This window comes from Aedes albopictus, chromosome 2 (genome assembly GCF_035046485.1).
Source record: "Aedes albopictus strain Foshan chromosome 2, AalbF5, whole genome shotgun sequence".
Taxonomy (NCBI): Eukaryota; Metazoa; Arthropoda; class Insecta; order Diptera; family Culicidae; genus Aedes; species Aedes albopictus.
Window position 1 is genome coordinate 322,199,828 of NC_085137.1, and position 144,179 is coordinate 322,344,006.

At 40.1% G+C, this 144,179-nt stretch overlaps 1 protein-coding gene and 1 pseudogene across 1 annotated transcript; one reads left to right on the forward strand and one right to left on the reverse strand.

The window, feature by feature from the left end:
- The first annotated feature begins 93,401 nt into the window (after positions 1-93,401).
- LOC115259997 (uncharacterized) lies at positions 93,402-94,803 on the forward strand (annotated as a pseudogene).
- A 76-nt stretch (positions 94,804-94,879) lies between these two features.
- On the reverse strand, positions 94,880-95,714 carry LOC134286692 (uncharacterized; the record flags this gene model as incomplete). Its single annotated transcript, XM_062848344.1, has 1 exon — positions 94,880-95,714. A coding segment is annotated over one exon (699 nt), but the record flags the coding sequence as incomplete, so codon positions are not given.
- Between the last annotated feature and the right edge of the window lie 48,465 nt (positions 95,715-144,179).

Below are 144,179 nucleotides of genomic sequence, written 5' to 3' on the forward strand. Positions count from 1 at the left end.
TCAGAAGCGCTAAAAACGGAACGTAATCAAGTTTCGATACTTCTACTCTAACAATCTCTTTATTGCAAAACAATCATTCGGGTTGGACGGAAAGTTTGGTTAACGGGAACTACTCTAAAGGAAGCTAATCATGGCCATGAACAAAACACTTCCACATACCTGCGCAGGATTTTGGACGTTGACTCGATGCGATGCTCGTAGACAGCGCGAACCTCGGCGATGGCGATGGAAACCTTCGGGGTAATGGCGCCGAAGAGATTCCGCCTTTGCTGCAGGATGGCGGGCAGCGTAGCGAGGATATGGCCGAAACTAAAGATGCGGGGTGAGTGGCGGCTGGACGGAAGACTTCCGATTTTGCGGCCTTTGAACGTCCGGATCGAACCTTCCCTTCCAAACAGAAACCCGCTTGCCCAACGACCAGGCTTCGCGTACTTACATTCCTACTAGGCCGAGCGGGGCGAAGTTGGTTACCATGAGGAAGTTCCGGTTCGCTTCGTTCTTTCGGGCGGTCCACACGGGTTGTAACTTGGTGGACTGTTCCGGGTGGTTGATTGGCGACCACCGGTAATTTCGCTTCGCTTGGCTAAGCGACCTCACTCACACTCCGTTTTGCTACCCCTAGGGGCGGGCCTTGGCGGTTGCACGGACTCGAAGCGAAAAACTGTTCTTCGACGAAATTGGTGGCCCAATCGCCACGATGCCTTGGGCTGTCGACTCCGGTCGACGCTCCACTTTACTCCAGCCCGTGTCCAACGCGAATGACATTAGTTTCACTTTTAAATACTTCAAACAATTACTATTAATAATTACCTTTTTGTACCGATAATTCACTAAAATTTTCAGTAGTAATCGCGTAGACGGAGACTACGTCACTAAACTATAAATAAAATTATCATTAGCCGTTTCGAGCACTTCACTTCAAACATTCCACTTTTCTTAAATTACCTTCTGAACGATAGTCAACTAACACAATTCAAATATTCAACTAGATCAAAAAACTTTAACTCGATAGCGCGAAGACTACTACTTTCCAGCCGATATGCGAGCGAAATGAACGAGCTCAAGCCATTTTCCCAACATGAAACCTATCTAAACAATTAACATATTATCTCTAGAAATTGCGCCAACGACAAATTCGAATGGCGAATTAAGAATTTGGCGCCGGTCTAGATTCGTCAAGATGGTGTACCCGAGATACATATATTCAGGAGCCATTGCTGCACTCACTACGTCTTTTTATGGCATTGCTATAGCCGAGACACAAACCATATACCGACAAATTAATTACATTTACAAAACGAACAGTCATAAGCAAAGTCAGGTTATGTTACGAATGCAAATGCAATCATACATTTTCGTCAGTTTCTACAAATGCAATTAATTAATGAAACTTGATTAAACAAATTATTTACATAATTTTACTTAAAAAGAGAAAAACGTCACAACCGTTTCTCTCGAACTGTTTCGTCATCTCAAATTCAATCTGAAATTCAATTATCAAATTTAATTACTGCTATTTCATTCAAACCGATTAAAAAAAAACTAAATTTACAAATTCAAAGCAAAAATTATTTTGCTTAAAAAGAAAAAAACGTCAAAACGTTACACGGATGAAACGAAGGATCAAGGAGACTGTCAACACCCTACAGGCACAGACAAACAGGCATCTCACTCTACTCTTTTCCCATCGTTTCCCTTTTTAACAGATTATTCAAATATTCTGTAGTTCGCAAATCGCTCGCCATGGCGCTTGCATCGTTTTTGCTCCTGTTTGACGTTTGCTCATTACCGCCATCTACTCAGTAAATTTGCGAACCACAGCGCAATAAGCATTGGGCGATTATGTTTTCGTGACGATGATTTTTATCGCATGGTGTTCCAAGTGATACGTCTGTTTGTCTGTGCTACAGGTCTACAGAGCATTGTGATGTAAATAAATAATTTTCAAACATGACCTCCAAGAACTTCCGCGAGTAAAGGCCAGCATATTTACAAACATAGCCAATGGTCTCTTGCTGCATTACCGATGCGTTGTAACATCCCAGAGGTCCATTGAGCATTGTACTGAAGAGTATTCATTTCTAAAGATATGCTAGGTCGTTCATGAACTTCCGCGATTTAAGGCCTTAAGATCTACAAGCGTACTCAATGAATTGCTGTTACATTTCTAATACGTTGTAACATGCTACAGGTCCATGAACAATTTTTCTGTAAGGAACTAATTTCCACAGATGGTCGGCGTTAAGTCAGAGGGGACCAAGTAACAAAATTGATGGTCGGCGTTAAGTCAGAGGGGACCAAGTAACAAAATTGACGAAAATTAGGTTTTAAGGCATTTGACCCATTTTCTTAATGTTACATTTCACCCGATTTTCTTAATGTTACAATTAACGAGAGTTATAGCACAATTTTCTTTTGATTGAACTGCGAAAATCGATAATAGTGTGCAGTCAGAGTGGACCGATTGCTTGATGTTAAGAATTGAAATATATGTGTTGGTTTAAATCCAATAATCAAATAGTTTATCATCAATGGATTCGATGGTAGTTGCGACTGGAACTTGATGTTAACTTTTATGTTCAGCTATCTCAGTCATATACTTAATTAGAATTAGACGTTATATGTTTATTTTACCCGACGTTCCGGCCATTGGATGTGGCCTTTTTTAGCCATTTTTCCCTTGAAAAAGGCCACACCCAATGGCCGAAACGTCGGCTAAAATAAACATATAACGTCTAATTAAGTGTATGACTGAGATAGCCGAACATAGAAGTTTATCATCAAAATATAATACATTTCCAAATCGTATGACTCCCTTATGCATTTTCTGATGACATCTCCGTTTTCCATAAATCTGTATGACTTTACACCGTATAAGTAATGTAACTACAATTAATTGAACACGCAAGTAGATCTTCAGGCCTATACTCGCGGAAATTCTTGGATGTCCTAAAATATCTTGGGAAAGTACGTCTCTACAGAACTATGCTCTAAAGACCTATAGGATGTTACACCGTATCAGTAATGTAACTTCCATCCATCGATTACGCTTGTAGATCTTAAGGCCACTACTCGCGGAAGTTCTTGGATGTCCTAGAATATCCTTGAAAATTATTTCTCTTCAGAACTATGCTCCGTGGACTTGTGGGATGTTACACCGTATCAATAATATAGCAGCAATTAATTGATTACACTCGTAGATTTTCAGGCCTGTACTCTCGGAAGTTCTTGGAGGTCCTAGAATATCTTTGAAAACTACGTCTCTACTAAACTATGCTCTAAGGACCTGTAGGATGTTGCACCGTATCAGTAATTAAACTACAATCCATCGATTACGCTTTTAGATCTTAAGGCCTTTATTTGCGGAAATTCTAGGATGCCCTAGAATATCGTTGAAAATTACATCTTTTCAGTACTATGCTCCATGGACCTGTAGGATGTTACACCGCATCAATAATATAGAAACAATAAATTGATCACGCTCGTAGATTTTCAGGCCTGTACTCTCGGAAGTTCTTGAAGGTCCTAGAATATCTTGGAAAAGTACCTCTCTACAGAACTTTGCTCTAAGGACCTGTAGGATGTTGCACCGTATCAGTAATGTAACTACAATCCATCGATTACGCTTGTAGATCTTAAGGCCACTGCTCGCGGAAATTCTAGGATGCCCTAGAATATGCTTGAAAAAAACTTCTCTTCAGAATTATGCTCCATGGACCTGCATCAATAAATGTAACGAAAAACCATTTATTACGCTTGTAGATCCTCAATTCTTTATTCGCGGAAATTCTTGGATGACCTAGAGTATATTTGGTAAGTAGTTTTCTACAGAACTATGCCTCTAGATCTGTAGGATGTTACACCGCATCAATAATATAGCAACAATTCATTGATTACGCTCGTAGATTTTCAGGCCTGTACTCTCGGAAGTTCTTGGAGGTCCTTGAATATCTTTGAAAACTACGTCACTACAGAACTATGCTCTAAGGGCCTGTAGGATGCTGCATCGAATCAGTAATGTAACGACAATTCATCGATTACGCTTGTAGATCTTAGGGCGCTTACTCGCGAAAGTCCTTGGATAACCTAAGTTCTTGGGTAACCTAGAACATCTTTTAAGTTGTTCTTACCAGAACCATACTCCAGAAATCACCTTTGGGAAAACCTTCATATAACCCCTCCTAGCCCCCCATATATTAACCCCCCTTCAACAAACAGACACCTCCCCCCCCTCCCCTCCACACATCCCTTTCCTGCAGACCTGTTACATTATCATTCGCCTCCACCTCATACCACTTTTCAATTCCCTTGCAACCCTTTCCCATAAATCCCCTTTCTTCCTTTTAGTAAGAGTTCCCTTTCAGACACTTAGCGCGAGAAAGTTGAAAAACCCGTGTTAATTCGAGAAACCGTGTAAAAAAAGACCTTAGTGTACAATGCATACGATTCCAAGCAAATAGTTTTAAAAGTACACCTTCAATTTTTTTGTCAATTTGAATTACCCAAAATGCTCTCAAATAACGTTTTATTAATTTTTTGCTTCCTGAGGGGGTGGTCGTGGGTACCGACTTTTGCCAAATCCCATTTACACTCAATCTGGTACGGTCAGGGTGTTAAGGCCTTTTCTTGTTGGTCGTGATGTGAAGTGATTTTTTTTTTTTTTTGAAAATGTGCACCAGGTGGGTGGTGGTAATAATCACATTAACCATTTTACATGATTGTTTTGAAAAAAAAAAAACCTCTTTGACTTAAAAATAAAGCTCCTTAGTCGTCGACTAACCGTGACTAAGGAGGACGACAGGGCTGGACCTGTATCAAGTTCCGTAAACGAAAAACTGTTACAATGTAATAAAATTCTAAGATTGGAAAATTATTGAGCAAACTTTTAGTTTATGATGCTGAATCTGAATAAATATTTAAAACTCTTACAACTGATTTATTTTGAGTGTTACAAATAAAATAAAGTTAAGTTAGCAACAGATTGACCCACATTTAATGCCTAATAACAGGCATTTTTTTTTAATCGTCTTACTTTCGCAAAAATATGCTTTTTCAAGCTTAGGGTGGCCCACACTATATGAAAAACAAAAATTTCGAAAAATTCCAAGTCTTACCTCCTAAATCAGTTGTTTTGGAATCCCAGAAGCTACGTTCAAAATTTTAGCAAAATCGGTTGAGCCTAAGGGGGTGCTCAAAACGCTTGAAGTTTGTATGGGAAAACTTGGCCAAATGTATGCAGAAATTTTAAGTTTTCGAGTTTTGCCGCTAGGTAGCTCTGTAAGCGTTCAATAATCAAACCCTTTGGTATTATTGTAGGTGACTATATGCCAGAGAACTTTGTCGAAGACCGCGAAGTGATCCGACGGCTGTGAAAAAAGTTATACCCTAGGCAAAACCTAAAATTTCTGCATACATTTGGCCAAGTTTTCCCATACAAACTTCAAGCGTTTTGAACGCTCCCTTAGGCTCAACCGATTTTGCTCAAATTTTGAACGTAGCTTCTGGGAGTCCAAAACAACTGATTGAGGAGGTAAGAGTTGGCATTTTTCGAAATATTTGTTTTTCGTATAAGTGTGGGCCACCTTAAACCTACTATGAAAGATGTTTTGCGAGTCATCTGATATACAAGGTGTTGATGGGAAGCGGTTTTTTAAAGACAGACTTTTTACTAAGTTTTAATGCACATCCAAAAAGGTCGATATGTAAGATCTGACACATTAAGGGAAAATACGATTAATTTTAAGGAAAAATTAGGATTCAGGAAAAATTGGATATCCAACCCCGGTGGCAACTTGGTTAAACGCTGGCACGGAAGAGGGGAGGCTAGGTTCTGCAAACTTGAGCAAGCATATTCCAGGCTAGGCGCGGATCATAGATGTGTCTGTTCCTCGTGTTGGTGGCATTTCATCATAGTCCGTAAGTTTGTCATGCAAAGCCATGAATTTGATTTGAAAAAAAAAAATCATTATGTCTATATCGTTAATCATTATCAGACGTTTTTCACTTTCGATCAGAACAACTCAACATAGGCATTCGCGACCAAGATGCTGCTGATGCGAGAGGAAACGTGTGGCACCGTGAACTGAACGATGTGGAACGGATCCGGAGGAACGTTTGGTTCGGAGGGATAAAGACGGGAGCATATTGACGAACGGATGTAAGATGATCGAAAGGTAAAGGCAGCAGTAAGTATGACGGAAGGACCAAGGCAGCGGAACAAATGAGTAATTCTGTACAACAGGGACCAACAACAAGTCAACTCCTACATCGAAGGAAGTTAAGGCAGTAGCTAAGAAACAACAAGTCAGCAGGTAAGGATGATATCAGAGCGGAATCCATCAAGATGGACCCGGAAAAGTTGGTCACCTGCATGCACCGACTAATTCGGACATGAGAGACCGAACAGGTATCGGAGGAGTAGAAGGAAGGGGTCATATATCCCATCTACAAAAGGGGGCCGGATCATAACGTCCGGGGCCATAATGTCCTGGTCCTTATGGCGCGTTTTTTTGCGAAATAACGTCCAAAAGCTTGGATGCGCCATAAAATCCTATGTGCCTTCTTTCCTAGGACCTCGTGACATAGTTGCATGTTAGGGCGTTATGCCCCGAAAAAATGTGCCATAAAGTCCTGGGACATTATGGCCTCGGACGTTATGATACTGCGCCCTACAAAAGAGGTACCTAACAAGTCCGAATGGGGGTGGAAGCTCAGGTAAAATATTATCTCCTGGGCGCCCATTAAAACACCACCCCCAGCAAAGACTGGCGCCTGAGCCTAGCTATTTAGCACTGTAATTGAAGGAAATGCCCAAGGGGCCTGCAACTCTAAACTTTGTAGTATTTCTCGCTCAAGTATCCCAGTAGTATTTCTAGTATTTTTGAATTTTGCGTAGTATGCCTTGCGTCCATACTCCATAGCAACGTCTGTATAAAAAAACAACAGATGGTTTCGCTGCAAGTTTCGCTGTCAATTGAGTTTCGTGAGATTAAATTCTAGGAAGCAATTCAAAGGAGTTTCCGGGTGAAATCACCAGCAAACGCCAAGGTAAGTGACAGATATACAAACGATCGATTTCTGAAAGAGTAATTAATTTATTTTTCATTCTATCAGTCGCATCAGTTGACCCAGAAACTTGGTCAGAAATCAAACTGCAGGAAAAGCTGCGCCATGAACTCTTTTCCTGATCTCGCAAAAAAAAACATAAGAAAAACCTTACCAAGGACCTCACGGGCTTTTGAACGGTAACTGAGTTGCGGAGACTCCAATGAGCGTCGGCAAACGACATATGTTTTATGAGTTCTGAGCGGGAAATCGATTGTGGACAAGAAATCTGCGATTTCTTCTAGAAAATCTTCGTCTGCTCATAAACGGAAGAGCAGAAGTTGTAGACGTAACAGGCAGCCCCGCAGGTGGAAGCAAGGCTAGTTAAAGTTTTCACCCAAAAGGACGCAACCAATCATTGTGAATTTTACCACTTTTCATCTGCGTATTGATAAGTTTTCAGAGTAGCTAGAATATTCTTATTGTAATAAATGGTAAAAAAAACCTGTGTGCTTGTTTCATTTTAGCTATAAAATTTGAGATGCAATATAAAACCATGAATTTGAACTAAGATTTTGAAAATAAAAAAAAGCAATAAATAACGGCAACGATTCCGTTGCCAACCCCAATCTGACATCATAAAAGATGGCCCTATGCGAAACAACATCGTAAAACTTCGTATTTTAGCCCGCGGCTGGTTCATCTACAAAACATTACTGTGATTTTACTTGAGGTTTGCCTCTGGTTTTGTTGAGTCTACCAGCATTTTAATGTACAGTGACCCCACACCGATGAATCACCTTAATTTTTGCACACTATTTATGAATCACCATGTTGATCAAATGGAGTGATCCATAAACTGTGGTCATTTTTGCCGATTCATAAATTGTGGGGTCACTGTATTAATCCCGGAGCGGTCGCGTCGTGTACTGAATACACGCACCATGAAAAAAGCACGCTTGTGGTACACACCGTACGTGTTGTGTCGCTGAGGGTGGCCGAAGACGCGACTGCTCCAGGGTTAATGTATATTTTCAAAATAGTTGAAGAAAAAGCGCTGCCTGGAAGAAGCGGATTGCGAAGAAATGGAACTACTGTGCCGTTCACAAGAAACACGTAAGTTCTACCAGAAGCTTAACGCATCCCGCAAAGGCAAGCCGAATTCTGCAGGGATAAAGACGGGAGCCTCCTGACGGACAAACGTGACGTGGTTGGAAGGAGGAAGCAGTACTTCGACGAACAGCTGAAAGGCGAAGAGAATGTGGGCACGGGGGATCAAGGCAGCGGAGGAAATGACTATGTTGGTGCAGCAGAGGACGGGAACGAACCAACTCCCTCGCTGAGGGAAGTTAAGGATGCCATCCACCAGCTCAAAAACAAAAGCGGCTTGTAAGGACGGTATCGCAGCAGATCTCATCAAGATGGGCCCGGAATAGTTGGCCACCTGTCTGCACCAGTTAGTAGTCAAGATCTGGGAAACCGAACAGCTACCGGAGGAGTGGAAGGAAGGGATAATCTGTTCCATCCACAAGAAAGGCGACAAGTTAATGTGTGAGAACTTTCGAGCGATCACCATTTTGAATGCCGCCTACAAAGTGCTATCCCAGATCATCTTCCGTCGTCTTTCTCCTAAAGTAAATGAGTTGGTTGGAAGTTACCAAGCCGGTTTCATCGACGGCCGGTCGACAACGTACAACAAATCCTCCAGAAATGCCGTGAATACCAGGTCCAGCGCTGTTATTGGTCGTGAGCTTTCCATGACGGTGATCAAGTAGGCCCTTTCATCTTCACAAGATGAAACGAGCATTCGCGCTCTTCATCATGTCATTTTGCAATGATCAAGCGTCATGACGGAAACTTTCATATTGTTTTGAAATTAAAATTTTCACCTAGTCCCAGCAAATTTGAGCTAGCCGTTGTATTTAACAGATAGAGAGGACATATATTCATGCTATAAAGGATTTAAACAATAACAAAATCCATCAATGTGCTAGTAATTGCCTTGTTTACTACCATGTCACGCTCCGTCATGACCGAAAAATGAGCATATATTGTTAGACTCTCTTGGTCATCGTCGGCCGATTCGATGACATTGAGAGAGGCACTTCTGTAAAAATCGCGTGACAACACGTGTTGAAGCTGACCCTTTCCAAGCCTGACCAGGTCCCAATGCATCACCTGCTCAGCGACTTCAAGGCGGCATACGACAGTATCGACCGCTCAGAGCTATAGAAAATCATGGACGACCCGAGCAGAGGGGAATATCAAATTAATAACTACGAAATTACAAAACCTGTTTTTATATCTCGTTTTGTTATTATTGTATTATCAAGGCATAACGTTTCCATAACATGTTTTGTTAGACAATCTTATTTTGTTATGACCAAGCTATTGGTATACAGCCATTAAATAACATTTCAATATTACATTTTATTGTGGAACAAGTTTGATTATTATTGTGTCATTGAGAGCGTACAAATACTTTTTGCAATTTCTCATCGTAATAGGCTGTTTTACCTCACGCAAATCTGACAGGAAAAGGCCTACTTTCCCACACCAAATTATCAGTGCTGTAATGGTTCATTACCGCACTGATTTGCGTTGCGTAATGAACCATTACAGCACTGTTTTCAGTTTCGATCAACTTCTTGATGCTTTCTGGACGCAGGTTTGGAAAATTGTGACAACTACACAGTATAACCTGCTATGAACAGACTTTCTTAAACATGGCTATGAACATCAGTGTGCAGTTTAATAAAAAAGTTTTGTTAAAAACTATCCTTAAGTGGTAATTTATGAAATTGCAAAAAACGTTGTACGCATCTCGGTGCAGAACTCGATTTTTACAGCACTCGTCGTAAAAATCTTCATTCTGCACCTTGTTGCGTAAACTACTATTATGCTATTGCAATCAAAACTAAAACAAGTTTTGAAATAAATCCTACGTCATTCAACAACGTTATTTACAGTATTTCGCGAGTTATGCTTACGGTATCACATTTGATAAGAGGTGTGGTGTACAAAACCAAATCCCTGCTGGGAGCTGCGAGGTTTGAAATTGACTGAGTTGTAGCTGAAAAGTTCCCAAAATATCAGCCACTGCCCAAGTGGCGCAGCACCCTACATACATCTAAACGAGAACATAGCAGACGATATTGAAGGTGGGGTTCGAAAAGGACGTCACAGACTCCGCCTTTGACATGAGAATTTCAATTATAAAAATGTCAAACTTATTGAGTAAACTTGTTTGAATGTTTGAACGAAGCTAATACAGACAGCTGATTCCAAATTTGTAGATGGTTTTGAATGGGATTTTCAGAAATATTTTATATTTTCACATGTTTTCTCTGTCGTTCCAGAGGATGAAGTCGGATCTACCTATTTGTGGTAAAATATTACATGAATAGTTGAAAATACGCCTATGAGGGAAGAGAGAAACTGAAGTTCGCAATGATTGTTCCGCCATTCTCACATGCTGGTCTAAATATGTATAGCATTCTCAGCCAACACGAAGTCATATATGATGTAGAAAAGGATGCTAATGTGGAGGCCATATGCGTACATGCTTTCATTTAACCACGGGTAAAGTGTACGCATGTCGCCTCCACTTTAGCATCCTATTCAACAGCATGTGCGATTGTTTGATATCATAACTAATTTTGCTTTCGGGATGTTATCAATAGTTCTTTAATATCAAAATTTGTTATTTAAATATTTCCCAAATTCACTGTTATTAAGTTGTTATTGACACTAACAAAACAAGTTATTAAATTGATTTTTCAGGAACAATTTTTTGTTATGTGACTTGTTATTTTGCCGCTTATGACAGACAAGTTAATAACTCAATATGTTATGTTAATAACATAAAAATAACTAATTCCATTATGCAGTTATTTTGCCAAAATAACGCATTTTGTTATGCTGTTGTTATTTTCTTCTCGGGGAGAACAGCTTTTCCGGGAAGCTTACCAGACTGATAAGAGCAACGATCGACGGTATGCAGAACAGCGTAAGGATTTCGGGTGAACTATCCAGTTCATTTGAATCTCGACGGGGACTACTATTCAACATTGCCATGGAAGGTGTTATACGACGAGCCGGACTGAACAGCCGGGGTACGATCTTCACGAAATCCGGCCAATTAGTCTGTTTTGCGGATGATATGGATATTATTCCTAGAACATTTGGAACGGAGGCAGAACTGTACACCCGCCTGAAACGTGAAGCAACAAAGGTCGGACTGGTGGTGAATGCGGCTAAGACAAAGTACATGCGGGAAGGTGGGTCTGAGCGAGACAGGACAAGCCTTGGCAGCGATGTTACGATAGACGGGGATATGTTCGAGGTGGTAGAAGAATTCGACTACCTCGGTTCCTTGCTAATGGCTGACAATAACGTGAGCCGTGTATACGCGCCAACTTGTGACGTAGTTGGGGGGCAAGGCCTCTCAAAATCAATGACATTCGACAAACATCGACGCAATTCATATTGTTTGTGCATATTCACGTGAAAACTAATACATTGAGCTGAAAAAAGTTGAATATTGTCCAATTTTGGAAAGCTTCGCCCCCCTAACTACGTCACAGGTTGGCGCCTATGGAGCCGTGGAATACGAAGGCGCATCATCAGTGGAGGTCGTGCCTACTACAGGCTCCAGAGGAAACTGCGGTCAAAAAAGATTCACCCCAGTAAATACCAAATGTACCATGTGCAAGAGTACAAGACGCTAATAAGACCGGTGGTCCTCTACGGACACGAGACATGGACGATGCTCAAGGAGGACCTGCACTCGGAGTTTTCGAGCGATGAGTGCTAAGGACGATCTTCGGCGGCATGCACAGGAGAATGGTGTGTGGCGGAGAAGGATGAACCACGAGCTCGCTGTACTCTACGGTGAACCCAACATCCTAAAAGTGGCTAAAGTTGGACAGATACGGTGGATAGGGCATGTTGCAAGAATGCCGGACAATAACCCTGCAAAGTTGGTGTTTGCTAACCATCCGGTAGGTACAAGAAGACGTAGAGCGCAGAGAGCACGATGGCCGGACCAGGTGGAGCGTGATCTGGCGAGCGTTGGGCGTGACCGACGCGACGTTGGAGAGCTGCAGCTGCAAATCGAGTACCGTAATCCGGGGTCAAATTGATCACTTTAAAACAACTTTTGCGGATAACATCAGTGCCTGTTCGAATATTGCCAAAAAAATTTCTGTAAAACCAGTACCCAGTGGATCTCCATGAAACCATGTGACAGAATTTTGTTCAACAAATTTAAACTTTAAGTTAAATAACTTCAAATATCAAAATATTGGAAATGCCACTTTGGGGCGAAATTGATCAGTATACAATTAAGCATCGGTTGGAAAGGAAAATTTCCTTCACCGCTTGATTTTGCTCTTCTAAAACCGAATAACGCGTCTAAAATCTTACAACTAGTGAATTTAATACTTTAAGGTGAAGATATGACGAAGCCACGGCTCAAATTTTCAAGAGCACAAATCTGAAGAACCAAACGTCGGTCTGCGCTGAAAAAATGATCGATTGGTACCCCGCTGGTGGTGACCAATCGATCAACTTTTCAGCGCAATACGACATTCGGTTCTTCAGTTTTGTGCTCTTGAAAATTTGAGCTGTGGCTTCGTCATATCTTTACCTTAAATGCAAAATTAAATTTTGAAATTTCCCCTTAAACGCCTAAAGGTAGGCAATTTCATTTGAAATAAGTGATTTCTATCACAATAATGACTATTTCTTCATAAAATGGACTTTTTATAACTATTTCATGTTCTAATTAGCTGCATAACATCCCAACCAAGGCTCCACAAAAATGTTAAATCAGAGAATTCATGGGGAATCCTATTTGCAATTGATTGTTTAGCAGCAATGATTTCAGCTGAATAAGAAATACATTGCAAATTCCTTGAAAAAATAAGGCAAAACTTACTTTTTTATAGAAAATTAAAAGTTTTTATTCATCTCTAGACATCTACGAATCAGATGACATAAAAAGTTTGAGATCATTACGACGCTTAAGAGTTCCTAGTATGGAATTACAATGTAGTACCCGAGTGATCAATTTCACCCCGCTGATCAATTTGACCCCGGTTTACGGTATTATGGCGACAAATTGTTGATTCAATGTTATCATGAATCTGATGTTGAACTAAATAAATGAAAAGGTTAAGAATAGCAGAACAAGGAACATCATTTGTGAGTAAGAATTCAATGAATTAAAAATATTTGTATGAATATTTATTTCATGACCATCATCCAACCGTGAAATGTTACCCCGTTGATCAGCAACACCTTCTTCTGTACACTATCCATGAATATAAACTACCTATTCCACTGCAATCCATTTCATAATTGTTGCACGACCCTCTAAACAGCCTTCTCTGGGTGTTCGGACTATGGAAGTAGATTAATATCAAACATGGCCATGTGCTCTTCCTACAACCGAGTACAATAATTTCGTGCATTCTTTTAGCCTCGAGTCCACCCACTTCAAACATCTGCCTCGTTCCATCTTGTAAAGTTGGAAAGGACAAAAGCGTGGTTGTTTTAGGTTTTTTTTTTCTTTCATTATAACCATCCATGTGCCTCATTTTTGGGAATTCCTTTTGCTCTTCCTTTCGAAAACTTTCAGAGGTTTCTGTCCTAATCGAAAAAATGGAAAGGTTGCAAATGCCCTTGACGAAATATTTGCCGTCCAGAGATGATAATTGTGCTCGATTTGTAATTGGTTTATTGGACTTGTTTTAATTTTGAATTAAATTGCTGAATCAAAGCATTTTTTCTGCCGCCAATCGCATAACAGTCCCATCTTTGCTGCGTTTCCTATTCATATGGGACTGTTTTGCGAGTGGGGGCAGTTTTGTATGTGGACAATTTAGGCAACTGCTTTGCAGCATAGAAATCTTTCAGTAAACAATAAAAGAAACCACAGATATCAACAGATTCTATCAGTGTATAAAAATACTAAGATTCGAAGGGAAAATGGACATTTTCCTTTTGTCATTCTTGTTACATTGTCGTCTAAGAAAGTGTCCGGCCATTTGGCTGAATATCGTTTGTCTAAAACCATCTGGCCAAGAATTGCTATCCATTCCTATACTTTGAACTAAAACTCATTTCACCTTCATGATGTTCTCTGAATAGTATATTCACCGCAAAAGACAAAACTTTTATTGGCTCGAATGTAAGTGTGAACCGAAGCGTAAAAAGCCACATCATAATGTTTTACGACGAATTCAATTTTTCCATAAATATAAAATTGATGGTTTTATGAAAACCTCAAAAATGTAATTTCGACCCGGCCCAGGTAATGCTGTAAACCAGTCGAATGCTGCCGAGCTGTAGTCAGTCAATTCAGGGCTTTCCGTAAGTGGCAATATAAAGCAATATAAAAAGCTCTCTCGCTCCATTGATATGAGCTGCTGTCGGCAGCTGAGCTGTGGCCTGAAGGGAACACAGCAAAGAGCCAGTGTGGATGCGATGTGGATGAAAACGTTGCCCCAAAAGCGTGAGCGTATAATACACACACATACTGTACAGGCTGGTACTATGTTCCCCATAACGTCGGCTTGATGGCGACGAAGAGCGGGATGATGTAGGTATACTGTATAGGTCGCTGGATGGTATGTACATAAACCCTTCGCAGAAGAGGAAACCTTGGATTGACCCAGCAGCAAGCAGCACACAAAAGGAGACACAAAACAACTTTATCTCCTCTGTCTCTCGGATGGTCCTTTTGTCAAGTTTTTGCCGGGCCTATAAAATTCCTGAGCACGTTGTTTTTAACGTTTATTGCATTATTGGGTGGAACACTACTGTGACAAAAGATTAATGTCTTCAGATGAATGAATGAATAAAACTAAATGAGGACACGTGTAATAAGAACAACATTTTTTTTGCTTTACTAGTTCGTGTTAGTAATTGAACCTGTAATATTTCTTGAATATAAAATATATTATATATTATATGCCACACATTTTGGTTCCGTGGTCTTCACTCCAACCTTAGGTACGCCTTTCTTCTTGAGTGTGGAGGTGGTCCTGAATGACTGTGTCATTTCTTTCGCTGCCTTATTCCTCATCGCCTAAGTTCTCTGTTCTTTTTAAATGTACGCCAAAGTGCTGCTTCCACATTTCGATCACCTCACGTCCCTCTACCGAAAGGTGCCGCCCTTGTAAGTCAGAAAAGTGACATCAGCGCAAAGGCAACCAGTTCGATAATGTAGAATTAGAATAGAATACAATTAGGCGTTGTACAAAGTGTAAGTGCAGCTTCGAATTGGAATCACTCAAGCAGTGCCCTAGTGGACAGAAGAGCTGTAAATTAGATTAAGAAATTGAAGAATTAAAAAAAAAAACTATTAAAGCAACCCCATAACGGGGTTTCTGAAAAGCTTTGAGAGACATGCCCGGACTAAAACTGCAAGAAATCGTCTGAGAGAAGTCTTGAGAAAAATTCTAAAGGAAATCTCAGAATCAATTAAAAAAGAAATCTCGCGCGAACGTTTAGGTCAAATCTTAGCTGAAACTTCTGTAGGACCTGTAGAATTCCAGGGAAAAATTGTAGAAGAAAGCTCATGGAATTTTCTTTAATAATTTACAAGAGTAACTTTGGATGAAATTCCGGGAGGAAATCCTGCAGAAAATATGTGAATAATTCTATTGAGGTGCTCTAGTAGAAATCCCCGGAATGATTCGAGGATCCTGTAGAAACTGTTAAAGCAATCCTGGCAAGAAGAACACCGGAATTAAACGGGGAAATTCTTCCAGCGGAATCCCGAGAGAAACTCTTGGAGCAATTCCACGACAACAACTGAGTAGAGACACTCTCGTTGAGATCTGGGGGTATCATGGAAGAATTCCCTTACTTACCTTACCGGTCAGACTAAAGCCTGAGCGTCCTCTTCTGCACGTAGGATTCGTCTCCATTCTACTCGGTCCATGGCTGCGTGTCTCCAGTTTCGCACTCTGCGTAGGGTCCGCAAATCGTCTTTCATTTGATGGATCCACCTAGCTCGCTGCGCACCACGTTTTTTGGTACCGGTCGAATGACACTCGAGAACCATTTAAAAAAAAAGACACTACACCGTCTTCAACCAGAGGTTGCACAGTAGGGTGGCCCACACTTATATGAAAAACAAAATTTTTTGAAAGTCTCAAGTCTTACCTCCGAAAATCAAAGTATTGGACTACTAGAAGCTACTGTCCAATTTTCAGCAAAATCGGTCAAGTCTAAGGGGGCGCTCAACGAGCTTGAAGTTTGTATGGGAAAATCTGCCCAAATATATGAAGAAACTACATGTTTTTAGTTTATTCACTCTAGGGGACACTATATATGTCCAATCCTCACCAAAATTTCCATTTTTATGCGAAAATGTATTCTCGAAAACTTTGTCGAAGACCGCAAGATGATCCGAGTCCATTTGAAAAAGTTATACCCTAAAAAACTGAAGTTGGGATATGCCCCGGGGTGAAATGGGCATCAAACAGGTTCAGGAAAGAAATTTGAGTGATTTTTGAAATTGCTCCGATTTTGCTCAAATTTGGTATGTTTGATGTTTATGGAAAATCTTTAGACCCGTATTTTTTTATTTTGTCATTAGGGTGCTCCTTTTTCAGTTAGGGTGGTTCAAAAATTTGGTATTTTTGCATATGCGTAATTTTAGATGCAAATATTTGCGAATATGAATGTTTATGCTTTATCAATAGAAAACGATGAAAACTAATGAAAACCACTGGCATTGCTGATCATAAATCTGGACGCGTTAGTGGAACCTGAAGAGAAACGAGTTAAATGCCGTTTTAAGGTGAAATATCAACAAATCCCATTGCAATTTTGCATACAAACTTTAGAGGCACAAATCTGACGAACGAAGCCTCGAATCAAGCCGCGCTTGTTTATTCTGGCTTTGCTCACTTGCAAAAAGAGGCAGCTTTTGCAAATCCAGCGCATTTGTTTACGAATTTTCAAGATTGGTGCTCTTGAAAACGTGAGTAGGGGTCCAAGTCGGCCATTGTGGCAGCCATATTGGTGTTCTCTGATGCTTCTCCTTAATGCTTGCATCCTATAACAGATACGTATTTTGAATTCAACTTTGAATTTTGAGTCGGCCTTACAGACTTAGTGTCTCGTACTTGACTCGAGTCGATTAATAGGATACAAACACATGGTTGGAATTAAAAGGAACAGTATTTAACTCGATTTACTGTTTACTCTCTTGAATTGGCTCCAATTGAAAAGCCTTTGCCAATCAAGGGCTTGAGAATTTTACAAAAAAAATGAATGAAATAAACGGAATTTGGGTTCGACCGCAATGGGGGATTTTATTTGAAAAATCTTTGATTAAACAACTTGTAGCTGCCCAATTGTACCAAAATTTAATAATTCAACAAGAAAAATGGCATGTCCGTACAGTTCTATACTATGTACTACCGGTAATTAAATAACAAATACCAAAGAGAAATCCTAAGTGTGAATAAGAACTTTGTCTTTGATATTGATAAAACATTGAGTTTATTCATGTTTATCATGTTTTTTTTTACATGGTAATATGGACGTTCAAATAATCGAAACATTTTCATCGAGAAATGTTGTTTGGCAACTTGTGGCTTCTCAATTCAACATATCGAAATATGAGAAAAACCAAAACAATGTTAAATTTTATAAATCTCCATAATTCGAAACGTTTATAAAAAACAAAATTTACAATCGATTTTAGAAAATTTGTACCTGTGCTGAAAAAGATTGTCCCTATTATTGATGATTGAAGTACCTTACTATCCATCCTGGAACATTCGCTGCCATATTTGATCTATGAGCTATGCTCCCATGCTCATCACTCCCCCCCCCCTTTGACACTTCTTTTGGCCCCTTCTCATTTACCATCCCTCCTTCTTTCTTCTTACCCCGCCTCCTTCTTATTACCCCTCATCCCTTGTTCCTGGTCCCATCAAGCTGTTCATACAGGTTCATACCAAATTCCAATCGCATAAATAAGACCCTGTTGAATGACCAAGGTCATGGCCTCCTTAGCTCTATGTTCTTGAAAGTGTAAGCAAAACAATGTATACAAAACAGATCGTCGTCTTCGGTGTGAGTTTGTAGCGTGCTAGCTTGTCAACAACGAAAATTATTGAATCGATATTGTTTTGAACAAAGCAACTCCCAGAACAAAAACCCATTGTATCCTGGTAAGTTATATATTCGTTATTTTACTTGAATTGACATTTCATTTATATCTTCCTTGCAGCAACAGAACCAGCAGTGCTTTGTTTTCAAATGTAAGTACTAGATTTTAAGTTTTAATCACATCAATGTCATAATGATTCCCCTGTTCTTACCACAAAAAGTTCCTTTGGTCTACTGGTAATGGCTAAAACACGTAGCAAAGTGACCGAGCTCTTTTTACTAGGGATGAGGGATAATTGACCAATTCCACTCTTCAACAAGCTTCCAACGCTGAAACAAGTTTTGTTGAGATTTCTTTACCACCTCGAAGCTTCCAAATCCAACCATGATTCAAGCTATCGAACAGCCGAGGAACTGTTGATGATTTGGAAAAAAGCATCTATTGCTACAAGGCAGAAGCATAATGTCGCAAAACAGGTTGAAAACCTCCACCGAAAATGGATTTTATTGAAAAAGAACAAATATCGAACATCACAGACACAGCACACAAAGATGATAGAGTTTATTGAGAAACTGGATAAGCTCTTCGACATAGCATCTTCCAAGATTGCTGCAGAATATCAAAATTTTCTTGAAGATCAACGCAACGAACGAAGATATACGTTTTCGTCATTTAAATGTTCCAAACGTCGCAAACCATCCACGATTTCTGAGCAGATCTAAGAAATTACAGGTAAATCTTTCAAAATGTTGTGTTGCAAAAAAAAACTTAACTTAAATTGAATTTTAGATGATGTTTCAAACGTGTGCAACGAGCCAGATAAAGACTACGAGACATCGAAACCCGAGAGAAACGTGCAACCGAGAAAGTGCAAAAACAAAAGGAACAAGAGAAAGTTGTTCACAAGCCATGTATTTGGGGCTTTAGATAGGGGTAAAATAAGTGATCGTGAGGCGGTGAGGATGATCGTTCCTGTTGCAACTGCCCTAGGGGAAAATTCGTCGACAGTTTCTATCTCTCGCAGTACCTTACAAAGACTCCGGAAACAACACAGAAAGGAACATGGTGATCAAGTTAAAAAGGCCTTTGATCCAAATGATGCTGTTGTGGTTCATTGGGATGGCAAGCTTTTGCCAGATATAACGGGTTCCAATATTGTTGAACGGCTACCTGTAATTGTTTCAGGGAACGGAAATGAAAAACTGCTCGGGGTACCAAAACTCTTATCGGGAACAGGTAAGAATGGATCTGACGCTATTTTTCGTTTGCTACAAGAATGGGGAACTGTGGACAACATTAAAGCAATGTGCTTTGATACGACTGCTATAAACACTGGGCGTATGAATGGTGTAGCCATTTTACTGGAGAAAAAAATCGGTAGAGACTTGCTATGGTTGGCATGCCGCCACCATATGTACGAAATCATGTTAAGTAAAGCCTTCCTCATCTGTTTTGGTCCTACCAGCACGCCAGAAACCGGTCTTTTCAAACGTTTCAAAGCTGCTTGGAATAAGGTGGATAAAAATAACTACAAGGAATTAGAGATTACTCCAAATCTTAAAAAATTCCAAGAAAAAACAGTTGATTTTTTATCCTCTGTGAATGAATACCCAAGAGATGATTATATGGAGCTGATACAGTTAAAGTTAACTGTGTTGGGAAATCCACCTAATAAAATTCAATGGAGAGCACCAGGTCCTGTCCATCATGCAAGATGGATGGCGAAATTGATCTATGCCATCAAAATATTTCTGTTTCGCGATCAGCAAAATTCATTTAATTTGACGCAAAAAGATATAGGGTATCGCGCCACTTGGGCGGTGGCTTCTATATTCGTCTGTTTTCCACTATAACTCAGTCAATTTTGAACCAATCGACTTGAAATGTTCCCAAGTAACACCTGCAACTAAAATGGAAATGATAATCGTTGCAAACATGTTGCAACTGAGTTTTCATGAAACAAACAATATTAAAACCTATTAAAACCCTGTTGGTAATGCCAAACTGAGGTATAACATTTTTATAACAACTAGCAAAATGAAAACAAACGTCATCATTAGTCGAAACTTGCGAAACCAATTTGTAACTGAAGTATAATATTATTGTTTCAACGAATCTTAGTTACAACCGTTTACAAACCAATTCAACCAAAACATTGATTCTGATTGTTATAAACATGTTGCGCCTGGAACTTATTTAGAACATAACAAACAATTTTGACAGGAGAGGTAGAAGTTCCAAAATGTGTGGCAAAATATTTTTGTGATCATGAAAAATATAAAATGCACTATAAAAAACCAAAATGTTTCAAAAATTATGAAATCATGTACAAATAAAATGTAATTTTTTCTTCAAAAATTTATCGACATATTCCGAATTTTATAAAGTTAAAGTGGTAAAATAGAAAAAAAATCTGATTGGAAGTATAATAATGACTCAATAAAAAAGCCTCATTTTCGCAGTACTGTACGACTGGTGCCTACCACTGGAAATATATGGGGGTTTGAGAAATCTATCGTAACGTACAAACATTTTAGGAGTTTCCTACGACAAATTTTACAATGGGTTAACATTTTTTACAAAAAACGTGAAATTTTCCTTACGTAATAAATGGGCAGCCTCTTGTCGACGTAAATGGGAAGTACACGTCCAAGTGCCTGCTTTTTTGGTTACTTATGTCCTACACGGAAAATTCAAACTACCTTATTTCGGGTCGATTTTACCCTAAAATGAGTAGTGTAGAATTAGCATTTAAGTTTAAATACACATAAATAAAAATTAAAAAAAAAACTTAAAATGAGTAGATCAAATTTTTTAGGTCGTTTTTCCTCGCTCCCCCACCGATGTTGTCGTAAATTAACGAAGATGTGTCTATCCAACGGAGGTCCTTGAGGCCAATAAGCCAATTTTGGGTAAATGATGATGATGATGATGATGATTGTGTACCCACCATCAGCGCAAGGATTACCTATGGCTGCAGAGTCATACCGGAACGGAATGATCTACCTAATGGTTTGTTGTAGCAGGGTAAGCTAAATTCACTGGAGACCTTCGGAAAACAACATGACAATTGTTATCTCGTGACAAAGTCTGGCCACCCCACGAACATTTGCCCGGAAACCAGTTCATTTAACTTCCTTAGGCTACCCCTCCGAAATCCCCATATATGTCATGTTCAAATATAAAAAGTAATAATAAGGAACGAACTCACCGGGTAATCCTGACCAGCTGGTTTTCTATGTTTGGCTTTGGTCTCAGCATTTCCGAACTCGGAATAACGATGGACACGAGCACCACGATGCGGGCAATGTGGTCTCTTGCCACCGAGCCATCGTCGATCGTTTACACAAAGTGCGAACAAAAAACACAAAGAAAAATACGAAAACGCGGGAACGACCAAATGCGGCAAGTTTCAGTCTCCGCGCCCTGCTTGTCACTGACGACCGACGACCATTCACTCTTCCAACAGCGTTCCACTCAAGTACGAACGAAAACACAAAGAAAAATGCAAAAAAACGCGGTAAAGACGAAATGCGGCATGTTTCAGCCTCCGCGCCCTGCTTGTCACTGACGACCGACGACCGTTCACTCTTCCATCAGCGTTCCACTCAAGTACGAACGAAAACACAAAGAAAAATGCAAAAAACGCGGTAAAGACGAAATGCGGCATGTTTCAGCCTCCGCGCCCTGCTTGTCACTGACGACCGACGACCAGGGGGGGAAATTGTACACGAGCGTTCGCGTATGCGTGAGAATTTTTTCGTTAGCAACGAAAAAAATTCACCCGAAGAGACCCGAAGTTGAGCCGAAATTTCTTATGGCAAACCCGACCTGCTGTTGGTGAGTTTTCTGAAAGCGTCGAAACATCACTGAAAAGTAGCAAACATCGACAGTATTTGCTACCAGATCGCATCAGAGGGATACTTGCTAGTAATTGCCCTACAATTTCCTAATTTATTTGCACATTTGAAGAAATTTTCTGTTTTATGGTGCAAAAAGTTTCCATAATAAATTCCAATCGTGAACCGAAAGAACAGAAAAAGAATAAGAAACTCAGAAAGTTCACCGAAAAACGGGAAAATTCACCAGCCGTCGGCCACGCACACGACCATGCTATCTGTATACCCGTCTTACATATATCCTGACCTCGATCCTGACCGACGACCGTTCACTCTTCCATCAGCGTTCCACTCAAGTACGAACGAAAATACAAAGAAAAATGCAAAAAACGCGGGAACGACCAAATGCGGCAAGTTTCAGTCTTCGCGCCCTGCTTGTCACTGACGACCGACGACCGTTCACTCTTCCATCAGCGTTCCACTCAAGTACGAACGAAAACACAAAGAAAAATGCAAAAAACGCGGTAAAGACGAAATGCGGCAAGTTTCAGTCTCCGCGCCCTGCTTGTCACTGACGACCGACGACCGTTCACTCTTCCATCAGCGTTCCACTCAAGTACGAACGAAAACACAAAGAAAAATGCAAAAAACGCGGTAAAGACGAAATGCGGCATGTTTCAGCCTCCGCGCCCTGCTTGTCACTGACGACCGACGACCAGGGGGGGAAATTGTACACGAGCGTTCGCGTATGCGTGAGAATTTTTTCGTTAGCAACGAAAAAAATTCACCCGAAGAGACCCGAAGTTGAGCCGAAATTTCTTATGGCAAACCCGACCTGCTGTTGGTGAGTTTTCTGAAAGCGTCGAAACATCACTGAAAAGTAGCAAACATCGACAGTACAGTCGAACCTCCATGAGTCGATGTTCCTTGACTCGATATCGACTCATGGAGGTAAATTTTTCCATACTGAAAAATAATTTCTTGGTTACTATGATGGCCCCCCCAAAAAGCTTCCCAAAGGATTTTTGTTCCACTACTCGATATTTCCTTGAGTCGATGGTCCCTTCAATATCGACTCATGGAGGTTTTACTGTATTTGCTACCAGATCGCATCAGAGGGATACTTGCTAGTAATTGCCCTACAATTTCCTAATTTATTTGCACATTTGAAGAAATTTTCTGTTTTATGGTGCAAAAAGTTTCCATAATAAATTCCAATCGTGAACCGAAAGAACAGAAAAAGAATAAGAAACTCAGAAAGTTCACCGAAAAACGGGAAAATTCACCAGCCGTCGGCCACGCACACGACCATGCTATCTGTATACCCGTCTTACATATATCCTGACCTCGATCCTGACCGACGACCGTTCACTCTTCCATCAGCGTTCCACTCAAGTACGAACGAAAATACAAAGAAAAATGCAAAAAACGCGGGAACGACCAAATGCGGCAAGTTTCAGTCTTCGCGCCCTGCTTGTCACTGACGACCGACGACCGTTCACTCTTCCATCAGCGTTCCACTCAAGTACGAACGAAAACACAAAGAAAAATGCAAAAAACGCGGTAAAGACGAAATGCGGCAAGTTTCAGTCTCCGCGCCCTGCTTGTCACTGACGACCGACGACCGTTCACTCTTCCATCAGCGTTCCACTCAAGTACGAACGAAAACACAAAGAAAAATGCAAAAAACGCGGTAAAGACGAAATGCGGCATGTTTCAGCCTCCGCGCCCTGCTTGTCACTGACGACCGACGACCAGGGGGGGAAATTGTACACGAGCGTTCGCGTATGCGTGAGAATTTTTTCGTTAGCAACGAAAAAAATTCACCCGAAGAGACCCGAAGTTGAGCCGAAATTTCTTATGGCAAACCCGACCTGCTGTTGGTGAGTTTTCTGAAAGCGTCGAAACATCACTGAAAAGTAGCAAACATCGACAGTACAGTCGAACCTCCATGAGTCGATGTTCCTTGACTCGATATCGACTCATGGAGGTAAATTTTTCCATACTGAAAAATAATTTCTTGGTTACTATGATGGCCCCCCCAAAAAGCTTCCCAAAGGATTTTTGTTCCACTACTCGATATTTCCTTGAGTCGATGGTCCCTTCAATATCGACTCATGGAGGTTTTACTGTATTTGCTACCAGATCGCATCAGAGGGATACTTGCTAGTAATTGCCCTACAATTTCCTAATTTATTTGCACATTTGAAGAAATTTTCTGTTTTATGGTGCAAAAAGTTTCCATAATAAATTCCAATCGTGAACCGAAAGAACAGAAAAAGAATAAGAAACTCAGAAAGTTCACCGAAAAACGGGAAAATTCACCAGCCGTCGGCCACGCACACGACCATGCTATCTGTATACCCGTCTTACATATATCCTGACCTCGATCCTGACCGACGACCGTTCACTCTTCCATCAGCGTTCCACTCAAGTACGAACGAAAATACAAAGAAAAATGCAAAAAACGCGGGAACGACCAAATGCGGCAAGTTTCAGTCTTCGCGCCCTGCTTGTCACTGACGACCGACGACCGTTCACTCTTCCATCAGCGTTCCACTCAAGTACGAACGAAAACACAAAGAAAAATGCAAAAAACGCGGTAAAGACGAAATGCGGCAAGTTTCAGTCTCCGCGCCCTGCTTGTCACTGACGACCGACGACCGTTCACTCTTCCATCAGCGTTCCACTCAAGTACGAACGAAAACACAAAGAAAAATGCAAAAAACGCGGTAAAGACGAAATGCGGCATGTTTCAGCCTCCGCGCCCTGCTTGTCACTGACGACCGACGACCGTTGAATAAGCCAATTTTGGGTAAATGTAGATTTACCCAAATTTGGGTTGAATTTACCTACTCTTCAGTATATTTTTAGCTAGAGGTAAAGGCAATTTACCTAGCATAAGTTTAATCGATTCACGCAAATGTTGACTTATTCGGCCGAACTATGGGATTGCGTCAAAAGAATCCAATTTCGGGTAATTTGGCGGTTCCGCGTACCTCGTGCAGCATTGTTGTACTTTGTCAATACGGATTCCCATAGACATGATTTAGCAAATAGTATCTTTCTAAATTTTAAAATTAATTTTCAGCATTTTACTGGTGCATTTAATAAGCTGCTGAAATGTACTTCGTCAAAGCAATATGGCGAGTAATTTTTACCACAAATGCCCAAATTTTCACTCGCAAAATGATAGGTAGACTGAGGCGCGTTGGGAATACGGAGCCAAAATGCGTGACTTACCGATAAATCTGGAGCGGCACACAAATTGACGTTCTCGGTCAGACTTTTTTGCGGTACATTTGTGCACATAATTATTGATCACTTGAACGAAACTGTGGATGCATAGTCACTGGCAGTGACGAATGTGGTGACTAGCTGATTAGTTGTCGAACCGGTCACAGTTTGTAAGTCGACTATAAGTTGTATCTTGGTTATAATTCGATTGCGTATAAACGGCTTTAATGTTTATATCACGAATGGATGTTTTATATTGGCTCCACCTCTTGCGCTTTTTTAGTTGTAATTTAGTCGTTAATATGACGATTGGTTCAAATGGCATAACTTTCAATATAGTTGCATACAAATTACAGGAACTTATTAATGTCCAAGTGTGTTGCTTGGGTTGTACACGGGTAGATACTATACCTATCTCACTACATTCCAAAAGTTGTGTCAATTGGTTCAAATTTGACTGAGTTATAGTGGAAAACAGACGAATATAGAAGCCACCGCCCAAGTGGCGCGATTCCCTACGCCAACTGGAAAGGTTTGCATTCAAATATTTCACAAAAACTTCTTTGTTCATTTATATTCTTCTATATAAATATATTTCTTGACTTCGATTTAAATAGGTCGTACATTTGCTGTGCTTCTGATGCACATACGACCTTTTCAAAACGAAGTCCATGTATAAAAGCTTCTGTTTCTATCACGACTTTCTATTAGCGTGGTCTACTAAAAATACCCTCCAGGTCAAAATTTTTGGCCACCCCCTCAAAAACATGTCTTTTTTATATTTCCGGCAATTTCCGTTCGATTTCAAGAGCCCAGGCCTTATTCTAAAGTCAAAGAAACTGTGAATATGATCTAGGTGAAACTTTTTCAAAAATATTTGTATGTAAACTTAACCTTAAGTTGCCAGATTTAAAACAATTAAAAATTAAACTTACGGTAGTGTCGCTGGCAATTGGGTCGACCAAATTTAAGATGAGAGCGGTCATATAATCTATTTTTAATTGTTATCAACTGCTTTTTGCCGAACTTAGCTAAACATCTTAGTTTATTATCTATTGAATGAGACCTAGGTTTTTGAAATCGGACATAAATTGGCGAAGATATGGGCCTAAAAATTACAAGTTTTTAAGTGGGTGACACCACTGTTAATCGGGGGTGTAAATATGATTATGATTTAATGATCAAAACCTTTGGTAGGTTGCTATATGCCGAACAACTTTATCGAAGATTGCAAAGTGATCCGACGCCTATAAAAAAGTTACACCCTAGGAAAAGTGAAGCGAAGCATTGGAATTTCATTATTGATATTATTCCTTTACATGTACTTGAAAAACGTGGCGTCGGATCTCTTTCCGGTCTTTGACAAAGTTGTCTGGATTATAGTCACCTACAAGAATATCAAAGGTTTTAATTATTGAATGTTTACAGCGCCATCTAGCGGCAAACATCTAAAACTTAAACTAATGTCTGCAAACATTTAGCCAAGATTTCCCATGCAAACTTCAAACTCGTTGAGCACCTCCTTAGACTTAACCGACTTCGCTCAAATTTTGAATGTAGCTTCTGGGAGTCCAGAGCAACTGGCTCAAGAGGTAAGACTTGGCATTTATTTATAGTTTCGATTTTTTTTGTTTTTCTTTGATTGTTGTTCTGTTGCCTGGCAGATATTTATGCTTGTCGTGTGCAGAATATTAGAAAATGTAGAAGAATAAAAATGAAAGAAAAATAATAATTAAAAAATGTTAGGCACCAACATTTTGAAAGAGTGTAACTGCATTTGATAATAACAGTTATGCTGTAGGTTGTTTTTCATCCTTCAACGTAATTCATCATGATCATTAGCAAGAGAAAAATCCGCTCTTTCTGAAAATGATGGTGGCTTGTGTCAACGAGATGGATGAAATAAGATCCATAGCTGCAATAAATAGTGCCATTGTGGAAATTAGTTACTCCCTTTTGAAATGTTGGAATAGGTTTGATTTGATATTTTACTGTAACTCATATTTATATTAAAGGTTTGTGCGGTTCGGAGCGCTTCTGTACAGTAAACCCTGGATAGAATCACCTTCTGCCGCAGATGCGCCCGTTACGGACTTGATGCTCTGGAATGATTTGGATACATATGATGCCATCGACAGTGAGATAAGCAGTGCAGTGAAGAAAGTCATGTCTCGCCATATATGGTATTTGTCAGATGAGCTAGAAGGGTTGTCCTTATTCTCAGATAAAATTACTTCTGATGAAAAAAATCAGATCGTCAGCCACATGAAGATCACCTCAGGTTTAGATCATGACCGAAAAGTGCGAGGAAACGCAGATGTACTGAAATTAAAAAACATCACTTTAGCAGACTTCGCATCTCATCGGACATACAAACTCTTTGATTCACTGAACATCGGAAAGTCGTTCCTAAGCATACATCCATCGGAATGGAAGAACAACTCAACGTATTGCGAAGGACGAGAAAAAATAAGCAAACTGCAAGTGGTTAACGATTCAGCGGAAAGGGGAGTGAAGTTAATTCAAGAGTACAGCAAGATTATAACTAATAATGAAGAGGAGAAGCAATATTTATTGCAGATTGTTGAAGATAATCGAAAGTTGATCAAATCCAATGCCACAAAAGAGCATATTTTTTCTCATGTTAGCACGTAGTACAGAAAATATGTATCAGTTAGTAATATAGACAAATGTAGATTTAGCAGCAGCAGTTAGTATAGAGACAACATAGATTTAGGGAATCTATAAATAAATATTATTTGAATCTAAAATTTAAAAAGAAATGTTTTAAGTTACGGTAAATAGTAGAAACTGATGAAATAGAAATATCGAAGGGGCCCAGTTACGAACAAATTTCAAATTTCTGGCTGATCATAGTGTTAGCTTGTTAGAACGCGTTTTAGGTCTTGATATTTACTAACCACAACCTATTATCGTTAAGGAGCTGTTCATAAACCACGTAGACCAAAATTTGGCCATCTCAGACCTCCCCTCCCCCCTCGAAGACTTTTGTCCATACAAAAATTTTAAAATTTGTCTACGTGGTTTATGAACGGCTCCTAACCTTTCATCGCACGCGTCGTTGTTAGAAGCGTTGTCATACACAGCACGAGCGAGGTAAGTTCTGGATCCGAAATCGCGCCAATTGTTTCCATTTTCATTGATAGTCGATAATGATAAAGTGATGTTGATGTGGTGGTACTATCAAGTCGAGATGAATTGGTGGAAAATCGGTAATTTTATAAATTCATATCCTTCCTAATAAGAAAGGGCTTGTCAATTTGAACCCTTTGAAGAGGTTATTCTCATTTACTGCTGTGCACTAACGGTTATGGACGAAAAAATCATATTGGCAAACATTTTGTGAACGATGGGCTGATAACATCCAAAATCACTCATATGCAAAAAAAATTTTTTTTGAATCACCCTAATTGAAAAAATAGCACCCTAATGACAAAATAAAAAAATACGGGTCTTAAGATTTTCAATAAACATCAAGCATACCAAATTTGAGCAAAATCGGAGCACTTTCAAAAATCACTCAAATTTGTTCCCCGAGTCTGTCTAATGCTCATTTCACCCCGGGGCATGCACAAACAAAATTTCACGTAAGTTTCTTAGGGTATAACTTTTTCAAACGAGCTCGGATCATCTTGCGGTCTTCGACAAAGTTGTTGCGAATACACTTTCCCATAAAAATGGAAATTTTGGTGAGGATTGGACATATATAGCGTCCCCTAGAGTGAAAACACTGAAAACATGTAGTTTCTCCATATATTTGGACAGATTTTCCCATACAAACTTCAAGCCCGTTGAGCGCCCCCTTAGACTTGACCGATTTTGCTGAAAATTGGACAGTATCTTCTAGTAGTCCAATACTTTGATTTTCGGAGGTAAGACTTAAGACTTTCAAAAAATTTTGTTTTTCATATAAGTGTGGGCCACCCTATTGCACAGACTGAACATTCACTAACATTAGGCAACGGACAAACACGGAATACCCAGTGGACCAGTAGAGAATTTTTCGTTTGACAAAAAGTTTCTTCCGGCTGGAGCGGGAATCGAACCCTCACTCCGTGGCACTCACAATACGCCTAAACGACTGACGCCGCTAACCGCACGGCCACGAAGCCCACGGGTTGCTGTCCTGATGCACGATGGTCGGTTCTCTCGGCAGCTGATGCAGTTCATGATTCATTCGCCTTATCCAAGTCCCGACATCCATTTGCACTCTGCCGTAGATGGTACGCAGCACCTTCCGTTTCTGCCCATACAGAGCTACCGGTCTAATCAGCGTTTTAAAGATAGTTAACTTCGTGTGACGCGAATTTTGTTCGATCGTAGAGTTCTGCGGAGTCCAAAGTAAGCTCGATTTCCTGCCACAATGCGCCTCTGAATTTCTCTGTTGGTGTCATTGTCGGCGGTCACCAGTGAGCCCAAGTACACGAATTCTTCAACAGCCTCGATTTTACCACCGTCGATATAAATTCGGGGTGGCGGGCACGGTGATTCCTCCCTGGAGCCCTTTGCCTTCAAGTACTTTGTCTTCGACACTTAATGACTAATCCAATTCGCCTGGTTTCATTCTTCAGTAGGATGTACGTTTTCGCCATCATCTCAAATTTTCGAGCATCAGCGAAACCAAGCAGCTGAACGAACTTCGTGAAAATCGTTCCGCTCATGTTTATCCCCGCTCTCCTTATTAGGCCCTCTAAATAAAGCAATGTTGAACAGCAAGCACGAAAGACCATCAGTATACCGTCACCCTCTGCGAGATTCGAAGGAACTCGAGAGTGTCCCTGATTCTCGAACTAATCACATCACTAGATCCATCGTCGCCTTGATCAATCGTATCAGTTTATCCGGGAATCCTTATTCGTGCATAAACTGCCATAGCTGGTCTCGACTGATTGTATCATTCGCTGATTAAAATCGATGAACAAGTGATGTATGGGCACGTTAGATTCGACATCTGGTACGTTGTAGCGAGTTTACACATGAATCCAGTCTTATATTGCCCCATATACTCTCTTGCAATCGGCGATAGACGGCGGCATAAAATTTGAGAGAGTATCTTGTAGGCAGCGCTCAGTAGTGTGATCACGCGATAGTTCCCGCAATCCAACTTGTAGCCCTTTTTGTAGATGGAACACACGATACCTACCGTACATTCATTCCTCCGGTAATACTTCCTCCTCTTAAATCTTGGTAATTAATGACCCGGTGTAGTGCTCTCACCAATGCTACTGCTGCTGCTCCTGCGGGTTTGTTGTTTTTCAACCGACCAGGAGGTTGGGGGCCGGAAATCTTTCGTCCTGCGCACGTACTCTTAGATCTGTTACCATACTTCGGTGCTTGCAACATAAACACAAGGAAGGAATCTTGTGGGAAATCCTGGAAGGCATTCCAAGCGGTATTTGTAAAGAAGTTTCTTACAGAAACTCCTTCTGGAATTTCTTAAAAAAGTCCTTGTCCTTGTCATCCGCGAGTGCATTCGTATTTTCTAATTTGCAGGATCTTATCAGAATTGTCGGCATTATGTGCTGGATTTTGGAGCTCGTCTCCTGTTCCTCTGGCACCTGACTGCTTGAATCATTCTAATACTTCCTCGTAGAACTGAGTCGAGGTAAGAGTAATCTTAAGGAAAATCAGGAAGAACCGTTATCGGAGAAAGCTATTAGTTAGTAACTTTACTGAAAATATGGAAATATGTTACTCCTCTACGTGTATCTTTGAAATATCATTATTCCCTACAGTCCAAACTGTGAAAACTAGTGATTCCATATCTTGCAAAAGGAACCTACACCATGGGCCGATTCAATTTTAAGCATCGTAGTGCTTGGACATGTTAGGTAATATCATGTCGACGACAAACGACACCCGCAGTGGAGCCACTGTCGTCACTAGTCAAGGCTGTCAAGCCTCGAAAGAATGTTAGAGGGAGATATTAATGAAAAAATATTTACGAAAATCTGGGGTGAATTCATTATACATAAATTAAATATGCGTTGCCTTGCAACGGATGTGCTGAGTTCACCCCGAGCTATCCATTTCAGTCAGTCGTCACTCGAATGGCCCACTCGCACCAAACCTAAATCTCCCCCAGCAGCCTGAACACATCCTGAACGAACATAGCATATGAAATCGAAACTAGCAGAGCGATATCTACGAGTTGAATCGGAGCTGCCACTGTAGATATGTACATAAGCTTCGAAGCCCTTGCTGCGGTAAATAAGGCTCACCCGGCTTCAGTGCCAGTCAGTAGTCGTACATGGAGATCAGCATTCGTTCCAAGTGTACAGCGTACGCGTAAGACCAAAGTTCGAATGAATATTCATCGTTTCTGGCTGGGCCTTCTTTCTCCGCAGCAATGCAATGTGGTGCCAGTTGGTATCGTCACAGCCAGCCGAGGTTCCTCCGTCTGTTCCGTCTTTGGTTTGTTTGCTACAACCGATGAACAGTGGCCGGGAGGCCAATTTAGTTAATGTGATTTGATCTTTTTTCTCGATATGTAGGGTGACTTAGATATTTGCAGCAGCTCTGCCCTCTTCGTCATGACGGATTTTTGTTGTCCAAATTTCCTGAAACTTTGTCTTTTATATCAGTTTGATTGGGGAAATTTTGAGGCCAATTTTGATTTTCCATCACTAGTACAAGATATTCCGTTCAACAGATTGTGACCATGACCGCATGAGGAGTCTTTCAAGGTTTCAAAGGGATTGAAGGGGGATTTGAAGGGGGCTTCTGGAGAGCTTTCCGAGGGTTGCAGTAGATCTCTAGAACATATTAGAGAGATTTTGAGGTGTTTCAGGGACTTAAAGGGCGTTGCAGGGGCTTCCAGGGGGAGTTTCAGGAGAGCTTCAGAGGCTTTTCAGAATGGTGAAGAATTTGTCCGTCATTCAAACCACATTGATTAGGTCGCTTATCAACTTCCACCCAATTATTCAGTTTAGCTGCCTTCTGATGTTTAAGAAGCCAATTCCACATTCTTCCTTTCCAGTCAATCAATCTGCACGTATAATTACGTTTACATCCATGTTATACGTAGGTACTTTTAAACAGCAAAGCTACATCGCATAAGATGCAGTTAAAGCGCCTTATGCGTAGAAAAATGGAGGCTCTATACATGCATTGACGGAAGAATAAAAACACTCTATGGTTTGAAGCGATATCTTATACAATGCACGATGTGTACTGTTGCAAAGGTAATATAGCATCTTATACAACTTAATATTCGGAAAAAAAACAATGATTGTCACCTCAGTATAAAACTAATAACCATTGGATTGCATACTTCACACTTAACACTAAACATTACTTATAAAACACACCAATTTCTGTTTTTTGTTTTGTTTTTATTAATGTGTATTTCAACATTAATCTAACTGTTCACTTAAAAAACACACCGAATAATTATCATGACATTCTAACTCATCTCAGTGTTTGTTGGAATGCACTTGGTTTACCTGCGCTGTGCGTGTCTGGCAGGCTAGTTGGAGCTAAAAACGACGAAAAGTGATTTCCTGCACGGTTATCACAACCCCTCTTTGGAGAGTGCCACCACTTATTGTAAATTATCAGGTCAACAAAACAAAAATGATGACTTTGTAACTTGTTATGTAACCATAATGATGGCTATTCACTTTTTTATAGCTTTTTGATACCGCATCACAGTCTAACAGCACCTCTTTCATTCTTGTACCGACTTTTGGAACCTCTTTCATTGTTATCACATATCAAATCGCATCATGTCAACATAAACGATTCTAGCTTAAGAGGGGGGTTAGAACGTCCCCGTTTCCTTTACACTACCGATGCGATGGTCTGAACGTGGATGCCGGTTCGTCCCGGAGTTAGGAGACTTCGTTACACTCCGTCACGTGGCCGCCCACCGAACCGTATCTTATAGGAGGTTTACAGGGGGGGCTGGGGCGTCTACCGGCTGATCACTCCACGAATTTTGTCGGTTCCGGCAGGACACCGACGTTCTCGGCGAAAGAAGTTGGTGGTTAACGACTTGGTCAAGGTCTCCCATCTGCGGCCGACCAGGACTGTCGTGCGGTCTCCCGCCCGTAGATTGACAGGACCACTTGTTCGGTCTTTTTCTTTCGACCTCTGCTCACTAACTGCCTCATTGCGCTTCGTGGCCCACCTTCATTAGATCACCGCTCATGGCCCGAAGTAGAGAGCACTCATTATTGGTTTCCGCAACATCGCAGATAACTTCAGTGTGCATGAGTTCATTAACTACCAACATGTCGGTTTTTCGCCCGCACCACCACACCATTCAAATAGTTAGTTTACAAACTGAACATTAGGAAGCCCTAGGGTAAAAAATATAATTTGGACATGTATGTAATTTGGACATGCACGGCAATATACGTCTTGTACCGGAGAGCTAATTAAAGTAGATACTTCTTAATATCGATTATTGAATCAAGCAGACCCTATTCTGATGACTTACGTTGAAAATACACTTAACAATAACGAATTTACTTCAAAATTATCGAAAATGTAAATTGTTTCACTAAAACCCCTCAAATGCACAGGTATGCAATACGACATACACTTTACAGTCACACACAATATTCACCCCAAAATCGTTGAAATAATAATTGTAAGAAATTTAAATGCCTTATTGCAATGAAATATGTTCAATAAAGAAGCATTAGGCAGCCAATCTCTTAACATTCATCTAGAACGCTTAAAATAGGTGGTGTCCAAAATACATTGCATGTTTTCTACTGTTAATATATTTTGGTCATCTGACGAACTACATGGGGATGTTCTGCGATTGCTTACTTGGAGGCGTATTCTGTGGGTCTAGCGATATTTTCTCGATTTTAGCAAAAACTGTAATAGTTATCAAAAAAGATGCCTGTTAAGCGGAGAAATTTGATTATTTGCAAGAAACTATTTGTTAATTTATGCTACTTTCATGATTTAGCAGTACACATGGCTAAACATTGAGATACTTGCCCTGTCCAAATTATATATACCAGAGTGTGTCCAAAACATATATTCGGTGTCCAAAATGCAATTCTAACAGGCGATTTCAAATTGCGATTTTCTCAGCTTAAAATGCTTTCGTTAAGGTTTTTGTCACCAGGAACGCAAAGTACAATCATATTATAAGCGTATAAGTAACTTTGCAAAATAATCAATTGCTTCTTAAGGAAGCTAGGGGACGATTTTTCCATCGTTGTCCTCAGCCTGTCCAAAATACATGAATTACCCTACCGTCCCACATCAAAATATTACAAACAAAATGTTACTGTTCGGTAACACACCCTAACTGGTCAGGAAAAAAAAGATTAACAATTGTTTTTTTAATAATGACATGATAAACACTGATAGAAGTACTTCTAAACACGGAAAATAAACTTTACTAATACAACAACAATCAAAACTAATACTATAACGCCGAGTGCGAGTTAAACTGACATAATAAGAATAGTACCAATCAAAGTCGTATAATCATCGCAGTACGCAATCATGTGAATTAAATTGACACTTTGCGAGTACGCTCACACGCTTTTTCGGATAAATAAAGTTCGTCGCAAAGAAACATCAGAATATCGTCTACTACGATGTAGTCATACATTAAAATAGTTGATTTGTATTCCTATATCACTTTACCAGATACATTGCAATAAACACAACATCATATGCGATGAAAATTGTCCCTCTGCGGTACATGTATGCGATAGTGACTTGAAATAATACCTTATACGATGAACAGCGTTCAACTCCAGACTCCAGACAACTGATTATCGCCACCGCTATGGTAGATGTGGTACATGAATGAAGTGTTGACGATGGGACCCTTATTTACCTTACCGGTCAGGCTAAGGCCGGGGTGGCCTCTGCTGTACATAGTAGCCGCCTCCATTCCACTCGGTCCATGGCTGTTTGTCTCCAGTTCTGCACTCTGCGTAGGGTCCGCAGATCGTCCTCCACTTGGTCGACCAGCTCGCTGCGCTCCACGTCTTCTTGTACCGGTCGGATGACTCTAGAGAACCATTTTAGTCGGGTTGCTATCCGACATCCTGATGACGTGACCCGCCCACCGTAGCCTCCCGATTTTCGCGGTATGGACGATGGTTGGTTCTCCCAGCAGCTGATCAGCTCGTGGTTCATTCGCCTTCTCCAAGTCCCGTCTTCCATCTGCACTCCGCCGTAGATGGTACGCAACACCTTCCGTTCGAAAACTCCAAGGGCACGTTGGTCCTCTGCACGTAGGGTCCATGTTTCGTGCCCATAGAGGACGACCGGTCTAATCAACGTTTTGTAGATGGTTAACTTCGTGTTACGGCGAACTTTATTCGATCGTAGAGTTCTGCGGAGTCCAAAGTAGGCACGATTTCCTGCCACAATGCGCCTCTGAATTTCTCTGCTGGTGTCGTTGTCGTCGGTCACCAGTGAGCCCAAGTACACGAATTCTTCAACCGCCTCGATTTCATCACCGTCGATATGAATTCGGGGTGGCGGGCGCGGTGATTCCTTCTTGGAGCCCTTTGCCATCATGTACTTTGTCTTCGACACATTAATGACTAATCCGATTCGCCTGGCTTCACTCTTTAGTCGGATGTACGTTTCCGCCATCGTCTCAAATTTACGAGCAATAATATCAATATCATCACGGGGCCCGTGGCCCACACGTTCGCTTCATATGGGGATGGTCATGGGTTTGATTCCCAGCCCCGGCACTTGCTATTTTTCGTCAGTTGCTCTTCACCGAGAGCGGCTGACACTGACCCTCTTCTGAGCCCCATGGCTCAAACGGACCCGGATACCTGGACATCGGCGAATTGCTATTCATAATGGACCCCCAATCGGACTGGAAAGGAACAACGGCCACCTATCATCCTTGTGCTCATCATTCTACCATGTAGAGTAGAAAAGTGAAAGCAGCAGAAAGACAACCAGTTCGATAAAGTATAATAGAATACATCTAGGCTCTGTACAATACTGTAGGTACAGCTGTCAATTATAATCGCTCACGTAGTGCCCTAGTGGACAAAAGAGCTGTAAATTAGGTTAAGCGATTAAGAATAAAAAAAAAATATCAATAGCATCGGCGAAACCAAGCAGCAGAACGGACTTCGTGAAAATCGTCCCACTCGTGTTTATCCCCGCTCTTCGTATTACACCCTCCAAAGCAATGTTGAACAGCAAGCACGAAAGACCATTGTTGCCGAAGGGAAGGGGGCAGGGTCAAATGCTGAACTTCTTTCAGCGAATCTAAAAGTCGATCTTTTGGTCGATAAGCTAAAGCTAAAAATATATAATTTATTAGTATCATTTGTCTTGCACTTCATATTAAATTCATTACAATTTTTCAGTATGACCTCCACTGCAGCCCTTACTCTTGTTTCGGCAGACGTCTCTAGGCTTCGGCTTCACCGGATCTGTTAGTGTCTGCTATCGTAATTTGAAGAGTAGATGTAGAAAACCTGCTTAATTTACAAATTGCACTACTTAGGCCGTTACAAATATTTATTTCACTTTTTGTCCCACCACTCTTTGACTGGTCGAGGGGGGGGGGGATAAAAATAATACAGCATTTAATTTGAAAAATATTTAAAACTCATCGGATTTGTTAAAGAGTTTTGAGCAAGACCCCAAATTTTGATAAATATTTTTTTATCTGCCCCCTCAAAATGCTAAATCCAGCCAAAAATTTTTGAAGGGGGGGGGAGACAAAAAGTCAAAATAAAATTTGTATCAGCCTTACTTGGAATATATGAGTATTAATTCTCTAACAACTTCCTAAACTTTCTCACAAGCTATCCTACTATTTCAATCCAATTCTTTTTATTCTTCTTCACATAGGTATCTTCTATTTCGCAATCTGACAGAAAACTTTGTTCCCACTTAGACGAATGTAGAGTCACGCAATTGTATCGCAACATTCTCCCCCCCCCGTAACACAATCATGTTCATGAATGTTTTACAAACTCTCAGCGATTATTGCGTCCTTGTATTTCCATATACGCACCACCCTAAAGCGCATTTAAAGGCAATAAGTTCATTGGAGTTTCCTATGCGCACTACTGACGGTGCTACTAAGTGTGCATTAGACAGCCCTATCAATAACCTTGGTCTTACTTTTTCGTACCTAAATTGGGACAAATCTCGCAGATGGTTGCCACTCAAAAGCGATGCATCAATCTGTTGCACCGGCAGATCAAGATTACTAACTGTATGCACATCCATCAACATGAGTTGATCTTTACTACCTACACTAACATCGGAAATTCCTAACGTTGTGGATTTCGTTACAACGGTCTTCACCGAACCATCAATCCATTTAAGACATAATCTGTTTACATGTCCATCGAGCTCAAGTTCTTCTGCAAGCTCACTTTCTAACAAAGTTTCCGACGATCCTTCATCTATAAACGCGATCGTGTCAACACTTTTAGATTTTCCACATAATTTAATTGGGATATATTTAAGCAAAGTATGCTGACCGGCACCTGTGTCGACAGAACATCCACTTGTAGATGGCATATCATTTGCAGAATGAAGCAACGGGTGGTGTTTCATCTGGCACCCATTAACACCGCAGTTTTTTACAGTTTTACGCGGCCACGGCAAGTGACGATTCAGGCAACAAGGGCACATTTTATTTTCATTGATGAGTTTTCAGCGTTCTCCTACATGCATTGAAGAGAGTCTCCCACAAGTGGAAGTCCGATGATTGCATTCACCACTATCGCTTACGGTTTTGTCGGCGACTGACGTTGGGATACGATCGACTGGATTCAACCTCATCATTACTCTCGTCGTTGTGCTCGTCTCGGTGCTTGTTTTGATCACGGACGATAGTGGACGTAACTTGGCTTGCTGCTGTTACCAACTCAGCCATGAAACTGCTAAAGGCAGCAATGGTTATGTCGTTGTATTTTCCTTTGTGAGTAGCCCATTTCAGCTTTAAATGTGTTGGCAATTTGTTTACCAACTCCTGAAGCAGGCATGGATTATTCAGATGAGATCTCAATCCAGCAGCGATCATATGGTCAGCCAAATTCTGAACCGCTAAGCCGTACACAATCAATGAATTGAGATCGTCATCCTTCGGTGCTGGTGTGTCGTGCATTTGAGAGATCAGAGTGGAAAGCAATAACTCTGGTCTACCGTAGAGCAATTCCAGTGTTTCGATCACTTGAGTTACACAGTCTGGGAGCAGCAGTTTACTACATACGGCTTGACGGGCAGGTCCACGAAGGCACCGCTGCTACCTTATAAGGTTCTCTACATCCGTGAATCCGCATGCTTCAGTAGAGTTTCTGTAGCAGCTGATAAAGATGGGCCAGTCTTCGGGATTTTCAGTAAATATTGGTAGTTCAGCTGGAATCACCTGTCGAGCAAACATTTTCTGCAGTCCAGACTTCGAAGTAGTAGTGCTGTCGGCATTGCTCATTACATCATCGGTGAATCTGTCTACTTCACAAGCTAATGACGCTCGGTTTGGTTGTATATGTTTCGGTATAGTGTCGATCTGAGTGTCGCGGACTGACTCAATATGCTCTCTCAGCGGGAGCCAAACATCGGGAGCCAAACATTGAAGATTGAGGTTATGTTAAACCTTTTTGAACCTGTGTGATTGATTGAAGAGTATTGTTATCTAGGTGCTTCGGATGTAATCAAAACTGTTGTCACGATATCTACATTTGCCGCTGTCAAGCCGTGGAAAGCGAGGAGAAGGATAAACATTGTTTTGAGCCTATTTCAGCTAATTTTTTAACAACTATCCACCAAAATTTCCATCGCGAATGGAAAAAAATAAACTTTTAACACGAGAACAAAATTGGAATTAAGGTGGATTGATCATGTTTACCATTTCCGAGCAGCGTCGCGACGGCGAGTTTGACAACCGAGCTGAGAGAGGTGGTTGCAAGAAAATTGAACGCTCGTGCGTGTTTACAAGCTGTGTGCCGGGAGTTTGTAGGTGTGTGTTAGCTAGCTTGAAAAATAAAACCGCTTCTATTCGCACCACTCAGGTGTCGATTTGCACTTTCAATGTGTTGACATGTTGTTGCAAAATATTCAGACGCTTATCGATTGCTTTCCTTTCCAGAGTTAATTCTTGTTGCAATCGTTGTATCATCTGGACAACTTGTGCGCCTGATGCTGATGACGTACAATCATCACATCTCCAACTCTGGCAAGGTGTCGAATTGTCAACTTTCGCACACTGTTGGTGGTAATGGTTCTCACAGTCTGCACACGTTACGCAGTTGGATAGAAGAACTGCTGACTTGCATTTTTCACATTGAACTTCCATTCCGCTGGTTTCAGCAATTTCGATAGAATTGAAAAAATCTTTAGTGTTGCCGAAGGGAAGGGGGCAGGGTCAAATGCTGAACTTCTTTCAGCGAATCTAAAAGTCGATCTTTTGGTCGATAAGCTAAAGTTAAAAATGTATAATTTATTAGTATCATTTGTCTTGCACTTCATATTAAATTCATTACAATTTTTCAGTATGACCTCCACTGCAGCCCTTACTCTTGTTTCGGCAGACGTCTCTAGGCTTCGACTGCACCGGATCTGTTAGTGTCTGCTATCGTAATTTGAAGAGTAGATGTAGAAAACCTGCTTAATTTACAAATTTCACTACTTACTTGGAATATATGAGTATTAATTCTCTAACAACTTCCTAAACTTTCTCACAAGCTATCCTACTATTTCAATCCAATTCTTTTTTATTCTTCTTCACATAGGAATCTTCTATTTCTCAATCTGACAGAAAACTTTGTTCCCACTTAGACGAATGTAGAGTCACGCAATTGTATCGCAACAACCATCACCTTGCCGTAACCCTCTGCGAGATTCGAAGGGACTCGAGAGTGTCCCTGATACTCGAACTACGCACATCACTCGATCCATCGTCGCCTTGATCAACCGTATCAGTTTATCCGGGAATCCGTATTCGTGCATAATCTGCCATAGCTGTTCTCGATCGATTGTATCATACGCCGATTTGAAATCGATGAACAAGTGATGTGTGGGCACGTTGTATTCGCGGCATTTCTGCAACATCTGGTCCGTTGTAGCGCGTTCACCCATAAATCCAGCCTGATATTGCCGCACGAACTCTCTTGCAATCGGTGATAGACGGCGGCATAAAAATTGAGAGAGTATCTTGTAGGCAGCGCTCAGTAGTGTGATCGCGCGGTAGTTCCCGCAATCCAACTTGTCGCCCTTTTTGTAGATGGGACACACGATACCTTCCATCCATTCCTCCGGTAATACTTCCTCCTCCCAAATCTTGGTAATGACCCAGTGTAGTGCTCTCACCAGTGCTTCTCCACCGTATTTTAGAAGCTCGCTTGGTAGTTGATCTGCTCCAGCGGCTTTGTTGTTTTTCAACCGGCCAACCTCCTCCTCAATCTCTTGGAGGTCAGGGGCAGGAAGTCTTTCGTCCTGTGCACATACTCCTAGATCTGTTACCACGCCCCCTTCGGTACTTGCAACGTCGCCATTAAGGTGCTCATCGTAATGCTGCCGCCACCTCACGCTCGCTCGTGAGAATATTCCCGTGATTATCTCGGCACATGTCGGCTTGTGGCACAAAGCCTCTGCGCGAGCGGTTTAGCTTCTCGTAGAACTTTCGTGTGTCCTTAGCGCGGTACAGCTCTTCCATCGCTTCGCGATCTCGTTGTTCCTGCTGGCGCTTCTTCATTCGGAAGACTGAGTTCTGCCTGTTCCGCGCCTGTTTGTAACGTGCCTCATTCGCTGTCGTACGGTGTTGCAACATTCTCGCCCATGCTGCATTCTTCTCGTTTTTCAACTGTTCACATTCGCCGTCGTACCAGTCGTTTCTGTGATTCGGAGTCGCGAAGCCTAGTGCTGTAACCGAGGTACTACCTATGGCGGATCGGATGTCCCTCCAGCCATCTTCAAGTGTAGCTGCGCCAAGCTGCGCGTAGTCTTGAGCCACTTCTACGTTACGAAGTTGCTCGATGTTGAGCCGCGGCGTTCGACTTCGACGCGTGGACGTTGGTTATATCAGAGAAGAATTTACCGTCGATTAGAACGTGGTCGATTTGGTTTTCTGTTTGACGGTCGGGGGATCTCCAGGTGGCTTTGTGGATATCTTTGCGGGGGAAGAAGGTGCTTCGGACTACCATACCACGGGAGGCTGCAAAGTTTACGCATCGCTGGCCGTTTTCATTCGATACGGCGTGCAGGCTGTTTCGCCCGATTACCGGTCTGTACATTTCCTCCCTTCCTACCTGCGCGTTCATGTCGCCGACAACGATTTTCACGTCCCGCGGCGAGCAACCATCGTATGTTTGCTCTAACTGCGCGTAGAACGCTTCTTTCTCGTCATCGGGTCTCCCTTAGTGTGGGCAGTGGACGTTGATGATGCTGATGCGGCCCTTAACTCTCAACATGCACATCCTTGCGTTGATCGGCTGCCACCCGATCACACGTTGTCGCATCTTGCCCAACACTATAAATCCTGTTCCCAGTTCATTGGTGGTGCCACAGTTTTGGTAGAAGGTAGCCGCTCGATGCCCGCTTTTCCACACTTTCTGTCCAGTCCAACAAAGTTCCTGCAACGCCACGATGTCGAAGTTGCGGGGATGTAGTTCGTCGTAGATTATCCTGTCACATCCTGCGAAACCTAGTGACTTGCAATTCCATGTTCCAAGTTTCCAATCGTAGTCCTCAATCTAGCTGAAGTTAGAAGGAAAACAGTGCCATGGGACAGTGGCGATGGGACCCACCGCTCAGAATTCACGTTCTCCAGCTTTGGGCCAATTTATATCCTGGATAACGGCCGACATTTTACTATTCGCCAGCTAACGGTCAAATACGTGTACATTCAGAGTTCTAGCGTTTCAAGGTCCAATCTTTGTCATTAATTAGTAGCCAGGTCGGTTGTCTTTAAATCTATCCGTATGCTCTACTTTCTCTTCTCTTTATGATTGAAGCCTGCTGAAACCGATCGTGCTAACTACGTCGTGTTGAAGGGGCTGTCTCCTCAGGTATGCCTGAAACAATACAGCATTTCATACTTAGTCGTTCAATGCCAGAACAAACCCTGTTTGAGCTGCACCTCCTTGGTAAACAGACGGCTGGGACGTACATCCTCAGTCTAGCTAAAGTCAGAAGGACAACTGTGACCAGGCTATACTACCAACTGAATACAAACTCTTAGCTAGCGGTTCTTGTCATCGACTGATCCGTGAACTTGTGAGGCTACTTCCAGGTTGTCGAATCCCCATTTTGAGGTAATGTTAGGTACCTCAATGAAGGCACCTAAATGGAGCTTCCAGAAAAAAAAACTGTCCAATCAATTACCTTGGAGAAACATGTTCTTCAATACTGCAATATTAGGGGGATTAGGGGCATAATGGACACCCGGGGCGAAATGGATACCCCTGTTTTTGCCGAAACAGTTGATTGACTTTTATGTAAAACTTTTAATGCATAAGTGTAAAGGAACAAGTCATTGTTCTATTTTTCAAAAGTACCATTTATATTCCTTCAAATTAATCAAAATATCATCGAAATTGAAGTATGTTTTTCATATGGTGGATTTCTTATAATTTCGAAGCAGCAGCAAATAAGGTATTACGAGTGCTTAAGTGTGTCCACCTAAAAAAACAAGTAAATTGTTAGCTTAACTACATGTATACGCAGATTTAGCAATGGATGAAGTATTATATTTTTGATCAGAACTTATTCAAAATAGCAATTTCAATGTTGTAGTCGATTCGGGACGAAATGAACACTGGCAATTATGAATGGATGTACGCGCGTTGCATACTGTTAGGCGTTTTAGAGACTGGAAAAAATCAATCCCATTATTTTAGCCTAAAATTTATTTAACCTTCCGTAACTCGCGCGGTTGACTACCTGCGTCAGCACCACGCTAATGCTGAGTACAAAAAGCGAGATTTTTTCAACGTGTTGTACAAAATACAACAGCGCGATCGCTCGAGGGTTAATTAACTTTGATGATATGTAAACTCGTCTAAGATGGAGTATTATATCTGTGGTATTGATCTTCGTAGGCAAATTACTTAACTGGTCGATATTATCAAAGATACAGCATAAACTATGCAGGGGTGTCCATTATGCCCCGATGGGTGTCCATTTCGCCCCGTACCTTTCCTGCCAGCCCCAAAAAACACACGGTTTACAATTCACTATTTCTTCACAATAATGACATTCTACCTGCTGCAAATTAATGAAATACGTAGGAAACAAGTTAAAGTTGTAAGCCAACTGATAATATGTTGAGTTTTTGTCTGTTTTACAGGCCTAACATACTCATTTGCTTAGGGTGTCCATTATGCCCCTAATCCCCCTACAACTTTCTATATTAAAATCAATAGACAGAAACATATTAGACACTATTTCAGACGATTATTCGAAGGCTAGACCACAGACAAACAGACTTAACACTGGTAAAATTTCCATCGACCACGCTTTTAACGATCATTTTGAATCTTTATAGTTGTGGCTTTCGCAACCAGAGGCGCGGGCATCGGTATTCTTTGCGTAAGACGTTTCACACTAGCGCCTTCTGTTGACGTTATTGCACAACGCAGTGTGTCGTGTAACATGTCCAGTCCACCAGGCGATGGTAGTGTTAGCAGACAATGAATTTTCCCCGAAAATTGTTGTAGTTGTTACGTCTGTTTGTCTGTGGCTAGACACTTCAATTGTTGATAGGTTTTCCTGGCATTTATTCTCCAAAATAAAGACTGCTTCGTGTGCGTCAGTTCCCCATGATTTGGCATCCCTGTATTGGTCGCTACACTTTTACTGCTTTGTGCGACTAGGAATATCTTTGCGTCGTTTCTCTTGAACGAGCCACCAGTACATAACCGATCGGAATACGGTCGGCAACGACCACATCACACGATAATTCAATGCAAAAAGGAACTAAATCGAACTGTGTTGATCTCGTTTCTATTATGAACTATACCAGCTTCCCAAGCAAAAGTGTAAATAATTCAGCAGATATACATAATGTTGATGTAAATAGTGTTGAGATATCACAACAAAAGTTCATATGCTTCAGCAGCCACTTCTTATGCTTAGATGAATCTCTGGGAAAAGTGTTGATAAAGAGGATTAAAGAGTCTCGCCCTGCATGGATATACTAATCAAACGCAAAAAAAAAAAAACATTCGAGTCGAGGTCGCTAAAGGCAGTCGGAAAGGTTGAACGAAGGTAGCAAAAAATGAAGACCACAACAAGCGTTAGTAGCTACCTAGTGTGACAGCCAGCTTCGCCGTAATGCGAACGAGCAAAAAAAAAAAATACACAAACAAAGCCGTACTGAACCAAAAAGAAACACATAATGCGGAGAGCACGAGAAACGCGAGTGCGAGTGAAATTTTTAACAAATTTAAACTGACGCTGATCACCTAGCAGGGTGGAGCGGATGGGTTGATTACATAATTTGATTGTTTGAGATTTTTTTTTGTTTTCTTCCAAGATTTTTATTGGTATCTCAAACAATTCTTACATTCATCAACGCACTATCATCCTAATTTGGTAAAATAAATTTAAGCAATAATCAATATTTATTAATAACATATTACATACCATGTGATTTTCAAGACCAGCGAAGCCGAAATTTTTGCTTTGGGCTAGTTCATATTGGGACCCACGTTTGACATCCCTTCAGAAGGAAGAACTCACATTTTGTGAGCTTGTCGGGAGTAAGATTCGATCTCAGGTCCTCGGCGTGAAAGGCATACGCTTTAACCATCACACCAGGTCCGCTCCCCTCGTGATGGTTTTAACAAACTTGTGTGACCCAACGTTTTTGGTGTTGGCGTTGTTACCGAAATCAAGGTAATTTCCAATCGCATAAGTTCTTAGTTCTGTTAGTATTCGTTTCGGAATTTGCGATTTAGTTCCAGAACTGTAACGTACCTTAGTGGTTCCATAGGCTAGGTCTCCCAAAGAACCGCTTTCAACCAAGATTGTTTACATTTTTCAACTAGCTGACCCTACGTGGCTAGCCACGTTTTCGTTATTCCGCAAATTGTCTTAATGACTTAATGTTTAAATGTTTGATATGCGTTTTAAGTTTATCTTTAACTTTATTAAGAAACAATATTTATTCCTCTGAAGTGTTCTACTACTTTATTTATCTTTTTCTGGCCGAATTCAAACAGAAAACTTTTAAATACGCTATTTTTCGTGGTAAATACTCAAGTATGTTAATGGTTTGATTCCTACGAAGAATGCTCGGGAATGTTCACGAATCTTTGAATTCATATTCTTATCTTCACATGAATATTCCTAAAATCCATTCGTATTCGGAACAGATAACTTCTGAATATTCCGTTATTTTTCAAAAATGTTTGGTGATTGTATTATACATCTAACAATGTTTTGGAAAATTCCAAAATCATTCGTATCTTTATCTTCTCCGATGAAATTTCCAGAAATTTCTTAAAAGTCGAAGGAAGAAGTTCAAGAACATTCAATTTATATGTCTCTTCATTTCTTCGAAATATATCCTAGAAAATCTTCTTTTTCTTGTTTTTGGAAACTGGAAATTTCTTCCAATTATGAAAAGAAAGCATATTCAATTAATTCCTCCGAAGTGTGTTCTAGAATGTTCTGGAAACTTGCTTTTCTTCTTCCGCAAGCTGTGGAAGTTTACAGTCAGGTTTTTTTTATGCGGGAGATACGTTCCGCGTAAAAATAAAACTCAGTTCAAAATTCAAAAAACCGCGTAAAAAAAAGTCTCACCATTTCTCGACGAATCATGCGAAAATAAGACGATGAATTTTTTTTTGTATGGCGGCCGCGTAAATGAATACCGCGTAAAAAAAGACCTGACTGTATTGTTATCCAATCTGAGAACTTTCGAATATGTATCCTATTATACTTGGAAACCTTAGAAAAAGAAAAATCTCAAGCACTCGTGGAAAGTTCTGGAACAGTATTAAAAACCTCATCTTCCTTCCTTTTTTTGTTTTTTCTTCTTATTATTTTTTCTCTAGTTCATACAATGCTGCTATATGTACGTGAAATATTTCAGTGAAACTTTGCTAAGCGTGGCGGGAGCACAGATAGACAACTCTCTGTTTGATTTCATGCAGCCCTATTTTGATGCAATTGTTTTTGATGTTCTAACATAAATTAAGAAAATTTTTAACCATTAAGGAGATTCTTAAAACTTCTAGAATAACAATTGAGGAAGCTTTTTCTCAGAAGCCAGTGTATCAATAAATATGTGAAACATTTCACTCAGCACTTGACTTATCAGAAGCGCCAGAATTTATTCTATCATAAATTTACTTTTTAACCCTATACGACTTTTGTAAGGTTTTTGTTCATTGAATGGGTGAATGTTCTAGAAATGAAAAACGCCTGAAGGTAAGAAGTTAGATACTCCACAACATTCCAGAACGTTATTTTTTCTGAAACTTTCAGTAACTTCCAGATAGTTCTTGGAAGTTTAAGCATTTGGATGTTCCAGAACATTATAGAATGTTTTCTTGATTATTGTATCTGAAGAGGTCAATAACTTCCAGAAATTTCTCGAAATTATTAGAAGCTTGATATAGCAATGGTGAAATATTTCTGTGAAACATTTAAAAGTGTGACGGAAGGACAGACAGACAACTCTGGGATTTTATATATGTATATGATTAGCAGACCCAACGTGGCTAACCACGTTCCTAAAAAAAGTAATTTCAAGACCAACAATTGAAAAGGCCACATCAACATTGCGTAAACAAACACGTTTCTGTCGACTGAGGGCCTTCTGGGATTCACCCACGCATCTCACCACCATTAACAGAAAGCTTGATGTTTGCGCTTTCTGTTAGTGGTGGTGAGGTGTGTGGGTGGAGTTCAAAAGGCGTCAAATCAGCAGAAATACAGTGTATCAAACAATTGCCCGTACAGCAATTTTTTGGTCAAAATAATTTTTCATTTAAATGATAACTTTTTTATACGTCAATCAAAAACGCTGAAATTTTGACCAATTATAACCCACATATTAAAGCTCCATTGATAAAATTTTGAGCGAGATTGAATAAGTGTTCTGAAAATTATAGAACTTTAGTAAAACTTTTGAAATTTTTGAATACATTTTCAAAACATTATATCTCAATATGTACTCGATGAAACTTTTTCAATATTTTTCGTGTTGCAGCTCAAACCTAAGGCATTCATATGCAGCTTTGCTTAAGGTTTTATATTCACTACAAAAAATATGAAAAATCTGTATATGTTCAGAGTGTCATTTGAAAATTTATCATATTTTGGTCATTAAAAGTGCCAAATGTTTTCAACTTTTTTAAACTCTCTTAACGATATATTTTTATACAGGACCTACTAAACTACATATGAAGAGTAGGTCCTATGGAATTTCGTTCAGTTAATGCACTTTTATTGGTGGAAAACGTTTGGCAGATTATATGTGCAAAACATGGTAAATTTTTGAACATCGTCAACTACATACGCACATTTTTCATATTTTTGTAATGAATATAAAACCCCAAACATGGCAGCATATCAAAGCCTTAGGTGTAAGATGTAACACAAAAAAATTTGAAAACATTTCATCGAGCGCATATTGAGATATAATGTTTTAAAAATGTGTTCAAGAATCTTATAAGTTTTCCTAAAAGTTCTATAACTTTCAGAAAATTTATTCGATCTCGCTCAAAATTTTACTAATGGAGATTTGATATATGATTCATGATTGGTCAAAATTTCAGCGTTTTTGATTGACGCATAAAAAAGTTATTAACATTTAAATGAAAAATTATTTTGACGAAAAATTTGCTGTACGGACAATTGTTTGATACACTGTATGTTTGTTTACAAAATGTTGATGCGGCCTTTTTAATTGTTGGTCTGGATTTTCTTTATCGAAAGAAGAAAATCCCAGATTCTCCTGGAAAGAAAATTTCTAGAACCTTCTTTGAAGGCTTATGTATCAATGCATATGTGAAATATTTCACTCAGCATGGTGCATCTCTTTGGAAAGCTATATATATGACTGTTTTAGGGTTCTAGCTCATGTAATAAAGGAACTTCTAGATCTTTCTACTGGATTGATGCAGCAATGCAAAAATGCAGCGATGCATCAATGAAACGATACAACAATATAGCGATACTACAATGCATCGATGCAACAATGCAAGAATGCAGCGATGCACCTATGCAACGATGGACCAATTCAGCGAAGCACCAATGCAATGATGCACTAACGCAACGACGCACCAATTCAACGACGCACAAATGCAAGATGCACTAATGCAACGATGTACCACTGCCACTATGCGTCTATGCAACGTGCACCAATGCAATGATGCGCCAACGCAACGATGCACAAATTCAACAACGCACCAATGCAACGATGCACCAATCCAATGATGCACTAATGCAACGATACACCAATTCAGCGATGCAGGAATGTAACAATGCAATGACGCAACAATGCATCAAATCAATGATGCACCATTTCAACACAGGTACAATGCTACAGTGCAATGATTATTGAAGCTTTTGTTCTGTGAAACATTTCAATGAAACATTTCAGAGCGTGACGGAAGGACAGACAACTCTGGGCTTTTATATATATGATGTCCAACCCGATTTTAAATCAGCATGCACTGGAATTATTACCTACTTGAAACATTTTCCGATTTCTGGCGACAAATGGAGTAAGTTAAGAAAAATCTTAAACATAAAAATTATAATTCAATGTTACCGTTTTCCGTGCCTTTGTAACGCTTGATCGTGAACAACCTAATTGACCATGAATTTCCAGACGTGAAAATTTTTCTTTTTCTATTTATGCAAGAAATCACGCTCAGTTTCCGTTTGGCTGAATCTTCGGCGTCGTATAGTTTTTGGAAAGATTTTAGCTCACCCTGTTTGTAAAGATTAACTTCTTCGTATAAAAAGAGGTGATTTTTTAATTTCCCTTCCTATGCAGGGCCAATGCCAGGATGGCAGCAAACAGATTCTTCAACTTCTGAACTGCCAACTGAAATTTCTGCTGCTTAGAATGGGAACTTTTATGACAAATTTTCCATATGGGCGTTTATGACGCATCGGACATTTGAAGTATCCAAAATATTCAATTTGGAATTCAGATGTTCCAGATCAGAACTTTGTTCAAAAAGTACATTAAAATTTATTCCATTGTCGGTTTCATAAGCCACCGTACTATTTTCCAAAAAGTTTCCTTCATTCTCATGATGCCGACAAAGTGTTGCAAAAAGAGGAAAAGAAGGATCAATCTCACCTATTTTTTTTGTTTGTATTAACGTGTATTTTAACTTAAATGCTAATTCTACACTTACGAACCTCACCTATGATTTTCTACTAATGGAACGACGATGGAGGTAGATCCAAAACTTTTCCATTTTCACCGAAACTGTACTTTACTTTGCACATATGAAATCGTTGTCTTGTAATTCAATACCGGTACGTTGCTCAATCAACCATTTTTCCGAGAAATCCGCAAAAAATGTATCGTTTGAAAGTTTGGGCAATACACTCATTGCACAATTATGGGTTATGACTAATAATTGTGGTCACTTTCCACATTAATAGATAAAGTAAGCTTTTGTTAGCCATCATCATTTTTCGTACATAAGTTGATTTATTTTGTGTCACTATACGCATCGCACACAGGCTTATACGTACGTCAAAACATACATATTTTCAAAAATTTTTGTTCGGCACAAAACCATCTGTCAAAGTAACGCTTCGATTGTGAATGTCGGAAAGTGCGTGCGCTGCTTTCGTAGGCTCTGTAAAAGCGAGTTTATATGTGATTTTCATGTGCGAAATTGTATCGTCACCAGAACAAAGGTATAATTTACGTTCTAAATGTAGAAATTCATGTGACTGTAGCTAATTAAAGCTTATTTCAGGCAAAATTTAGGTGACTCATTATTGGGCCAAGGAACACCGAACATCACACAATTATGGGTCACTTTTTCTGCAGCATAATATTGAGAGTTCTGCGTGCATGGGTATTGCATAGTTTTAGGCGTTTATCGGTGGTTGTGTTGGAGATTTTATCCCTATTTTGAAAAAATGATTCCAAATCGTGAAAACACGCTTCGTTAAGAGGTTTGAGACCAGTTTTAGATACCTACTACTATAGTTAATCTATCGAGAATAAGTGATCATTCATTGAAAAAAAAAAAAAAAATAGACAAAACATTATGGTTGAGCCGATTCCTCTGGAGTGACCCATAAGAGGCAACAAATCGACCCATAATTGTTACACAGCCAATTTTGACCCATTATTGTGGTTTTCATTATTCACCAACATTTAAGTAATTTTCACCGCCTAAAGTGAATTTTACAAGCAGATTGTTATATAAAACAATAAAAAGGAGTTTTAATGAAGAGAATTCTTCTTCTTCTGTATGGCTCTACGTTCCTACTGGAACTTGGCCTGCCTCGCTCCAACTAAGTGTTTTTTGTGCACTTCCACAGTTATAAATTGAAGGGCTTTCTTTGCCTGCCATTGCATGAATTTGTATATTGTGAGACAAGAACAATGATACACTGTGCCCAGGCAGTCGAGAAAATTTTCCCGACCGGAACGGGAATCGAACCCGCCGTCTCCGGATTGGGGATCCATAGCCTTAACCAATAGGCTCATTGGGTCTCCACAATGAAGAGAATATAAAATAAAAATTATGAAAGTGTTATTTTTGTATGAAAAACGATCCATATTATGAAATGATTGTTCCTTGAGTGACCCATAATTGTGCAATGAGTGCAATGCGCACCCTTCAATTTTGCAAGATGTTGATTAAAGATTTTTTATGTGCAGTTGCACATGCTCAATTTCTCGTTGCGTCAATTCCTTCGTTTATTTTTGAAAAATCATTTTTATTAGTCGACGTAGCGAAATGGAGCTTGGAGGATCGTTGTTCCATATGATTTGCGTTTGCATTCGGTTGACTGTAAGCCGTAGGGGTACTAATGACAGTGCGTAGATATGTGAGTCACTGTACTCTTTTATGGCGCCGTCATCGTCTTCATCAAAAAAGGTTTGCTTACACCGCGAATGGTTTGAGCTCCCATCAGCGCCCCACTTTATTATAATGCTGCAGTCATCATTTGACGAAAATTTATAATTCGCGTTGGACACGCTCATTAGAAGTCGTGTTGGTGGTCGAATAAGCTCTGCAAAGGAGCTTCGGCAATTGAAGGTCTGATTGGCAATATCTGAAAGCAGTTTATTTTGAAAGTTACGAAAAGCAATAAACCTAAAACATACCTGCTGGGTAACACAGTTTTTTCATCTCAATAGTAAGATGATGCGAGGGATACATATTTACTCCTTTTTGCATTGTCATAGATCGAATATTCAAATTCTGTGCTTTAAAAAAAAACATTTTGACAAATAAACGCAAGTGCTTCATCCGCCGAATACATCTGATCCGCCGATTCAGAACCGTTTGCGTCGATACGGACCTGCTTGGCAATTGATGGATCTTGATCGATTGTTACAATTAGTTTTCCAGCGGAACGGAAGCCCTCCGAGGTCGTGCTTTGCGCTGCTGTAAATCGCAATAGGGAAGTGGAACCATCTCGGCAGGAGTCCTATTTTGGGCACTTTTCTGCTATAACTCAGCCAATTTTAAACCAATTGACACAATTTTTGAAACGCGATGAGATACGTATAGTATCTACCCGTGTACAACATTTTAAGTCAATTGGTTTGGAATTTACTGAGTTATAGCGAAGAGTGTCCAAAATAGCGGCTGCTGCCCCAGTGGTTTGCTACCCTACCTACTTCACTGTCGTGAATCGCTAGTCAGTCCCATCTGCATTTTGGGCAAAATTGAGTTTATGTTAGTTTTCGATCTTTCTTCGGATGATCTTTCAGCTGTGTGAATAAAAATATATAATTTGTTCAGTAAAATAAAAAAAAAACAACACCAAGTCGGTCCCATTACGAACATGTGTACCCTGCAGAACAAAATCGAACACTGTTTTAGTCAGTTTTATATTTTTCGCAGTTACGTTTTCACGTTTGAAATAATTTGTGAAAGCTCCATGATGATCGCAGTAGTACATATTCAATTTATGGCGATTTTTTCAAATTTCACATAGAAATCGAATTTAAAAACTTCAGAGTCCATTTTCTCAATGCCTACTTTTTACATATGGGACTGACTTGCGATTCACGTCAGTTCAGGAGAGAACTCTTTTGACAGTGTTCTCACTTTATTTAGCTTGGAACGTTTTCAAACCATCGAAAATGTTTTAGACGGCCGACCTTTCTTTCTCTGCTTTGGTGTTACATGTTTACGTACTGTTTTGACCTGTCGTTCCCTTTTTAAGCGTTTTTAAACGTTTCATTAAAAACATTCATCATTGAGCGAATGGGCTCATTCATATCACAGCTATAAAAACGACGAGGAAGACGTAAGAAATCGCTAGAACGAAGCGTATACCTACCCAAGTAACATGATTAGCTGAATAACAGTTTCTTAAGCTAAAGTTTGCTTAAGAGTAGTTTGTTCCACTCTCGTTCAGCAAAAATGTTTGTTGGGTAGGCGGACACATTTATATCCAACGACGCCAAAAGGTAGGGAGCATCCATTTTACCGGCCAGGATTTTGAATACAAAAACTGCCTTAGCAAACGGTGGCAGGTTAAAGGGATCTTTCTAAGGAAGATTGCGTAGGGCAAACCTTACGAACTTCCGTTGAACAGCTTCCATACGGTCAATCATTGTGGCATGATGCGGGTCCCACACCACCGAAGAAGTCTCCAGTATAGGTCGAACTAGTGGAACTCTTTCGTGATTTAAGACACACATCCTTGCTGGCAGCGAGCTTTCCGAAGAATTTCCTCGTAGTGAATTTTGTACGTTTTTTTCGCAGTCTAGTATATCTCCGAGGTCACGTACATATTCAACACGCAGGAGTGGTTTGTCATCCACGGCATATTCGTGCACAACTGTTTTTTTTTTTACGTTGAAAACTTATGACGGCGTACCTACTTGGGGACACTGAGCGTCATTTTGTTCGCCTGGCACCAAAGGACAAGCCGATCCAGCAGGATTTGCAAACGAACACAGTCAGAAATTTTCTCAATTATCATGCAAATTTTCATATCGTCAGCGTATAAAATGCAGAACTGTTCTCCGATTTCAAGGACGACGTCAGCCAATCAACGAGCTGAAAAAAACTTCTAGCTTTTTCAGTTAAGCCAGAAGGATCGAGTGACTGACGCGGTCGAAAGCAGCATTCAAATCGATGTACACGACATCCAGTTGCTTACCACGCGCGATAGTGCGTACACAGAGCGATGAAAATTCAACCAGGTTAGTCGTTACGCTGCGTCCGGGATAAAAACCCATGTTGCTTCAGACTGACGTATTTTTTTACGCGAGACAACAGGTAAATGATACAAATCGTGATCAGTTTTAAATTTAATATTTTTCATCATTCCCCAAATATACACTTTACTTAGTATAAAACTTATACTAGGCTCGCATAGTAAACTAAACTATGCAAGATTTGCACGAAGTTATTTTGAACAGTGTTTAGGTTGTTGTTGTTGCCGCCAGCTGCAGCAAAAATCATCGGAACGGAAAATAATAAATATCGGATGTCCCGGGGCATGGCCAGCGTTCCGATTCCGATAACCATCTGCAGGTAATGTACAGAAATATGCTTTCAATGATTCTCAATATCAAATTTTGCGTTTTTTTCAGCTCACGGGTGGGAGAATCGCGCGTGATTTATTCCCTGCCGTGTGGTGCATAACCGTCGTGAGGAGGACTAACCGGAAAAATAATACAAGAAGACTCCTCAGAAAACGGAGCTGCAGCAGCTTACAATCACTGGGGAAAAAGGAGGAGCCGGAGCATTCGGATCACAGTGTCCTCAAATATCCCCTGGTGTAAAAATACCTCCACAGATGGGAAAGGGGTATGTCGAAACTGTGCAGCGGTACTTGGAGGTGACCCTAACCCAGTAATGGTTTTGTCGGCCAAGTGAGCCTGGACCTCCGGAGCCAGTCACGGACGTGTACGGAAGATGAAGCTGGTCGGACGCTTAGAGGACCCCGCACGAGACGGATCATCATACTCTTCAGTTCATCGAACAGAGGTCGGAGTGGAATCTGCGAACCCAGTCACCAAGCTCCTGCTGTACGTTCGTCGTCATGGTGGTGCCCACAGTCGTTGTAGCCAAAGGATTTTTTCGATTTTTTAAATTTCATTTGTATTACTATGTTATGTAATAAACTGTGTTTACTGCTTGTTAGTTTATTAACTGTGCCGTTTTCATTTTTTACAATATCGGAAAATAAGCCACTTTTAACAGTAAAAAATTAAATCTGGGTTAAACTAAGCTATAGGTATACTTCACTTATACTAATAGACGTTTAAGTGAAAGTTATACTAGGTCAGTTTATTCTGCATTTATACAGGGCCTAGGGTCAACCAGGCGAAACTGAAATAGTGTAGGATGTATACTATTTAGTTTTGATTTTTTTCTGAGTGTAGGTGGATACTACTTTTTCTAACAACTTCGAGCACGCGCACAACGATGTAATCCTTTGATAATTCAAGAGTGTTTCCAGCGTGATTCTTTACATCATTAACTTGTTCGAATCCATTCGAATACATGTCATCCAGAAACGTAGTACAGGAGCGAGATAGGCAAGCATTCGAGCAGTCAACTGCACAAGCTAAACGGTTAGACCGGCAAATTAGAATCCCCAAAAGCAACAAATTTATCGCCAGCATCAATGCTTAATGAAATCTCTTCCACGCAGACAAAATGTCTGTTAACAACAGTATGGATACTTGACAAGTCGGGAGGTAGGTAAATGAATTCTATCGACAATAAGCGAATAGTGACTCAACTTAACAGTAACCCATACGTGCTCAAATGTACGGTCGCTGACAGACACAGATGTTGACGAGGTTAAGTACAGCGATTAACACACCTAGAGAACGCTTCTTCTGACTGCTTAAAGGGTTACGATCGCACCGATAAACCGTGTACTTTTCGTCAAACAGCATTCGCGATTCGATGATGTCGTCAGTGTTACGATGTTATATCACGATCCATTCACGGTGCTGTAGAAGTCATCCAATTTTGTGCGTAATTTACGTACGTTTTGATAGTACATCTTAACGTACATACATACATACATTTATTTGTTCCACATCATTAAGACAAGACATAATCAACAATAGTACGCCACAATACTCGGTTTGTGGCTGCCGCTCTCCATCCTCGGTCGCGCCCAATGCTCGCCAAGTCACGCTCCACCTGGTCCGCCCATCGTGCTCTCTGCGCTCCACGCCTTCTTGTGCCAACCGGATCCGTTGCAAACTCCAGCTTGACAGGGTTGTTGTCCGGCATTCTTGCAACATGCCCTGCCCACCGTATCCTTCCGGCTTTGGCCATCTTCTGGATGCTGGGTTCGCCGTAAAGTGCAGCGAGCGCGTGGTTCATCCTTCTCCGCCACACACCGTTCTCCTGCACACCGCCGAAGATCGTTCTTAGCACGCGTCGCTCGAAAACTCCGAGTGCTTGTAGGTCCTCCTCGAGCATGGTCCATGTCTCGTGCCCGTAGAGGATTACCGGTCTTATTAACGTTTTGTACATGGTGCATTTGGTGCGTGGGTGAATCTTTTTCGACCGCAGTTTCTTCTGGAGCCCGTAGTAGGCCCGACTTCCGCTGATGATACGCCTTCGAATTTCACGGCTCACGTTGTTGTCAGCCGTCAGTAAGGATCCGAGGTAGACGAATTCCTCCACCACCTCGAAAGTATCCCCGTCTATCGTAACATTACTACCCAGACGGATCCGGTCGTGTTCGGTTCCGCCTACCAGCATGTACTTTGTTTTTGAGGCATTCACCACCAGTCCGACCTTTGCTGCTTCGCGTTTCAGGCGAGTGTACAGTTCTGCCACCGTTCCAAATGTTCTAGGGAATAATGTCCATGTCATCCGCAAAGCACACAAATTGACCGGATTTTGTGAAAATCGTTCCCCGGCTGTTGAGCCCGGCTCGTCGCATCACACCTTCCAGCGCGATGTTGAGAAGTAGACATGAGAGTCCGTCACCTTGTCGCAGTCCCCGGCGAGATACGAATGAACTGGATAGTTCACCCGAAACCCTTACGCAGTTTTGCACACCGTCCATCGTTGCTTTAATCAGTCTAGTCAGCTTCCCAGGAAAGCCGTTTTCGTCCATGATTCTCCATAGCTCTGCGCGGTCGATACTATCGTATGCCGCTTTGAAGTCGATGAACAGGTGGTGCGTTGGGACCTGGTATTCACGGCGTTTCTGGAGGATTTGCCGTACGGTAAAGATCTGGTCCGTTGTCGACCGGCCGTCGATGAAGCCGGCTTGATAACTTCCCACGAACTCATTTGTTTTAGGTGACAGACGACGGAAGATGATCTGGGATAGCACTTTGTAGGCAGCATTCAAAATAGTGATCGTGAAGTTCTCACATTCCAAATGGTCGCCTTTCTTGTGAATGGGGCAGATTACCCCTTCCTTCCACTCCTCCGGTAGCTGTTCGGTTTCCCAGATCCTGACTTTCAGCCGATGCAGACAGGTGGCCAACTTTTCTGGGCCCATCTTGATGAGTTCAGCTGCGATACCATCCTTACCAGCTGCTTTGTTGGTTTTGAGCTGGTGAATGGCATCCTTAACTTCCCTCAGCGTGGGAGTTGGTTCATTTCCGTCCTCCGCTGCATTGGCGTCGTCATTTCCTCCGTTGCCGTGGGCTCCCGTGCCTACGCTCTCCACGCCGTTCAGGTGCTGATCGAAGTGCTGCTTCCACCTTTCGATCACCTCACGTCCGTCCGTCAAGAGGCCTCCGTCTTTATCCCTGCATATTTCGGCTCGCGGCACGAAGCCGTTGCGGGATGCGTTGAGTTTCTGATAGAACTTCCGTGTTTCTTGGGAACGGCACAGCAGTTCCATTTCTTCACACTCCGCTTCTTCCAGGCGGCGCTTTTTCTCCCGAAAGAGGCGGGTCTGCTGTTTCCGCTTCTGTTTGTAACGTTCCACGTTCTGTCGAGTCCCTTGCTGCAGCATTACCGCCCTCGCTGCGTTCTTCACCTCCAAAACCGTTCTGCACTCTTCGTCGAACCATTCGTTTCGTCGATTCCGTTCCACGTACCCGATGGTGCTCTCGGCTGCGTCGTTGATGGCTGCTTTCACTGTACTCCAGCAGTCCTCTAGAGGGGCCTCATCGAGCTCGCCCTCGTCTGGCAACGCGGCTTCGAGATTCTGCGCGTATGCTGAGGCGACATCCGGTTGCTTCCGTCGCTCTAGGTTGTACCGTGGCGGTCGCCGGTACCGTACATTGTTGATGACGGAGAGTTTTGGGCGCAGTTTGACCATCACCAGATAGTGGTCGGAGTCGATGTTGGCGCCACGATAGGTCCTGACGTCGATAATGTCGGAGAAGTGCCGTCCGTCAATCAGAACGTGGTCGATTTGAGATTCCGTCTGCTGTGGTGATCTCCAGGTGTAACGATAAGGGAGGCTGTGTTGGAAAAGGTGCTACGTATGGCCATATTTTTGGAGGCGGCGAAATCAATGAGTCGTAGGCCGTTTTCGTTCGTTTGCTGGTGGGCGCTAAACTTACCAATCGTCGGTCTGAATTCCTCCTCCTGGCCTACCTGAGCGTTCAAATCTCCTATGATGATCTTGACGTCGTGGCTTGGGCAGCGGTCGTACTCGCGTTCGAGCTGCGCGTAAAATGCGTCCTTGTCATCATCAGTACTTCCGGAGTGTGGGCTGTGCACGTTTATTATGCTGAAGTTGAAGAATCGGCCCTTGATCCTCAACCTGCACATTCTTTCGTCGATCGGCCACCAACCGATCACGCGCCTCTGCATATCACCCATCACGATGAAAGCTGTTCCCAGCTCGCGTGTGTTGCCGCAGCTCTGGTAGATGGTATGATTACCTCTAAACGTTCGCACCATGGATCCTGTCCAACACACCTCCTGCAGCGCTACGATGCCGAACCCGCGGTCCTTCAGTAGATCGGCGAGTATGCGGGTGCTCCCAATGAAGTTGAGAGATCGGCAGTTCCACGTACCGAGTTTCCAATCGCAAGTCCTTTTTGTTCGCTGGGGTCGTTGCCGTTGGTCTCGGTTCGTATTATTCTGTTGCTGATTTTCCGTTACAATGGGTTTTTACGGCTGGCTCGTAGGGCCTGACACCAACCCCCTACTTTCCGGAGGACCATCGTAACGTCTTGAAGATTGAACTTGCCTTGTCTGCGATCAGTTGAAGAATCAGGGAGTGTGTAGTTCATATCTGGATCAAACTTGCCTGCATTCGGGGTTTGGAAGACCCTTCCTCTGTCCTCATGCACAGTTCCGGGATGACTGCTGGTCGCTGGCGGGAATGGCTCGACTGTGACAAAGGGGACAAAGGCGTGCATCCCAGTGACTGTTGAGTTATAGCAAGTGCTTGAGAGTCTCAAGTTGAGACGATACTGGTTGATTTGAAGAAATTAATCCATAGCATGATGAAAGTCTGCAAGCGTTGAAGGATTCAGGAAGCGTATTGTTCATATCGAAAGAGTACTTGCCTGCATCCGGGGTTTGGTAGACCCTTCCCTCCTCCAGCCTCGTACACAGATAAGGTATTACGAGTGTTTGAGTGTGGCTACCATAAAAAAAAACAAGTGAATTGTTGCCTTGCCTACATGTATAGGCAGATTTAGCCATGGATGAAGTATTTTATTTTTGACCAGAATCTACTCAAAATAGCAATTTTTGTGTTGTAGTCGATTCGGAACGAAATGAACACTGGCAATTACGAATGGATGTACGCGCATTACATACTGTTGGGCTAAAAAATCGATTCCATTATTTTAGTCCTAAGTTTATTTAATTAACTTAGATGTTATGTAAACTCGTCTAAGATGGAGCATTATGTCTGTGCTATTGGTCTCTGTAGATAAATTACTTACCTGGTCGATGTAATCAAAGAATCATCGGGGGTGTCCTTTATGCCACGATAGGTTCGCCCGTACCTTTCCTGCCAGCCCCAAAAAAACACACGATTTACAATTCATTATTTCTTCACAATTAAGTCATTTTACCTGCTGTAAATGATTGAAATACGTAGAAAATAAGCTAAAGTTGTAAAGACCTCCTTAGAAACTGGACTGCCCCCCTAGAAAATTGTCAAATTACACTGCGAAGCCTCCTTGGATATTGAAATTGGATCCCCCCTAGGAGTTTCACCAAGTGACGCCAATGTGTTTACCCTAGGCCGTATCCAAAATGCATAAAAGGCACAGAGGCCAAAAGTAGAAAAAGAAAAGTAGAATTGCAATTATTGCTACTTATCTTACGTTAACTTTCTAAAACTTTCTAACGTTCGTATTTCCATTCTTGAAATCAACCACAAGAACAGTAAAGAAAACGTATCCACAGCCAGCGTTGTTACAGACTCGGGTACAGACGACCGTTGCCTTCCTTCTGCACCCTATCTTCCACTGCGCTTATGTATTCCACCCCTCTTGAGCATGAATCGTCTATTCCTATTCAGTATCGCCACTGGTACCCACTACTGGCTGTGTTGGTGTATGCTGTCGTACCTGACGATGGGGGCGACGCAACGCAACGGTAGTGTCTAGTGGTGGTGGATAGTCCGTCGTGGTTGTTTCTCCGCTTCACTAGTTTGAACTTTCCACTTATATACTTGCTGTGCCAAACAGCTCGAGTACTGACGACGGTGTCGCTACCGACTGTCGAGTTGTTGAGCTCGCTACTCTTGTATATAACAGGGGAGCTTTGTTCACAGCTCGAGAAGTTTTGCTGTACACGCTTGGTGGCCGTACCGCTGATGGTGCTGTAGCTGTAGCCCACTTGTGGGGTAATGATCCACAAACGCTTTGGATTTGGACCCATTCACTGCACGCTTCGAGCGTCGTTGTCGTGCTTCGGACGGTTGTTCCTGGTGCAGAGTATGAGGAAACGTGTGAAAGAAAATGCTGAAAAATTATAGGAAAAAGCCGCTTCAAGTGGCATATCGTGAGCGGTGGAAGGAATAAAAACGTGTAGCTCTTGCATATTTTATGCTGAGGCACCACCATCAGCAGCCAAGGCAAAGCGATATTACGAGGCCCCTTGAGTTTTAGATTGTACAGGGCAATGTATACATACGAGAGTTACCCTGAGCAATGCGGATGGTTGTACATAAAGCAGGGTGGCTTCATGCCACTAAGCTGCTGATGTGGCAGTTTTGTGTGTACCTAGCCAGCTGAAGCGCGGCATTATTTGTCTAACAATCATTTTAATTTGTTGGAGTAAGGCAGCAACATCATTCAGAGGGGGATATTGGAAAGAAAATAAATGTTACAACTCAAACATATGTATTAATGCGTCATTTATTATGATGATTCACAAATTAAATAAACAAAAGTTCACAATCGTGGTGCGCTATTGAAAGAAACATACCTACCATGCGCCAAAACATTAGCTTTAAAACAAAACATAACTTAATTTAACAACTTCTTTGCTCGATACCTCGTCGTGTTCGTTTAGAACTCACTTCTGTGAGCTTGTCACGCCATTAATAAAATATGGGACTTCTTTGACGTTTCTTTTTACATGACTGCCATTTATTCATGTGGAGCCTGAAAATCCGTTTACTACATGAAGAGATGCTACACCAAACTGGGCAGTTTCGTGAATTTTCTCAAAGTTGTTAAATTTTATCGATATTGTTCATTTCAGTACACTGCAATTTTTTTTTGCTGGTATTCAGCAAACTTTGCTGATTTTTTTGTGCTGATTTCATTCAGCAATACGAATTTACTGAGTATCAGCAACAAGGGGTAATCACTCTACACAGTGTGCCAAACACACACTGGGCACATCTTTGGCACAGTATATCACAATCATAGGCACCGTTGGAAAAACAAACCTTCTTTGATTAAAAACAAAGCTGACAGCCGTTTAGTCAAAACAGTTACCGCGTCGCGCTCTGCCGCGTAATTTATGATCTGTATTGAACGTATGTTTTTGGAATCGGTATGGAGACAACCCTAGATCTGGTGAGTCATTTCAGAAGGTAATGAGAGTTCGATACTTGGTGATCCCGAGTGTCATTAGAACCCTAGGAGAACCATCCATGTACCGTGGACCAAGCCATGGAATTTATTTTTTTAAGATACTTTGAAAAAATCATTCGGGGGATTCACTTAACAACGTAAACTGATTAAACTGATTCAACGTCGCGATTACCAAGGCAATCTTTGATTATTTCATTCGCAAAATCATGAAACATTTCAAATAACCAGAAAATCATGGCTTACGCAGCAATTTAATCTGTTTAGTGAGTACCCCTATTATATTTTCCAGACATACTTTCGGAGCAAACTAGAAGCTGAGTATGGAACCATAAGCAAGCACCTAAAACATATTTTAAGGATTCAAAATTTATGCAACCAATCACTTGCACGGCTTACCAAAGGAAGGAATAACAAGATAGCGCCAAATTGCTCCGGTGTTGAAGGAGTAGGCAACCTCAAATGCAAGGGGTGGATCACTCTTGAAACATCTGATGTATCAACATTTTTTGTTGCATTCAAATGCATTTCAATGCATTCATTTATTAATTAAGTAAATTGACAACCCATGGCTTGCTACAATGATTTTTGTCAGTTGGCAGTTTCGAACAACAAATGAGTTTCAAATATGCTGTCTACGTCTAGCTTAAATAGCGATACAATTTACTTTCGCTGTCCGAAGATCTGGTTGTATCGCGGGACAGGTGGAACAGACACGAGGTACCAGGCGGAAGTGACAGGCGATCAATCGTGGTCTGGAGTCGATCCGGCTTTTTGGCGAAACGGCTACCGGAGGGTCAAGGAGCAGCGTCGCCGGCAAGCCGTTGGCGGAATAGCGTCTCACGTCAGCTCCGCGTGTCGTTCTACACGGGGGTTCCTGACACGGTCCGGCGGTCGATGAATTCTGGTGAGACGAACGGGTCGACGATGCGGCTACTTGATGCTGACCTTGAGCGAGAGTGGGATTACCGGTGGCGGTGGCTTGATGAGGGTTACCGCAGCACGTCGCGAAATGTTCCTTAGCTAGCGGGTGCTTCAGTGTAATTCATCAACAGCACAAATCGTAACACCTCGCCCACAAGCCCTCAACTGCACGGATTGGAGGCCCAAACGTGGCAACCCCGACCCTAAAGCTTTACACTTCTCGTCATCTTTCCCGCAGTGCCATCGCCCGATCTTCACTTCGATTTTCTCTCTTTTATATTCCGAAAAATAAGTTTTTTGAGGCATTCTTTAGGATACGAGGAGCGAATGACAAAACCGTTTACGTCCATGTTCTACAATCAAGTCAATATATTTCTCGAATTCTTTACATCTGATCACTTATGACTAAAACTCAGTGAGTCCCAGCCTGGGAGTGTTGTTGAGATTTCCGAAAGCAGGGTTTCGAAACCTGCTATTACAACACTCTCATCATGCTCAGTGCTTCCGCTGGCTTCCACCCACATCGCCAGTGCTTCAGGTGGCTGCTAAACTCACCACCACGTATATGACATCCCCATTCCCACCCAATAGGATTGTTTGCAGCCAACATCAATTGGGTTCCCCCATTGACAATGCATTTGAGTTCCCTAAACTACAGTAGTAGTACAGGATGCGGGAATCGAAAACGTGACGTCATCGCACCCTGGTGCTCACCACACTTTCATTGCACGTTGGCGTGCCGTGGCGCAAATCCATCCGTAATCCGTAATCAGAGCTGATCCTGCAAAAAATATTCCGTGCTATAAGTTTGTCGTCCATTGGTAATGGCTTCCGTTATCATCATTCTTGATACCCACGCCGACAGACACCGGATTGGCCAGCTAACAAAAAATCCGGAAGATCGCCCGCCGGAGGCATAGCAAGAGCTCCTCAAATTAATCACATAAAGGGCTGTCCATTTATTACGTAAGGGAATTTTTACGATTTTTTGACACCCCCACCCCCCCTTGTAAGATTTTTTTTGTATGAGAGCCCAAAAAATGTGTATGACTCGTAAGATTTTTCAAACCCCCCCTCGCCCCATAAACCCTTACGTAATTAATGGACAGCCCCTAAATTGTTCGTAAGTACCTACCGGATCTTAGCGCACCTGAAAGAGAATTAAATTTTCTTTCCACAAAGTGCTCGTTTGTTTCTCTACAATGCGGAATTCGATATGAAAAGGTGAAAAAAAGTACACTTTGCCTATGCTGCGCCATATGAAATTTTGGCAGAGCCACATTTTTCATAGGGTTCTCATTCCTGCCACCAGATGCGGAGGGATCGTTAGCTTCCGTTGGATTCACCTATTCACGATCATTAAGATGATCCGAAAATGTATAATCATCAATTGTTCACAGGCGCGATACCATAATTTTAGATTTTAGCATGTGATTGTACAACATCTTTTTGAGAACTGTTAACTTAACTTATTCTATGTCGACCGGAATCTCACTGATAACTGCACAATAGACTATAAGGAGAAACTGTACAAAATTTGGTTGATTTCGGTGAAGTAGAAAAAAAGATACGTTAGTTTGAAAATGGCACAATAATTGTCGACTCACCCTTTATGCTGTTTCTAACTGTGTTTCATTGGTGTACAGATAGGCATGTATGTATGTAATGTTTATATTGCCGTTATTCATTACCATTTGTCGTGTCTTTCCATCCGAACGTATAAAAAAATGGATCATCATCAAATCTTTCGGGATTTTTTATTTGATAAAACCGAAGAGGTCATCCGGCTGCTGCAGCATGAGGGTGAGTAGAAGTGTTGCAACTGCAACAGAACAACGTAGAGGCTTTTCCGAATTGACAACCTTTATTTCTACCTTGCACCCGATCCTTTTTTTTTGTACGGGTCGTTATTTTGCTATAACTCAGTCAATTTTGAACCGATTCTCATGAAATTTTTTACACTGGTAGTACTAATCGTGCCTACACGTGTACAAAGTTTCATGAGAATCGGTTGAAAATTGACTGAGTTATAGCACTGTACATAGGCTAGAATTAAGTTCACAATATCAGCATGAAAGCATTTCAATATTTACCTGACGTTGAGTGCTTTAGCTTTAAATTTAATAGTAATTATAAATTACAGGTGTAGCCGTAACTATTTTAGTATCGTAATCCGAGGTCAAATTGATCACTTTAAAACAACTTTTTCTGATAACATTTGTAGCAATTCAAATGTTGGCAAAAAAAAAAATCAGCGAAACCAGTATCGAGTGGATCTCTCTGGAACTACGTATCAGAATTTTGTTCAACAAATTTAAACTTAAATTAAATAACTTGAAAAATCAAAAAAGTGTATACAATTGGACATCGGTAAGAATAAAAACTTGCCTTCTCTACAAAATATTGATATTCTGAACACGATTAAAATTAACCATTTAACGCCTGAATGTATGCAATTTCCTTTGAAATAAACGAGTTCAACCAAAAAGTGATTTATTTCAACAAAAACTAAAACTTTTAAAACTGATAGGGGGATTAGGGGCATAATGGACACCCGGGGGGAAATGGACACCCCTGTTTTTGACGAAACCGTTGATTTTTATGTAAAACTTTCAATGCATAAGTGTAAAGGAACATGTCATTGTCCTATTTTTCACAAGTACCCTTTATATTCCTTCAAAGTAACCAAAATATCATTGAAATTGAAGTATGTTTTTCATATGGTGGATTTCTTATAATTTCGAAGCAGCGCAAATAAGGTATTACGAGTGATTGAGTGTGTCCACCATACAAACAAGTGAATTGTTAGCTTATCTACATGTATACGTAGATTTAGCAATGGATAAAGTATTATATTTTTGATCAGAACACACTGAAAATAGCAATTTCAATGTTGTAGTCTATTCGGGGCGAAATGAACACTGGCAATTATGAATGGATGTACGTGCGTTGCATACTGTTAGGCGTTTTAGAGAGTTTGAAAATATTCAATCTGATTGTTTTAGCCTAAAATTTATTTAATTAACTTTGAAGTTATGTAAACTTATCTAAGATGGAGTATTATATCTGTGGTATTGATCTCCGTTGGCAAATTACTTAACTGGTCGATATACTCAAAGATACAGCATAAAATATGCAGGGGTGTCCATTATGCCCCGATGGGTGTCCATTTCGCCCCGTACCTTTGCTGCCAGCCCCAAAAAACACACAGTTTTTAATTCATTATTTCTTCACAATAATGACATTCTACCAGCTGTAAATGATTGAAATACTTAGGAAACAAGTTAAAGTTGCAAGCCAACTGATAATATGTTAAGTTTTTGTCTGTTATACAGGCCTAACATACTCATTTGCTTAGGGTGTCCATTATGCCCCTAATCCCCCTACATGTCCAGAATAGCTACATCACAACATAATCAAGGTTCCACATTTCGTGTGTGACTCACAACATTAAACAAAAGCAGCATTTGTTGATTACACGCTCGTGTCAATTTGAACGAATATGAGTATTAGGCAGTTAGATGTTGGCTCGATAAAATTCATTGATGCCAAGGGCCAATGTTCTCCATTTCACAGGTTACAGGGCCAGTCCAAAGCCTTACCATCTGAACCATTTCTCATATTCTACTGAGGTACATTATATGCCACTTTTGTTAAGGCAATGTGTACTTGTGCCAACCTGTCACTTGAATGAATGATCAATCATTGCAATCATCAAGAAAAAGCAAAGCTACCTACTATGTTTGACTTTCTGCCTGCCAGCAGTTGCGTCAACCCCAGGTATCAAAAAACTCAGGATAGCTTCTACTTTTCGATTTTTGTGTTTTTTTCCGTAGATCGGGTAAGAAAATGATGTATGGTAATATTGTTCAGAATATTGTGGGTAATCATATAATGGTTTGAAACTTGTGGTAAAAATTGAGTGTTTGAATTTCGTAGAACAAAAACTGTTGTAAAATGTAACTTTTTAGCATACTTGCATGTCTGAAAAACGAATAAATATGATCAAAACATCCTCCTATCAGTACATAATGTTCACAAAAGTTGTAAGGAACATACATATCTTTCATTTTAGAGTTACCACGATATTTTATATGGCTTCTAGCCTCCACGGGCATTTTTTAAAGGCGAAAAATGACCAAAAAACACCTGGCTTTCAAACCATGCATTTGTAATATTTTAATTATACACTTCTGTTCATGTTGATATTACTCCCAAACAAGTAGGCTTCGCTTTTTATGAAAAATGACAGATCATATCACCGGTAACGCAAGCGCGCCAGCTCGGTTTTACGCCAATAGTTAAACATGGATAACTACGGTTTTACAAAGAAATGTGTGTTCTCTGTCTCTCAAGTAACAAAAACTTTGGACCAATTACTAGTACACTGAAAAAAGTTTTTCGCAAACCTCTCTCCTCTTCCTCTTCTTGGCGTAACGCCCTCACTGGGACAAAGCCTGCTTCTCAGCTTAGTGTTCTATGAGCACTTCCACAGTTATTAACTGAGAGCTTCCTCTGCCAATGACCATTTTGCATGTGTATATCATGTGGCAGGCACGAAGATACTCTATGCCCAAGGAAGTCAAGGAAATTTCCTTTACGAAAAGATCCTGGACCGACCGGGAATCGAACCCGTCACCCTCAGCATGGTCATGCTGAATACCCGTGCGTTTACCGCCTCGGCTATATGGGCCCGCAAACCTACTTGTTCCATTTCCACATCCGAGAATGATACTATCCATCATCCCTATGTACATCGTGTTGAGTAGTGAGGTATTCATCTGAAAATAACATAAATTTAAGTATACAACGTTTGCATAAGTACAAGTATTGACTATACGCAACTGACAAGGTCTACCAGTTCGTGCCATTGTGAAACGAGTAATGCATCGAAGGTTATGAAGTGAATGAGATAAGGGGCCGTCCATTAATTACGTAAGGGTTTATGGGGGGAGGGGGGGTTTGAGAAATCTTACGCGTCATACAAAAATATTTGGGCTTTCATACAAAAAATCTTACAAGGGGGTGTCGAAAAATCGTGAAAATAGCCTTACGTAATAAATGGACAGCCCCTAAGCAGCAAATGGATGTTCGAATGTTTAGGAAAATTTCAGCAGGCGATGATTTTCAAGAGAGGAAAAATTATTGGTTTTGTGACAGATTTCAGAGAAGAGACAAGAAAAAAAATTGTTACCAACAAATTCTATTATCCTGGATATCGCACCTTCCGGAGTTCATTTGACCGCTCGGACACGACAATTCAGAGTAGGTGGTGAAATTGATAAGAGTCTCGAAAGATTTCGCAACGAAGACGTCGTTCAATTTCCGAATGAAGTAAATTGGCTGAAAGTCCTATCGCTGCGTCCTTCTCACAACCCGCCTCTGCCCAACTTATGTGAAAATCAACCGTTTGATGTTGCAAAGAAAAACTGGTCCCCCTTCCCTTGCTGCGTTGACTGTTCTGAAGCCAATGGATGTGAAGTCTATTCAGGAGGCTTATTCATCCCTTCGTTGAAAAGCTGATCACGATCACCCTTACGTTTTTGATCGGTTTCTGGGGTATTCCTCCTGCGGCAATCCGGTACGTTGACCGAATCCGGTCACTACAGGTTGCAATTGGAAATAACTCATCAGGGCCTGTTTCAAAAACTGTAGTGTCAGATCGATCAAAAAATAAGTTCTATGAGCAGCTAAATTAGTTCCAATTTGTAAGATCTGTCTCACGAAAATTAATCATGGCAACAAGCATGAATGCAATTCTCCCAGCGACCAGAAAATGTGTCTAATAGGCTCAAAAAAAAAAAAATCGCGGCAGAAGCAGCGGCATCAGAATTTTTGGATGACATCATCCTCCAGTATTGAAATGGAGATTAGTAGTATAAAATAGTAGACATGATTATTTGTTTGTTTGATTCGTCCAAGTGGATCTTCCACCTTCTCTTCGCAGAGTGCGGAACTGGAAACACACAGCCATGGACCGAGTGGAATGGAGACGGCTACTATGTACAGCAGAGGCCACTCAGGCCTTAGTCAGATCGGTGAGGTAGGGTTAGGATCTTCCAATCGTCGATGTAATAAAAAAGTGTTCCGCGCTATCTGTAAGTCATCAAAACAAAATAAGCTCAGAAGATATGTTCAAAACAAAAGCTGATAATTCTCTAAGCATGCGAAAAGCTCTAGGTAATACTAACGATCAGTTTATCATCGATCATATAAAGTTAAATCATCCTTTTCAAGTGTCATTGAAGATCTTTAGCGGCCCAGCGTACTGTACAAACTGGTAGTAAAGAACTCGCAGTGATCTATTCAGTGTCATTGAGCTTGACGAATTAACGGGAGGCTTTCAATATCAACTTTTTGTCTATATAAATAACAAAGCAGAGGAGATAACACCTTTACAGCCGAAGGCATAAAATTGGATAAGTACACAGCAGTATCAATCATGTATTCTAACAATATATTTGGCCTAAACAATCAGTTATAGCGGAAAAAAAGTTTCGAAGCAGGAGGCTATGAATATGTCAAGCTCGGGATCGATGGTTGCGGAGGGTTCTTGAAAATCACTCTTTTGGTAGAATCCAAGTTTCCAAGAATCTCTGTTTTGTTTTCAAAACCGTTCAAAGAAAGTGGAGTAAAACGTCTGCACATAGTAGAGTTGGCACCGAATCTTCCAGAGAAATATGAACACCTACCTACATTCTCCATATCTTTATTTCATTATACGACTTACTTAAGTATCGGCCTATCGGATGCGACCCTCCAGAGCAACTAAAGAAGATGTTAACCACAAAGCTAACGAAATAGATTATGAAAGACAGATTAAGAGGTTCAATGACGTTGAGTGCAAAAAGGCATCAAGAGCCGACTTGATGAATGCTCTGAAAAAATGATGAATCCAGTGCCTCTCGGGCACTCGGATTCAATATGGAAAACTAGTGACGAAATGTTCATTCCTGGTGACGTGTACTTGTACGAACATATTCTTATTCAAAATGCTTTCCGTCCCGAATATGAAGAAAAATCTTTGGATCAGCTGCGTGAAATTGGGAAACATTTCCAATTCCAATTGCAAAAAGAAGATGTTGATAGATTCAAAAATCTGACGAAGGGCCAAACTGCTAGCAATCTGTGGCACTTTGTAAGGCTAGATAAATAAACCACAGACTTTTACAACAAACACTTTCCTCAGCGTATGGCAGGTAAAACTATAGAAGCCAACAAATTGCAGCCAAACGAACGCAACTGTATACTGTATACTCGTTGCACAAGTATGGGTCACACACATTAGTCACTTTCCACTTTAATAGATAAATACTAATTAATTGCAAGCTTTTGTTAACCATTATCATTTTTCGTTCATAAGTTGATTTGTTTTGTGTCACTATATGTATCGCACACGGACCTATACGTCAAAACATACATATTTTCAATAATTTTTTTGTTTGGCGCAAAACCATCTGTCAAAGTAACGCTTCAATTGTGAATATCGAAAAGTGCGTGCGCTGCTTTCGTAAGCTCTGTAAAAGTGAGCTTTAGTGATTTTCAACTGCCAAATGGTATTGTCACCAGAACAAAGGTATAATTTACGTTCTAAATGTAGAAATTCATGTGACTGCAGCTAATTAAAGCTAATTGTGACTCATTATTGTGCCAAGGAACACCGAAAATCACACAATCATGGGTCAAATTTTGTGCAGCATAATATTGAGAGTTCTGCGTACATGGGCATGGCATACTTTTAGGCGTTTATCGGTGGTTGTGTTGGAGATTTTGTCCCAATTTTTAAATTCCAAATCGTAAAAGCACGTTTCGTTAAGAGGTTTAGATTCTACTATAGTTGATCTATCGAGAATAAGTGATCATTCAATAAAAAAATAGACAAAACATTATTGTTGAGCCGATTCCTTTTGAGTGACCCATATTTGGCCACAAATTGACCCATAATTGTTACACAGCCAATTTTGACCCATTATTGTGGTTTTCGTTATTCACCAACATTATAATAATTTTCACCGCCGAAACTGAATTTTACAAGCAGATTTTTATATAAAACAATAAAAAGGAGTTTCAATGAAGAGAATATAAAATAAAATAATGAAAGTGTCATTTTTGTATGAAAAACGATTCATATTATGTAAAGTTAAGACGATTCATATTATAGATAGTAAAGATTTTCAAAACTGGTTCCCATACACATTTAGAGAAAGGATCAATGTATCACCTGAGAAAATGTTTTTTTAGTTTTCCAAAAATTTAAAGCTGTTTTGATTATCGGCAACGAAAAAACATATTATCAGTTGGCTTCACAACTTTGTTTCCTACGTATCATTTACAGCTGATAGAATGTCATTATTGTGAATAAATAATGAATTGAAACCCGTGTGTTTTTTGGGGCTGGCAGAAAAGGTACGGGGCATAATGAACACCCCTGCATATTTTATGCTGTATCTTTGAGAATATCGACCAGTTAAGTAATTTGCCAACGGAGATAAATACCACAAATATAATACTCCATCTTAGACGAGTTTACATAACTTCAAAGTTAATTAAATAAATTTTAGGCTAAAATAATCGGATTGAATTTTTTCAAACTCTCTAAAACGCCTAACAGTATGCAACACACGTACATCCATTCATAATTGCCAGTGTTCATTTCGCCCCGAATAGACTGCTACATTTAATTTGCTATTTTCAGTGTGTTCTGATCAAAAATATAATACTTCATTTATTGTTAAATCTACGTATACATGTAGATAAGCTAAAAATCACTTGTTTGTATGGTGGACACACTCAATCACTCGTAGCAACTTATTTGCTGCTGCTTCGAAATTACAAGAAATCCACCATATGAAAAACATACCGTAATCTGGGGGGGAAGTTGATCACTTTTAATCTATTCTTTTGAATAAAATCAAGTACAATGCACATGACTCCAAACAAATATTTTTAAAACATGTACTGAGTGAACCTGTTTCAAGTTCCGTAAACGAAATTCTTACAAGAAATTGCTAAATTTTATATAAATTGCTCAAATGGCCAAATTTGAAAATTTTCAATCCGGGGTGAAGTTGATCAACCAATGACATAACATTCTAAGAATGCAAAATTATTGAACAAACTAAATTTGATGATGCTGAATCCGAATAAGTTTTTAAAATTCTTACAACTGGTGTAATTTGTAAGTTAAAAATAAAATAAAGTTTAGTAAGCTACAGAATGACCCATATTAAACGCCTAAAGGTATGCAATTGTCGTAAAAAACGTCTTACTTTCGCAAAAATATGCTTTTTTCAAATAAAACTTATATGTTAACATTAGATTTAACACAAAGCTATGTTCAATAAGCCTACCATGAATAAATAAAATTCTTTTGTGAGTCATCCGATATACAAGGGGTTGCTGGGAGCCGATTTTTTGAAAGGCAGTCTTTTCACCGAGTTTCAATACGCAGCCAAAAAAGTAGAAATTTTTATGTAAAATCTGTCACAATTGCCATAAAAATTTACAAAAATTCTTCAAATATATTCACACGATCGATTTACATAAAAAGTTCTTCCATTGAAACAGAATTGAGGCGTCCTCAGCGGTTGAAGCACGTGGACCCCATTGTGATCAACTTCACCCCGCTGATCAACTACCCCCCAGATTACGGTAACATTGATCAGAATTTTCGATCTTTCTTGAATAATTCTCTTGTTAAAGCAAACGTTATATGTTTTGTATTTTTAAAACAGGTACTGGCCCTCTGAGTATGTGTCAAGCTACTCGAAAAAGTATTGTAAAACTTTAAAACATGTCAAAATAGGCTTTTTAATCTAATTTTTGAATTTGTTAATTTGGGGTAACATTGATCACGTCAGTGATCAATGTTCGTTTATGTTGAAAGTACCCTTACTTACTAAATTCGGGGTCGCTGATTTCGAAAATGTTGTCCAAATTCTTACAAGTCATGTACTTTTTAAGTTATTTTAGGATTAAAATCCTCCAAACTGCGAATAACGCCTAAAGGTAGGCAATTGCTTAAGGAATTGATAGCCTACTTTTAATAAATCATATATTTTATTGAAAAAGAGCATTTTAATAAAAGTTTCGTTTATTAAATCCAACTCTAGAATATCATATTGAAGTAATACAGTACTTTCGAACCTAATATAGTGTCTAGTATTCATGCCATGAATAATTGTTTGACAATGTATCTCATTACGTTACGGAACACAGTTATGGAAAAATCGTTTTATTTCAATGTTTATGAAATTCAATTATCGTGAATTACATGCCATTTAAGAGCTAAATAATAGTAGATTACGATATACCATTTGATTGCAGAAACTGATTCAATGTAAAATGGTTGTTTGAACATTTCATTAGGTCGGTCAAGCCGATCAATGTTACCCCGCTGATCAGTGATACCCCGTTTTACGGTACTTCAATTTTAATGATATTTTGGTTATTTTAAAGGAATATAAGTGGTACTTTTGAAAAATAGAACATGTAGATAAGGTAACAATTCACTTGTTTATAAGGTGGACGCACAACACTCGTAATACCTTATTTGTTGCTGCTTCGAAATTATAAGAATTTCGCCATATGAAAAACATATTTCAATTTCAATGATATTTTGATTATTTTGGAGGTATTTAAATGGTACTTTTGAAATATAGAACAATGGCTTGTTCCTTTACGCTTATGTATTAAAAGCTTAACATAAAAATTGTGGACGATATTGATCTCATCGATATCGATCGCAGGACAGTAGAGGAAGCTTATGCTCCTCTGAAGTGGGATACAGTGAGGAATTGAGGATAGGCTTGACGATCAATTCTACCAAGACGAAGTACATGATTTCGGGTAGAGACAGCGGCAGGCCTAGTAGTGTTAGTACTGAGGTAGTGATTGATGGGCATATGTTTGAAGTTATTGAAGAATTTGTTTATCTTGGAACACTTGTGACATGTGTAAATGACGTTTTCCCGTAAAGTTAAAAGCAGTATGCAGTTGCGAATATGGCCTTATACGGATTGCGTTAGGTCATATAACTTGCAAACGCAATCGGAATTCGTCGAATGCAAAATACTACGGACACTTTCCGGGGAAAAAACAAGAAAATGTTGTGATGCGCAGACTCAAAAATCAAGTGTACAAAGAAGCAAATATTGCGTACAACAAGAAACGGCAGACTTCAGTGAGCTGGACACGTAGTGCGAATGTCTATCACAGAGAGCTTCTTCATTGAACGACTTATTGCTATGAGTCCTACCCGTTAATTAGTTAATCTATACCGCCTGTGATGAAAAAGGTAGTAGGATTCCTGTGATTGGCTCTAAATGCGACCGAAAACATACAATTTTGATAAATTCTGCGTAGTCATTTGAAATAAATGTTGAAGAGAAATGAAGGGGTGGTGGGGGTAAAGTGGTCAGGCGGTGTAAAGTGGGCAATCATTAATTTAACTATAAATCTAATGAAATATTACATTATTTTCATTGTAACTTTAATGTTGAAGCTTATTAAACGTTTCGAATCGTAGTAAGCTAGGAAAATCTGATTTAGCAGTCATTTGTCAACGAAATCAAAAAGTTTGAATTCAAACAGCGTTCTGATAGACTTCTGTCGGTGACGAAAATAAGTAATTATTAGTGTCTAGAACTGAATTTCCACGTAACCCTCCAGTGATTTTGAAGATCAACCCGTACTGAATATAATCTGGAACAGATACGTATACTTTATTATTAGTTCGACGATATTATTGGAATATCCAGGAAACATATGTAGTGGGGGTAAATTGGTCAAGTCATGGTGGGGTAAAATGGACAGTTTTAATTATTTGGCATTTAATTTGTTCTTTGTACTTATAGATGCCGCGTGTTTATAAAAGAAAAACTGTTTGGCAAAGCTGGACAGAGGACCAATTGGAAGCTGCTAAAAATGCCATTTTAACTGGAACGTCGATCAATGCCTCTTCTTTGCAATACCGGATTCCCAGGAGCACCATAGTTAGGCGGATGTCTTCTCCAAGAAAGACGAAAAAGATGGGTTCTAAAGATCCGGTTTTTACGAGAGAACAAGAGCAGGAGATTTTGAAGCATCTGATGGATATGGAGGTTCGGTTTTACGGGCTCACGATGAAGGATGTTCGAAAGCTTGCCTTCGACCTTGCCGAAAAAAACCATTTGAAGCATTCGTTTAACAAAGAAAAGGGATTGGCCGGCCGCGATTGGCTCAGGGGCTTTCTGAAGCGTAATCCAACCCTGTCTTTTCGAAAACCCGAAGCGACGTCGATTGCTCGAGCCAGGGGCTTCAACCGAACGTCCGTTAATGCCTTTTTCGATATGTTAGACAACACGACCAACAACCAGCCTTTCCCTCCATCCAGAATTTTTAACGCTGACGAAACCGGAGTTTCTACGGTAATTTTTTGTTTGTACGTATGTATCTAAAAACTTGTTATAATACTATATTATTTATATAGGTACCGCCAAAGAAACAGAAAATCGCAGCTATGAAGGGAAAACGACAGGTCGGATCAATTTCATCTGCAGAGAGGGGCGAATCTACGACGGCAACAATGTGCATGTCGGCTACTGGTCAACATTTGCCACCTTTCATTGTATTTGCCAGGACACGAATGCATGAAACTTTAAAGAAAGGTGCACCCGATGAAAGCAAGTTCGCGTTACATGAATAGCGACATTTTCATCGAATGGTTTGATCATTTTATAGAAAATGTGAAGTCAACCGAAAATGATCCCGTGCTCCTTATTATTGACCGTCACAGTTCCCACACGAAGAACTTAACTCTTGCTGATAAAGCAAAAACAAACCACGTGACAGTTTTGGTTCTTCCACCGCATTGTAGCCATAAAATGCAACCTTTGGATGTGGCCTTCATGAATCCGTTTAAAACGTAATATGCGGCGGCATGCGAATCGTTCATGAAGCTACATCCTGGCCGTGCCATTGGTCAATATGACGTAGCTGAGCTAATTGGAATAGCTTTCACGAAAGCTGCCACAATGAACATGGCAGTAAACGGATTTAAAACAACAGGAATATGGCCTATGGATCGATTTATATTCAAAGACGAGCATTTTGGACCATCGGAAGTTACAGAAAAACCTATGTTGAACGAAACTGAACCGGAAACTTCGACGACATGTGCGAGTCCAACACACGACGTTGCTGAAAATGTATTACGCGAAGAACAACCTTGTGAAGCATCTCCGAACTCATCCTCTGTACCACCGACTCAGATTGTACCGCTTCCAAAAGCAGCAGAGGTAGTAACCGGCACGAAGCGCAAGCGAAAAGCAGGAAAAGCCGTAGATGTCACAAGCGACAGTTACCGGCAAGACTTGGCTGTTGCCGAAGCAGTCAAACAAATCAAATCCATCAAATCACGTCAAACCAATACTGCGAGGAAACCTCGAAAAACTAAGAATCTCGGTAATGATTCAGTAGATGTACTGTGTGAGCTATGTGGAAGTATCGATCAACTATTGGGTCTAAGTTGGGTTTGGTGGCCAATATAAAAATAGGTGAATGATAGGTTGATGTCGGGTTTGACGTCATCAACGATGGTAAAAGCTTTGAACCTACAACACCACACATTTATGCTTCCTATCTGGAGCTCAATTGAATAATATGTGCCTTGACTGAGGCTGGAGCTGATGTCAATTGAATGATCATAGGCTAGTCAATTGATATTCCGATGGTAAATGGAAAAAAATAAGTGGTTAGCTATCTCAATTTCAGCTTTAAATATCGGTTGATACTGACACTTCGCAGCACTGGAAGCCAGAATCAACCTGATTACCTGTAATTCTCTTTTGTAGAATTAGTTTAATGCTTTGGTGCTCTCGAACAGAAGGCTTTGTCAATTAGGTTAGCGTATAATATTTTGCATCTACAAGTTAGAGCCAGTGAGTGCCAAGTTGAACATTTTGCTCAAATAGTTCACACCTCTTCGTCAGTTCATCATCATTTTTTGAAAGGACTTTGATACAATAATGCAATCCTAGTATTTGCAATGGAAGATGGCTAGTTAAAACATATGCAATGTTTTCTTTCAAAAAAAAAAAAACTTTGCATTCCTGAGAGGAGGGTGGATGTGTGACAGTTTATTCATGTTGATATATTGCACAGTGAACAACGACGCACGGCACAAGTGATTCTAGTAGGCATGGTCAATCATAGCTACACACGTCATCGTCACTCGTTCAGTAACGTCACGGTGTGAAGTCAGATTGCATTCTGGTAGCTCCCGCTTGCTAGCATAAATCTAAAACGCACAATCTGTACCCAAAATCTGCACCACATTCGACCTAAAACATGGACGAAAAAGTGTTAAATGCTTGTTAAAGTGCGGAAATTCGCTAAACTGTTATCAATTGTAGTTTTATAAAACAAACATATCACAATTAAAAATATTTTAAATTTAATTTTGTATACATTTTCCTCAAATTTTAAAAATCTGTTCCATTTTGTACCTACTCTTGGAAATCTGTAATCTGTACCGTACAGAATCTGTACCAAAAAAAAAAACAAAGACAATGACCGCCAACTAAGAACTGTGCAGCCTGGGCACTGTTGCCCGAGAGACGAACCAGCCAAGGGTTGAAAGTCTCTATAATAAAGACAAATCAATCAACTGTTGCCTGACTTCAGTTAGATTGAGGAGGTACGCCCCGAGCGTCTGCTGCTGGTGCTGCTCAAACAGCGTTTTCTCTGGCATCCAGCGGCTGAGTATGAAATGCTCCTCCACCGGCAGCCCCACCACGCTGGATTAGGGACTTTAGGATAACAACGGACAAGAATTGGAACTTGGAATCAGAGTTTCCCATTGCTCATGTGTACATAAATGTGACAGCGAGCCTCCCATCAATTTGTCTCCCAACTCTTCAAAATCGCAGTGTGCTGCGCTGCTAGGAGGCTCACAAAAACCTGGTGGGTGCGAGCTAGGCACATAGCTCTCGGGGAGCTCGTCTCATGCGCTGCGTGAGCTGTTGGTATCTAAGGTGAAAAACAACTTCTTGGTAACGAAGAACCCCAGCAGCTTTTTTCCGTACACAACACAAGTGTCTAGTTAGTCTATGCGATACGACTAGGGACTCTCAATGCAAAGGTAAGGGATTCAATTTTCGTTCGTTTAGGAAGTTTTTGTCGTAAAATTTTCTAATTTAATCAGCGCATGAGACGAAGCTCATGAGACACAGCTTGAGAAAAATAAGGTGCACAACTTTCAGTCTCAAGCGCTGTTTGCAGTTCAGAAGAAATTTTTCGGCCTATCTTGATGCATGAGAAATTCCTTGCCTGAATCGCCCAAGAAACCGTTTTTCTTCGATCACAGTACGCAGTTGCGAAGAAATGGCAGTCACCGTGGAAAGTTTCCGCCAGGAATCGGTCAAGAAGTTTCTTGAGCGATTCCTTTCAAACACCAAACTAGGCTTGAGTTCCTGGGAGCTCGCTTGCCATGTGGCTCTCCCGTACATGGGACTACAGCACGTGTACATTAGCATGGGACACAAAAAGACATTTTACTCCTATACACTTTTTGAGTTCCATTTTGGCCCCATATCAATTGTGCAAAATTTCAGCTCGATCGGAGAAACTATGGTTTAGCGCCAGCCATTTTAAGTTTTCATACGATTTAGTATGGGGAAAATCACTATTTCAAAGAAAAATCGCCACAGGTTGCCCCTCAACCCCTAAAAATAAATCGATGAATGATTTCTGTTGGAGATTTTACGGGGAACCAACCCTTCGAAGGCCGCAAAGCGATCTAAGGCATGTGGAAAAAGTTATTGACTGAAAACCGAATGGCATGCAAACGCTGTTTAACATGTAAGGAATAACAATAAATTTGAGGGGGTCAGAAGCAGAGGGGTGTAAGTAAACAAAATCTGATTTTGAGATAATGAACGTTAACTTTGACATCTTATAAAAAAATCAACAATAATTGAAAAAGTTCGGAATAGCCTCGAACGTTCAACTATCAAGCATCTTCACCATTAGAGGTGGAAACAGACGTTCTATGAGCTGTTTTTCTGCAAATATGAAAATTCGATTTTTTTTGGTCAGTGTCACTTACACCCCTTTACCACTAAACGGTTGACTTACACCCCTTTACCTCCAAACAAATCTTCAATAGGGTTTCAGCTCTACATGTAGGCTCAAGTATTACTATGAATAAAAGTGTCCCTAAAATGTATAACATCGTTTTCAGTGAACAATGCACATGAGCATTATGATTTGGAAGCATTATTACTTTTTCCGCAATCGAAAAATAGATAAAATATTGATAAAATCAGAAAGGTAGGCCCTATTTTATATTGTAGGTGCTACATGACGCAACCAATGTTGTCACCTTTCCAAGAGCAATCAAACGTAGAGTTTTGTTGTTACATGTCATTTGACTTTAGTATACAAGTTCATAGCATACTTATTGAAAATTGTAGTTATAAGAAGAAGTTATAAGAAATATTGTATGTAGTTATAAGAAGATGTGAATATTAGTTTTAAGTAGGTTGGGAGCGGACCTGGTGTGATGGTTATAACACATGACTATCAAGCCGAGGACTTGGGATCAAATATCACTCCCGAAAATCTCACAAAAACGTAGGTTCTTGCTTCGAGATGCAAACCAATACTTTCTAGGATGGACTAACCGTGGCTATGACCAACTTGCTCTTTGAAGTAAGCACGATACTAGACAACGGACTAGCATGCAACGCCCAGTGGCACAGCCGAATTTTTTTTTGACAGCGGCGGTGGGAATTGAATTAGGCACGATGAGACTAAGTGTTTGGTGACACTAGTTGCACGACTGCGAAGCCACAGGCTGATAAAAATAGAGAATAAAAGGTAGAATTCAACAAATTTAATAGCAAATTCTAGACTTTTTCTCTGATAAATTCTACACAGTTTTGTTTCGACTCGACTTTTTAACCGAACCATTGATTAGCTATACAATACTCGTCCTATGACAAGACATGACACCATTTGTTTTGGACCATCTGCATTGCTATTCTTTCCTGTTTAGTGAATACCCATTGCAAGGATGATTTCATCGTCACAACCATCATACGACAGAAAACGTCATCGAGGTTTTGTTTTTGTTAATTAGTTTAATTCTGTCTTACAACCTGATTTAATAACAACACAAAATGTATAGTACGAAGGACGAAGAATCGAGTATGATTCTCTGTACCATATTTCGAGACTTCTCGAAAATTATCATGGCATATGTAATTGGTGAACAACCTAATTGGCGATTTCCCTTTATAGTACCTCAAAGTCTCATTAGGGGGATTCACTTAACAGCGTAAACTGATTAAACTGATTAAAAGTCGCGATCACCAAGGCAATCTTTGATTATTTCATTCGCAAAATCATGAAACATTTCAAATAAGCAGAAAATCATGGCTTATGTAGCAATCCAATCTGTTTAGTGAGTACCCCTATTATTTTTTGCTTACTCTTGTCGTAGTGGTTTTGTAAGTTAATGTAAATACTTCTAATACTTTTGCGCATTCCTGAATTGGAATATTGCGGGCGATTTCGAATGCAAATATTCATCATACCGAATATAAGAAAAAAAAAAAAGCCTTAATGATATTAACCCTATCTGGCGTTCACGTACTGAATCATTAATCAGTGGTCACCTACACGAGTATATATTGAAATTCGGAGTTTTGCCTACTCAATCTCACACAATCAAAATGAAATTGTTAAAATACAGAACAGAATACCAAAATATATGGACTGTTGCTGCAATTAAAACATGTAAGTTTAAAAAACTGATTGAAACTAAGTTGAGCAGTTACTTTGAGAACAACAGATTCAATACGATTTCTACATTATCAATATCATTCAACAAGTCTGTCGTGAGCCCATAACATAAGGCATGATTAAGGCAATTTTTAAAAGGGGTTCTGTCACATTCGCCCGAAAACCATTCGCCCGAATTCCAAATGCCCGAATGACAAACGCCCGAATGTAACAAACGTCCGAAAGTCATTCGCTCGAATAGACCATTCGCCCGAATAGACCATTCGCCCGAAAAGACCATTCACCCGAAAGACCATTCACCCGAAAACCATAATAATCTTAAAAATACTTTTCTGAAATCAATTTAGGCGTCGTACACGCGTATTGCTTTCTTTGAACACAGTCTGATATAAGACTTGTACTGTTAAAAACATTTTCAGCTTTTAATTTGTTCTTTTAATTTGTTATTTTATAGGTAACCTTGACGTTTTATTCTTTACAATTTCCGGATGCAAAACATGGTTTCAAAAGAACAGCTTATTCAAATAAGAATGCTGAATTATCGCGATTTTGGTGTTTTTTTCTGCATCCATTAGCTCACACGTTTTAATTTTTATAAACTATTGTTCATTTTAACGATACGTCACAGACAAACAGACGTAACACCTTGAACGATTTTCATGAAAATTCATCGCCCAGTTCCCACTACCATCACCTGGTGGAAAAGTTGCACGAATCACAGTGTTGTGCAATATCGTCAACAGAAGGCGCAAGCGTGAAACGTCAAACGCATAGAAAAACGATGCACGCGCCTCTGGTTGTGAAAGCCACAAATGTGAAAATTCAAAATGATCGTTAAAAGCGTGGTCGATGGAAATTTCGCAAGTGTTACGTCTGTTTGTCTGTGGATACGTGGTTATTCCGAATAGACCAATCATGAACACTATTAAATTAACTTAAAAGTATTGACCACTCTGTGCTGAAGTTTTGGTGCTATCCTCTCGATTAACAATGCTATAACAATTAATAACCTATTATGTAATATTTTCACAAGAAATTAGGCCGTCTTCAAAACATAGACCGTTCTTCCAAACTAAGCTAATATGATTATTATTGGCGCTTGTCCAGCTGTTCTTGCGATTGGTCGGATACGTCTATCATTATACTTTCATCATGGCAAACTAGGAAAAAAAACTTGTTCAAAGAAATTGCATGGAATCGGCGGATGACTTTCGGGCGGATGGTCTTTCGGGCGAATGGTCTTTTCTGGCGAATGGTCATTCGGGTGAACGGTCTTTTCGGGCGATTGGAATTCGGGCGTTTGTGATTCGGGCGAATGGTTTTCGGGCGAATGTGACAGAATCTTTAAAAGGACCATAGATGTACACTGAAGTTTTTTTTACGCGGTTTTTTACGCGGTCCGTCCTAAAAAAAAACCGCGTTATTTCAAGACCCGTCGTAAAAAAAACCGCGTTATTTCAAAAACCGTCGTAAAAAAAATCCGCGTTTTTTCAAAAACACGCGTAAAATAGTCAGCACCACATCTAACGTGACTTGACTTTTTTTACGACGTTTTTTGAAATAACGCGGTTTTTTTTACGACGGATCTTGAAATAACGCGTTTTTTTTACGACGGGTCTTGAAATAACGCGGTTTTTTTTTACGCGGGACCATTACCGTCGTAAAAAAAAAATTCAGTGTAGGGGTAGGCGGGGCATTATGGACACCCGGGGCAGAATGGACACCCTCAATATTTTGAAATATGCGAATTTTTTTGAACTTTTAATGAATGGAGAATATAGTCCATTTGTCTGAAACGTAGTTTCAGGAACGAAACCTTCGAAATTAAAATTATACTTGATTTTACACGAAAAAGTTGCGTCCTCCGTTTTTTGTGCATGGAAATTATAATTTTTACACCATCTAAAATAAGATTTAGTGATTAATTTATTGCAGGTCGATTAAAACCTAATATTTCTAGAACACATGCAAGTAGTTTTGCTGTATCTGCATGCTTAACATGTTTATATTTTCTTTTTTTTTATATCAAAGATCAAGTTTGGAAATATTTTCTGCTGCCGGGGCAAAATGGACACTCACCTTTTTGAAAGAAGCGGCAAGGGAAAAATATAGCCTAAATAACAAACCAACCAAATTCTTCGATTTCAGTATATTTTCGGTTAAATGTTCACTATAGTAGACATAGGGTGAAAGAAATTGGTCAAAAAACGACAGCAGTGGAAAATAGTTGTTCTAGGCACAGCTGTACATGCCGACAAAAACGAAGCTTTATCCAAAACAGCCTGACTTTAAATTAACTGAACATAAATGAACTACTTCGGCGTATTATTCATTCATAATAGTTGTTTTGTAATGAAATGACTTTATAGGTGTAAATAATGTACGAAATTTGTAAAAGTCTCATGGTGTCCATATTGCCCCATGGGGGTGTCCATTCTGCCCCGTATGTTTGAAGACGGTCATGAAAAACTAACATTTTTCATAACATTTTGTGAAGTGGATAAATCATTTTTCTTCGTGAGATTCTTATGCAATAGATACTAAATAGACTTTAAAAGGATACATGTATCAAAAAACAAAACTTTTTTGACATCTTGCCAGGTAAAGTTGGCAAAAACCTTAGGGTGTCCATATTGCCCCGCCTACCCCTACATCAATACATAATAAACATCGATTCATTGATATTTAATATTTCAAGTAATTATAAGACTGCACTTACACCCCTTTGCCTCCAAACAAATCTTTTCAATGGTTTAGCGTCATATCTTCATTCAATGTTCAAATATGTTGAACTATTTTTAAAAATTACGAGTCTTTGACAACATACAAAGTTGATCTCGTAGAATCACGCACGATGTTTATCTCAATTTTGAATTTTTGGTCACTTACACCCCTCTGCCTCTAAACCCCTCAAATAATAAAATCTCGTCATTTTATCGATCGGGTGAGGCCTTAATAACTTTTTCCACGAACGTCGCATCGGTTTGCTGTCTTAGGAGGTCTGATTCCTAGTGAAGTTTTCTACAGAAATCATTCATCAACTTATTTTTAGGGATCTAGGGGTGACTCCTAGAGATTTTTCTTTGCAGGAGTAAAATTTCCACATAGTAAATCGTATGAAAAACTAAGAATGGCGGGCGCTAAAATATAGTTTTTTCGACCGATCTGAAATTTTGCACAGTTGATTTGGGACCAAAGTGGAACTCAAAAAGTATACACGAGCTCGAGTTTTTCCACTTTTTGTATTTTCCCATATAAACCGTGTACCAGGCTAGTGTACATCAACTCTGCCTGGAATGCATTAACCCTAGCCCAGCAGGGCAAACTGGCACAACTAACCAATGAGGCATGCCGTGTGAAGCTTGAGATCCTTTAGAGAACACAGATTGGCGTCGGGTCAAATTCTGCTATACTCTGGCCTACGAGGTGAACACGCTCATCGCCACCGTGGAGTTGGTTTCCTGCTCGACGCTCACACCCACGCTGCGTTCTTGAAGTGGGAACCTATTAATGAGAGGATATTTGTAGCAAGATTCAGATCACGGGTTCGAAACCTTCCCATGATCCAATGTTACGCGCTTACCGATACTGCCGAAATGCAAAACTTTTACAGCTGTCAAGATCCTCATGGGCGACTTCAACGCGGCGCACATCGAAAAGGCTCCGTTTTCATTTTCAGCTGATGCAGCCAGATGTGATCGATTTGATTTTCCGTGACGTCATCACGAGAAACCCATGCGACTTTGTGCGCTGGTGATGGGGAAAGAGCGATCCCCAAATCACCGTGTCATTATGCCACAAAACTCTGCAAACATCTCACTCACATTTCTCGGAGACCATGGCGTCCAATAACGTGCTCATTGTCCGAGTTGTCGGAACAAACCTTCAGTAAAAAAAATCCTTAAGAGGGAATGTCCATTCAGTCAACCTTTCTTTAAAAAAAAATGTTCATATGACTTGCAAGTATCGTCCGAGATTAGGGCTGAGTTCCGGTACAAATAAAAAATCTATAAACCAATCATCAGCTACTTATTTTTTCGACCACCACGTACTCATCGCTGTTCTCATAAACAAGACATGCATTGTGTAGATCAAAACATTTTTGATCTACATTTGTTTACGATTAACAGATTTTGCGCAAAAACCATCCCAACCAAATGCTGACTCACACTCCCGGATTCCGAGCCACTGGCACTCTAGCACTATACTGATCTTCGTCCCCTTCTTTTTCCGAGAGCTGTTATAAACATTCAACGCTTCGTGTCAGAAACACATTTTATATCCAAAAAGCGAACGAACGAACAACGCCAACTCGGAGAGGAAAATTCGAACCCAAGCATCGTATTTCACACAAAATCAAACAAAAATTTAATTTAGCTGTTACAAGTTTCCCTCTTTCAAGCGAAACCCAACACAAAAACGAACACGAACGGTTCCTACCCGGGAACGGAATAGCAACGCGCAGCTTGAATAAAACATGTCCCCTTCCATTTTCCGCGTCCTATTCAAAGCTAGCGCAACGGAACTATTTTTCTTCCCTCAACAGAACCAAGCTGACGATGATGACGACGACGACGACGCCGGCAAATGTAAGCAAATGAAATACGAAAAACGCAGAAGGGCTTCGCAGTCGATTATTACAGGCAATTTGAAATAGACAGTTCTGGGTGCGTAATGAATGATGGTTTCACGACTGAAGAGGTCCAAGGGGTGAAGATTGTGAGTGAATAAACAACGATAGGAAATTGGTTTCGTTCAGTTGCTAAGTTGTATCGATCGTATTTTTTTTTCTAGCTGTCCCTAACAGTTGAGTGGTTTGTTAAATGTTACTTATATTTTACAAAAACACTAATAAATTTAATATAACCATTAGTCTTTGTTATAGCATTCTAAGGGCAGTTATGGATAATACATAAGAAAAAAGTAGTGAGGTAATGCCTTTCGGACAGGCTGAGTACAACATTATCAAAACGATTTTTAGATACCGTAATCCGGGGTATCATTGTTCAGCGGGGTAACATTGATCGGCTTGACCCACCTCATGAAATCTTCAAACAAGCATTTTACATTGAATCAGTTTCTACTATGGAATGGTATATCGTAATCTGCTATCTCTTAGCTATTAAATGACATGCAATATATAAAAATTGAATTTCATAAACATTGAATTAAATCGATTTTTCTATACTGTGTTTCGTAACGCAATGAGATACACTGTCAAACATTCATGCTTGGCGTGAATACTAGATATAATATGAGGTTCGAAATCACTGTATTACTTCAATATGATCTCCTAGAGTTGGATTTAATTAACGAAACTTTTATGAAAATGCTATTTTTCAGTAAAATTTACGATTTACTAAAAGTCGGCTATCAATTCCTTAAGCCATTGCCTACCTTTAGGCGTTATTCGTGGTTTAGAGGATTATAATCCTAAAATAACTTAAAAAGTACATTATTTGTAAGAATTTATACAACATATTCGAAATCAGCGACCCCAAATTTAGTATGCAAGGGTATTTTCAACACAAATGAACATTGATCACTAACATGATCAATGTTACCCCAAATCATCACAATCAAAAATTAGATTTAAAAACCCTTTTAAAACATGTTTTAAAGTTTTACAATACTTTTTCAAGTAGCTTAACACAAACTCAGAGGGCCAGTACTTCTTTTAAAAATATAAAACATGTAACATTTGCTTTAACAAGGGAATTATTCAAGAAAGATCGAAAATTCTGATCAATGTTACCCCGGATTACGGTAATTCTTTTTCTCAATCACTCACTCATGAATTCTGAGCACCCCTGGGTGTGTACATAGGGCCAACTAAAAGATATCCATCCTGAGCAGCTGAACGCATTAGCCTTAACTTGGGCCCAGGTCAGATTTCTATCAATTTCTGTTCTCGAAAAGGCTGCCGATTGTTTCTCAGCATTGCTTGAAATAATTGATATCAAATAATTCCATTTATAGTTGATACTTCAAAATAACGATGTTCAATTGATCCTAATTTAGTTAATTCTGATGTTTTTCAAAACAACCTCTGAGGAACTCAAAAAATTCCGTTAATTATGTTTCGATATTGTTTAAAATTACTTCTGTTCACGAAGACGATAAAACACGAATTCATGCTCGTCACAAATATTGCGATTTGAGCCTCGTTTGCCTTCTCGAGTTCCTCGCCGTAGACCACCTAGTCTTTGAGATAGTCGAACACGTTTGAATCACCATCAGCTATCATCATACGAATTTTCAGGCCTGCCAGCTGGGAACTGAACCCACCTACAAGAATGGCAAGTTCAATAGAATCTGCTGATCCGGTGTAGTTTGCAAAACAACGATGTTGTTTCCATTTGAAGTCCCGTTTGTTTATATAGCATTGAATGCAGAAAGTGTTTCGGGTTATGCCGTGAGGATTATTTTTCGAATTCGTACTACTTTCAGTCCTGTGTACCCACGGTGGTGCAGCAGAGGGCCGAATTGAAAGATCCTGGGTGATTGCTCGCCGTCGCCTTGACCTGTGGCCAGGACAAATTTCTGTTGACTTGCTTTATTTCGATGTTAAGGCTGTGCCGCCATGAGCCTCTGGTTCCGATGTCCTTCCAATCTAACGCTCGCTTGCAGATTTCGTTTCCGCCCCTGCGTAGATTGTGTCTGACCAACCTCCACTTTCATATGCCGGATTTCGGTCGCTATCCGCTTTTGATGACATCTACGATGGAGTTCCACGTTGGAGATTCAATTGCCAGGCCACCATACACGAATTATATACCGCAGGTACCTATTGATAAAGATATGCAGCCGTTGCATGTTCTCCACTGATACACACCAAGTTTCACTGGTGTACAGCAGCACATATTTCACGTTCGAGTTGAAAGTTCGCATTTTGGTGTGGGATTCCACGGATTCATTTTCGGAATTATCGCACTAGGCTCACAATATTCATCGTCGAAGGTATGCTTGTATTCGGGTTTCTTTCTGAATGGGCACTCTTCTGGGTCGTTTTTGATCTCTGTATGCATTTGAAGTAAATATTAGTTGAATGTATCACCAATTTAGTATTTCAAACAATTTCCTCTTTTTACTGGCGAGAGATTTGAAGCTTTGTTTAAATTTGGAAGCTTAGCGACGTTGAACACTTCATCGAGTTGCGATTGTCAATGTTGCCGTCTTATTACATAGCCTTATTTTTTCTTCTGGTTTGTCGTAAGAACCCTCCAGATATAAAATATTGTTTCTATCTGCAAGGCTATATGGCACAGTTTCCGAGTTCGAGCCCCCAAGTTTACCCATACTTCTTTGACTTTTGCGGCTGCTGCATAACTGCTAGTTCTGACAGTTTTCTTGAGCTTTTTATGATGATAGAAAAATACTTGCAAGATAGAACGAGCTGATGGAAAACGTTTTCTTGTACACAATTCACTGAGATTCACAAAAAATGTGAAACGAATTCAAGAATAGAACAGAATAGTATGCAAATTTATTTTGCTCAGCAAATCAGAAGTGTCTCATTTCTATCAATAGTTTTTTTTTATAGTTGGACCGATCGTAAAAAAATATAATTAAAAATCTTGCTATGTATGTGGTTTCAAGTCTTTGATCTTCTGATCCACCAACTGATTGTACGACATTTCCCCGAATGAAGTTTTTCGGAAAGTTTTTACTCCGAATGTACCGTTTCCCCGAAAATAAATTTGAATCTATCATTTAACATTCTCGTGCATAAGCTGACGCTCACCACGCTGATGTTCACGTGAGCCGTAATGCCTCCATTTTTTTATTCATTTCATCAACTGACGTAGACTTTTACAAGATTCTTATTTCCTAATTTTATAGTTATGAAATACATTTAGAAAAATATATATATTTAACACAAATAAATTAGGTAGTGGTATTTAACCCGTTTCGGTCCTAGTTGGGAATTTTATTTCAAAAAATCACTGTGACTTCATTTTCCAACCGATTTTTACGAAATTTTGTACGAAGATCGCGCTACATCTGTAGTTGTATGGAAAAATATTATGGTATTTTGGTCCTTGGGGTCTGAGTTATTGAAGGGGTTATATGGGTCAAATCAGGTCAAAAATGGACCAACTTCCTTTTAACCACTGATTACTTGTAAAAAACACATGTAATATGATTGCAAACATGTTCAATTATCTTTTTATTATTACAGACGCATAGTTTGAGTAAATTGGGATTGTCTGGTTTTGGTTCCGGATGTTCCGGGTCGCGTTTGGGGTGCGTTCGGAGGACACTTCTCAAACGTTCCCTACACATGACATTTTTCCTCGCATAATTCTAAAAACAGGCTTATCATGATTCATTCTTCATAATTTTGTATACTTAGTATATTGAAGGAATATTCAAAGGTTTTTTTGACATATTGGCCGCCATCCCGGATGTTCCGGGAACCTGGGACCATCCGGGGAAGTGTCCATTTTCCAAACAGTTATGAAACATGGCTTGCGACATATCAATCTTCATGTTTTTGCCAAACAAGTATGTTAGAGTAGAATTCAGAGGTTTTTAGACATATTAGCCGCCATCCGGGATGTTCCGGGAACCTGATGCCACCCGGGGAAGTGGCCATTTTCCAAACAGTTATGAAACATGGCTTGCGACATATCAATCTTCATAATTTTGCAAAACAAGTATGTTAGAGGAGAATTTAGAGGTTTTTGGGCATATTGGCCACAACTCCGGATGTTCCGGGAACCTGGAATCACCCGAGAAGTGGCCATTTTCCAAATTGTTATGAAACATGGCTTGCGACATATCAATCTTCATGATTTTGCAAAACAGGTGTGATAGAGTAGAATTCAGAGGTTTTTGGACATATTGGCCACCATCCCGGATGTTCCGGGAACCTGGAACCACCCGGGGAAGTGGCCATTTTCCAAACAGTTATGAAACATGGCTTGCGACATATCAATCATCATAATTTTGCAAATCAAGTATGTTAGAGGAGACTTCATAGGTTTTTGAATATATTGGCCACAATTACGGATGTTCCGGGAACTTGGAACCACCTGGGGAAGTGGCCATTTTCCAAACAATTATGAAACATGGCTTGCGACATATCAATCTTCATGATTTTGCAAAACAAGTATGCTAGAGGAGAATTTAGAGGTTTATGGATGTATTGGCTACGATCCCGGATGTTCCGGGAACCTGGAACCATCCGGGGAAGTGGCTATTTCCCAAACATTTATGAAACAAGGCTTGCGACATATCAATCTTCATGATTTTGCAAAACAAGTAAGTTAGAGTAGATTTCAGAGATTGTTGAACATATTGGCTGCCATCCTGGATGTTCCGGGAACCTGGAACCACCCAGGGAAGTGGCCATTTTCCAAATTGTTATGAAACATGGCTTGCGACATATCAATCTTCATGATTTTGCAAATGAAGTATGTTAGAGAAGAATTCAGCAGGGTTTGGACATATTGGCTATTATCTTGAATATTCTGGTAACCGGGGACCACCCGGGGAAGTGACCATGCCCCAATAAATTATGCAACATGGCTTGCGACATATCAATCTTCATGATTTTGTAAATTAGGTGGGTTAGAGGAGAATCCAGATGGTTGTGGACATATTGGATAGTACTCCGGATGATCTGGGAACTTGCAGCCATCCAAGGAAGTGGCCATTATCCCGGAACATCCAGATATGGTTACCAATATGTCCAAAAAATTCTGAACTCCACTCTTACATACTTGTTTGGCAAAATCATGAAGATTGATATGTCACAAGCCGTGTTGCATAACTGTTTGGGGAAATGGCCACTTCCCTGGGTGGTTCCAGATTCCTGGAACATCCGGAATGGTGGCCAATATGTCCAAAAACCTCTAAATTCTCCACTGCCATACTTGTTTTGCAAAATCATGAAGATTGATATGTCGCAAGCCTTGTTTCATAACTGTTTGAGAAATGGCCACTTCCTTGGGTGGTTCCAGGTTCCCGGAACATACGGAATTGTGACCAATATGTCCAAAAACCTCTAAATTCTCCTCTAACATACTTGTTTTGCAAAACCATGAAGACTGATATGTCGCAAGCCATGTTTCATAACTGTTTGGAAAATGGCCACTTCCCCGGGTGGTTCCAGGTTCCCGGAACATCCGGAATTGTGACCAATATGTCCAAAAACCTCTAAATTCTCCTATAATATACTTGTTTTGCAAAATCATGAAGATTGATATGTCGCAAGCCATGTTTCATAACAATTTGGAAAATGGCCACTTCCCCGGGTGGTTCTAGGTTCCCGAAACAAACAGAATTGTGGTCAATATGTCCAAAAACCTCTAAATTCTCCTCTATCATACTTGTTTTGCAAAATCATGAAGATTGATATGTCGCATGCCATGTTTCATAATTGTTTGGAAAATGGCCACTTCCCCAGGTGGTTCTACGTTCCCGGAACATCCGGAATGGTGGCCAATATGCCCAAAACCTCTAATTACTCCTCTGCCATACTTGTTTTGCAAAATCATGAAGATTGATATGTCGCAAGCCTTGTTTCATAACTATTTGAGAAATGGCCACTTCCTCGGGTGGTTCCAGGTTCCCGGAACATACGGAATTGTGGCCAATATGTCCAAAAACCTCTAAATTCTCCTCTAACATACTTCGTTTGCAAAATCATGAAGATTGATATGTCGCAAGCCATGTTTCATAACTGTTTGGAAAATGGCCACTTCCCAAGGTGGTTCCAGGTTCCCGGAACATCCAGAATGGTGGCCAATATGTCCAAAAACCTCTGAATTCTACTCTAGCACACTTGTTTTGCAAAGTTATGAAGATTGATGTGTCGCAATCCATGTTTCATAACAATTTGGAAAATGGCCACTTCCCGGGTGGTTCCAGGTTCCCGGAACATCCTGGATGGCGGCCAATATGTCTAAAAACCTCTGAATTCTACTCTTAACATACTTGTTTGGCAAAAACATGAAGATTGATATGTCGCAAGCCATGTTTCATAACTGTTTGGAAAATGGCCACTTCCCCGGATGGTCCCAGGTTCCCGGAACATCCGGGATGGCGGCCAATATGTCAAAAAAACCTTTGAATATTCCTTCAATATACTAAGTATACAAAATTATGAAGAATGAATCATGATAAGCCTGTTTTTAGAATTATGCGAGGAAAAATGTCATGTGTAGGGAACGTTTGAGAAGTGTCCTCCGAACGCACCCCAAACGCGACCCGGAACATCCGGAACCAAAACCAGACAATCCCAATTTACTCAAACTATGCGTCTGTAATAATAAAAAGATAATTGAACATGTTTGCAATCATATTACATGTGTTTTTACAAGTAATCAGTGGTTAAAAGGAAGTTGGTCCATTTTTGACCTGATTTGACCCATATAACCCCTTCAATAACTCAGACCCCAAGGACCAAAATACCATATTAATATTTTTCCATACAACTACAGATGTAGCGCGATCTTCGTACAAAATTTCGTAAAAATCGGTTGGAAAATGAAGTCACAGTGATTTTTTGAAATTAAATTCACAACTAGGACCGAAACGGGTTAAGTGTTTACATTTCTGATGATATTCAAAGCATTTTTTTTTCTTCAAATTTTGTGTGGACATGGTAAAGTCAATCGTTTCGCAATGTTCATTATAAGTAACCATGGATAGCCCCTTATTGGCAGTAGTAGTTTATTAAATTTCTGGCTGTCCTATGACGGAATAATCTTCTTTGATTAGTCGGATATTCTTATAAGTTTGGATTTTATTGTCTGTAAGCTGGTTTCTTATTAATCTTTTCATTATAGCTATTCTATCACTGATGTTTCCTTCTTTTAAAAATAGGCGGTTCTTATGACGATTGTGCATATAATACATTCAAATTATTCAACTAGATTGGCCGTTGATGGCTTTAAACCAGGGCTGAAAATCGTCGCCGTCCGAGCAGCAAAGTCAACGACGAGAACAAAAGCGAGGTAGTCGTCGTTGCTCATTCCACATCGGATGACTAATTTATGCTGGCGTGACGGGCTTGCGTCGTGAAGAAAACAAAATATTTATTTGTTTTGTTTCGCTCTTCATCCAAGTGAGCCCAGCCGACGGAGTCAATGTTGCCTCCAGCAACACAAAAAAAACATATATGAATAAAAAAAATTATTGCATCAGGAATCAACAACAAATCTCTGGATTGCATTCTTACACTCAGCGAAGTAAACTAATTCATCCAAATATCTTATAAAATTTAGCCATAACTATTAAATATTGATGCCATAAGAATACCTTATAAAGATTGATTATGCTTGTTATGACCTTATTACATAAGATAAACTTATGAAAAGAGCAAAAAAAATCGTTAATTGCTGCAGACTGGAATCGATTCATTAACGTCGAGATCAAAGAGCTCGTGTCCAAACCACATGGCTATCGACGCTTGAAAATATAGAGTTGCTGAATGCGTATAAAAGCCATGCCATGAGTCGATTCTAAGTCAAAATGCGCCTTTATAAAATTTATTCTGGTCGTTATGAATTGTTTAAATGCCATTTCATAAGTAAGATTTTATGATAATTTCACGTTTATTTGACTGAGTGATACCACATTCAGCGAATTTCCTTACGTAATAAATGTACAGACCTCATTTTTTCATTTATTTAGTTAACATCAAATTCATGATAATACTGAATCAACAATTTGCCGCCATAATACTCGATTTGCAGCTGCAGCTCTCCAAAGTCGGTCACGCCCAACACTCGCCAGATCACGCTCCACCTGGTCCGCCCATCGTGCTCTCTGCGCTCCACGTCTTCTTGTACCTACCGGATCAGTTGCAAACACCAACTTTCCAGGGTTGTTGTCCGGCATTCTTGCAACATGTCTTGCCCACCGTATCCTTCCGGCTTTGGCCACCTTCTGGATGCTGGGTTCGCCGTAAAGTGCAGCGAGCTCGTGGTTCATCCTTCTCCGCCACACACAGTTCTCCTGCACACCGCCGAAGATCGTCCTTAGCACCCGTCGCTCGAAAACTCCGAGTGCTTGCAGGTCCTCCTCGAGCATCGTCCATGTCTCGTGTCCGTAGAGAACCACCGGTCTTATTAGCATCTTGTATTGACGTCGCAGCACCAAATCGGAGTTCGCCAGTTGGACTAGCGAAGCGAAGTTCACAGCGAACTGTTTAACTGTCATTGGTTTGACAGTACTCACGACGACTAGATGTCAGTTCATTTCCTCTGTTTACATACCCAAAGTTCATGTTGTTGCTGATTTTGCAGTTTCGTTGCTATTTTTTATGCTTCGGAATAATAATTTTAAATAGGGTATGTGTTCCATCAGTAATCTCACGCTCCCATTTTCATCTCATTCGAAAACAAGCGATTACGCCACCGATTGATTCCGTTCTTTTTGTTTTCATGGGTGCTCATTTCTAACAAAAAATACAAAAATAAGAAACAAAACAAACAGCGCTTCAATCCTTTGTTTCTCGTAGGATGAAAATGGGACCCACATGCTTAACAAGGGAACCAATACCCTATCAATAATTTAAAAAGGCCTCACCATGGGCCTCATGTAAGTTGAAAACACAGAATTGAATTGGCATTATTCATCTTGCAGACGATGGCCAACATTTTTCTCCAAAACGTACGTCACCAGCACGCCGGAGTCAACACCGTGTACCATGGCTCTGTATGGGAATATCCAGGAAGAACTTGGCACTGATATATGGAAAAGCGGAATCTACTATCCACGAATGGTGTAAGAAATTTGAGAGAGAAGGATATTTCCGGCGTAAGCAACGAGAACAAATTTATAAGGAGTTTGGTGTTTGGTCTGGAAATGCGATCCTGGTTAGTACAGCTCTATCGGAGTGAGCTGGTGCTCTTTTTAGATGAAGCAAAACAACGATTTCAGGAGAAGTTTCACAAATCCATCAGCGTATCTTCAGTATGCGTGATTATCCATGAAGCGGGTTTCTCTTGGAAAACGATAGAGAGAAGAGCTATACAAATTCGCGAAGTGGTCGTGCGATTTGTCAGGGAGCTTCTATCGATTCAGTGGGATTTATACAATCTTGTATTCCTGGATGAAGTTAGCTTCGACAGTAGAGATATGTTACGGCGAAAAGGATATGGTGTAATTGGTCAGAAGATAATCTTTCGCGGTGAATTCTGGCGAAAACCAAGGGTCTCCTTTCTGTGCTTTCTAGGTGCTGGTGGAATGCTGGATAGCTTTTGGACCCGAAGGAACATTTAATCGTCGCAAATTTTTCGAATGTTGTCGCAGTTTCGCATTAAGCAATGCGAATGTTCAGAGCTATCCAGGATTCCATTCGGTGTGGATACTTGACGGTGCAAGGATTCACTGTGACGCCAATATTATACGATATCTTCGATCAATTGGTATCATACCGATCTTCCTTCCACCGTATTGTCCATTTTTCAATCCAATCGAAGTGATTTTTGGATTGATGAAAAAGGATTTACAACGACATTACCAGGAAAATTCTTCTAAGTCTAGGTCTGTGCTAATGGAAGTATGTGAGGCTGTAAATCGCTTCAAAATTTACCCTTGCTTCAAAATATTTGTGCATTGTGGGTACTTCCCCGGTGGTGAATTCTTACCGGAAAAGGACCTAGCTCAATCACCTCAAAGCATGGATTTTAACGTTACGCCGGAGTAAAGAATATTACTGTAGACGAACTGACTAGTGACTAAAAAGTCTTTGCAACGAGTAAACCCACCTGTATCATTGTTACTTCTGATTCTTACGAAAAACTTGATTACAGTACAAAAATAACCAATAGTCTTGTTAGTTTCTTTATTTTGAAAAAAAAAATCATATACAAAATGGATTATAGAAAAAAGTTGCCGAATTTTGTGATATCGTATATCTACAGAATAAAAACAAACACCTGTTCAGGTAGTTGAGACGGTGGTTTTGCAGTCCGACGATCGCTCACACATAAAACCATCCAGTGTAGCATCACGCATGGTCAATGTCGACGCAATCCGTTACTCTAGCAGCAAGTTGGTGACTTAATTCCGTTTCTTCTGGGCGGGTTGCCGACTCCAAAGCCTCAAAAAGTTCAGATCCCAATGCTGCTCTGGCCGCCATCGCATCAACTTTTTGTGATACTCGTTGAAGAATTGATACTGCGAGATCAAGATCGGTTTTCAGTTCATTTACCTCTCGAGCCCATCCACTGTTCGCTGTTTGTGCCACAGCCATCACTCTGTGAACCGCTTGCAATCTGGCCGCTTCCGAAACAGCTCCCCAACGAAAATATTTGGCCAACTCTAATGGTGGAGCTTTTGCGTCTTTCAACCAGTCGCGATCATGGGCTGATGCAGAATGGACAAAATTCACCCAAAGTAGCCATGAACTGTTGTGTCCCTCCAATTCAGGATGGCTCTTCCTCAGATATTCAGCCAATTCAGCATAATTTCTCGTTGCATCTGCCCCAGCACGATCCGGATTTTGCGGAGCAATCAAAGTTCGAAGTACGATTCGATACTGTGCATTTGTTTCCACATTGGTGGAGTAAATGTACACATGTATTTTGATGTTTTTGCCTCGCCAGGTGCTGAGAACTCGTAGCGAAACAGCAGACACTGAATATGTCTTCTTCTTAGATGGATCCTGCAAAGTGACATACTGATCGATATCACCTATGACCGGTAGTATGGGACAAACATCAAATTCTCGCTCCAGTCGACTTTTTTGATTCCTTTTAGGTCCCATATGAACTGTGCAAAATTTCAGCGCAATCGGTGAAACTATAATTTAGCGCAAGCGGGTCAAAGTTTTCATACGATTTACTATGGGAAAAGTTGCACTTTCAGATAAAAAATCCTAGTGGTCGCCCCTTGTATCCTTAATTCAAATCGATCAACGCTTCTTATAGAAAAATCATTTATAAAACTTTCCTTCGAAGACCGCAAAACGATTGGATGCTTGTGGAAAAAGTTATTGATTTATTACCGATCAGTAATTCTATGAACGGCTTTTTGTTTTGTTTTATCAGCAGCACTGTAGCCGCTGCCTTGGCTGCTGCTGTTTCTGGGGGTGGTGATTTTTTTTATTCTTAATCACTTAACCTAATGTACAGCTCTATTGTCCACTGGGGCACTACGTGAGCAATTTCAACTGACAGCTGCACTTACATTTTTTTTGTACAGCGCCTAGATTCTATTCTACTTTATCGAACTGGTTGCCTTTCTGCTGCTTTCACTTTTTCTACTGTATACCTAGTAGAATGATGAGCACAAGGATGATGATGGATGGCCGTTGTTCCTTTCCAGTCCAATTGGGGGTCCATTATGAGTAGCAGTTCGCCGATGTCCAGGTATCCGGGTCCGTTTGAGCCATGGGGCTCAGAAGAGGGTCAGTGTCAGTTGCTCTCGGGGGAAAAGCAACTGACGAAAAATTGCAAGTGGCGGGGGTGGGAATCAAACCCATGACCATCCGCATATGAAGCGAACGTGTGACCAACTACGCCACAGGCCCCGGCGGGGGTGGTGATGTCTCCCGCCACCCCATGCAACAACGGCAGCAGCAGTGCTGCTGATAAAACAAAACAAAAAGCCGTTCGTTGGATTACAAATCGGTAATAAATCAATAACTTTTTCCACAAGTATCCAATTGTTTTGCGGTCTTCGAAGGAAAGTTTCATAAGTGATGTTTATACAAGAAACATTGATCGATTTGAATTAAGGAGACAAAGGGTGACCTCTAGGATTTTTTGTTTGAAAGTGTAACTTTCCCATAGTAAATCCTATGCAAACTTTGAACCGCTTGCGCTAAATTATAGTTTCACCGATTGCGCTGAAATTTTGTACAGTTCATATGGGAATTAAATGGGATCTAAAAAGTCGACTGGAGCAAGGATTTATTTTTTCCATACAAGTGAGTACCACACTAATGACCGGTTTATCATTGCCTGACCAACTTGCATTCATCCCATCAAAGTTGACTTGCCGTTCAATCTGCTTCACAGAGATTCGCCATATAGATGAAAACACTTCCTCCGGTGTGTTGCCACACATATATTCCGCTTACAAAATTCCTTCGGTCGTAGCTGTGTGCGATTAAGGCGGACAACCGAAAGTATGTTCAATCCGTACACTTCCATCTCCGAATGATTCATCGCCAATTTGATCGATTCCATCTGCCTGTTCGTCACGGGTGTCACAGTATCCAGATCCTTCAGCTCGACCAGAAGATTGCTTGGGAGATTGTTCCTGGGCTTGTTCCTGGCTGGCGTCATTCTCGTCGAGAAACTCCTCATCTTCGTAGCTCCTAGAAATGGGTTTATTACTATTTTATGATTAAAGAACATTTTGAATTACTTACTCATCCGACTCAGGCCTTTTTAAAACAAAAACAAACTAAAAACACCACGATACCTAGCACGATACACACGTCAGTGACATTTCAATTGACTAATTCAAAACAAACGTGCAAGGTTTGTGTAGAAGGAGGTAAGATTGTATAGATAAAATATCTGAATCATGTTGTAAATGTTAATAGAATCAAATTTATTTATCAATAAATGAAGGTATTAATGACCCATGGTATTTTTTTTCAAGATCATTAATTTGTTTGACTTATTTTACAAGTTTGTGTAATTTTAATTAGAAAATACTTGAACAATAATTTCCAATGCAGTCTGCCTGTTTTATTCACCTTGCAACTTCGCTAACAAGCATGAGCTTTCACAGCGAACCACGAAATTCGGATTTTATTCAAATTCACAGTAGCTGCCAATTGGAATCGCTTACGCAGTGCCTAAGACACAAAGCTGGCAAAAGAGCTGTAAATTAGGATATTGTTTTAACGGATTTGGGATTACTTGGCAGCAAATAAATTTTAGAACATATTTTTGCTATGATTGTTGTTTTTATCTCGTGCCTTAAGATAAACAATAATTTAACAAGAACATCAAAGATATGATTATTTCTTAGAATAATACTTTCTTTATAACATTTTGTTTTCAAGAATACGAATTTATATTTAAGAATAACCCTAATGCACAACTACACAAAATAAAAACATTATATTTAAACAATAGAGGCATAACTTTGATAAGTTAACACCAACAATTGAAAAGGCCGCATCAACATTGTGTAAACAAAACAAACGTAAGCGTTTTTGTCGACTTAGGGCCTTTTGAACTCCATCCACGCATCTCGTCACCACCACTAAAAGAAAGCTTGATGTTTGCACTTTCTGTTAGTGGAGATGAGGTGTGTGGGTGGAGCACAGAAGGCCCTAAGTCGACAGAAACGTGTTTGTTTACGCAATGGCCTTTTTTTTTTGTATCTGTAGGGGGATTAGGAGCATAATGGACACCCGGGGCGAAATGGACACCCCTGTTTTTGCCGAAGCCATTAAGTTTTATGTAAAACTATTAGTGCATAAGCGTAAAGGAACAAGTAATGGTTCTATTTTTCAAAACTACCATTTATTTTGCTCCAAAATAACCGAAATATCATTGAAATTGAAATATGTTTTATATTTGTTTTATAATTTCGAAGCAGCATCAAATAAGGTATTATGAGTGTTTTAGTGTGTCCAGCATAAAAACAAGTGCATTGTTACCTTATCTACATGTATACGAAGATTTAGCAATGAATGAAGTATTTTATTGCGAAATGAACACTGGCAATTACGAATGGATGTGCACATATTGCATACTGTTAGGCGTTTTAGAGAGTCTGGAAAAAAACCAATCCGAGTTTATTAAAGTTTAGTTAATTAACTTTGATGTTATGTAAACTCGTCTAAGATGGGGTACCGTAATCCGGGGTAACATTGGTCAGAATTTTCGATCTTTCTTGAATAATTCTCTTGTTAAAGCAAATGTTACATGTTTTATATTTTTAAAAGAAGTACTGGCCCTCTGAGTTTGTGTTAAGCTACTCGAAAAAGAATTGTAAAACTTTAAAACATGTTTAAATAGGTTTTTAAATCTAATTTTTGATTATGTTGATTTGGGGTAACAATGATCATGTCAGTGATCAATGTTCCTTTGTGTTGAAAATACCCTTACTTACTAAATTCGGGGTCGCTGATTTCGAATATGTTGTCCAAATTCTTACAAATTACTTTTTAAGTTATTTTAGGATTAAAATCCTCTAAACCACGAATAACGCCTAAAGGTAGGCAATGGCTTAAGGAATTGATAGCCGATTTTTAATAATTCGTATATTTTACTGAAAAATAGCATTTTCATAAAAGTTTCGTTTATTAAATCCAAATCTAGGATATCATATTGAAGTAATACAGTGATTTCGAACCTCATATTAAATCTAGTATTCACGCCAAGCATGAATGTTTGACAGTGTATCTCAAACACAATTATGGAAAAATCGATTTAATTCAATGTTTATGAAATTCAATTTTCATAAATTGCATGTCATTTAATAGCTAAATGATAGCAGATTACGATATACCATTCCATAGTAGAAACTGATTCAATGTAAAATGCTTGTTTGAACATTCCATGAGGTCGGTCAAGCCGATCAATGTTACCCCGCTGATCAATGATACCCCGGATTACGGTACCCCGGATTACGGTGCTATATCTGTGGTATTGATCTCCGCACCCTATTTCCAAAGGGAAGTATTATGAAAATCGAATGTACCTCAAATGTTATTCCCTAGGATCGTAGTTTTGGTCCTCTAGTTTCAGAATCTGTGCGGTTTAAAATATTTCATCTTGAGTTTTTTGATATTTTTGATTTTTTTTTCATACAAATATCGAAAAAAGTCATTTTGAGGCCAATTTCGTCCCATATAAAAATGTATGAAAAAAAAAAACCAGACGGATTATTTTAAACCACACATTTTCTGAATCTAGAGGTCAAAAAATGTGGTTCTAGCGAATAAATTTTGAGGTACATTAACTTTTCATAATACTTCCCTTTGGACATAGCGTGCTCCGTAGGTAAATTACTTAACTGGTCGATGTAACCAAAGAATTAGCATAAAATATGCAGGGGTGTCCATTATGCCTCGATGGGTGTCCATTTCGCCCCGTACCTTTCCTGCCAGCACTGAAAAACACACGGTTTACAATTCATTATTTCTTCACAACAAAGACATTCTACCTGCTGAAAATGATTGAAAGACATAGGAAACAAGTTAAAGTTGTAAGTCAACTGACAATATGATAAGTTTTATTCTGTTAGGGTAAAAAATATAATTTGGACATGTATATAATTTGGACAGGCACGGCGTTGTATGTCTTGTTCCGGAGAGATTATAAAAGTAGATACTTCTCAATATCGATTATTGGATCAAGAAGACCCTGTTCTGATGACTTACGGTGAAAATACGCTTAACAATTAAGAATTTACTTCAAAATTATCGAAAATGTAAATTATTTCACTAAAACCCCTCAAATGCACAGGTATGCAAGAGGACATACACTTCGCAGTGGCATACAATATTCGCCTCAAAATCGTTGAATTAATAATTGTAAGAAATTTAAAAGCCTTATTGCAATGAAAAATGTTCAATAAAGAAGCATTAGGCAGCCAATCTCTTAACATTCATCTAGAACGCTTAAAATAGATGGTGCCCAAAATACATTGCATGGTTTCTACTGTTAATATACAGGGTGTTAGGTTCATGAGTGCAAACTTTTTAAAGGGTGATAGAGGACCATAAATGGTGAAAAAAATGTTCTACGCATATGGTCAAATCTCAACCGTTACGTAGTTATTGAACTCCCCATGTTTTTGACTCTTATTGCCTTAACTGGCTATGACTTTAAAATGGTCAAACTTATCGCAGTTTTTTAGCGCTTATTCGAAAGATTATTGAATTTTCTATCAAATGGCATCTTTGAACCGATTGGTTTAGCTGAATAATTAAGTTTTCTAGAGCAAAATAGCTAAAAACAGTGTGTTTTTATTTGTTTATGTCCATTATCTTTAAAACATGCGTAATAAATTAAAATTCTTTCTTTGGCAAAGTTGTGGCCCTTGTTCCACTCTACAATTTGTTCTTTGACGCAAAACTTCTAACTCTTATAGTTTTCTTGCAATTTTGGTTTGAATGTGCAGCACAGTGCGCAAAAAAGTGCTTTCCATGACGATTGCAAATTTCTGATCTGAAATGCGACGTTTAAATCTAAATTGCAAGAAAACGATAAGAGATAGAAGTTTAATACCAAAGAACGAATTGTCGAGTGAAACAGGGGCCACAACTTTGCCAAAGAAAGAATTTTAAATTATTACGCATTTTTCAAAGATAATTGACAAAAACAAATTAAAACACACAACTTTTAGGCTATTTGCTCTAGAAAACTTAGTTATTTAACTAAACCGATCGGTTCAAAGATGCCATTTGATAGAAAATTCAATAATCTTTCGAATAAGGGTTATAAAAGTGCGATAAGTTTGACCATTTTAAAGTTATAGCCAGTTAAGGCAATAAGAGTCAAAAACATGGGGAGTTCAATAATTACGTAACGGTTGAGATTTGACCATATGCGTAGAACAATTTTTTTCACCATTTATGGTCCTCTATCACCCTTTAAAAGGTTTGCACTCAGGAACCTAACACCCTGTATTTTGGTCATCTGACGAACTACATGGGGATGCTGTACAATTGCATACTTGGAGGCGTATTCTGTGGGTCTGGCGATATTTCCTCGATTTTAACAAAAACTGTAATAGTTATCAAAACAGTTGCCTGTTAAGCGGAGAAATTTGATTTTTAGTAAGAAAATATTTGTTAATTTATGCTACTTCTTTGATTTAGCAGTATTCATGGCTAAACATTGAGATAATTGCCCTGTCCAAATTATATATACCTGAGGGTGTCCAAAACATATATTCGGTGTCCAAAAAGCAATTCTAACAGGCGATTGGAAAATGTGATTTTCTCAGCTTAAAATGCTTTCGCTTAGGTTTTTGTCACCAGGAACGCAAAGTACAGTCATATTATAAGCGTATTAGTAACTTTGCGAAATAATCAATTACCTTCTAAGGAAGCTAGGGGATGATTTTTCCAACGTTGTCTTCAGCCTGTCCAAAATACATGAATTACCCTATACAGTCCTAACGTACTCATTTGCTTAGGGTGTCCATTATGCCCCTAATACCCCTATTAACGAGATTTTTAGCCCTAGGCTAGTTAATCTCGGGACCCACGATTCCGAAGGAAGAGCTCACATTTTGCGAGTTTGTCGGGAGTGGGATTCGATCCCAGGTCCTCGGCGTGATAGTCAAGTGTTCTAACCATCACATCAGATCCGCTCCACTGATGCGGCCTTTTCAATTGTTGATCTTGAAGTGTTATAAGGGTTTTGTTCGCCATAGGTGGATTAAATCAGGATATTTTAATGATGAGCCCATCAATCAAATGTTTTTCGTGTTTTTGTAAACGCTTGGCCGCGCTATGTATAACAATCATTACGGTTTTAGAAAGCGTAACGCTTCGAAAAACGAAACAGAATACGTAATTAATTGACGTTCCCCAATCGACAATTTCTATTCCGACTAATTCTATCAATCACACTACGAAATTTCATTACCAGACTGAATTTGAATGGCCGAATAAATCAATCGTCTGGGAACATAAAACTTCGGTTAACTCCATTCATTCCGACCGTAAGCCGACCCGAGTAAGTGTGGTAAAGAAAACAGAAAATCCCCTCGTGATAGCCGCATAAAACATCAAAAGTGGAATTAACGCCACCGCCCGGTGCTGCCACCACCGTTGTGGATGATGCTCTTCTTCTTCCGAATCAACGGCGTCATTCACCCCCCATCCTTTCCCATTGGTTTCTCTGTTTATGCTCGCACGACTCGGGCCTGCTGGTTGCTGCTTTTCTTCTTTTATTTAGCTGCGCTCTCGAGAATCAAATTATGTTTTGGATTAACACGCTTCCAAAAGCCAGTCGGTCGGGTCCGCTGCGAGCATCGAGGGCATCAACTTCAGCCGCAGCATCCGGCCCAGCACAAATGAGAATCCATCCAATCGTAATTTTTCTATTTCTTCATTTTATTGTGTCCTTCACTCCTACTTTTTCTGCCCGTTTGGCTCGCATCATCTCACACCACTCGCTCTGGTCCGGGACTGGAGAACGACCGGAATCTGATCGATGACGGCGACGCGGGTGGAGGTCGAAGCTCAGCTTGATGACGCCGTGTTTTTCCCGGCTGTTTTGAATCAATTCAGAAGACAGCATAAGCTTCGAAGGGTTCAACAGCGACGTGGGGTGGACTGCGTAGCATAATAATCAAGGGGGGTTAAACCCCAAGACCATCGCTTTTAACATCAACCCAATGATACTTACCTACCTTGAGACGAAGTACGAACGGTGGCACGCACGGCACCCCAATCAAATCGTGGTTCCCGATGATGATGCCGTACACCAAGTCGTTTGAGTTCGCCTGCTATGAAACCGAACTCTGCCATTAACGGATCGAAATCAGTCACACATACAGGCACAAACACAAAGGGCAAAACAATTGAAATGCCATTCACGTTCCGTTTTGCCAGTTCGGTTTGGTGCCACGTTGCATTGTCGTTCGTTCCGTGGTGTGCTCGCTTGAAGTACAGTCACCACACACTACTGGCAGCGTTCTCGTGCCTACCATGCCAAGGTTCGGTTACCCCTAGGAGGGACAATTTGATGATGGTAAAAGCCGTTTCGAGGTTGAATGGAATTGAAACTCAAGAACCGCAGCGTATAGATGATTACATATTGAAACTGAGACTCGTTGAGTGGATCCATTGTCAATGGGAGCAAATGGTTTGCGATATAGGGAAGCATTATTCTACTATCATTATACCCTCAACTTGAACAAATCCCGAGTTTTGGTTAAGTGATCAAGGAATGTTTTCACTATAATAGTTCACATTGAACTTTCATTTTTTATGACGGCGTAGCCAGTCAGTGACAGCCATTAAGAAGATTCGCTCTGGAAAAGCTTTATTTCTTCGAAGCCCAGAAGCTGTAAACCCTGGATCATTGAAAGATTCTTATTACCTAATTTAAATCAATTAGATCTTCACAATGAAATCAACATGAGTTTTGACAATTCAAGGGGTAATCCTGCTAAGGCCAAGTTTTCTAAGGGATCAAAGCAATTAGGGGATAGCTGTCGCATCCTCGGTTACATCAACAAATGCTCAGGATAACGATACAGCCTCACCTCAGTAGCAAAAATGTATTTTGGTTTTACAGTTCGTCTGCAGTTTAATTTTATTCATTCATATTTACATTGGACACTCATAGGTGAAACTACTGGGGGTGCCGGGGTTGACAGGCACCTCCTAGAATTTTGATACATTGCTGTGAGATATGGGGCGATGAATGATAAATGGATGAACTAATGAATATTTGTTTGTAGTTGCAAAAACCCGTAGTTTCGCCCATGTGGACACTACAAAACTTGCTCAAGGGTGTTCAGTGTGAACGTCCTGACCATATAAATTTCAGTGTATATGTGTTTTAATGCAATTCGACTACCACGATCCCCTCAGGAGTTAAAATCTTATAATAAAACATATTTTTTTTTAAGAATGAATAAAAATAATTGTTGTTTCGTTAATTGTTTTTATTTCATTGTTTTATATATAGATTGCACAAACCCCTACAAATATGGCTTATCATGGGTCTCTTACATCAGTTGCTACTGTCACAGAATTTTTTTTTTTTTTAATTTCTTTGTATTTGTGAATTTTAACTTATTGCTAATTCTTCACACTACTGTCACAGAAGAAAAATCCTCACAAATCGAAATTACGCGGTTAGATCACTGCGTTCCAGACTAACATCAACTACGTTTCCCAGCAAATCTTCATTCATTTTGAGGACCATTATGTCTTTAATGGATGCACTGCTCAACCGCATGCGAGAATCGGTCAGAACGAATTTCACTTGACTGAATAAGCGCTCAACGGTTATTTGCGTAGATGGCGCAGCCAACACTACCATCGCTGAACGATATATGCGAGGGTTCGAAAATTTTCGCTTCTTCCAATGTTCGAGAATTTCGAAAGATGTTCCTGGTTGGCCGCCGGAGTTGTTCAAATGTGTACCGGCGGCTATGTTGACTTTTTCTCTCTATTTTCGAGCTTTAGCAGGTCAAAAAGTAGGGAATCGCTTGTCGAGCTATTCTTGAAGGTGGATGGGAGAACGTCTGCGTTTGCTTCATCGAAGAAATCCATTAAGTAGTCCTCTACAAAGCCGCTGCTATTCCCTGCTTCCGCCTCTGTGGGCTCCTCTCCCAATCCTTTCAATACGCCTAGTCGGTTATTCAAAGCAGTGAGGTATTGCTGAAATCAATTCATTAATAATTTGTAATGATTTATGTATAGGGTACATATACCAGTTATATCCACAATGTTTCCCTATTTAGCTGTGACCATTCAAAATATTTGAAAAGTTTTCAGATATCGAAATGTATTGAGTGTTAAAGAATGCAGTGAGGAAATATATTTATCGCAGAGTAAAAACAACTTGAAATCATGCAACATTTCAAAGAATTCAGAATATCAAGTATAGTCAAAGTAGAACTAGGGTCTTGTACCATTTGGGTAGGTGTACCTATTTTGGGCACTTGTCACTATAACTAAGTCTATACCTAATAACTTATTTTTTGGCACACGTTTAGATACGTACAGTATCAAACCCTTTACAAAAATTCAAATCAATTGCTATGAAATTGACTTAGTTATGACGACAAGTGCTCAAAATAGGTACACCTGCCCAAATGGTACAAGACCCTACTTTTAGATATAACTGGTACACAACCTAATGCAAATTGCATACCTGTGCATCTCGCTTATCGCTCTCGCTCATACGGCCGGCGGAACCCTGCGAAGTTGAAGCATGGGTCAAGATACAAACCGACTTTGAAGGCCATGCTTGTCTTCAGCTTGTGGACCCTTTTTACCCTTCTTACACCCATAAGAAGGGTATAAATATCGCTCGAAAAACCGACTTTCGATCCGAGGCCCGGAGGGCCGAGTCTCATATACCAATGAACTCAGCTCGACGAACTGAGCAAATGCCTGTATGTGTGTGTGTGTGTGTATGTGTGTATGTGTGTGTATGTGTGTGTGTGTGTGTATGTGCGTTACAAAAAAAAGTCACGCACGTTTCTCAGCCGTCTGTCAACCGATTTGAGTTCTCTTGGAAGCAAATGAAAGCTACTACATCCTAGTAGAACGCTATTGAATTTTTTTTCGATTGGACGTTTGGTTACCGAGATATCTCTCGAAGAGTACTTATGAGTCATAATTCTAAACTTTTTAAGATTTTTGGCCAAGTGTATCATAATAAATATTTCGGCCGTTTGTCAATCGATTTGGGTTCTCTTGGCACCAAATGAAAGCAACAGCATCCTAGTAGATTGCCCAGAAATTTTATTTCGATTGGACATTTGGTTACAGAGATATCTTTCGAAGAGTACATAGGATTTATACAACCAAACCTTTTGAGATTTTTGACCAAGTGTATCATAATAAATATCTTAGCCGTCTGTCAACCGATTTCGGTTCTCCTGGCACCAAATGAAAGCTACAACATTCTAGTAGAACCCTATACAATTTCATCAGAATTGGACATTTGGTTACCGAGATATCTTTCAAAAAGTACTTGGGAGTAATACAGGTGAACTTTTTGAGAGATTTTTGACCAAGGGTACCATAATAAATATCTCAGCCGTCTGTCAACCGATTTGGGTTCTCTAAGTACCAAATGAAAGCTACAATATCCTTGTAAAAGGCCCTGAAATTTTATTTCAATTCAACATTTGATTACTGAGATATCTTAAGGCGAAACTGGAAGCATTTCCTCACTTTTTGGTATTTCATTTTTTATCAAATAACGAAGCAATATTTTCAAAATCGGATTTCGTGCACATGTAGAATATGGATCAAGGTATCTTCTGATTTTTTTTTGTAGTGGAAAATGTTTTTCGTTTTTGCAGAAACCATTTTTGAACAAAATTTCACATAAAAATGGTTTCTGCAAATATGGAAAACATTTTCCACCCCAACAAAATTCAGAAGATACCTTGATCCATACTCCACATGTGTACGAAAACCGATTTTGAAAATATTGCTTCGTTATTTAATAAAAAATCAAAAACCGAAAAAATTAGAAAATGCTTCCAGTTTCGCCTTAAGAAGAGTGTTTCGATCTTTTGGGTGGCTTTCTCAGTCTTTAAGTCGAGAACGAAATGTTTCCTACTCTCCTACGACCCTTGAGAAAGGCCAAAACCCTTCGGCCGAAACGTCGGGAGAGTAGGAAACATTTCGTTCTCGACTTAAAGACTGAGAAGCCACCCAAAAGATCGATCAACATCCAGTCGAAACCCTCTTGAAGAGTGTTTCAATAAATTCTTTTTTTATTATTATATTCACTTGTTATCTTGCATGAGTTTTTCACCAGTCTATGGGAAATTATTTTTCAATAAATAATGCTGACCTCATACAAAGTGTATACTAGCAGGTTATTGTTTTCAACGAAATCATAAATAACAAATTACAAATACACAGGAATTCTATGAAAACTAACAATACGTTCGGAGCTAATTTATTCGACTGATTAAGAGATATTAGACAAAGTGTATCTCGCTGATTTTCTTACTCATTTGTTAATCGATTCAAGATCTTTCGGCAGTTAACAAAAGATACAATATTCCAGAATATGTAAGCTATTTTTTAAACATTCCATACAATATTCTAGGAGGTGTCTGGCATTTCTGGTAGTTTAGTCCACGGTCCATGATGCTATTTTTGAAACCAATCCACTAGATGCCAAATCCACAATATTTTCTAGAACTTTTGGTCAATTACACACAGTAAATTTGTTAAATACAAATAATACAACAATAATTTTAATAAGTGTAAGAAGGGTTCTGTTCACCATAGGTGGATTAAATCAGGTTTTTTTTATTGATGTCAATATTTCTGCCGCCAACGATTTTTCTCATTTTGCTTAGTTGCGTACAGTTCTGCCTGGCAAATGAGCCGTTCGGCGTAGAACTGCGATAGTAGGACGTGGGTTTTCTGCAGCTTCAACGTTCAGATATGTATACACGGGTTCGAAGGCTTGGCAGAAGCGATCAATGTACTTCCAGTGCTTGTTCAGATCTGGGAATCACCGAAAATAGCATATTAGGCTACCTACTGAAGTTTTTATTAATGCATCTATTGCGTTTCTTACTCAACGATGAATGCTGTATTGTCCTCAATTCTTGCAGATAGCGCAGAAGAATGAACCAGACACCCCAGCGTGTTTCGTTGACTTTTGGTGGTAAAGGGATTTTATGTAGGATGAAAAGTTCTCGATTGCTTTTATGGTGCATAGCCAAGCAAATTTTGTTTATCTGCGACAATCTGGGTTTAATCACGTCGTAAGCCACCAATTGTGCCGTATGAGCTCCGCATCTTATACTGTTCAGCATTTCCATATCCTCTATGCCATCGTCACTGATCACAAATTCAGGAATTCCATCCTGACCGCTTTCGAAATCATCTTGTTCTTCATGCTCATCAGGAGTATTTGCACCATACTCATCATCTGTTTCGTCATCATCTTTCTGAAGGCCGATGGATTCTTGGAGATCATCAATATCATAATCATTTAACATTTTGAAGTTAGTGTGCAACATAATACTGAGCGGCTCTTGCTCCTGGCATTGCCAGGCTGGCAATCTGGTACAGCAAGGCTTTTCAATAATTTAACGCTTGGACACATATTCGCACCATTATCATAGGCGATGGCGGAGATCTGGTCTATTACTAGACCGAATTGTTCCAGCTCTTCTTGAATCACGTGGGTAAGGTTTTCTTTAGTCTGTCTGTCATTCATTTCATGCACGGCTGAAAAAAATTACGAAATTTGACGTTTGAGAGGTGTCGGCACCGCTCAAACGTCAAAATTTCTGTGAGAGTAAGCAGGCCAGCATAAATTCATGCAGGGCTCTGCACGGAAGTCTCTCCCTCTCTTTTACTCTCAATTGAGATTTTGTAAACAACAAGGCCACGAAATGTCAAAACTCCTTGCAAAATCAATACAATGCAGTGCCCCATTGATATATTGGTCATCTAGCCACAGCACGGTAGACCGTTATCTATCCATCTATATACACTGCTATGTATAAAAAAAATTGCCCTTGCAACGATTTTTTCGGTTTATTTTTGCATTAATTCAATGCTAGCAACTTTTGATACGTGAATCAAATTCACTGAAATTCTAGCCATGAGTTTCCTCAATTATATAGCTTCTTTGCGGAAATTCTGAGTATGATCAGATGAGTTCTCAAAAAGTAATAAAGCTTTAAGCGCAACTGACATTTTAATACACATTTTAAAAACATTATGTTCTAATATGTTGTGAATTACATGACATAAAATGGAAGTTTACATGACATTTTATGACTTTTACATGATATGTCATGTAAACTTCTGTGATAACCCACGCTCCAATCATGTGCATCATATGACACAGAATGTTACACTCTTTTTTCGAACTGTGTACGCTTTTGAACTGGGAGCACAATTGTATCAGGAAAAAAATTATCTAAAATATAAAAAAAATAAAAGACACAGATGAAGATAAGATACAGCACAAAAGGCTTTTCCCGGTTATACTTCTATTAGTAGAAATTGGAACGATGCCCTCAAAACTTTGGCACGGTTAAAGCTTGATCCCGCTCCACTCGGTTTTCTTCGGTTTATGGCTTTTGTTCCTTCTATCAGCGGCCGTCAGCGCCGCGTCGCAACGCGGTTTACTGGTCGCTATATTGTAAGCTGTGCTCGCTGCTCTGTGAACCGTGCAGATGGTGTGCATAAATGCAGGTAGGTTGGTATCTGCCTTCATCTGTTCCGTAACATCATGCGGCGGTAATGGATATTGGATATACACGAGAAAATAAGGCAGTTTTCCACACGACACACCACTCTTCATCAGCGGTGTACGTACAGTTTTGCATTGTACCCAAGGCGACCCAACTGAGATAATAAAAACTGCGGTTTGATGTGACTTTAGCGGTTAGAGTGGTGTGAATGAAAGAATTTGAGATGGGATATGATATCGTTGTTGCCACAGTACATTGGCATTTGAAAGCCAATCAGAGTCATGATTTCATTTGAGGCAACTTTTGTTCAACGGAACAAAAAATGTGGAGAGTCAACTGTAACATCACACATTTTCGTCGTAGACGATAAACTCGTATATCTTATATTTTCGTAGTAATGGGTTATTTTAATGAAAAATACCATATTTTCTAGCCTTAATAAGATACTCTAAATAAAAAACACAATTCTAGTTTTTTCATCATTCATCATTTTTTCATCAAAGATGGGAAAATGATGTTTTGAATGAGACCAAGAGCATAAAAATTCACTTGCGTCATTCTTTGATGTTAAGTGTCAAAAGTTAACCATGTTTTATGCAAAAACTTCCCCGAAGATAGTGTAACAGTTAAAACTAGTTTAGACGTAGAACTTATTGTCCAACTAAAAATGACTCTGGGACCATTATACAATGGCGACATGGAAACGTGGTAGAAGCTGAGGGTGGCCTTGTAAGCTAGCTCATCCATTACAGTTCATCGCGACCTGGGTAATCACTGTAACAGTCATTTTGATGGTGTGTGCAGCACAACGTTCCACGTTTACTGTTGGCCCACTGAGCTTTTCCTCTAAAGCTTCAGCATCACCAACACCAGGATTGTCATCAACACTACACTACATTTGACTATTGATCAGTGAAGAGAATTGTCAGATAAAAGAGGTACAAAACAAGCAACAAAGAAGGTGCGACGATTACTCTTTATCCCTACTGGTAACAGATAATGACATGATCTCGAAATTTTTTGTTGCAGACAAAACGGAAGCTGAATTTGTTGCGTACTTTTCAACTCGTGAATAATCAATTATTGCTAACCCAAAGTCGAAACTGTTTGATGATAGAGCTTCACCAGAGTTGCAGTGTTTACCGACTCGAAGTTACCGTTCGAAAATCGCAATGCAAGGCTTGAAAATCTCTAATCTCGTGGTGTACGATGGTAATCCCATTATTTTCAAGTTGGGACAAACTTATGTCGCATGGGTTTGTTTGTCACAACAAATACAGGTTGCAACATTGTCATTATTGTTGCGCGATGGTTGAATTTTGATTCACTGCTATTGATACTTTGTAGTTTCAATATGGCCACTAGCATGTTTGCCCCATTATCATAGGTTACCGTAACTACCTGGTTAACCTTGATATTAACGAGAGTTTAAGTAACCACCTATGTATCCGTCGAATATAGAGCAATTATATAGAAGTATAGCCCACTTTCAACGATATAGATTTATCCGGCACTTACTCCGATATCTTCTGGATCTGGATCATGTTTGACGCAGCATGTTCGCATTATGCTCTGTGGAAATCGTATTCCTATTTAACCTTCCAGGACGCGCGCCATCAAACAACCGAAACTGCACCGCGCTCGCGCTGTATACAAAAAGCGAGGTTTTTTTTGGTAGTGTTGTACTTTTTACAACAACGCGCGCGCTGAAGGGTTAAACAGAAAATGTCAGTTCAATTAGGTAGTTAAATAGAACTATTAAAAAAGTCACTTTGCGAGTCCTTTCCAAAGCAAGGCCATGGGCCAGCAGGGACTGTAGTTCAGAGGCTTGAACACCCCCCCTCCCTCCTTCTGCGAGTTAGCTGTGTAGTTGCCGACTAAGAATAGGACTACTAACCTCTATTCAAGGTGTTAAGCGACTAGTGCCGAGGAATGAGTGATCGAAGGGATGAAAAAGACGCTCATCGTTATCGAAAAACGGCTAAACTGCGCGTTTTCGAAATATATGAATAAAACGATTTTTGGGGGTCCACTCAAAAAATACGCCTGTATCTTGGGTCAGCAGTTAGTCCAGTGGTTAAGGCTATGGATCGCCAATCCGGAGACGGCGGGTTCGATTCCCATTCCGGTCAGGAAAACTCTCTCGACTCCCTGGGCCATAGTTTATCATTGTACTTGCCACACAATGTACTAATTCATGCAATGGCAGGCAAAGAAAGCCCTTCAATTAATAACTGTGGAAGTACTCTATGTTGAAGAGAGGCAGGCCAAGTTCCAATGCGAACGTAGAGCCATAAAGAAGAAGAAGAAGAAGAAGAAGAAGAAGAAGTATGTATCTTGAAAAGATATTTGTATTGCGCATATCTACAACTTTGCCGAAGACACCCTATTGATGAAACGTCAATTAAAAAAAAGTTGGATTTTGCAGCGCTGCCTGTGGCAAAGTTGCGAACTAAAGTCAAACGCCATCGGAGGCGCCCTATTTTTAGGAAATTTTGATCCATAGACACCATGCCGATAAAAACACGTTTAACGACGCTACTGAAAAAAGTTCACGTTTTTGGCCATTCGTCCCACCACCGTGGGAGGCCTTCGCTTTCGAAGGTAGCTCAAAGGGTGCTGTTTTGGTACTCGCAGTTTTTGATAAGTATTTGCAGAAGTGGGTGAGGCAGCTGTCTGGTGAGGAGCTCACTGAAGCATCTTGCCCAAGTAACACACTTGTCATCGAAGAGTCACGGCGGCGCAGTTTTTTGTTGCGCATAAGTTATTGTGACTTACTTCTAACAAATAAACACTTACTTGCTAGAAGTAAGTCACGGTAACTTCTGCGCAACAAAAACCTGCGCCGCCGTGACTCTTCGGTGACAAGTGTGTTACTTGGGTGGAGTCATGGTCAACGACAAGTTGAACTTCAGTAGTCATGGCGAGTAGGTATGCCTGTAAGAGGGCGAGTGTGGCGGTTACGGCATTATCGGCCACGGTATCCACAACCGTGCTTCATCTCCAGAGGAAATTGCGGGCCGACCAACAGTTAGTCGAGTTGCCCCCCTAAAGGACAGGTATACGTGATAGCTGACGTTTAATAAAGAGAGTGCGTAAGTACGGTACCTCCCTCCACAAAGACTGTGCTCACAAGGCTACGCGGTGACTAACCCCAAAGGCAGGCTTCAATGCCGCGGTGTATCGGACTCCAGCCAGGCGACCCGGAAAGCTGGGAAGAGTTGACCTGGAAAGGCTGGCCCGTCCTGGATGGAAAAGAACAGGGGATTGACCATTGGTAGGCCCTCAGCAACCACAAATTTGGGCGACCAGGAGTAGGACCCATTGAACTGCAGTTCAGCGGAAGAGGAAGAAGAAAAAACCGCTAGATGGGCAGAAGCGTAGGGACACCAAACCCAGGAGACGTAGGAGAGTAGGAGCCAAGCGCTAGAAAGGCGACTCGCTCGTCATCAACACCGAACAGTCTAAGTACTCGGACGTCTTGAAGGCGATGCGAAGCGACGCCAAGCTCGTGGATCTGGGAGACGTACTCGTACGGTTTTTTTCCTTCTAAACCATAGGGGGAAAAATCTGCTCAACAAATACCCTAACAGGAAGGTTAGGGTAGTGTGGGGTTTAGGCCGTCTTCTACAACAAAAGTAAAAGTCAGGACTACTCTATCCTCGACCCACTAAAACACATTCCTATGGTCGCTAAACCCTTCGTCTCTCCGGAACCACCAAGAAGGCATTGCTTCAGAGAGGGGCTAGTGCACATCGCACCCTCAAGGTTAGCTGCGTGGCCTGCAGCAACGAACATCGATGACTCGCTTTGGAGAGTCCATCACGGTAGCATGCTGGCGCTTATCCAGTTTCCCGAGTGGTCCTCGCCACTCACTTTGTCCTCGGAAGGCGGGCAGGGTCAACCCCGTCCGCGCCCAACTGCTTTGCAGACATCAAGAACTGATGCCCACGTGCAACCCGATCTGACCTGCTGAAGGCAAGGGTATCACTACCCTTCAGGCCCTATCAGCTGCACCAGAAGGTTGCTGACAGCAGGGTCTCCACCTGCCCCGACCCTTGCCGGGGACCCCTTTCCAACCGCGGGCTCGGATCCAACCCAGTAGACCGACGCCACGACCTACGAAGCCGACTCCGAACTCCTGGACGACCGCTTGTACTGCATCTGGACTAGCCATTCTCCGAGTCCACGCGCCATTTCCTCTGTAGCTCCCAGACGATATGGGTGATAGCTCATCCCTACACATCCTCTGGACCAAGTTGTCCGGGTTTGTGTCCTCCCCGCATGTGGCAAGCATGCGGTCACGCATTGTGCGAAAACGCGGGCACACGAACAAAACGTGTTCCGCCGTTTCCTCTAAACCATTGCACACTGGGCATTCCGGAGAATCCGCATGCCCGAAACGGTGTAGATAATGTCGGAAGCAACCATGACCTGTAAGGACCTGTGTCAGGTGGAATGTAAATTCCCCATGGCGCCTATTAATTCAATTATCTACCCTCGGTATCAACCTATGGGTCCACCTTCCTTTGGTGAAACTGTCCCACGCGCGCTGCCATTTGACCATAGAGGTCATGTACTCATACGGGTGAAATGATCCTAGAGCTCAAGCGCGACAAGGTGAAGGGGTCGAGGTGAGGGCTCTCATATCAAAGGCGACTCTGAAGGTGGAGAGCCTAGAAGAGGCCACCGAAGCAGAAGAGCTCGTTACGATACTGCGGCAATAATGCGAGGTTCAGGTAGCCAGCGCAGCCGATCGGCCACGGAAGCGCCCAGCAGGGACACAGGCAGCCTTAGTACAGCTACTGTGGCAGACGCAAACAAGTCCGTTGAAGTAGGGAAGTTGAAGGTGGGCTAGTCAGTATGCAAACTGACCTTGCATGAGCCACCGGAGTTTTGCTTCAGGTATCTGGAACCATGACACAAATCATGGGACAGTAAAAGTCCTGACAGAAGCAAGCTGTGTAGGCGATGCGGCAGCGAAGGACATAAGGCACAAGGCTGCACGAGTCCATCCACGTGTTTGATTTTTCTGGGAAATCCGCGAACAGAAGCACCCAACGGGTAGTCCAAGGTGCCCGGCCTCCAGAAGAGTGCAGCCCACATATCACAGCAATAGCAATAACGGCAATTAGGTCGCGGATGGGTCCGGAAAAATGGCGGCGATATGGACGATGGGCTAATTCCCCGTTCAGAAGTTGGTGTCTATTACCTACGAAAGCTTCTTATTCGCCAGAACATCTGGTTAACATTTGGACCGTCCATTGATATCTAAGACATTACTTAGCACAAGTTCTGACTTATTTTCATTCTTATTTCTGTTCGTGTAGTCGACACTGCTTTATTGTTCTAGTCCTACACCCATCATCAACCGAACTAATATAGTAATTTCTTCCGCTGTTTGTCAATGTACTGCTACTACCTTTCAAGGTTCTCACGATAGTCCATTTGGATGCTATCGCTCTTATCACTGCACATAGTAGTCGGTAACGCACGCTCACTCAAATAGATCATGCCGAGGGTGCATTTTTTAAACTCTTGGTATGGCCCAGAGCCTTTTGGTTAAACATTTTGCACTTCCTTGGCCATAGAGTATCTTCGTACGTATTACAGATATCATTGATTGACAAAGATAAATAGACTCTCAGCAAAACAACTGTGAAATGGTCAAAGAAAACTAAGCTGTGAACGGTTTATTCTCCTGAAAACTTACAATTGAATATTTCAACAGAGCCATATTCTACGCTGATATACGCAATATCGCTGCTACCGTCAAACAGCCGCATCCCGTCCAAAGCCATAGCAGGCAACCACCAAACAAGTTTAATAAAACCGTGCACTCCGTACCAGCGGAGCGGCCTTCGAATTTAAATTAACGTAAACAAGCTTCGCCAATGTTGACATATACGAAACGAAAGCCGAAAACCAAGTCGAACTGGATGAGAAACGAGCGAAAAAAGAAGAAAATCAAAATCAGCACGGCAACGGCAAGAGCAATAACAGCAGCAGCAGCAACGTAGCAGCAATACGATACGAGCAGCTCAGCACGAATCTCCCGGCCCTGGGCAGTGTTGCCGTTTCGAAGCGGCAGCGTGTGATTTGAGCGAGCAGTGATGCCAACCACAAGGGGTAACGGTTAAACAAGAAACATCGTGAACGGCCTAGAGACTCTCAGTTGGAAGGTTCGAGTCCGTTGCCAGCACAATGTTAGTTAATGACTTTGGGCATGTGTGAGTGTAAGAGCATTCGTGTGGCTTGAATCGGCTTTTTCAGCTTTCGTTTGACTTGGCTCGGATTTTCTTATGGATGATAACGATCGGGTAAATTGCGACGTTGCTCAAACGATTCGGTTGCCGTATTTTTTTTTTCTTGGTTATATGAGACAAATGTCAAAGATATTCAAAATTTTAGTTGTTATTTATAAAAGTACAGGTATACTAGACTAAATTTTTCAAAAAATAAGTGATTCAAATGATAACAGCATGAGCCACAATAAAATTTCTATAAAATTTCTCTCTGTTCGACTGGTCTCTCTATAAGTGGTATGAACTTTGCGACACTTGCGAGACCTGTCATAAAACTTGTTTCTTTTTCACAAATTCAAAGCACATATCAAGAAAAGATTTACAATTGGAGATGCAATATTACATTGCACGATGATTCATGAGAAACTATTGAATAATTGTCATGAAAACTGATGTATTTTTATGAGAAGAGTGTTACAGGGTTCTACATGCACGTATTAACTCTACGGTACTTTGTACATTATCACTGCATATGCAGAATATAATACTGAGCATGCGCAGAAGATATTCTCAGGGAGCAATATGGGAGGATTCTGTTTTTACGAGACATATTATGTCATCAAACACACTGTCAAAATAATTTAACATGCCTAGTACTTTTTTTTTCTATTAAAAACTGTATATCGTACCAATTTCACAATTTGCTCCCATACTTTAATTAAAAAAAAAAAACACTTAACTTATGAATACTTCAAAAGGAGCAATAATTCCCCAATAGCCCATATAGCCGAGGCGGTAAACGCACGGGTATTCAACATGACCATGCTGAGGGTGACGGGTTCGATTCCCGGTCGGTCCAGGATCTTTTCGTAAAGGAAATTTCCTTGACTTCCTTGGGCATAGCGTATCTTCGTGCCTGCCACACAATATGAACATGCAAAATGGTCATTGGCATGGCAGAGGAAGCTCTCAGTTAATAACTGTGGAAGTGCTCATAGAACACTAAGCTGAGAAGCAGGCTTTGTCCCAGTGAGGACGTTACGCCACGAAGAGGAGGAATAATTCCCCAACAAATTAATTGCATACCAACTTTTCATAAAATAAAACCTGTTTTCCAACAAGTAGAAAGTATTGTTTTGAATCCAAGATGGAGAACGAACAGTTTTCGAAGTGGCAACGTAGCAGTGAGCAGGTTAGCATATTTTCTTATTTTCTCTATGGATCTCGAAGCCCGCGTTGCAATTTATACGGAAAACAGATTTTAATATATTTCCTCACCAATTTTTGTACTTTGCTTCCCGTGATATTGATTTTTAGGACCAGAATTACATTAATTGTGTATACAAATCAACATTGGCACTAAAATGTCATACGATGCTACTACTCGGCTCTCTAAAACTTGATCGATCAACGACACTGTTGCCATGTTGCTCTTCGTTTTCGACTAGCATCGTAGAGCGCCGTATCACGTTCGGGCTGCACGAACACAATCGTTTGCAAACGCTTTCATCGCTTCGGCACGACGACGACGACGTTCGGGGTTCGCTTCGGCCTTTTTCGATCGGTGCTTGGCTACACCTTCTTCGGCCATGCTCGTGCTTGGTTCGGGCGTGACTTCGGTCGATGGAGAAAAATGGAGAATTCTGCATTTTGGAAATTTGGGATAATTCATGTCGAAATACTAACTTGAGAAAAATGTTTTTTTTTTGTGAATAGCTATGATGAAACGTTGCAATAGACATCGTTTTGCGAGCTTTTATTTTATGAGCAATCTTGAACTGTTGCAAAATTATTACAAAGAATGTTGCTTTTCAAGTGAGTTGGAATGAACTCGTCGGAACTTTTATTTGATGGTACGATGAATTAGAGCTGAAATTCAAGCATTTTCCTCAATTTGCTAGCAATATACACATATGAATTACATTTATAGAAATAACCACAGTTATGTTTTATACGATTTACTACATGTTATCTAAATATGTACGTTGTAAGAGAGATAGGGGATTAACTCTGCGGAACTTACATTCAAGTTGGCAAACTGCTTGCAGCGGTTGATAGTCAGGATCTGAGAAACCGAGCAGCTATCGGAGGAATGGAAGGAAGGGGTAATCTGCCCCATTAAGAAGAAAGGCACTATATGCGAGAGCTTCAGAGCGAAACGTCGACTAAAAGGAATGTGTTCGTGGGAAGTTATCATGCCGACTTCATCGACGGCCAGTCGATAACGGACCTGATCTTCACCCTACAGCAAATCCTCTCGCTATGTCGTGAATACCAGGTCCCAGCTCATCACTTGTTGGGTATCTATGTAAGTCACTGCGTCCAGTTGTTAGATCTATTGTAACGAATGATCCAGTTTTATTTAAGGACAAGGTATTTGGAGTACATAGCTCAAAAATTCCAGAGCACCGTTTTTTAGAACCGTTGAACGGATTTGGATGAAAATGCATCACGCTAATTGTTCAGTGGTTGTCAACAGCGTGATGCATTTTAATCCAAATCCGTTCAACGGTTCTAAAAAACGGTGCTCTAGAAATTTTGAGCAATGTACTCCAAATACCTTGTCCTTAAGTATATCAAGTTGATGCATTACTTTTGGTGATCCTAATACGGTGCCACAGTTCGGATAAATTGTATTACCGCATTGGGGTTTGCTCTCCAGACATCACGGTGCCCCTTGGCGATGGACCTTATTCCACAGAAAAACAGACGTCACACTCTGCTCGCTTCCCACCAATCACCTTTAAAACGATTGATTCAAACATGCGATAGGGTAATTCATGTATTTTGGACAGGCTGAGGACAACGTTGAAAAAATCGTCTCCTAGCTTTCTTAGAAAGCAATTGATTATTTTGCAAAGTTACCAATACGCTTATAATATGATTGTGCTTTGCGTTCCTGGTGACAAAAATCTTAAAGAAAGCATTTTAAGCTGAGAAAATCTCGATTTCCGATCGCCTGTAAGAATTGCATTTTGGACACCGAATATATGTTTTGGACACCCTGAGGTATATATAATTTGGACAGGGCAATTATCTCAATGTTTTGCCATGAATACTGCTGAATCATGGAAGTAGCATAAATTAACAAATATTTTCTTACAAATAATCAAATTTCTCCGCTTAACAGGCATCTATTTTGATAACTATTACAGTTTTTGTTCAAATCGAGGAATTATCGTCAGACCCACCGAATACGCCTCCAAGTATGCAATCGCACAGCATCCCCATGTAGTTCGTCAGATGACCAAAATATATTTACAGTAGAAGACTTGTAATGTATTTTGGACACCACCTATTTCAAGCGTTCTAGATGAATGTTAAGAGATTGGCTGCCTAATGCTTCTTTATTGAACATGTTTCAATGCAATAAAGCTTTTAAATTTCTTACAATTATTATTTCAACGATTTTGAGGTGAATATTGTATGTGACTGTGAAGTGTATGTCGTCTTGCATACCTGTGCATTTGAGGGGTTTTAGTGGAATAATTTACATTTTCGATAATTTTGAAGTAAATTCTTAATTGTTAAGCGAATTTTCAACGTAAGTCATCAGAATAGGGTCTATTTGATCAAATAATCGATATTCAGAAGTACCGTAATCCGAAGTACATTGATCAGAATTTTCGATCTTTCTTGAATAATTCTCTTGTTAAAGTAAATGTTACATGTTTTATATTTTTAAAAGAAGTACTGGCCCTCTGAGTTTGTGTTAAGCTACTCGAAAAAGTATTGTAAAACTTTAAAACATGTTTAAAAGGGTTTTTAAATCTAATTTTTGATTGTGTTGGTTTGGGGTAACATTGATCATGTCAGTGATCAATGTTCATTTCTGTTGAAAATACCCTTACTTACTAAATTCGGGGTCGCTGATTTCGAATATGTTGTCTAAATTCTTTCAAATAATGTACTTTTTAAGTTATTTTAAGATTAAAATCTTCTAAACTACGAATAACGCCTAAAGGTAGGCAATGGCTTGAGGAATTGATAGTCGACTTTTAATAAATCGTAAATTTTACTGAAAAATAGCATTTTCATAAAAGTTTCGTTTATTATATTTAACTCTAGGATATCATATTGAAGTAATACAGTGATTTCGAACCTCATATTAAATCTAGTATTCACGCCAAGCATGAATGTTTGACAGTGTATCTCAAACACAATTATGGAAAAATCGATTTAATTCAATGTTTATGAAATTCAATTTTCATAAATTGCATGTCATTTAATAGCTAAATGATAGCAGATTACGATATACCATTCCATAGTAGAAACTGATTCAATGTAAAATGCTTGTTTGCACATTTCATGAGGTGGGTCGTGCCGATCAATGTTACCCCGCTGATCAATGATACCCCGGATTACGGTATCTACTTTTATTAGCTCTCCGGCACAAGGCATACATCGCCATGCATGTCCAAATTATATACATGTCCAAATTATATTTTTTACCCTAGATGGTGGATTGACCACTCGCGGCGCTAGCATCGTTTCGCTCCTATTTGACGTTTGTTCACTACCGCCATCCAGGCTTGTCCGCACTGAGCGCATGCAAATTCTGCTTTTTGGATTTACACCATCAAGCAAATCATAAAAAAAAATAGAAATCTTTTCTAATTATCAGATTGAAGGGTGTTGACATATCCTCAATGCCGCACGAGTCGTTCAAAGTAAAATTCACCCGAGTGAAAATCTCTCTGTGCGCTCCATAGGGCTCCGCACTTTTTGACAGTTCGAAATAACATTAGAAATATCCCAAATGTTATTTCTTTCTATCTGATAAGATGAAAAGATTTCTAATTTATAATGTGGCTGATGCTGTAGATCCAAAGAGCAGAATGCGGTCAGTGCGGACAAGCCAGTGATGGCCCGGCCAAAATTAGGGCCGATTAGGGGTGATACTCAAATTTTGTCACATCAAAATCGACCTTTTTCAACTTTTACGGCAGCTTTTGAGCCTATTTTGGCTCAAATTTCTCATATCTCCAATTTATCGAACAAGTACCTTTTCGAAAATTACACGATATTTAAGCAAAACAAACGTGCGTGGAATTCTGTCAGTTGACGCCGCTGCTGCGATCAGCTGTTCTGAAACGTCTCGTAAAATAGCTTATTTTACGAAACGACAACAGTGTTGATATTGATATTAAGGCTTTTTACGGCATCATCAGCATCGGCAGCCATGTTGGATATGTGGGTCAAAGTTTCAAAGTGATAATTCTCAGCCACGAAAGCGAATATTCGTATGAAAAAGTATCATCCTATCTCGTAAAATGGCTCATTGTTTTTGCAGCCGCCGGGTAGGATCTGTCATGTCATGGATAATCAGCCGTCGTATACAAATCAAACGGAACGCAATCTTTTCGCGATAAACGACGGCTGGTTGTGAGATCCACGTATATGACATCTCTATTCCAACCCAATAGGATTGTTTGCAGCCAACATCAATTGCGTTCCCCCATTGACAATGCATTTGAGTTCCCTAAACATTGGTACAAGATGCGGGAATCGAAAACGTGACGTCATCGCACCCTGGTGGTGAGATCATCAACACCTGAGTGATTTGGCTGGAATGCACAACAAAGTTAAAACAAATGTTTATAACGAATTTGCCTTAGTGGTTTTCCGAGATAGCTTTCCATCAGTTTTACTCGGAACTTTCGCGAGAATCTTGGAGAAGTTTTTCCAGAGATTTCTTCCAGGGAGGTTTCCGATATTTCTGTTGGATGTTCTCGCAGAATTTCACTCGTAGTTCCCTCCAGGACTTCTTTTAGAGATTTTCAGATTTCTTCCTTGAATTCACTGATATTTTTTCCCGGGTTTACTATCAAAACTTTGTCCCAAACTTTTATCCCAGTTTTTCCCAAGAATTCTTCCGAAGTTCCTTTCCAGATTTTTCCAATAAATATTGCGAATATGCTTGCAAGACTTCATCAGGTTCACTTCCGAAATTTCTACAGGAATTCCTTATAGGAAATTTCGTAAGTTATCTCACGAGACTGGAAAGTCCCTGCGAGATCTGCGGGAGCAATCATTAATGGAATCCCATTAGAAGTACTAAGAATCGCTGGATGTGTAGAGATTTCAGGAAGAGTTCTGATCCCGAGAAAATCTGCAAAAGAATTCTTAAGAGGATCCCTGTAATAAATCCTATAAACAACTACGAGGAAAAGCCTGGTAAAAGTTCTGAAAGCACGGGAAGGACTCCATTTGCATGAGAAATGTCAGAAATAGAACCCGAAGAAAATCTTTAGAGAAAGTCCAGAAAAAAAAAACTCCAAGAGACATCCCAGAACCAACATCGGCAACAATCTTCTGAGAAAACCGGGAGAAACTCCAAGAGAAACTCAGATGCAACTTCGAAGAAATCCCGCGAGATCCTTTAGGAAATATGCCGGCTAAAACTCTAGAAGTTAGCTCACGGCAAGTCGAGAAATTTCTTGAAGAAGTTACAGGAAGAAATCCTCGGAGGAACTCTTGCAGAAAGTTCGTGAAACTTTAAGAAGCCTCAAGAGGAGCGTTGGAAGGAATCGGGAAAGTCAAGAGAAATCACGAGTGAAGTTTCGGAGAAATTTCTCAACAACAACTGAGAGATATTCTAATAGACACTTTTGTTGAGTTCTCTAGATAAATCCCGTAAAAAAAACACGAAAATTTCTCAAAGAAAACGTACTTACCTTCAATCCTGAGCAACCACGGTGGCTGCGATGTCCTGCTGGGTTCGAATCTAACGCTTACTAGCAGATTTCGTTTCCGCCCCTGCGTATTGTCGTCGCGGTTGAAACCCGAAGTTTCCCCACACCCGACAATCGAATTTTCTTAAAATCCATACGTGAAACCTAACGTTGACATAGTGCGCTGGACAGCGGACCTGGCCCTCTATCCAGCGCACTGTGCCCGACGTACGTCCGACACACGGTTTAGGAGAAAAATCGATTTTCGCGTGTCAAAAATTCCGATTTTCAACTGTACGAACAATAGAGTGGGGCCGATCCTCCTCCACTTTCGCTCCCGAATTTCTGTCACTATCGGCATTTGATGACATCGACGATGGAGATCCAATTGTGAGGCCGCCATGCACGAATCATATACCACATTCATCTATTGATGAAGACCTGCAGCTTTTGAGTGTTCTGCACTGACACATGCCAAGTTTTACTGGCGTACAGCAACACAGATTTCACGATCGAGTTGAAAATTTGGATGTTGGTGCTTCGCCCTCTTCGCCTAATCTGGTTGTTTCTCCATTTGTTTCGCAAAAGCAGGACTAGCCATCTTGATTCGTGCACCTATGTCACTGCTTGCCCAGCTACCGTAAAGCTTGAAAGGTTGACCATGTTTACATCTAACGATTTGGTCTTGTTGACGTTGATGGTTAAACCTGCCGCCGAGGGGCGATCGGTAAGACCATCGAGCTTACACTGCATATTAGAGCGCCGTTGAGCTAAGAGAGCAACGTCATCAGCCATTTCGAAGTCATTTAGAGCCGATGCACACGAGTCTTAATTGACGCTGCGTGAGTTAACGCTGCGTCGCCGCAGCGTTCCTGTGGGGCATGCGTTGACATTGCGTGCCGCACACGGTGCGTCGCGGTTGCGGTGCGGTAGCGTTGCGTTCTCGTGTTCATCCTCCCATTTGACTGTAACTCAGGACGCACTTGCATGCACGCTGCGTGGACGCGCCGCCCGTGTGCATCGGCTCTAAGATGCTCCATGGAATGGGCTACTACACCAACCCACGATTTGGTGCACGATCAATCGCACTTACCAGGATCTCGTCGATTACGATGAGGAACAGTAGCGGTGATAGGATACATCCTTGCCTCAGCAACGACCCGGATGGGATCAGACAAGACACCGTCATTGTGCAGTACTCTGCACGAAACTGCCCTGCACTGTGCTTCAATGAGGGTACACCTTGCGCTTGAGGGCTTTCCACATGTTTTCGTGATTGAGACGGCGAAAGCTTTTTCGCAATCAATGAACACCAGGTAGAGAGACTCTTGGAATTCATTGATTTGCTCCAGAATGATACGAAGCGTTACAATACGGTCCACACAGGATCATCCGGCACGGAACCCTGCTTGCTGCCATCGGGGAGTTGCGTAAATCTTCACCTGTATCCGGTTAAGGATCACTTTGCAGAGGACTTTGAGAACGATACACAGTATCATGATGCCCCGCCAATTATCGCATACAGTCAGGTTACTCTTTTAGGTACCTTTATTGAGATGCCTTGCATCCAGTCGGCCGGAAATAACGGTTTGCCATATGTTGCAGAATAATTGATGCAGTAGTTGTGCGGATACTACGGGGTCAGCTTTGAGTATCTAAGCTGATATATGATCGGCACCTGGGGCTCTGTTCGATTTAAAGCTACGGATGATTGTTTCTATCTCCTGCACTGATGGAGCTTCGATGTTGACAAAGGTAATGCGTCGAACTCTTGCTGAGGTGTTGATGGCGTGACCGATAGGTCTCCACTGTCCAGACGTGTCTTTCCTGGGCATCGTAGTATTTGTCTTAGTCCCACTAAGGTGACGTGAAACATCTTAAAAGAGACGGATGTCACCGGTGTTTGCGCCGTGTTTCTCGCCTTCGTCGGCTATGTGGTCTACATGAGCATTTCACTTCCTTCTCGAGAGCCGAATAGCGCTGACGGGCAACAACTTTGGCTCTTCGTGTTTTCGCTCGCTCTATCGCGGCTTTGGCGTTCCTTCCTCCAGGTATCATCTGTTATCCACTGCTTTCTCCGGGTGCGTAGCTCACCCAAATTGTTCTCGCCGGTGGCGATGAAGGCGTTCTTGATGGCGCTCCATTGATCTTCTACGCTTCTACGCCTGTCGATGGATCTTAGTAATGCGCAGTCGGATCTCGCCGATTAGAAGATGATGGTCGGACGCAATGTCGGCGCTACGTTTGTTCCGCACATCAAGAAGGCTTCGTTTCCATTTTCGGCTGATGCAGATGTGGTCGATTTGATTTTCCATGATGCCATCACGGGAAACCCATGTCACTTTGTGCACTGGTCGATGAGGAAAGAGCGATCCCCCAATGTCATTGAGGTCACAAAACTCTGTAAACAGCTCTGCGGTCTCGCATATTTCTCCAAGACCATGGAGCCCTACGACGCCATTTAAAAAAAATAAATTTGTATGGAGAGTACAATTGGCCAAACCCCCCTCATTCCTAAGAACGTAGTTTATGAACAGCCCTTTGAAGATTTCGAACATTCCAGGGAGGGTGCAGGCACGTCAAACTCGAACAAACTACGCCTACCTACCATGCATCGAGCGGGCCTTCCCAAACAACACAATGCGATTTCGCGGGCCATCCCCATCGACAAAATAAACCGATTTCCAAGCAGGATTCGACCAGGCTTCTGGTCGCGTTGCCAGTCACACTTACACACTCGCAAAAAATGAGCAGTAGGCCTACCTTGCCGCTTGCGGGTCCCCTGGAACATTCATCATATACCATATACCGTCGTGGTGCGGAGCTACTTTTGAAATGCGGGGCTACTTTGGACACTTTTGAATATGGATTTTTAGAATTCAAAATATTTATTGTTCAAATCTGTTTGATGTCTTTGGGACTATTGTGAAGCAATAGTTTTCCCTTCAATTGGTTGAAATTATTTTTCAAACAGACCGTTTATTGCTTGTCAGGACGCGGAAAAACATCGAATAAACCAATAAAATATACATAACGTATCAAAACATTTAGTCAGTAAGCATTATTTCTACAGTTCATAAGTTTCAAAGGGTTGCTCAATTCATTCAAAATGTATCAACGTAGCATACACAATCGAATATTTGTATCGTTATACATTATAAATGACCATTTCACCTGAATAAAGGATTGATGGTCCCTTTTTCCAGGCTATCTATTAGCGTGGTTCAAAAAATTGTTTTTGCTCCACACCGCTTATTCGATTCCTAACCAGATTATATGCCTTCTCACAAAATTTGAGCTCATTTGGTTGAAAATTGAGACTGCACAAGCCCGTCAAAGTTTGTATGGGAATTACTATGGGAAAATGATGTTTTTCATTCAATCGACCGTAGCATTTCCACAAGTGCCCTATTGGGTTAGTCGACCCTTGGTAATACTAGGCTACTCTATCAGCTACAACTTTGCCGAAGACCGCATTCAAATCGGACGCCTCATTAATTAGTTACCGATTTTTATCCAGAATTGAAATCTTTACTCACGATGGTTAAACTAATCGTCGGGCATCACTGCATTTTGCAGTGAAACATAGTAGCCATGATTTCAGTGTGCTATCTTTGGCGCCATATGCAGCAATGTTGCCTGCTGGGAAGCTGGAGGATCATAGCTTAAGTTTGCCCAGTTGGATACAAATCGATAACTAATTAATGAGGCGTCAGATTTGAATGCGGTCTTCGGCAAAGTTGTAGCTGATAGAGTAGCCTAGTATTACCAAGGGTCGACTAACCCAATAGGGCACTTGTGGTAATGCTACGGTCGATTGAATGAAAAACATCGTTTTCCCATAGTATTTCCAATACAAACTTTGACAGGCTTGTGCAGTCTCAATTTTCAACCAAATAAGCTCAAATTTTGTGAGAAGGCATATAATCTGGTTAGGAATCGAATAAGCGGTGTGGAGCAAAAACGATTTTTTGAACCACGCTACTATCTATATAGCAATATCACGCTGCTCATAATACTAAAGGTAGCACAGACCCCTCTTAAAACGCATATGTTTATTGAAGTCATGACTGATATAGTATACTACAGTTTTGGTACAAAGAAGTTTTCTAAATAACCCTGGAATTTGAAATGCAATTTTGTTATAGATAAAAATGTCCAAAGTAGCCCCCATCCAGTTCTATATGAGATGTGTCCGACTGGTGTATGAGCAACGTTTTTGTTTATTGATGGATTTAGTTTAAATTTTTCATACATCCTACATACATACTTACGATTATTATGTGTAAAAATTGTGGAAATTCATTCACATTGGCGTAAATACCGGGGGTCTAGGGAGGGCTTAGACCTCCCTAGAATCCGAATAGCCCTCTCTAGAAAATCTTTAAATTACACTGCGAAGCCTTCTTGGATATTGAAATTAGCTCTTAATGCCCACCAACCCCACACAACCACTACCCCCACCCCCCCTTAGGAATTTCACCTAGTGACGCCAATTGTCATTCACTACTCTGGGAGTTATAATGTCATAAAGTTGAAGAACCATGAAAAAGTGTAAAAAGAAGCCCCGCACGACGGTAGTTTTATTATTTACACTTGTAGATTCTTGAATTGCGACGGACAAACATTGAACGATTGAACGATCGAGACAATTCAAATAATCATTTTTGTGGCAAACACAACGAGGTATACCTGGCCTCTTTGATGCTCGCATTTTACATCTTTGATACGATGCAAGCACCAATGACAAATGACAAGAAAACATGCAAGAAAAGTAATTATTTTTTATTAAAAATAATAACTTTCTAGGATGCTATTAGATTAAATTAGATTAGATAAGATTAGTAGAAAAAGAGGTGTAGATCCTGGCGGCTTCGTAGGTTGCCTAACAGATTGAGCATATTATCCCGATTTGTTTTGTTGTATTGTATTGCAAAGTGACTTCATCAATTGTTAATTGATAAAACTAAACAAGTATCATTGTTCATTTATTGTTTAGTTTATTATCGTAAGAATATTTTATGATTATTTGCAGAATAAGACATTCCAATATGTTGCATGACGAATTTTTCTTCACAATAAGTATGCACTAGCCGGAACTTGCGCTCGACTAATATTGTAACGTTTTTTATCTTTAGAATGTTTGGCCCACTAGTGTGTAACACAGCATTTTCAACGAGACAAAACTAGTAGAATGCAACAAATAGAACAAAATTGATAAAACATTAAATCTAACATGTTTGCCCCAAACATGTAAACCCCTCAGGGCTCTGCGAGAACTGACGAGTTCATACCGTGCAACATCTCACGCGGCAAGCGACAGCCAATGTCACGCACTGTTGTAGCATAGGGGTGGAGCTTACGTTCGTCGATGAGCCAATAGTGCCATTTACACCTATCAATAAGTTGATTCAACCAAGAGGTTCAATCTTTCCTTCAACTTCATCAAGAAACACAATTTGATGGAAATATTGCTAAATGTATTGCTTGCATTTTTATTGCGGAGAAGATGGATGATAATGTTGAATCTTGATATAAATACTGATCAACCTGCAAAAGCGAGGATTGAGGTTGATGTTCATATCCTCAATATTTCCCCTCCGAAAGATTGATCCAACCACCACTATCATCCAGTCCATCAAGATCATCCAAGTCCGTCAAACTTTCCCCTCAAGTTGTTTCATTCGATCAATCCAGCAGGGTAAAAGAGTCAGCAGATTGAACGAAGACCATTCCATCAGTGAGGAAGAGATAGCAATTCACCAACGTTCAGCGCGTGGTTCACGGCGTTCATGGTGGCCAGTTCAATTGAATTTTATGGAATGCTTTGAAAACAAATTTCTAGAAATTAAGTGTTACGTTTTTGCATTGTAAATATTATAAAGACTTGATCATTGAGAAAGTACCAATTTCGATGCTTATTCAGTTCCATTAATTATTATGAAAAAATATTATTTTGATAATTTTGGTCATTTACCAAGCCATATTCGATTGTTTTTGTAAGCATTCATAAACTCTTATTTATTGAACCCAATATTTCGGATAAATAGGATGAATTGGTAAATAGTGGATCTATTTACTAATTCATCATGCTATTTTTCCTAATGTCTTGAGAAGGTTTATGTGTCTTAATTTCTAACACAAGTTATGAACTTCTACCGTTGAACCAAAATATTTCATACAAAATGTAGCTTAAACAATAAGTATAACAGTTACGTTCGAACAAGATTTAATTTTTGCTAATGTCATAGTGAATATGTAAAGGAGTATAAGTTTGGAAAACAAAGACTGATAAGAGGTTATCCATATTGATTTGTTTGTTTCGCTCATTATTGAAAATGTTTGCTTTATCCGTTATTATTAAAACAGGTTTCTCTATAGCTAGATTGATTACTGAACGATAATTAAATTATATGATTTGAGAGTGACTGAGGGTATTTTTGGCAGTTTTTCTCTCTTTGCCATAAGTGTTTTTTGTCTTCCAAATTCCTTGAAACCTATTTGTGTACAGTTTGATTGGCAAAGATGAGACGCCAACTTTAAGGTTATCAGGCTTTAGATAACACCCCATGACGAAGAGAAAAAGCTGTCGAAAATATTGTTGTGTGCGTTCAAGATGCAAATGGTGGCCAAATGCGCTTCAAACGCGATAACACATGTTACCAAAGGCAACGTAGCAACCATAGCCAATATCACCGCCAACCTAGGATTCGAAAGCTCTCACTGACATCGGGTTACTTGTTAGAATATCTTACCGCATTTGGTGCTCCCGCATTTGATATTTGCATTTTGAATGCACACAGCAATATACAGAGTTTCCCTATATCGTTCTAGCATTTTATGCTGAAGGCACTAGAAAATCGCATATGCGCATAAATTAAAGATGTGATATAAAACATCATAAACCAATGTTAAATATTAAACATCATTTCTAAATAATCTAATGAAAATTTACGATACGCAACTTACTTGTACTTGAAAATGTTTATTTGGCAACGCTTTCTTGTTTCCTTTATTCCACCATTCCATCAATTATTTCTTTCTCAAGGATGTTACGACTTTCTGTCATCTCTTTTTTCGTTGTCGTGATAATAAAAGAAATCTTTTGTTTGAGAGGCCATGTATTAGGCAATTAACCTACGCTGCCCTACGCTAGAACCTGATCTTTAGAGAACGTTTTCTTATACATTTTATAGTCGTCCTGACAATCGTTCACTCGTGATACGCACCCATGGTCCCAGCTGTCTCCTCCAAAAACCTCGCTTCCTTCTGCTCCTAAAGCATCCCGCCACCGATCCTACTGCACGTGCTTCCGCAGCTTCGATTCTATCCGCCCTCCACCAGTGACGTCTGGCTGTGATCGGATCCGTTCCATCGTGATTACTTCGACGTCCGCTGGTCCGGTTGACGAGATCTTCCAGAAGAAGACCACTCTTCATCACCAGGCCACCCGTTCCAGCGCGATCCTCCCTCGCGATCGCTGACCGAATGGTATCCCGACGCGATCCACAACCACTAGCTCTTCAATTCTGGGCACGGTCTCACGACGATATCGAGCACGTCTGATCCGATCGGTGATCTAGCAAAAAACTGCTCGTCACTTGAGCGATCGCTTCTTCCTCGACCTGAGGGCGATCGTGGCGTGTTAGTCTGAGAGAGCAGGTATGATATTATTCCCACGTCTCTCACACCTATTTACTATGATGCCTATCAGCCGATCTCTCTGTGAGGACCGTCGTGTTGGGCCACCTGAGATTCGTTTATTCGTTGGCCTGCTTTATTCTCCATCATGGCTCTCATCATTGCGCTGGATAGCCATCGTCGCCTCATTGTCATTTTTTTAGGATCATATCTCCGCCTATTTGCGTCCGATTTCAAAATACTAGATCTCATGCAAAAGATAATATGTCAAAGAAACTTTGGATTTAAATGGAAAAAATACAAAAATGTTAAGTTTTGCAAAAAAAATGAATAAAAACTTATGGCAGCGTCGCTGGAAATTGGGTCGACATAATTTTATTATGAGAGCGGTAATATATTGCTTATCCAGAGAAATCTTCCAACCTGGCGGAGTGAAGAAGACAAAGAAGACCTGTTCCGCAAACGTCAAACTGATGCACACTTCAAAAAGTATGCACACAACCTTGAAACAAAAATAAATAGTTGAAAATCTAAATTATGTTTAATGGCGTACAGCTGCATACTAAAGTGCTAAAACTACACCTAATATAGTTTAGAAATAAGTTACATGTTGTGGCAGCAATTGCGATTACATAAACCATAAATGAAACAATTTTCATTATTTTTGAATTTTATGGCAACCAAGTGAGTGAGAGCTTTTTAGCGTGAACCGAGCACTTTTGACGTTTGCGGAACGACTGCGGCGGTCGAAACCACCGCAACCCCGTTGGATTTTTTCTATTTTACCGCAATAACCTATTTTCTATCAGCTTTCAATCGCTTTTTACCGAACTTAACTAAAAAATCTTGAAAAAAAGTTTTAAGTAAATTAAATCTTGATGTCATTGACCAAAAGTTTGTGGTCACCCCTCGAAATGATGTATCGGCCAAAAGTTTGCGATCACTTTCGTAAAACATAAGCTAGTATGACACTCTTTGACCAATGCCAAATATTTGACCATTTTTGACAGTTAAATTTTGACCAAGGTGTACATGGCAAACAAAAATATTTGTCACTCTCGAAAAATGAATAGGGACAAACAGAGCCAAACAACCTGCCAAAATTTATCTGTCAAAAGTTGTCAAATATTTGGCGTCTGGGCAAAGAGTGTAATAGCACCCATAAAAAAGTGATTTGTTGATATCTTTGCCATCTTTCGTTCATTTTTAATTCTGCTTGGCTTATTTGAAACATAACAAATGGTACTTACTACATAGACATTGAACCACACATATTTTTTTAAATTTAGATTCTAAAACATAATGTAAAATTGCCTTATTTTTTGCAATGTGGTGAAATGTGTTAACTTCACATAACATTTTCATATATAAAAATCGTTGAATACGTTAATTTAGTTATTTTCTTTGAAATGATCCAAAACAAATTGAAATTGAACTAAAGATAACGAAGATATCACCAAATCACTTGTTTTACGACTCCAAACTTTTGGCTGATACATCATCTTGAGTGGTGACCCCAAACTTTTGGTCAATAGCATCAAAAAGTAATTTATTTAATAACTTTTTTTCTGGATTTTTAGCCAAGTTTGGCAAAAATCAGTTGAAAGCTAATAGAAAATAGGTTATATTATGTACCGCTCTCATCATAAAATTTGTGGACCCATTTTCCAGCGACACTGCCGTAAGTTCATGTTTATTTATTAGAACATTTGGCAACTTTGGGTTAAGTTTACATACAAACATTTTTTGTGAAAGTTTCACCTGAATCATGTTCAAAGTTACTTTGACTTATTATCTTCTGAATGAGACCTATGGTTTTGAAATCGGGCGCAAATTGGCGGAGATATGGGCCTAAAAAATGACATGTCTTTGAGGGGGTGACCCTAAACTATTGATCAGGAGTGTATTGTACATATGTTTTTTTTTTTTGACGAAAAGTTTTTGGACAGCCCATGGGAAAATTACAAAATTACTACTGAAAGGTGTTTTTATTCGGTGAATTCAATGCAGCTTATATTTACATTTGAAAAACTTCGGTGAAGTCACCAGACAGACAAACAGGCTATCTGTGTTATTTCCAGCAACTGCTGCATTCGGTTGTCCTAGAGGGACACATTTTTTTTCTACATTTTAAAAAATGATTTTTTTCATAAAATGCTGTGTCTGGTTGTTTAAGGTTGTCACTGGTTTTTATTTCCAGTAACTGCTGCATTCGGTTGCCTAAAAGTAAGAGTGACAGATTTTTTTCTGCGATAAAAGAATCAATTTTTTCAACGTCTATGATTTTTTTTCATCAAATGCTGTGTCTGGTTATCTAAGGTTATCACTGGTTTTGTTATCTGCATCTGATAGTAAAAAAGAATTGAAGTTCAAATATCTAAAAAAAATCAAAATTTTCAACGTCTGTTGTCTGTGATTTTTTTTCATGAAATGCTGTGTCTGGTTGTCTAAGGTTGTCACTGGTTTTATTTTCTGCATCTGATATAAAAAATAATTGAAGTGTCAAATATTAAAAATAAATCAAAATTTTCAACGTCTGTTGTCTGTGATTTTTTGCATAAAATGCTGTGTCTAGTTGTCTAAGGTTGTCACTGATTTTGTTTTCTGCATCTGCAAAAAAAAATCAACGGCTGTTGTCTGTGATTTTTTTTTTCATCAAATGCTGTGTCTGGTTATCTAAGAATGTCACTGATTTTATTTTCTGCATCTGACGAATTGAAGCGCCAAATATAAAAAAAATATAAATTTTCAACGTCTATTGTCTGTGATTTTTTTCATCAAATACTGTGTCTGGTTGTCTAAGGTTGTCGCTGATTTTGTTCTGTGAATCTGATAGTGAAAAGGAATTGAAATGTCATTTTTTTTGTGAGAATTTCCCCGCGTGCTGCATCTGGTTGACTAGTCACCGGACAGACAAACAGGGCTATTATATAGGGTAGAAGCTTCAGTTTTGGCCAGTCCGGAGTTTTGGCCATAGTGCGGTATTGAGCCTGTTGCGATCTAAATCGGCGTAAATTTATTTTTTACTAGTAGATCCTAATACAATATGATGATTACAGCTGTGAAAACCACACATTTTGATTAAAAACTGAAAGAAAAAAATATATTTCCTTAAAAAATCTGCTCCCATATATCTATTTTGGCCAGGGTGCTTCTAATTTGGCCACTCCCATAAGAAATACACGTGATTGGCCAAAATAGAAACCAAACTTAGGAATATGGCCAAAACTGCGGCAGAGCTTCTATTTTGGCCAGTGCCACTTTTAATACAAAAATCAAGTATTGGCATGATTTCTGCATTTTTCCTTCAAAATATAGATTGAAACCTTTCTTTTGACGCATTGGTTGTTTTCATAGGATTATTGATTATTTTTATAAAAATGGTTTCCCTTAGACTGGCCAAAACCGGTGCCCGCACCCTATATGTGATTTAAAAAAAAAATGGCAACACGGCAGAATGTTCTGCAATAACCCGTGCAATAATGATGCTCTCGTTCACGCGCTGCTGCATTGAAAGGTTGATCTGGAGGGGAAATATTGAACCAATCATTTGATCCATGGAATAATTTGACCCATGGTTTGAGCAATCTTCGAGAGGATTGATGTAACAATTTTGAAGGTGGGGAAATATTGTAGAGAAAATTGAAGTAAAATGCGCTATGGAGGGGAAATATTGCTGCGTGGTTGATCAAACGGAAGATAGGGGAAAAGTTGAATAATTGATATCAATCTATTTTCGAACAATAATATACATTCAATGTTTCCATAAAACGGTCAACTATTGATCAATATATGCATCGTGTGACTGGCGCTAATCACAACCGTTTGCTTTGGAAGGTTGTAGCATGGGGGAAGTCTTCGGTTTGCCTGTGTTGGTGGCATCGGGTAGCGTTTGCTGTAAGCAAGAATAAGGCGAACCAGGCAGTAAAGTGGGTCAAACGTGAAATGCATCGAAGCGGTTTGGCTACCTACTGCTGAATGGTGGTTGTAGCACTGCACTGGGTTACTACGGCCCAGCGTGTGGAATTTCATACGCAATGTTCACGTCGAGCCATGAACGTTGCAACGTTTTGCAGTCTTCGGAGGTCTGATTTCTGTCGATTTTTTATACAGAAATCATTCTTAGTCTTACTTTCAAGGATCAAAGGCTGATAAATAAGTCAGTTGTAATGTAATAAGTTGGGTTAAGGGCACTGGCGTAGCCACCGGGGGGGGGGGGTGGTGGGGTTAAGGGTTAAACCCTCCCCAGAGACAAAATTTGTGAAACAAATTTTCAGTATAAAGTGCTTTGAAACGAAAAAAAATTTTCGGCTGCGCCGCTATTTTCAAACTACGAATACAAGTGTTCATTATTGTCTACAAAATGTAAGTGTCAAATCAAAAAAGGTCCGTCCGTCGAAAACCCCTCCCAGAGACAATTTCTGGCTACGCCACTGGTTAAGGCGTAGTGTCACCAGGCTTATCTTACCTTACCGGTCAGACTAAGGCCTGAGTGTCCCCTGCGGTACGTAGGTTTCATCTTTATTCTACTCGGTCCATTGATGTGTGTCTCCAGTTCCGCACTCTGCGAAGGGTCCGCAGATCGTCCTCCACTTGGTCGACCCATATAGCTCGTTGCCGCACCACGTCTCCTTGTACCGGTCGGATGACTCTCGAGAACCATTTTAGTCGGGTTGCTATCCGACATCCTGATGACGTGACCCGCCCACCGTAGTCTCCCGATTTTCGCAGTGTGGACGATGGTTGGTTCTATCAGCAGCTGATGCAGGTCGTAGTTCATTCGCCTTCTCCAAGTCCCGTCTTCCGTACCACCGTAGATGATACGCAACACTTTCCGCTCGAAAACTCCAAGGGCGCGTTGATCCTCTGCACGTAGGGTCCAGGCTGCGTCTCTGAAATAAACCGCTTACAAGTACATTAGGCCGATGCAAATTTTAAAGATTAGCTCCCCTAGGTACCGTAAAATGGGTTCATTCATCTGCGTGGTAACGTTGGTCGATTTTCTTCAGGGTTGTGCCGTTACAAATTAAACATTAATAAAAATATGTATCGGTTTGAAGATATCTACTGAAATAGACAACCGAAAACTAAATCGCTAAATCCAAACGAAAATTAAAAAATATTCGTGCGTTCGAAAGGCTATTCGATTCCACATCGACGGTTTCCAAAGATGTTGAAAAGGTTTGCAGTAGCGTAATATTAGTAGCTTTTATTTAATTTTTTTCATGTCTACAGGGCCTCTTCCGACGAACAAATAACGACGAATCTTCGATGAAAACAAATCAAAACTAATAACCTCAATTTTAACAGCCTTTATGGATAGAACAGGAGTTACAGTTGGAAAAACAGAAATGATACTTGTAGCTCCAATAATGCTGCATCCTTAATCGCGTATAATGGCTGAACTGAAGAAGCGCTAAGCTTAGAAGCATAATTGTATTGACTGGTTTGCTGAATATGATACACCGCGCGGTCTTTGTAATGTTCCAAACGCGCATTTGCACGAAATTCCACGCGGCAAATCCTCTTGGAAAGGAACAACCGCACTTGAGGAAACGCCGCAATGTTATCTCCCATAAGAATTGAGTAAAAGGGGAGCAAAAAACGCGGCTGTTCCTTTCTTTAGGGATTTGCCGCGTGTACTTTTGGGCAAATGCGCTAATAATGTTATACTAATAATAAGAAAAAATGTATGATCTAGCGAAAAATAAATCGATTTCCCTGTTTCATTGCTGTACGTTCCAGTACCCAATTTTATGTTGAATATGGTATTTCTTCTCAATGCTTCTGTCCTAATGTTATTCAGTAGCAACATTAGTTTCAATATTTATCGCATACCTTAGTACATATCATGAGGCATTGTTTAATTATGGGCGAAACTTATTTTTTGGCAAATCAATTCCAAACACAAATTGTAAAAAATGGCCGACGATTAGAGAAAAATGTACAGTCACGTGGTGGAATATGCATGAAACGCCAAAAAGTTGCTTCCCTCTAATTCCACTAGTAGGACTCCGTTTGAAGCTTTCAACTTCAAAATAGTAGCTTTTATTGCCACCAGAGGTGCACACCATAGGACGAGCTTTCGTGCAAAAAGCTAAGTCACCGTAAGAAATCATCTGGCTTTCGTGCAGTTGCAGTGTATTGAGTTGCTACTAGAGGGAAACTTAGTTGAGAATAAAAGCCACTTTGTATATCAGTTATAACACTGTTGCTGCGAAAGCTTACGGTACCTAGTAGGCGGAAAACTAAAAAAGCATTCGATACAGAGAATTTTGTTTCATCTTAGTCGAAAGCTTAACAATTACGGTAACGTAGGGTAATTCATGTATTTTGGACAGGCTAAGGACAACGTTGAAAAAATCGTCCCCTAGCTTCCTTAGAAAGCAATTGATTATTTTGCAAAGTTACCAATACGCTTATAATATGATTGTGCTTTGCGTTCCTGGTGACAAATACCTCAACGAAAGCATTTTAAGCTGAGAAAATCACAATTTCCTATCGCCTGTAAGAATTGCATTTTGGACACCGAATATATGTTTTGGACCAGCGTTGTTAACGTTAATCAACGATTAACGCCGTTTCGTTAATTCGTGAACGTTAATTGTAACGATCAACGATTCTTCCGTTGATTTTTTGGAAGCGTTGATCAACGTTAACGTTAACGCGGAGCGTTGATTTAACGTTAACGACTCCGTTAATTTTACGTTAATTGTAGTACATATTTAATTTTAATACATATGGAATTTTGAATCTTAAGTCTTATTATCGGTTAGTCCTTGACCAGCCAAACAACTTAGCCGAAGACACCAACTCTCTAAGTAATCAGGATTACGAGATAGATGAGATTGAAATTTCGTTAGTGTCACATCTATTTGTCTGTGATTTATGTGATATCTTAGACAAGCAGATGCAACACTGACAAAAATTTCCATCCCATATATCTCAGGATCCTGATTACTTAGAGAGTTGGTTTCTTCAGCAAAGTTGTTCAGCTGGTCAAGGGCTTACAGAATATGGGCCGTATGATTCGTGATTTCAACGCTAGGCGGCGCTAGAGAGCGTACAAATTTTACATTTCACATATCTCAGCATTCTGATTCTTTAGAAAGATGGTGTCTTCGGCAATATTGTTTGGTAGATCAAGGGCTTTCAGAATAATTATCGTTTGGTTCGAGTTTCTGCAGCTAGGTGGCGCTAGTTGCAATTTTTTTTGCAAATTTTCCTGATTTATATGAGAAACAAATTTTTTTAGCTCACTAGCACCGCCTAGCGGTGGAATTTGGAACCAAAATATCCATCAACTGTAAGTCCTTGACCAGTTGTCTTGTGGGCAACATCAAATTATGCATTCGTTTAGACCAAGCATTTACTCTCTTGCCCCATTAGCTAACCCAATATTATAAGTGGCAACTCTTTAGGCGACATATTGGAGCTTTGCCTAGTGCGCGAAGAGTTATTAGTCCACTAATATGGGCGCTTTTTCATGGGCGAAGCATTTGAAGCAACCTTGGCCGTTTTAAAAGCATAATTGAAAAGATGGCCGACAAAACAACTAGAACGGATGAATCAGGAAAAAAAAATATTGACTCAAAATACATATACACTGTGGTGCATAATAGATCGGACAAATGCCGATTTTCATACAAAATGGCCAAGTTTGAGATGCTGTAACTATGGTTTGCTTTGGTGGAATGAGCTCAATTTTTGACACGGAACTACGAATATGCTGAATTTTGTGTATGCAAAGTACCGTCAAACGGGGTTACTTGCAACAGCGGTGTAACTTGCAACACGATGACATACACTAAATGTGAAGCATTTTCTAATAATAATAAAAACTAGTATGCCCTACTATTTCGGTTATAGAGATTATGTGTATCAAAGATCGATTTAGTATAAAAATTAGCTTTGTTTCTTTGTTTATGGTTTAGCTACACTGTTAAAACGGATTGCTCATTTTATGCCATAAAAACAAGTATGAAAATCGTGCTTGACCTCTCCCTTATGGTAAGTGCGATAAGTCTGATGACCTTGCTTGCAGTTAGGGTACCTAATAGTAAGCTTAGCTGAACGATAAAAGTTTGATAAACTTATCGACTAAGTAATGCAAAAAATCATTATTATATTCGACAACCACTATGGGGTAACTTGCAACAGTTGAATTTGACGAAACCTTCTATTATTTATCTTCATTTCACGATATACTTGACAGAAATAACCGAAATGGATCATTTATTGATTACGTAACGCGTTCATTTTCAAATGACAATTCATTTTTTACATTTTTTGCACGTGACCTTCAAACATTGTTAGGAAATACCACATTTTGAAGTTTCATTCATGTTTCATCATGTTAAAAGTTCAATTTTTGTTTATGAACGCTGTAAAGCAATCACCAATATCAATTCTGAACCTAGATGGAGTAAATTATTTCAGTTTAATACCCAAATTAGCGAGTTTGAAACTTACAAAGTAGAATAGGTGTGTTTCAATCATGTTAATTTAGCTGAAATTGCCAAACACCACTTCAAACTGAAAACTACTTGAAGATGACTCACTCTACCTTTTCAAGAAATGACAAGAATCATTGTTGACATTTTGTAATGAGTGCTAAGTTACGAGAATCATATATATTTTGTGTTTGAGGGACGTGAGACCTGTTGCTAAACGATATACTCTCGCTTGCAATAACTATCAATCCTTTCATGAAAAATTATATGTCAATTGATTAGTGCACATCTTTTCATGGTATGTTTCATGCATAACATCAAAAATTCACAATACGACTAAATACTAGAATGTTAGTGCTGTTTAATGGTAGCTAACTTAGCTTCATGTCCTATGTTGCAAGTTACCCCACAGATGGGGAAACTTGCAACAAGCATGTATTTCGCACCTCCTGATTAGGTGGCAACGTATTTTGGTAAACCAAATGCTGCATAGTATTCTACTCGGGGTAATTAGCGTACACGATGCTTCACATGATGTTTCAAATGTTTAGATTTTCCATGATATTGCTTCAAAGTCGAAAAGTGTTGCAAGTTACCCCATTTGACGGTATAAAATGTTTTCGTTCACAGGTCTGGGCGTGGCAAGGCGTTGAAAATATTGCAAAAGTGATCGGACAGCGGTACCCCTTTGATTTACACGCGTGCGGACACTAATAGCTACTTAAGATGAGTCACGTTTCATAATTGTTCACAAACAACATGTGGGTAGCCTAAAAACACCGGGGGATAATCATGGACGAAATTAGAGCGCTTTGGGTGTCTTCCAGTCCCAAAGACGAGCGCGTTGGGTGTATTGCATAACAAGCGCGCTCAGTTTCACAGCCGAAGGTGCATAATGCACCAACACCATTACTTCCCTTTGAAGCATAAACTCACGCTTCCTGAGTAAGTCGGCAAAGCATTTTGCAGGTTCTTGACGTGGACGTTATATGTACATTCAATTATGACTGTCAAATGCCGGCGCACAAGCTCCTCAAAAAAAAAAATGTCTTGCTAATGAGTAATGAAAAAAAAAACTTGTCAAACACAAATAATAATCTACCCAAAAATTGAAAAAAAAAACCCACAAGAGTCACACAGATCAAAAAGCATATTACTTCAATTAACGCCAAAATTAACGGCATTCGTTGACGTTAATTTAACGCATTCCGTTGACGTTAACGTTAACTGGCTAGAAAATCAACGCAACGCCGTTGACGTTGATTCGGATGAAAATTAACGTTAACGGCGTTAATCGTTGATTAACGTTAACAACCCTGTTTTGGACACCCTCAGGTATATATAATTTGGACAGGGCAATTATCTCAATGTTTAGCCATGAATATTGCTAAATCATGGAAGTACCGTAATCCGGGGTCAAATTGATCACTTTAAAACAACTTTTGCGGATAACATCAGTGACTGTTCAAATGTTGCCAAAAGAATATGTGTAAAACCAGTACCCTGTGGATCTCCATGGAATCATGTGTCAGAATTTTGTTCAACAAATTTAAACTTTAAGTTAAATAACTCCAAATATCAAAATATTGGAAAAGCCAATTTGGGGCGAAATTGATCAGTATACAATTAGGCATCGGTTGGAAAGGAGAATTTCCTTCTCCGCTTAATTTTGCTCTTCTAAAACCGAATAACGCGTCTAAAATCTCACAACAAGTGGATTTAATACTTTAAATGCAAAATCAAATTTTGAAATTTCCCCTTAAACGCCTTAAGGTAGGCAATTTCATATGAAATAAGTGATTTTTATCACAATAAATGACTATTTCCTCATAAAATGAACTTTTTATAACTATTTCATGTTCTGATTAGCTGCATAACATCCCAACCAAGGCTCCACAAAAATGTTAAAACAGAGAATTTTCGGGAAGTCGTATTAGCAATTGATTGTTTAGTAGCAATGATTTCAGCTAAATGAGAAATACATTGCAAATTGCTTGAAAAAATAAGGCAAAACTAACTTTTTTCTAAAATATTAAAAGTCTACAATCATCTCTTGACATCTACGAATCAGATGACGTAAAAAGTTTAAGTTCATTACGACGCTTAAGAGTTCCTAGTATGAAATTACAATGTTGTACTCGAGCGATCAATTTCACCCCGCTGATCAATTTGACCCCATTTTACGGTAGCATAAATTAACAAATATTTTCTCACAAATAATCAAATTTCTCCGCTTGACAACTATTACAATTTTTGTTAAAATCGAGGAAATATCGCCAGTATTAACAGTAGAAATCATGCAATGTATTTTGGACACCTCCTATTTTAAGCGTTCTAGATGAATGATAAGAGATTGGCTGCCTAATGCTTCTTTATTGAACATTTTTCATTGCAAAAAGGCTTTTAATTTTTTTACAATTATTAATTCAACCATTTTGAGGTGAATATTGTATGTCACTATGAAGTGGATGTCGTCTTGCATACCTGTGCATTTGAGGGGTTTTAGTGAAATAATTTACATTTTCGATAATTTTGAAGTAAATTCTTAATGGTTAAGCGTATTTTCAACGTAAGTCATCAAAATAGGGTCTATTTGATCCAATAATTGATATTGAGAAGTATCAACTTTTATTAGCTCTCCGGAACAAGGCATACATCGCCGTGCATGTCCAAATTATATACATGTCCAAATTATATTTTTTACCCTAGTTCGGGGCACTCCAGGATGGCAATTAATCAAAATTTTCGCTCTTTTTGGTTTTAGCAATCGTTTCATGCTTTATATTTTTAAAACAAGTACTGACCCAGGATCAGTGACCCTCTGAGTATGTGTTAAGCAACATGAAAAATATTGTGAAACTTCAAAACATGTTATAGGCTTTTTAATTTAATTTTTTGAGGTAACATTGATCACCTACAGAGCGTGGGCGGACTCCCTAGCCGACGAAGGCAAGAAAGCCGCAATCGCAAATACCGGCGACATTCGTCTCATCTACTATGTCTCACGACGCCTAGTGGGACTAAGATGAATGCTACTTCATCTTCAACTGGCTAAGAAAAGCACTACAGACCGCCTGTTCCAGTGGTAGGAGTCCACTAATCTGTTGTGCCACAAACAAGTACCATGGACGCAAAAAAAGCTGAAACCCAAAACTGCTACCTAAATCCGCCAAAACCAAAAGAAACGTGTGACCTGCGGCACAAATGGCCTTGTTGTTTGAGCTGTGGGATGAAAAAAATGGACCTCCGCCGGTCAAGAAAGAATAGTCATGTTGTCGAGGAAATGCGTACTAGCTTCCAACAGCATGGCTTTCCTGTTCCGCCCGCGGAAATAACAACTCCCTTACACAATCTAACCGCCAGATACGAGTGAGAGAAAAGATCGAAAGCATTTTTTATTGCATGCACTAATGCGCTTACAAATTTCAGAAACAAAAAATCAAAATTGGGCCATCGGGAGGGTCGCCATCGACCTGGCCCTACTTTGATCAAGTCCATCAAATTTTGGGATACTACCGCATCCACAACACTGAGGATGTTGTGGAGGAAAGCATCTTGGATGCTGACGGTAAGTTTTCGTAATCATTTTTTATAAGCACTTTTTCCCAAAATGATCCACAAATCGAAGAAACTAAGAATATCCGATTGTTTATTTAGTCAATTATGAAAATCGGACACGCTGGCGGGCGAGTTCGGACGTGAAAAAGTTTCGGCTGTCATATTTTTCGCGTTGACCAGTTTTTTTTTTACAAATATTCCGGCTTGAAAATCCGCCTAATGTGAACCGTGTCGCCGCGCGTCCGCGTTTCGTTGAAAGTATTATCGCGCAATGATTCGTCATTCAGTTAAATACCACCGCGAAGAAGGAAGAGTGTGTTTGTTCCGGTACTTCTGCAACTCGGAGCAGCGTGTTGCTAACCTACAGCTGCTGCTTGCTGCTTCCCTGTTCACAGGGTTCACCTCAAGACGATGAATTGTTGTTATTTCGATGAAGGTGAACATGTCACATATGAAAATGTTGCAGGAGACCTAACTTGGTGAGCCCGTCCCAATTAAACGCCTTTTTTTGCTGTTCTTCTTTACGTATATTTCAAAATAACTACACAAAATTAATTTCATAACAATCCAGTCCCATAACTTAATCATACCTGAACTTTTCCGTACCAAAATCCCTTCTCCTTTCTATTTACGAGAGCGTCGGTGAGTCGCTGGCATCTCGATAAATAGATATCATCCCTTCCGTATTATCCCTTCCCATCCACATAACGTGTTTCTTATCGTTTCAGAGAGCGCTCAATGGCACTTAAGCCTAGGCTTGTTAGCCAGGACACATGGTCCAAATGCCTGTGCCCCATCCCGGAAGCAAAAGGCCCATGGAGTGACAAATTTCTTAGCTATGTCACTTCCAACGTTGGTGTTAAAAAATCACTTACACTCACATCAACACATCTACATGATCAACTCAAATGCACTTACACAATATGAATCTTGCCGCATCACTAGCTTATAGTGAATCCCCAATCAACCCATTCCAAATATCCAACTCCTTGACACTTATGGGGGTGTCGGTGGGTCGCTGACCTCTTGTAAAGTAGGTGTCATATCATCACATCCTTTCCTATCCTCGTAACGGAGAAGATGGGCGTGGCCGGCAATGGAAGTTTTCATGTCTTTTTTACTTCAACCTCTGATTGGATAGCTGTTCCTTCCCAAATAGCATTCCATAAGCAATAAGAATAGGAGTATTAAAGTTTTAACATGACAACTTTCAGTATGCAATCTAAGAATTACTCCGTTACAACGCAACGCAACGCAACGCAATTATGAAAATCGGACACGCTGGTTTTGTTCACTTTTTTGTCATTCTGCAGAATGAATTTTCAGTTTTGGATAATAAGTGATTCTCATTTGAGCCGTAAAAAAGCGGTTTTCACATACAAAGATTCTTTTCATTTCCAACAACTTGGGCATTGGATTTTCGACATATATGCCACATCGATGTAACCACATTCACCTGGTATCCAAACCCTTCGGAACCGGGAAGAAATGTAGAACTGGAGAATGTATTTTAGTTCAATTTCAATTTTTCACCGCTCAACACATTTTCAGTCCTTGAAGAACAACGAAATTTGAAATAGGTTACCTACTAACTGATAAGTTGTTGAGTTAAATTTGTGTAGGAATCGAGAGGACGATGTAGATGGGTCGACCCTAGACTATTATTATTATTATTATTATTATTACTATTATTGGTGTAAAATGGAGAAACCTTCGGTTGAAGGTGGCCTCGATGGGTGAC